Source organism: Lygodium microphyllum, chromosome 14 (assembly GCF_053477565.2).
Source record: "Lygodium microphyllum isolate KBCC chromosome 14, Lygodium_microphyllum_v1.1.10, whole genome shotgun sequence".
Taxonomy (NCBI): Eukaryota; Viridiplantae; Streptophyta; class Polypodiopsida; order Schizaeales; family Lygodiaceae; genus Lygodium; species Lygodium microphyllum.
The window spans coordinates 127,141,075-127,285,253 of record NC_141148.1 but is presented as its reverse complement, the minus strand read 5'-3'; the positions used below and the strand labels follow the sequence as shown (position 1 = coordinate 127,285,253).

General features: G+C 40.6%; 1 protein-coding gene across 3 annotated transcripts; it reads left to right on the top strand.

Moving 5' to 3' along the window:
* The first annotated feature begins 60,421 nt into the window (after nt 1-60,421).
* Nucleotides 60,422-113,383, top strand: LOC148026092 (AFG1-like ATPase family protein). Of its 3 annotated transcripts, XR_015693187.1 has the most exons (16): nt 60,422-60,649; nt 72,564-72,700; nt 78,931-79,073; nt 79,216-79,314; nt 79,999-80,150; nt 94,862-94,941; nt 103,065-103,331; nt 103,425-103,535; nt 103,616-103,738; nt 103,823-103,953; nt 104,162-104,231; nt 104,305-104,397; nt 111,980-112,107; nt 112,197-112,350; nt 112,443-112,600; nt 112,695-113,383. XR_015693187.1 is itself a non-coding variant. In XM_087693341.1 (15 exons), exons 1-15 carry the CDS (start codon nt 60,478-60,480, stop codon nt 112,530-112,532), a joined length of 1,950 nt encoding a protein of 649 aa, XP_087549467.1. In that variant the 5' UTR covers nt 60,423-60,477; the 3' UTR covers nt 112,533-113,381. The 3 variants fall into 3 exon arrangements, 2 of the variants coding, with proteins under 2 accessions (XP_087549467.1, XP_087549468.1); XM_087693341.1 differs by having other exon boundaries at nt 60,423-60,649; nt 112,443-113,381; XM_087693342.1 differs by lacking the exon at nt 72,564-72,700 and having other exon boundaries at nt 60,460-60,649; nt 112,443-113,382.
* Nucleotides 113,384-144,179: the final 30,796 nt, after the last annotated feature.

Here is a 144,179-nt window from a genome sequence, read left to right as displayed (position 1 = left end):
TTGTCGGTTTAATTGTGTTATTTTACTAACGATTGTGAATGCTTCAGTTGATGTGTAGAGATAGCAGCAGTGGCGGAGGAAAGCATTGGAGTCTAGCGGGTTTTCGATCTTTGGACTATATTTTGATAGGCGCCACGCCTATATTTTGATTATGTCTATAGAGACATCGACTATTTATTATTATTTTGTATGCGCTTATGCGCCTGGATATGTTATTTCTATTTGGACATTGAGATTGGACGTGCCAGACACTATGGGCACCGTCCATTAGCTTTTTTTTTTTTTTTTGGTAGAAAGCAAACTCAAAAGCTAAAAGCTTGTATATTTTTGTAATTGGGCTATTTTTGAGCATAAAGATTGGAAATATACATTAAATACATGCTTTGTGAAGCGCTCACACAAGGCATGGGGGAGATTCAACCCAATTTGTCTCTTGTCTCATGTCGTGCTTGCTTTTACATTGGTTTTTGTGCTAAAAAGTAGAGTACTTTGTTCTTGGGGACCTTTGGGAATTCACTACGTGAGCTACCTGCGTCCGATCTGCGCACCAGATAGTGCTTGTGGAGGCACTAAAGGCAGGGCAGAGTGAAAATCTCAGATTACTATGAGATTTGGTGTACAAGCAGATCACTGTATATTCTGCATATTAGCTCTTTAGGGCTTGTTGTTGCTTTTTTGGGCATATGAGGTTGTTTCGAGCCCCATTTTAGACACACCATGTTGTGGACAATAGTTTTAGGGCATACTAAAATCTTGGCTATGTCGATCGAAAGTGGGAGCACATGTTATAGGTTTCAAATATGTAAGTTTTGAGTTGTTTGCCAAGAAGAAAACATAAGTTTTATTTGTAAAGAGGTTACAATTTACATGTGCTGTTGAGCAGTTAGTAAAAAAGGTTGTTTGGTGTATTGTTGTGCACTTGTTGTGAAAGATTATAAAAGACTTGCTTGCTATTTTGTATCATTTTTGTGATAATGGCAAAGAATAGTGGAAACCCCATCATTGAGAAGCTGGATAAGAATAACTACCCATCATCTCATTCATCACCACTTCCTTAGGATAGAGCATCATAGTACAAGGGTTCAATCCAATCCTCTAAGTGAGTCATCATAGAGGGAGGTTCCCCTACAATGTCAATGGACATTTGATGAGCTTCACTTGATGTTGAGGAAATAGTAGAAGTGGAGAGAGAAATATAGAAAGAAGATAGAAAAGAGAGAGGAAGCCATAGAGACTAGACAAGAATCTTGAAGAACTAAGGGATTGCAATGGCAAAGGTAAATAAATTAAAAAAACATGTTACAATGAGCCATTTTATAAAATTTAGCTCAAAGTCCTCTTATGAGGTTATTTAACATTAAATACATAAGTAACAAAATTTTAAGTTGAGCTTTAATTGAATAAATTAAAGTTAACTTTAAGTACCAAAAATTTTAAGTTAATATTTATTTTATATTTGAAGTGAAAAATATTGAAATATTTTTAAGTAAGTAAAATTTATTAGTATACTAATATAAAGAACTATTAACTTGCCCTTAAGCAATGGTCAACTTTGAATAATACTAGCTCTCCTTGATTTTATGGTTATGATATTTTTTTTTCTTTTTTCTTGTTTTACTATGTGCTTATCTTTTTACTTTGTATTTCTTAGTTGTAACATTCATTGATTAAAGGCTAAGTACTACATTGTATACTTGTCTTTTCACTTCACATTTCTTAGTTGCAGTAGTAGCCATTGATCAAAGGTCTAGGTATTGCATGTAGTAGTAAGATTTTTTATCAATAGGTTGCTACTACTACTGCTAAAAAATATGCAGTGGATAGATAAGTGCACATTAAAACAAAAGAAAAGCAATTATAAAGACACATCCCAACCATGTAATCAAGGAGAGTAATGTTATTCCAAGTTGAGGATACCTTGGTTAAGGGTAAGTTAATAGTACTCTTTATTAGTCTACTTAGAACAAATCTCATTCTAAATAGGTATATAAATTATATTGCTAATAAATTATTTATCACTATATATTTTAAACAATTAAAATATGTGAAAATACTATATTAAGGTAGGGTTGCTAATAATATTAAGGGCTATATTGCTATGAACTCAAATTATGATTATACTACTCTTTTCTTTCGTATGAATTTTTGAGCTTATGTAGCGTATTCTTCATTCTTAATACCATTTTATACAAAATAAATTTATTTCATACAAAATAGTTCTTTCATATAAAGATTCTATCGGATATGAGATTAGTGATTATATGGTAATTAGAATATTATATGGATTATACATAGATATTGAATGTAAAAAGTATATTTTTAAATAACATGGACATATAATTGCAACTTAGGAATAGTATCTTTCATAAAGAAAACATCATGACCAACCAAGATACACTTACTTTATGGATGCTATAACTTATAACCTTTGCTTTCATCATTGTATCTATGTAAAATGTATTTTATAGCCTTGTCATTCAACTTCTTGCATTGTCGCACGAGTAACAAAGTGTAATCCAAGCAACTAAAAAACTAAATGCAAGCCAAAGATAGAGTTTCATTATTCCAAGCCTCACATGGAGTGATAAATTGTAAATTTTTGGTAGGATGCCTATTGTTAACCATAAAAAGCAACAATTGCTAAATCATAAAAGAAGCACAATACAAATGGATTAGATTCTTGCATTGTGCTATGAAAATCTAAGGATCATCATCCATAATGTGCAAAAAGTGGTGGGACTATTATTTTGTAAATTATGAAGTGGTTGCATTACTTGCATTACTATTTTTGTAAATCTAAAAGCCAAGCTTGGTCCCATGCAATTTTTATTCTTAGTGGTAGTCTTTGAGGAAAAAATGAGTAAGTTCTATTCTATTTTCACCATAGAAAAAGCATGTAATGAAGGATGACTAGTCATATGACCACAAAATTGGACTGGATGTCCAAAGGAAAAGGTAAAGTCCTACTGACCCTAAAAATCATGTGTAAAAAGGATGGCTTCATATCTTCTTGCTACTCTATTATCCACATGTATGAGAACGAATGGTGCGCAGATCGGACGCAGGTAGCTCACGTGGTGAATCCTCAAAGGTCCCCAAGAACAAAGTTCTCTACTTTTTAGCACAAAAACCAATGTAAAAGCAAGCACGACATGAGACAAGAGACAAATTGGGTTCAATCTCCCCCATGCCTTGTGTGAGCGCTTCACAAAGCATGTATTTAATGTATATTTCCAATCTTTATGCTCAAAAATAGCCCAATTACAAAAATATACAAGCTTTTAGCTTTTGAGTTTGCTTTCTACCAAAAATAAGAAAATAAAGCTAATGGACGGTGCCCATAGTGTCTGGCACGTCCAATCTCAATGTCCAAATAGAAATAACATATCCAGGCGCATAAGCGCATACAAAATAATAATAAATAGTCGATGTCTCTATAGACATAATCAAAATATAGGCGTGGCGCCTATCAAAATATAGTCCAAAGATCGAAAACCCGCTAGACTCCAATGCTTTCCTCCGCCACTGCTGCTATCTCTACACATCAACTGAAGCATTCACAATCGTTAGTAAAATAACACAATTAAACCGACAAAAGTGAATACCTAGCAGTCTTCAGCTACATAAATAAATCAACTGGTTAGAAATAAATCCTAACCTTAATTTATTACGAGTGCGCACTCTAAACTCATAAACGTTTATTAATTTAATATGCATTTTGCGGAATCACCCGCTATGGAATCACCCATGTACACACTAAATTAATGAAACGCCCGAAAAGGACAGGCGTCCCCATCAACTTCTCGCACAAAGAATCCTCTTTGCGTATGAGCCCCGGTCATCTAAGTTTACGGAATCCACCGTAAAACCTCACGGAATCCACCGTGGAATATGCCTCCTGGCATCATACCCCCGGGGTGGGATAGCAATTGACCTCAATTGCTATTAGCTCAATGTGGAGCTAACAGAGTGGGGAAAGCATTTAGGTCTCTAGCGTGCATCCATTGTGCTTCTTCTACAGGATGGTTCTTAAATTTCACGAGATATCTAGAGTACCTTCGGCCAGTTCTAGTGGTCATGTAATCAGTGTCTATGATGGCTTCTGGTTCAAGGATTTCAGTCTCTTCTTCTAGTAAAGGTGGGTTTTCATAGACAGGGTGGATAGGTAATTGTCCTCTAAATGGTCTCAATAAACTAATATGAAAGGTATTATGAATTTTCCAATGAGATGGCAATTCTAACTTGAATGCATTGTCATTAATCTTTTGAATGATTCTAAATGGTCCGTAGAATCTAGGGGCTAATTTAACAACTGGATGTCTATCTACACTTTGCAGTCTACGCTTTTCTATTCTAAGCCAAACATAATCATCAACTTTGAAATTCATGGCTTGTCTTTTCTTGTTGGCTTGTTTGGTATATGATTGTTGGGCTTTAGCAATCATATCCTTTACTTCATCAAAAATAGTGTTATGCATAACAGCAATATCATCGGCACTTTGTATTCTATTAGACAAAGATGCAACAGGTGTAGATAATCTATGTCCATAAATAACTTCAAAAGGTGCTTTCTTTGTAGATGTGTGCGGTGTATTATTGTAAGCAAACTGTAATAAATGCAAATGAGTATCCCATGTTTGAGGTTTAGAGATAGTGTACGCACGTAAAAGATCTAAAATAGTGCTATTTGTGGCTTCTGTTTGTCCATTTGTTTCTGGATGAAATGCAGATGAGAAATCAATCTTTGTGCCTAGATTTGCAAACAGTGTAATCCAGAAATTATTACAAAATCTAGAATCTCTATCTGAAATAATCACTTTCGGCAATCCATGGTTAGTAAAAACAGTTTTCAAAAATAACTGTGCTGCTTGTGATGCTGTTAAAGTTTTCTTACATGCAATGAAATATGCTTGCTTACTAAATCTATCTACAATTGTCCAAATCATGTCATGGTTAGATTTAGTATTTGGTAAGCCAGTAATGAAATCCATAGATATATGTTCCCAAGGTTTAGATGGAATAGATAAAGGCATTAATAACCCATACTGTTTACCATGATGTCTCTTTATTCTTTGACAAATCAGACATTCAGAGACAAAATTAGACACATCTGCATCCATATGCGGCCAATAAAAATCTTCAGTTAACATGCGTAATGTAGAAATGATACCTCTATGACCTTGATATGGGGGACAATGAATTTCATTCAAGATAAAAGATCGGAATGGAATAGTAACACACAGTCTCTTTTCAAAGAACATGAATCCATCATTATATGACAATGAATCAACAGGAATGAAATTATTTTGAACTAATTTTTGCCAATCAGAATGAAAAGTAATATCCTGGTGATATGTGTCTTTCATAGCAATCAAAGAATCAAAAGATATGATAGAAATGTTATGAATTGCAGGTCTTCTACTCAATGCATCGGCAACTACATTTTCTTTTCCAGGTTGGTATTGAATGATAGGATGGAAACTTTGAATGAATGAAGCCCATTTGATATGGCGGTCAGAAATTTGGGGTTGGCTAAGTAGATGTCTAATGCTTTGCTGGTCGGTCTTTATCATGAATTCTGAACCCATTAAATAATGCTTCCATTGTTTTAATGCTTGGACAACTGCTAAGAGTTCCTTGTCATAAGTGGAATATTTGAGCTCAGAGGGTTTCAGCTTAGAACTAGAATATGCTATTGGATGGTTGTCTTGCATTAGCACGGCTCCTATTCCTGATCCGCTAGCATCGGTCACAACTAAAAAGAATGGTCTGTTAAAGTCAGGCAATTGTAGGACAGGGGCATTGGTCAATGCACGTTTAAGTAAATCAAAGGATTTCTGCTGGTTTTCAGTCCATTGATAAACAATGCCTTTCTTAAGAAGTTTGGTCAATGGTAAAGCAAGTAATGAGAAATTACGTACAAACTTCCTATAGAAACTAGCAAGACCAAGGAATGAGCGTAATTCATGTACATTTTTAGGAATAGGCCAATGCAATATTGCGTCAATTTTCTTAGGATCAACTTTTATTCCTTCTTCTGATACAATATGACCTAGATATTCTATTTCTGTCTTAAAGAATTCACTCTTGTCAGGATTTGCAAACAATTGATTTTCTTTCAGTAATTGAAAAACTAATGATAAATGCTCATAATGCTCTTTTTCACTTTGACTGAATACTAAAATATCATCAAAGAAAACAATCACACAGTATTGATATTTTAGAAAAATACGATTCATCATTCTACTGAAAGTAGCAGGTGCATTAGTTAATCCGAATGGCATAACTAAGAATTCGTAATGGCCAAACTGTGTCCTGAATGCAGTCTTAAATATGTCGGATCTATCTAGCCTCACCTGATGATATCCAGATTTAAGGTCAATTTTACTAAATATAGAAGATCCTTGCAGTTTGTCCATAAGGTCATCAACTCTAGGTATAGGATACCTATTCTTTACAGTGATATTGTTTAATGCTCGGTAGTCAATACACATCCGATAAGTATTATTCTTTTTCTTGACTAAAAGCATAGGTGCACCGAATGGGGAACTGCTAGGTCGAATTAAACCTCTATTTAGTAATTCTTCTACTTGACTCTGGATTTCTTTTTGCTCTATTTGATTGTGCCTATATGGGGCTTTGCAAGGTGGTTGTGTGCCAGGTATTAGGTCAATCTTATGGTCTTCTGGACGTGATGGAGGTAAACCTGGTGGTAGGTCTTCTGCAAAACAATCCTTAAAATATGCAAGAAATTCCTTATGTCTAGGGTGCATATGAGTTTCTTTTGCGTGTAATTCATTCACCCAAATGAGATATGATTTAGTATTCTTGCGTAGTGCACGTTTTGCTTGAGTATGCGAAAGCAGTGGAAACATATGAGATGCATGCATACCAAATAATGTAATAGATTTTCCCTGAAAATTAATATTCATTGTGTGTGTGGAATAATCTATATTGGGATTATGCTGGTGTCTCCATGGCATTCCTAGAATAATGTCGCTAGACTGTAATGGGACAACTAAGAAATTTCTTCTTTCAATATATGGACCAATTTGAATTTCTAGATCTTGAACTTCTTGTGTGCCATTGTACCTAGTGCCTAAAAATGCAGCTTTTATGCGATAGTGTGTAGGTACAGTATGCAATTTCAATTCTTTTACCAATTTTGCTGAAATAAAGTCATGCGTACTACCGTCATCATGTAATATAGTTCTTTCTTTTCCATGCACCATACATTTCATAGTCAACAATGAATGTAAAGTAGGCATACCTGGTAAAGTGTCGGAAGTAGTAGTAGGATCATCTTCTTCTTCAGTGAAATCTGGCATATCCTCATGCTCTTCTTCGTCCATAGCTCCAAGGTAGTTGATATGTGCTGATGGCTTCTTTGAATGACAATTTGCTGCGAAATGGCCTGGCTGGTGACACTTGTAGCATACGATGGGTTTGGCTTTGGTCACATTATTTGCAATGGCTGGGAGTCTGGGTATATTTGGATTTGCTTGTGGAATAGGCTTAGGATTTGGATTGACAGTGGATGGTAATGCAGGTGGTTTAGGCCAATTCTTGCGGAAAGATGGTGATGAAAAACGACCTGGATTAAACCTTCTGAAATTTGAATTGAATTGTTTAGATCCATAATTACCGTTTGCTTGGAATGGCTGTGGTCGTCGATGTCTTCCACGTAACTTATCTTCAGTGTCGTGAGCTAAGGAGATGGCGTCTTCAAGGGTAGCAGGCTTGAACATATTCACCTCAGCGTAGTAATGTCCAAGAAGTCCAGACATATACTTCCGCTTATGTGTCGTCTCTTGTACGTCTTCAAGCATGCGTAGCTGTAAAAGTGCATTCCAAAAACGCTCTGTATACTGTGGAATAGGCTCACGGTCGCGTTGTTGAAGTAAATCCCATTGCTTGATTGCCTTCTCATGAAATTGCGGTGGTAGGAAATTTTGCATGAACTTCTTCTTAAAATCTTCCCATGTAGCAGGACATTCTATACTCTTGCGGACGACAGTCCACCAAAGTGATGCTCTATCTATCAGATGATTAGTAACACACTTGATTTTATCTTTCTCAGGATAAGTTTCCTCATGGAAATAGTCATCAAACTGGCTAATGAATGATAAAACAGACTTTCCTTCTCTTATGCCATTGAAAGTGCGAAACTTGAAACTTCGTTTACTTATCTTGGATTCCTTGCGAATGGTTTGTGCTTCAAAAGTGGCGTCGATGGTACGGCGAATCAGATCTTCAGCTTGAGGTTCTTCTTTATCAGTGGACGCTCCTTGTAGCTTTGTCAATTGCGCTTGCAAGGCTTGCCTAGCTCTTCGCTCTTCATCCAATTGTAGCATGATAAGATCCAGCTTTTGCTCCATGGTAGGCTCGGGTAGGTCGTCTTCAGCCATAGGATCATCCATATGTGGGGAAGTCATCCTGTAAAACTCAACAAACCTTTCTCACTCAAAATCAGTTAGCGGGATGAGCGTAGCTCAAATTTGGGGTTACAAGGCTATGTATTTTTGGGTATTTTCTTCTTCAATTTTCAGAAATTCTGAAATATTTCTGTCTCTGTTTGCTGAAAGTACTTCAACAAACTTGCAGATAGGTAAAACAGCTTGCTGCGAACAACTTTCCAGTTCTGAGTTTTTGCAAACGAACAAGTCTTCTAGGAGTGCCAAGCGTTAGTCAGTTCTGATTTAGTCTGACTTGCAGAGTTGCAGACTTAACAGACTTGCAGGGTTGTTGACTTGCTGAACTTAGCCGACTTGCAGAACTTGCAGGACTTGATTAGTGTCGACTTGCGAAACTTGACTTCTGGTGCGCAGGACCCGGAGTTTACAGACTTCTCTGCCTTGTCTGACTTGAGAGTAGCTTGATGACTTAAGCTTAATTAGTTAAGCTTAAGCTTAATAAGCTTAAGTAAGTCCGCCGTTTTTCTGATCGTGGGGGGGGGGCCGTTTTTCTTCACGCGGATTTTTCGGGACCTCCTCTTGCTAATTGATTTGATGATTAGAAGCTTCTAAAGCTTCTTAAGCTTTGTATTAAGCTTTTTGAAGATAGAGATATGGCTTTCGTACTGTTTATCACGACTTGATGAAGAGAATTGATGAGTGGTCCTCCGCCGACAGAGAGTGGTCCTTCGCGATCTGACAGTGGAAATAGGGGTTCTTGATCGCCAGAAGTCTGCCTGTATCGACGGTTCGCGACGAGATCGACTGTAGAGGCCGTTTGTTCCTGGAGCTCCGCCTTCGCCCGAGATTGGTAGCGATTGGAAGCCCTTGATCTCTGCTCCGCTCTGATACCACTGGTGCGCAGATCGGACGCAGGTAGCTCACGTGGTGAATCCTCAAAGGTCCCCAAGAACAAAGTTCTCTACTTTTTAGCACAAAAACCAATGTAAAAGCAAGCACGACATGAGACAAGAGACAAATTGGGTTCAATCTCCCCCATGCCTTGTGTGAGCGCTTCACAAAGCATGTATTTAATGTATATTTCCAATCTTTATGCTCAAAAATAGCCCAATTACAAAAATATACAAGCTTTTAGCTTTTGAGTTTGCTTTCTACCAAAAATAAGAAAATAAAGCTAATGGACGGTGCCCATAGTGTCTGGCACGTCCAATCTCAATGTCCAAATAGAAATAACATATCCAGGCGCATAAGCGCATACAAAATAATAATAAATAGTCGATGTCTCTATAGACATAATCAAAATATAGGCGTGGCGCCTATCAAAATATAGTCCAAAGATCGAAAACCCGCTAGACTCCAATGCTTTCCTCCGCCACTGCTGCTATCTCTACACATCAACTGAAGCATTCACAATCGTTAGTAAAATAACACAATTAAACCGACAAAAGTGAATACCTAGCAGTCTTCAGCTACATAAATAAATCAACTGGTTAGAAATAAATCCTAACCTTAATTTATTACGAGTGCGCACTCTAAACTCATAAACGTTTATTAATTTAATATGCATTTTGCGGAATCACCCGCTATGGAATCACCCATGTACACACTAAATTAATGAAACGCCCGAAAAGGACAGGCGTCCCCATCAACTTCTCGCACAAAGAATCCTCTTTGCGTATGAGCCCCGGTCATCTAAGTTTACGGAATCCACCGTAAAACCTCACGGAATCCACCGTGGAATATGCCTCCTGGCATCAACGAAGGAGAGAGAGTGAGGGATGTGTGTATGTGGGGAGTGAGGGGCTTATGGATTGAGAAGCTTCAGATATTCTCTTCTTTCATCTTCATCTCTATCCATTCATGGTGAGTTGAGTTCTCAAGGTCAAGTGTGTGGTGTTAAGCTTGTTAGGGAGTGAGAGGCATGCAATGCAAATATATTCTCCATCTCTTCATCTCTTCTTGTTCATGCATTGAGATAATGGAAGCAATGAGGTAAGTGAGAAAGTACATGCATGGATCATGGAGTGTGGCTTATGGATGCAGATAGCTACAACATGGTGAGTATTGGTAAGTGTGTTTATTATATCACATTGAGTCATAAAATTTGTGTGAGTAGGCAAGGTGAGAGATATGTCCATGCTTTGTATGTCAAATCCCTTGGAGCAATAAGGATGTATCTAGTGATGCTCACATTGAGCTCATAGAGTGCAATCTTTATATTATGTTTTGTTGGGATCAAGGACACATTGGCCAAAAAGTCGCTTAGATGTTTTGTATTGTGGATTAGGAGGGCTACACAAGTACAACTCTAAGATAGATACGTATAATTGGGTGTCACTTCTCATGGTTAAATTTATTTTTATTCAAAAAATAAATTAAAAAAATTTGTTGTATGATTCATAATGTGGCATTGAAGCTTAGATAAGAGTGATTAACAATTCTTAAACTTTAGAAAAAATAAGAATATTGGACACTTGAGGGAAAATAAAGAATGAAGAGAGCAAACATATTCAAAATATCTTAGATTTTACAATGCACATTAGGTGCTTTTGCATTTTTCAAGATCTACCACTTCGTTAGAAAGGGGTGAAGGGAGTGAGGTCATGAAGGAAGGAGAGTAAAGTCTTCCTACATGTAAACAAGGGAGGAATCCTGAGGCTAGAGAAAAATGGATAGTGAAAAAATTCATTTGAACACGCTAGAGAAAGCCTACACCACTAGATTGAGTGAGAGAGGAGGTTATTGTTGGATTTATAGGCTCTTGAAGTGTTATCTCTATAGAACAAGTTTGAGACCTTAGAAGTAATACCTACATAGGAACATACCATAAACCTTGAAATATTAAACAAATTAACATTTTTCTTTTGAAATGAAGAAAGACTAAACTAAAGGAAAAGAAAAGAATGATGTCATATAGGGGAAACCCTAAAGTTTCACCTCTCTAGGCTCTCACCCTCATGGAAAAAAACCAATCAAGAGGAGCGTCATCATTGTTCTCTATCTGTTTGTCTATCTCTCTATATATATATATATATATATATCTCAACACGTCAACATAGGGCTTCTTTTGTTGCTTCACCTTACATATCTCCTCCCTTTTCATGTCCATCCAATCCTGCATGTTGCTTTGATGATCACTCTAATTTCTTCTACCAGTTGCTCCAATTTCTTGTCACAAACTTGGGCAGACAAAGTTTGCATGCAATATCTTTTGCAAGCTATGGGGGGTGCACACATCGCATAGCTATGGTTGTGGATGCCAAAACTACCTGGCCCATTTGAAGTGGCTATGAAGAAGTGGTTGAAGGCCACTCCATTCTATCCTTGAAGAAGATGTCACCCGTTGCATTTTTGCCTTAATTGGCCATCGCAAGCCACCTATCACCTACTGCTCACATGGCTGCAATCGTGACTGCCTCTGTGAATGGTTAGGTAATTGACTACAACCGGGTGACCACATGACAAATTTTGCTATGTTGAGCTACCAACCACTATATAGCAGGTATAACAACCTGTAGGATGGGGTCCTTAGTCATTAAATGGAATGCATATTGCTGGATATTTAATGTTGTATGTGTGTGTGAGAGGGGGGTGTAAGGGCTTTGTAGCTATATCATGGTGTTGCTACTAGAAACACATATATAGGGAGTAGTAGTGACTCTGAGCCGACTTGTTGCTTGGTTTCCACTCTATGTGTGATTCCCTATACCCAATGATGAACCCTCATATGTGCGGCATCATGAGAGTGTAGTCTTGGTATGTGCCTATGTTGTACCATTTCTTTCATTGAATAATACAAGAGTATACCTTGGTCTAACATATCTTGCTACCTTTATGTGCCATGTTGAGTGAGTGAATGTGTACAGGTGCATCACACTTGGTATCAGGGCAACTTTTGGTTGGAGTGAAGGAGTGCTCTTCATGGAAGTAGGTGAGGAGATCCGATGCCCTAAAGAAATTGTATTGAGATGACCTACATTGTGATGCCCCACATTGCAATGCCCCACGTTGTGTCACCCCCCGTCCCATTGACCCTCATCGCATCGACCCTCGTCATATCGGCCCTTGTCAACATGACCCTTGACATGATGACCCTCAGCACAGTGAGCCTTACACCAACCAACATTTGAAGATGTGATGCAGCTTCCCCATGGCAAGACCATAATCCAAAGGTGAAACATGCCCTCCCTTCGTCGATAACACCAAAAGCTGATCCAAGAAGTTCACATATGCCAAAACTAGATGGAGCACACATGAGAAGGAGATGCTAGCAGTGATTCACTACCTTAGAAAATGGAGGCATTATATCCAAGACAAACACATAGTGGTCTTCACAGTCAACATATCCCTCAAATACTTCTAATCCCAACCCAAGTTGTCTACCAAATAAGCTTGATGACTCGAATTTCTAGTAGAGTTTGACTTAGAGATAAAACACAAGCCTGGTTCCACCAACAAGATAGCACATACTCTAAGTCTCAAGGCCAATTTGAAAGTCATTGGTGTGGTTAGTAGCAACTTCCTCGAGTTAATAAAGGAGGATTTGGAACATGACCAAGAAATGTACAAGATCATAGAAGAGGTGAAAGTTGACAAGACACCGCATGGCATATATATCCTAGAGGAGGAAATTCTATTTGTAGGCAAGAGATTGTACATTACCAATAGTGTGGAACTAAAGTAAGGTCACATGAAGTACATGATGGGAAATTAGATGGGCATAAGGGACAAAGCAAGACACTTGAAGTACTCAAAAAGTAATTCTTTTGGCCAAACATGAAGGACGAAGTCATATACTGTATCAAGACATGCCCTACTTGCCAACTCATGAAGGCACCATGCTCAACCTAGTGGGATTATTTCAACCAATGCCAATACCTAGTTGGTCATGAGATGTCATTATCATGGATTTTATTGTGGAGCTCTTTGAATCCCACGGTTACACCATCATCTTTGTAGTGGTGGACTACTTCTCAAAGCAAGCTCACTTCATACCTACTAAGCCACCATTGAATGGTAGGAGCTAGCCCGCCTCTTCTCTAGGCATGTTCAGGCTTATCCTTAACCATAGTCTTAGATAGAGATGGTAGATTCATGAGTGACATGTGGAAGTAACTATTTAAGACTCTGGAAACATAGTTGAGAGTCATATCCTTCTTCCACCCTAAGATAGATGGGCAAACAGAGAGAGTCAACCAAGGCATTGAGGACTATCCCCGAGGGGTCCACTACGGTTTACCGTATGGTACCATGTGAATGTAAGGGAGGGGGTTATTTAAGGGAAGGAAGGTACATTTTATAAGGTAAGGTCCCATAAATAGGGGGTAGATAAGGGGTATTTTCATATATTTCTTGCATGCAGGTGATGTCTCCTTATTACTACTAGTGAATCCCCCGTGGGACTATCTCAAGAGCTATGCCTGGGTGGATAAAAAATATTGGGCCTTATACCTTGATGTGATCAAGTTTTACTACAATAGCTCAATCCACTCAACCATGGGCTATTCACCTTTTGAGTTAGCTATGGGAAAAGAAGTCATCAACACCCCTTGCCTTAGCCTCTAGAGTTGCCAAAGCTAAAGATTAGGATGTAGAAGAATTCTTGAAGAAATGGAGAGACCACAATGAAGTAGCTAAGCAGAGTCTAGAATAGAGCAAAATCACCATGCCAAAATAGGCCAAAAAGAAGTGTAAGGTGGTACTCTTTACCGAGGGAGACATGATCCTCATAAGCTCCAATGTCCCAAAGAATGTGAGCCGCAAATTCAATCATCACTACTATAGACCCTACCGCATCACTCAAGTCCTCAATGAAGTAACATACAAGCTCAACCTGCTAGAAAGCATTTGTATCCATAATTCATTTCGTGCATGCCTTCTTTGTGCAGGTTCTATCATTCTGACAACCAATGGGGGTTGGCACGTTCCACTGCTTCACTCCAATGGCCCCTTCAAAGTAGAAGCTTTCCTTCAGCATTGAGAACACAAAGGGTACCCCGAGTACCTCACCAAAAGGAAGCCCTCTTAAAGAAGCCACTTGGATTTTGGAAACGGAAGCTTGCAAATGTGGCAATGATTCCTTTGCCACCTTGCTCAAGGAGAATCCCAACAATTCTTCTAATGCCCCTTGAGCAATCACTTGACTTATCATAGGCCTAGTAGCATCTCTTCTCCTCAAATGTAATTGAGTCAAGGGTGGATTTGCATGGTAGCCAAAATAAACCAAAGCAACAAAGCAATCTAGATGGGCAGGCACACTGACCAACTTGACAAGAAAAGCTATGCTAAGACCCCCAAGTCCTAGTGTGGTAGACACTGACCAATCTAATGGAAAAGGCTACATTAAGACCCTGCTAATGTGTCCTGTCCTAGTTGACAAACACTAGCCAACTTATTAGAAGAAGCTATGTTAAGACCCGGGATGAGTCAATAACCTCTACCCTTAGATTGCTAAGGATAGTAATCTAGTAAGCGGGGGTGAGTGTAAGGGCTTTGTAGCTATACCATGGTGTTGCTATCAGAAACACCTATATAGGGAGTAGTAGTGACTCTAAGCCCTATTTGGTTTCCACTCTATGTGTGATTCCCTATACCTAGCGGTGAACCCTCATATGTGCGGTGTCTTGAGGGTGTAGTCCTAGGATGTGCCTATGTTGTACCATTTCTTTCATTGAATAATACAAGAGTATACCTTGCTCTCACATATCATGTTACCTTTCTATGCCATGTTGATTGAGTGAACTAGTGTAGGTGCTTCACAAGGGGGGGATTAATATGGACTTCCTCTTTGTTCTCCTTATTATTCTAACACCTAACCTATTCGCAAGGGGGGCCTAAGAAAAGACTGAAGAAGGGGGAATAAGGGCTCATTTAATGGGTTAGTTTTAAAAACAAAATTCATTTTATTCTACCATGTTCTTTTGATTTTTAATTAAAGTCTTGGATTGATTGATCATTTGATTCATGATTTTTGTTTTTTCCACCAACTCTTGTTTAAGTAAATTTGTGCACACAACACTAAACACCATGTGTCATGCATCATGCATTGTGGACTATGCACACCTAGTGCAGTTTTGTGCATTAGTGTACTATTTTACAAGTGTGCACTTTGTAACATCCCTTTGCACTCTATGCACATCCCACATCCACCATAGTGCATTTATGTGCCCTAGTCCTCATCTCCATATTCAAATAAGTGCACAACACTATGTTGTGTGCCTTGACCCTAGTGCATTGTGCACTAAGCACCCCTCTTGCTTTCTATGCACCCCACTAACCACCTTAGTGAATAGTGCACGTGTGCAGCAATGATCAACATGCAATTAACCTTACCTCTTGCACAACTAGTGCACTCATCTGCAATCCTCTCTCACACCACCCCACATGCACTATCTTGTAGGCACTAGTGTGCATTCCCCAAATGCACTACTCCACCCATGCACGTTCATCCTAGTTCATTACATTAGTACACTATAGACTGTGCACTACACTATACCTTAGCACACTTAGCTTGAGGTCACATCACCATCTTCAACACACATGTACTAACAAGTGCCACTCTTTTCCCTCTCACAATCCTCATAGTCACCTTGTTCACAAGGGAGGGAAAAAAGGGAGTAAGGAGAGAAGGGGGTCCCTATCAATGAGTGCACCCAAAGCACCCATTGTGCAAATGTACTTTAGTGCACTACATGTATGTGCACTATACAAGTATGTCCAGGAAGTACCAACTTTGAAGCCACATAAATACAAGCAAGTTGTGAAGGAGGGTCCGCAACACATTGGTGTCACCAAAGTTTTATCCACAAAGGCATAAACCCCACAAACTGCAAGGATTAATTTGCAATTCAAAAATGAAAAAGTCTATCTTGGCGTATCATTGAACAAGCATCTAGATGTTCATCCTGGAATTGAGAAAGGTAAGCATCCAAAGGTTTATCCTAGTAAAATAGAAGAGTAATACACCAAAATTTCATCCAAGTAAGGAGCACAAAAACAATCCTAAATATCATCCCAAACATCATTCTGAATAGAAATATGGTAAGATCTTGGAAGCTAATCTTGAAGGCACTAAGCACCAAAAGTTTGCCTCTGATCCTACAAAAGTGGAAGGGGATAGGCCAAGAGTTGTAGTTGTTTTAGAGTCCTTCAAAGAATCAACCAAATGGGGACCAACTAATATTACTATTCCATTAGAAGATCTTTTAAATCTTGTACCAACTTTTAAGGACCACAATTGAAGCTTATCCAGCAAGATCTACCAGTGTTACCAGAGCCCCAAGTAGTGGCTATGACTGTAACCACTTTGAAAGAGAGTCTGAAGGGTCTAGTAGGAGACAATACCACCAAGCTCATTATCTGATTTGACAAATCTAATACTCCCTATTTGATGCAAGGGTTGAATAATCCGAAACCTCCTGCTCGACAATAGATCTAGTGTCAACATGATCACCTTGGCAACTTATGAGAGATTCATATTAATGGATTGGGAACTAGCTCCATTTTTAGTAAGAATGGAAAATTAGCAAGGGTGACACTGAGGGGACATTGATTGGGCATTATCCACTTTGTGCTTTTCAAAATTGCTACCATTATCTTCCTGCTTTCTTTACTTGTTTTGAATATAGAACATGTAAGTGTTGATTACCACCTCTTACTAGAAAGGCTCTTGCTTTGACAAGCATGACTAACTCACAATTGGGATTTTAAAAACTCATTATTTGCCAGAACAAATACAAGGTTCCTATTTTCTTGCAAAAAGCTTCCCATCCATCATTGCAATGTAGACTAGATGTGGGCAAAAATAGCCAACATGGTGGAAGGATTGAGTGATAATGAGGAAGACAAGTTTCTAAAGGCCAATGCAGATTTATAGCCATGTGCCTAGTTGATGTTTTACAAATCACTAAACAATATGTGTAGCCATGTAGAGTCTACTAGATATACCCCTAGAGATAGAGGAGGAGGGCTAGACTGGGAAGATTTCCAGAATCCAAAACTCAGAGTTTGAAATAGAAGATGAAGTTATTGCAGAAGTTGAGCTAATAGAAGTATTGAGACAAGAGAGAGAGTTTGAAGCTCAGATGCAAAATGACACAAGAGTAAAAGAGGATGAATTAGCTATAGTATTTATTGGTCTAGAGGAGGAGACCAACTAGTGAAAATCAGTGCTCACCTTGAGCTAGGACCAAGAAATACCGATCAATTTACTGAAAGAGTTCAAATATGTGTTTGCAACTAGGATTATTTAGACATGAAAGGATTGGATCCGCAATTCTATCAGCACTGGATTATCTTGAAGTTCTAGTCCAAATGCAAAGATACTGGATGAATCTGCATATATCCAAACAAGTCAAAGAAAATTTGGACCAATTCTTACGAGTTGGCTTCATAGCCTCAATAGATCAAGTTGACTAGAACTCACCAATTGTCATTATCTCCAAAAAGAATAAGAAATTGAGGATCGTGTTGATTACAAGAAGCTTATTGTTGCCACCATTTAAAATCTGTTCCCTATTCTTTACCTAGATAGTATTCTAGATGACATGGCTATCCATGAGATGTATTCTTTTTTGGATGGACCTAATGGCTACACCCAAGTTCAGATTACTCAAGGATCACTCCAAAACAGCTTTTGTTATGACATGTGTCTTTGTGTGTATAGTGTTGTGGTTTGGTCTAAAGAATGCTCCCACTTCTTTTTAAAGGGACATGCAGAAAATATTTGGCCCCTATCTTATCAATTTCACGAGATTTTTCTTAAATGACTTTCGTGTATTTGGAAAAGTATTGCTAGACCTGAGGTACCTCCAGCTATGCTAACAAGATGCCACAAGGTAAGTTTGAGTTTAAATCGTTTAAAGTGTGTATTTGTTGTTCAAGGAGGTGCTTTACTTGGCCATATTATTTCCAAATATCACATTGTTGTTGACCCACAAAGATTACAACCATCATGTAGGTTGCAGTGCCAAATTCACCATCCATAGTTCTCTGATTCTTGAGGAAAATTTGGTGGTATGGGCATCATCTATGACTCTTGGCACATTTAGCTCTTTCCTTGAATCATTTGGCACATGTGGAAAAATATGTTTTTAAGTGCAATAAGGTGGCATGCCTAGTATTCCAATGCCTTAGGCTCTTATTATCTTGAGCCCTAGTCCTGATTCCACCAGATTGGGAGAAATTGTTTCATATTTTTGTTGATGCATCTGATGTGGCTATTGGCAACGTTCTCATGCAGGCAAATTCCAATTGGTGGTTTTGGCTAATATTCTATGCAAGCTGAAGATTATCCAATGTGGAGAAGAATTAATCCATCACTAAAGGGAGTGCCTTGACATGATTTATTCCATAAATAAAATTTGACATTTTTTTTCTAGGATATGCTTTTATTTTCCATGCAAATCACCCAGCCTTGGTTTATTTGGTTAAGCAAGAGAATGTGATTGGAAGATTAGCAATGTGGATTCTGTTGCTACAAGAATTTGAGTACAAAGTGATATATGGAGCGGGAGCTCAACACATGATTACTAACTTTCTTTCCAGATTAGATTCTGGAGAAGCACCAATAGGTGTTAATAATGATTTTTTGGGTGCCCACTTATTTGTAGTAAAAATAGATGAACTATCATGAATCGCATGGTGGAGGAATATATACCATATACATAAGAGGAAGCTTGCTGAAGAACACAAGAAGAGAGATGAAGGCCGAAACGTTTTCTTGTTGGTTTCATCTTCTTCTTCTTTACACAATACAATATAGATAAGATATAACATAAAGAAAAGTGGCCTACTAATTCAAACAATGCATAATTGACTATACTAATCAACTAGTGCTATAGCTATGCCATCTATAATTGCATGCAATAAGCTAAATATAACAAGTGATAAGTTAGTGTCCTTGTGAGGATCATAATGACCACCAGTGTGCTAAATGTAAACGTGCAGACCCATCTAGCTAAGTGGTCTATCGTCAATGTCCACACATGTTGAGCTTGCCATCTCAACATGAACTAGAGTCTAAATTGACTAATCCACATTAACTTGGTATGAAAAAATGCCAATCTTCCTGGAGATTGGAGTGCCTCCGATCCCCATCTCTAACATTTTGAGGCCATCATGGGCCAATTATATCACAACACCCTATTTGAAGTGCTATAGAGAGTGATTTTACCAATGGAGTAGTTTATAGTTTTGAAGGAACCAAGGAATTTTTGCTAACCATTTTGTTGTTGATGTGACTATCCAAAAAATCTAGCAAGCTTGATTGTGGTGTCCAACCGTGCATGATGATGTGTATAAGTGGGTTCAATGATGAAATTTTTGCAAATGGTTGGGTCAACCACGTGCTAGATATTGTTTGCCACTTCAATCAATATTACCCTTGGAGCCCTTTCAAAAATGGGGTCTAGACTTTGTTGGTTCCATCTCACTGATGGTAGCACATCGAATCTCATCTCCTACTATGCAGCTCTACAATAATTCATTTTTACCTTTCTTATATAGAATTTGCTCTCTACTAGAGATATCAAGGAGGTATTGTTGTGTGGCCAATCGATGGCAATGTTTGCATACCATTGGGTCACAATCTCCATTAGAAACAAAACTACATCAGGAAGGTCTAGATCATCTTGCTCCCCTTCGTCACTCTGAGGAATTCATGATAGATGATCAACCAGGACATGGGAATGACAAAGTTTAGTGACCACTTCAAAATCAAACGCTTGGAATAGAAGGAGCTATGTCATCATTCTGCCTTTGAAATCTTCCTTGTTCATTAGGAAGGATAGAGCCTCATGATCCATGTAAAAGTTGAAATGTATTGACAAAAGGTAATGCCGAAACTTCCCCAAGGTGAAAACCATCGCTAAGCACTCAAGCTTTGTCACTATATAGTTTTGCTCTCTGTGACTTTTTGGCTTACATATTTAATTGGTTGATTGAGGAGCCTTTTTGACAAAGAACTACACCTAGCCCTTTATCTAATGCATCAATGTGCACATGGAATTCCTTTGTCCAATAAGGAGGTTACAAGATGGATGCTTTATAAGACACTACTTTAAGATATTAAAGGCTTCTTCACAATCATTTGTCTAGTTAAACTCAACATCTTTCCTTAGGAGCTTGTATAGAGGGGTTATCTTTGTTGTAAAATGTTCTATGAACCTCCTATAATAGCCCATATGGACAAGAAATCCTCTCAACTATTTTAGATTAGTTTGTGCGGTTAGAGATATAATCTTCACAATCTTGGCAAGGTTAGTTGCTATTCCTTGTGCGAAGACAATGTGGCCCAATAGAACTCCTAAAGAAACCCAAAGGTTCATTTGTTGAGGTTGAGGAAGATCCCATACTCTCGTCATCATTCAAAGTACTGCTCCAAGTGTTCCTAATGCTTGTAGAGTGGACTGAAGACATAGAAATCATTGGAGTAGTCTTATTTTGCAAATTTGCACTTGATTATATCTACTAAAACCATCTTGTAAGGAATATAGTTCATGACCTACCACTGTGTCTAATATTTGGGTAGTGAAGGGATAGAGAAATAATATTTCTTTGTTTTGGAATTCAACTTTCGAGAGTCCATACAGATTCAAAGCTTCATGTTCTTCTTTCACACAACCACAATATGTGAAACCTACTCACTATTGGCTACTACTAGATAGACAAATTTACCTTCTAAGAGCTTTAGTAACTCTATCTTGATTGGGACCAAATAGTTAGGATTTGTGCACCTTTGATTTGTTATACTAGCTTAGCATTAGGCTCTAGGTCAAGACGATGCCATACAATGGGATCAATCCCCTTTAAGTCTTTGTAACACCAAGAAAAAACATCATAATTCTCCTTTAATAGGTTATCAAGGGCCAATAGCTCCTCTTCTAGAAGGATACTACCCACTTTGAGATGTCTTTTTGTGCCATCTGCAAATAAAACTCAATAGTTTTTCATCTTCTACCTCTTTGATGAAGGTTCCATAGACTACTTCTGGATTGTTATGAAGGAGGTAGGAGAGAGAGAATGAGAGGAGAGAGAGAGGGTGTAGAAGAGAGAGAAATACTATAGGAAGAGAGAGAAAGAGAGTGACGAGGAGAGAGAAAGAAGCCATGAGAGCTTGGAGAAGGAGATGAAGATGAAAGGAGACTTGTATTATAATCTCATGGTCAAAAATCAAGCCCCTAACACCTTATATACTAGCTAGTGTAGCTAGTATTTCCCCATTATTAAATCCCCCTCTCTTACATTCCATCCCCACTCGAAGGTTTTTGCCCTCAAAAACAATTTGGGCATTTATGATAACTGGGCAGGAGCAGATCAGAGTACTACTCTACTGCATTATTACAGGGGTATACAAATGAATGAAGGGGTATTATTGCGTATGTTGTGTCATTGGGGTATGTATGTTACATGGGTCATATTGGGGAATTATAAAAATGAATTTTGACCCAAGTATCTTAAGTAAATGGGAGTTGCAGATAGTGGACAGTAAGTTGTTTACTACAGGACCCTGCTATAGTAAATCTATCATAACTTTCTGTAGGAGACTCCGATCGGGGTGGGCCATATATATAAACAGAGCTCTCGAGGAGTACTTTCAGTCCATGCATGATGTCCATTGCTATCCATAGTGCAGGGTAAAATTCGCTTTGAAATAGAGAGCTATTTATAGTCAATCTGAGAGAAAACAGGGCCATAGTTAGCTAGATTTTAGCCAAATTTGCTTCTAATAGGTATGTGAACTCTTCCAAAACTGAAATTGGCCTCCAAGAAGCTTTCTCAAGTGGTAAACCTTGCCACGTAATCAAGTATTCCATGATGGAGCGAGAGCGAAGCTTCTTTTCCCTTTGTCCTATGATTTGCTTGGGTATGTATTGAATGATGCCTTCTTCATCTATCGGTGGTAACTCCTCAACATAATCCATTGATGATCCAATGAAGGCTTCAATTGGCTCACATGGAAGATATTATGAATTTTCGTGGATGGGGATAGTGCTAAACTGATATGCCAAGTCTCCCACTCTTTTGACAATCCGGTATGGCCCATAGAACCTGTGAGCCAACTTATTGCTGGACCCATCCTTAAGGGTGGCATATCTGGACTTGGGCACCTTCAAAAGCACCAAATCCCCTTCTTGGAATTCAACATTCCTTCTTTTGTCATCAGCATAAAGCTTCATTTGATCTTGAGCTTTCTTCAAGTTGACTTTGCATTGCTGAAGTAAGGCCTGTATTTTATCCAATTCCTCCTTGCTTTGTGGGTTTATTTTATCATTGAAGATAACCATGGGGAGGGGCACCTTATAGCCATACAATGCCTTGAATGGTGAAACTCCAATGCTAGAGTGCATAGAGTTGTTATAGGCAAACTCAGCTAGATGCAACCATGAGTCCCAAGTATTCTGCACATCATAACAGAAATGCCTCAAGTAAGTTTCTAGCCACTTGTTAACCCTCTCTATCTGGCCATCAGTCTGTGGATGGTAAACAGTGGAAGGGGATAACTGAGTGCCCATAGAGCTGAAGATTGCCTGTCAAAAGTTGCTCATGAATTTAGCACCCCGGTCATGTAGAATGACTTGTGGTAAGCCATGTAATTTGAAAACATGTTCCATGAATTGGCTAGCTACTTGAGAAGCATTATATTGAGTCTTTGTAGGAATGAAATGGGATGCCTTGGTGAGTCTGTCCACAACTACATAGATGCTGTTCCACCCCTTCTTGGTCACCGGTAGGCCGGTTATGAAGTCCATAGTGATGTGTGTCCATTTGCCTTTGGGCATATGCAATGACTATAGTAAACCAGCTGGTTTTAAGGTGATGTCCTTGTTTTGTTGACATGGCACGTAGCTCAAGACAAAATCTTTTACATCCTTCCATAAGCCCTTCCAATGAAAGCTTTTAGCAATTTTGTCATAAGTTTTAATTATGCCCAAGTGACCAGCTGTAGGTGAAGAATGCATCTCTTGCATGATCTTTTGCTTGAATGGAGAAGAGTATGGGATGGAAATCCTGCCCTGAAACCCTAAGAGGCCGTTCTTAAGCTGATATGGAGAGTTTTCTTCTACATGTCCTTGTTGTAATTTTTGGAAAATATGGCTGAAATCAGCATCTAACAACTAGGCCTCCTGAAGCTCTTCTATCCAATCACTATGAAGTTCCATGATGGCTGAAAATTAATAAGCCCACATTCTAGATAATGAATCAACAACTACATTGTCCTTTCCCCATGTATGTGTAATGTCAAAGTCATAGTTCCGCAATGTAGCTACCCATCTGCGTTGTTTGGGGGTAAGATTAGACTGAGAGAGGAAGTATTTGAGGACCCTAGGGTCGCTCTTGACCCTAAATCTGCTGCCATACAAGTAGTGGTGCCATTTCTTAATGGCATGAAGGATGGCGCATTTCTTGGTCATATACATTCATAGTCATCTCATTTTCAGCAAGTTTGCAACTCTCAAATGCTATAACCCCATGCTCTTGTAACAATACAGCCCCTATGCCTCTGCCAGCTAATTAAAGCTCTTATCAGCTATGGCATCCCAAAAAAAGGCCTCTTTCTTAAGCCTATCTATCAAGGGAGCTGCAATAGTGGCGTAATGCTTAATGAATCTGCGATAGAATGATAAGAGACCAAGAAATCCTCTAAGTGAAGTGGTATTTGCAGTAGTGGGCCAGTCTTTTATACACTACACTTTCTTAGGATCAGTCCTAATTCCATCTTCACTAATGATGTGCCCCAAGTATTCCACCTTCATCTGCATGAAAGAACATTTTGTCTCCTTGGCAAAGAGCCTATGCTGCCTCAATACATCAAACACCTGCCTCATGTGCCAAAGGTGATCCTTCAGTGATCTACTATAGTTGAGGATGTCATCAAAGAAGACCAACACAAATTTGAAAAGAAAGGGCTGAAGTAATTTGTTCATTAAGCTCTGAAAGGTGGCCGATGCATCAGTTAGAAAGGCATAACCAAGAAATGATAAAGCCCTTGATCAATCCAAAATGCTGTTTTGACCTCATCCCTTGCCCTCATGCGGATCTGGTGATAGCCTGACCTCAAATCTTTCTTCGTAAAGTACTTAGCCCCCTTGAGCTCATCCAGCAAGTCATCTATGCGTGGAATAGGGTACATGTTCTTCACGGTGATCTTATTAAGATCCCTGTAGTCTATGCACATCCTGAAAGATCCATCCTTTTTTTGACCAATAACACAGGGGAAGCATATGGTGAAGAACTGGGCTCAATGAATCCCATGTCCAGTAATTCTTTGACTTGTTTGGCAACTTCTTCTCTTTTGCACCTAGACAATCTGTAAGGTGGCTTGTTCATAGGCTTTGACTGAGGCTCTAGATCTATGGGATGATCAACCGCCCTATTAGGGGGTAGTGCTATAGGTACTTGGAAGAGGTCCTTGTACTCTTCTAAAAGAGTTTTCAATGCTGAATTCTTTACTGTTTTAGCAGACTGACTTAAATTTTCTTTATTTAACTGCAATACAAAGGTTTGGGACCGTTTCTTGAACTCTTTCTTGAGTTGTTTGCTAGTAATGAGCTGAAATTCACTATCATTTTGAATTCCTTGCAAGTGAATAAGCTGTCCTGCACTGACAAACTCCATATACAGCAATGAAAATTCCATGGTTATAGTGCCCAAAGTTTTCAGCCAATCACAACCCAAGACAATATCTATAGGCCCCATTTCCATTGCAATTAAATCCAATTGCTGTCCAAAATTTTCAGCAAGCTGAATATGAACAGCAGGGCATACTTGTGTGCTAATTTCTTCATCCCCATTGGCAACTTGCACCTTCAATGGCTGCTGTAAATCAATGGGAAAACACTTCAGCCTGTCCATGACTGCTCTGTTAATGAAACTATGAGTACTACCACTGTCCACGAGTATAAACACATCCTTCCCATGAATTTGGCCCTTAATATGCAATGTATTAGGGCTTTTGGATCTTGTTCAAGCATCCATTGATATGGTATAAGCAGTGGCAGCATGTATTCCAACATGTGGTTCGATCTTTCTATACCTCGTGATAAATGGCCACTGCGGTCAAAAGGGAAAGAGTCAGTAGGATCAAAGAACTCTTCTTGACCAAATTCTTCATCAGTATCATCTGTTTTAGCAGTCGTCATAAAAGCATGTATATCCTCAGGGTCCTCCTTTGAGTCTTCAAATACCAACATACTGTGAACCCGTGCCTTAACATTTCTAAAAGCACATTTTGAGGCATGATCACCTGTATACTTCTTGCCACACTTGAAATAAAGCCCTTTTTCCTTTCTTTCTTTATACAAATCCATGGGAATGGACCTTGGATTACCAAAGGCTAAAGCATTTTTATTTCTGTTGTCCCCTTGCCTATTATCCATTCTTGGGCTATTTGCTGTCCTTAAATTGCCTTGTGGTCTTGAGGCATTAAAAGTGGGTATGTTGGGATTTTTGGAGTGTTGAATGGCATGTTACCACCACCATAACTGGCCCCAAACTGCCCCGGCCTTATAGCACCTCTTTGCTGTCCAGAATATGACTGCATGTGTCCTCTTTGCTACCCAAACACTGGCTGAGAAGCCCCTCTTTGCTGTCCATACTGAAATGAAGCGTCCTGGCGATACTTGCCAGAGTACCTCTCAGCCAATTCAATAGCTTTGAATAAATTCGATGGGTTTTGAGATGAAACATCAGCCGAGAGTTGGGGATCCAGCCCATACACATACTTGTGTAACTTGGCATCGTCACCAATTAACTCAACATACATGGTAAGGTTGAGGAACTGATTTGTGTATTCGCTAACAGCAAGACCACACTGTTCAAGGCTATACCATCGGTGGACAAGCTTTTCTTTCTCCACCGGTGAGACAAATACTTGCACCATGAGTGCCTTGAATGCTTCCCATGAGTTCACTTACTGATTTTCTCTTTTAATATACCTCCACCATGTATGTGCAAATCCTTACAAGTGGATTGTTGCAAAATGGATCTTTTGGTCATCATTACAGGGCAAGATGTCAAAATAATCCTCAAGCTTGGAGAGCCACTCTTCAAGTTTAGCTAGGGATGATGATTGGCCATTGAATTTTGATAAGATAATCTTGTCTCTCAGCTCTCTTTCATGATTAGGTGGCTGTCCCACATATCCAAATTGAGGCTGATCCATGTGGCTACCCAAAAATAAACATTGTTAGAGAAATTTTTGCCAAAAGATGGCTGAGCTTGCATAGATGGCATGGGCCCTTGTGATGACTGAAAATTGCCCCTCATTGCATTGTTCACGGGCTCCTCCTGTCTATGTGAAGGCTCTCCCTATTCAAAAGTGCTGTTAGGGATGCCCATTCTCCCCGAAATGCCTTGAGAGTTCATATTTGTTGCATTCACTGGTGGGCCTGTCCAGCATGCATACCCGATCTATCCTCATGTTCCTTCCCTTTCATTTGGAATTCCATCCACTTAGTGAGCTGGACAACAAGGGTGTCCATATAAGTCTTCATTTGACCAATGCCTTCCATCAATTCTCTATGCCTCTCAGCATGCCTTGTCTCATGAGAACTGAGGGTGTTAGTGAGTGCATTGAGGCTGTCCATGCTATGAGAATAATATTCATCTTCCACCTTAGGGTTAGTTTCAGCCCTCGGGGCACGTGCATCCCTTATTTGTTTGCTGAAGGTCATCATTTGCCTTAGTTTTTCCCTTATTCCCTGCCATGGTTAGGTGCAGTCCCGTTAGACCACGTGTCACTGTTTTGCCCGTAACTTGAGCTAGGAAGCTCCAATTGACCTACTTTTTTATTCAAATCAGAGCCAAGGATGCACTCTTTGAACTGAGCATAAGCATGTGCTCCGAAATTTTATACAGCAAATTATGTAATAAGAAAAGTACTGCTATAATGTGCAGTCCAGCAGCCTGTCTACTCTTGTAGGAGACCTATTTTGACCTATAAGGATCTTGTGGAGTCCAAATAGAGTTCCAAAACTGATCAAGCCCTTAGTAGGACATGTGGTCACTCTGCAAGACCTGCACCTTAGTTCCTGGGAGTAGGTATACCTCTGTAAATGCAAGCAAATTGCCTACAGCACCCTGTGAGGGTTAAGAAAGGGGTTGCAATGGATCATCTTGTCAATGCATGACTGAAGGGTCATCCCACCTGGCATAATACATTGCCCAATCATCCAAATTCACTATTTGTAGCCTTATTCCAGAACTAAGCATGTCATAAGCATCTCTTAGCATAATTTCCCCATGCATAAGCATCTCTCATACATCCCAAGCATTGCATTCATTGCCATTGACTGTATATGTATTCTCATGTCTGTAAATACATCCTCGATAAAATTTCCATACATTTGCAGCCAGTAATACATCCATACATCAGTGCCAAGCCAATATCTCAGTTCTTCAAGTGGGTACCTGCACTTGCAAGGAACTTTGGGCTCTGGATCACGGGGAGGTGGGCAAAGTTCCCCTCGGGCCGGGTTGTGCATCCCTTTAGGGTCTTTGATGGCAAAAACCTTCAGGTGGGGATGGAATGTAAGAGAGGGGGATTTAATAATGGGGAAATACTAGCTACATTGGTTGGTATATAAGGTGTTAGGGGCTTGATTTTTTACCATGAGATTATAATACAAGTCTCCTTTTATCTTCATCTCCTTCTCCAAGCTCTCATGGCTTCTTTCTCTCTCTTTTTCTAGTCTTTCTCTCTCCTCATCACTCTCTTTCTCTCTCTTTCTGCATTCTTTCTCTCTCTTTTGCACCCTCTCTCTCTTCTCTCCTCTCTCTCTTGCCTCCTTCATGACATTCTCAACCTCAACCCCAGTGATCTTCATCACTCTTCCAGAGCCTCATAGGGTTCCCAGCCCCATCAATTCAAGCTGTCCAGGGACTGGTTTGACCCTCCCTTTCTCTCCAGAAAGCAGCCCGTAAATTTCGGTGCAAATTTTGGGAAATATCCCGAGTAAAATTAGTAGCATATGAGGCCTCTCCTTCATCTTGGCCTTCTTCCTCTCATTTGGCAGTTGATTCTTGCAAGATTGAAGCCACCTTTTCATCCTCTTGAACATCCTTGAGCCTTTGAAACCCTAACAGGTGCAGGCCATGGATAGCCATGGATTCTCCCTCAGCATTCACTGATTCTTGAGGGCTTTTGCCTTCCTTGGTCCCAGGAACTTGTGCCTACAAGAATCTTTGAAGAAGCAAGCATCAAGAGGCGCGTACTTGAAGATGGAGGCAAGAATGCAAGCTAGACATTTGGGGTAGCCATAGCCATAGACCACGACCTTCAATTTCTTTAAGTTCTCTTCAAGATTGGATCCCGGGGCATCAAGATTGGATTCCTTGTCATCAATGAAGCTTGTTTACCCAATGGGAAGAGCGTTGGAGCATGGGAAGGCATTATGGGGTGAGATTTTGGGGCATTCTTCTTCTATGATATTCAAGGCATGCTGAGAACTACTGAAGTTCAACCTTTCATTCCCCCATTAAAAAATCAAGCCCCTAACACCTTATATACTAGCCAGTGTAGCTAGTATTTCCCCATTATTAAATCCCCCTCTCTTACAGAGAAGATCCATGGTGTTTCTCCTCCATGGGAGCTTGGCAGGAGCTTGAGAATGAGGAGAGAGAAGAGTGCATATGAAAAGTAACCAAGACTAACTCTTCCCTACTTCTTGTGACCACTATTTTTAAAAATTTACCTTCAAATTTAGTCTAGAATAACCCACGACCTGCTAAATGTGGTGTTCCAGCCTCTAATCTTGGTCCAAGGACTCCATTAATGCTCCTGACTGCTGTCCTCTTGGTCCTTGACCTGTGGCTCTTCAGTGCTCCTCCATTTTTGTGCGTGTCACTGTGTACCTGAAGCTTCTTGGATTTTTAAACTGAAAAGGATGGTAACTAAGCATGTAAGGTAACTAAATGGATCAGAACTAGAGCTTTGATACCACTTGTCATGAAGGAGGCAGGAGAGAGAGAAACAGAGGAGAGAGAGGGTGCAGAAGAGAGAGAAAGATTACAGAAAGAGAGAGAAAGACAGTGATGAGGAGAGAGAAAGACTAGAAAAAGAGAGAGAAAGAAGCCATAAGAGCTTGGAGAAGGAGATGAAGATGAAAGGAGACTTGTATTATAATCTCATGGTAAAAAATCAAGCCCCTAACACCTTATATACCAGCTAGTGTAGCTAGTATTTTTCCATTATTAAATCCCCCTCTCTTACATTACTTGTCATTGAAGGAGGCAGGAGAGAGAGAAGGAGAGGAGAGAGAGAGTGCAGAAGAGAGAGAAAGATTGCAGGAAGAGAGAGAAAGAGAGTGATGAGGAGAGAGAAAGACTAGAAAAAGAGAGAGAAAGAAGCCGTGAGAGCTTGGAGAAGGAGATGAAGATGAAAGGAGACTTGTATTATAATCTCATGGTAAAAAATCAAGCCCTTAAAGACCTTATATACAAACTAGTGTAGCTAGTATTTCCCCATTATTAAATCCCCCTCTCTTACATTCCATCCCCACTCGAAGGTTTTTACCCTCAAAAACAATTTGGGCACTTATGATAACTGGACAGGAGCAAATCAGAGTACTACTCTACTGCATTATGACAAGGGTATACAAATGAATGAAGAGGTATTATTGCGTATGTTGTGTTATTGGGATATGTACATTACATGGGTCTTATTGGGAAATTATAAAAATGAATTTTGACCCAAGTATATTGAGTAAATGGGAGTTGTAGACAGTGGATAGCAAGTTGTTTACTACAGGACCCTGCTGTAGTAAATCTGTCATAACTTTCTGTAGGAGACTCCGATCGGGCTGGGCCATATATCAAAATGGAGCTCTCAAGGAGTACTTTCAGGCCATGTATGGCGTCCATTGATGTTCATAGTGTAGGGTAAAATCTTATTTGAAACTGAGAGCTATCTGTAGTCAATCTAAGAGAAAACAGGGCCATAGTTAGCTAGATTTCAGCCAAATTTTCTTCTAATAGGTATGGGAACTCTTCCAAAACTGAAGCTGGCCTCCGAGAAGCTTCCTCAAGTGGTAAACCTTGCCATTTAATCAAGTATTCCATGATGGAGCGAGAGCGAATATTCTTTTCCCTTTGTCCTATGATTTGCTCGGGTATGTATTGAATGATGCCTTCTTCATCTATCGGTGGTAACTCCTCAACATAATCCACTGATGATCCAATGAAGGGCTTCAATTGGCTCACATGGAAGACATTATGAATTTTCGTGGATGGGGATAGTGCTAACTGATATGCCAAGTCTCCCACTCTTTTGACAATCCGGTATGGCCCATAGAACCTATTGTGGGAGCTTTCGCTCAACCGCTAAGTCCCATGGACCACTTATTGTTCAAGCGTTCCAAACCGAGCACTAATGGCTACCTCTCACATAGCTGATGTGCCATCCATATCTACGGGTGTAGTGAGCTTACCTCCATGCCGATCGAGTTACCTCCTCTCTCACGCACTCCGGTAGCTCCACTATCCAAGTGCAAGCTTCAAGCAAGCTCCATCCTCAAGATCCACGCTCCAAGCTCCATTGCCGCGAGCAAGACAAGAGAAGAGAAGAGAAGAGAAGAAGAGAGGAGAAGATGGAGAGCTTCTCCTCCTCGGTTCCTCACCCTTACACACTCACTCCCTCACACTCTCACACTCCCTCTCTCAAGCACAAGCTCAAGCAAGCAAGAAGAAGAAGAAGAAGAAGAAGAGGAGAGCCACTTTTGGCCATACACAAGAATGAGCTTCTCATTCACTTTTCAACTTTATATACAAAATCCTAAATCCCTTTTGGGCAGTCATCCCCTTTTCCCCTTTTTTACATGGCCGGCTATAGCCTAGGCCCTTTTTCCCATTGTCCTTCTATCTTCCTAGCTTCCTTTCCATCGCCCGTCTACATTTACAAATTGCACCCGGCGCTCCTTGAATTAAACCATGATGCGCTTCTGCTCTTTTACTAAAGTATTGACTTGCGCTTTTCCTTGGGTGCCGTTCTCCCTTATTTAGGACTTTTCTCCTTGTGCATCTTTGTCTTCTGTTTCTCTTTGCCTTGGCCTTTGTCTTTGTCTTCTGCTTTAGCTTTTTCAAATTTTCCACCTTCGTTTGTTTGAGGGTTAACATTACCCCCCCTCCTAGACAAGTGCTAGTCCCATGACACTCACTGTCGTAGGTAACATGCTTTAGCATGCACCGAGGATGTGGGTGGCAAGGACGTCTGTGGTTGCCATGGCGGAGTGTTGGTAGTGGTGGGGAGGAAGGTCATTAGGGCCACACCACGTTGGTGGTTTAAGTGGCTGGTGGTAGGGCTATTCTCTGTGGGGATTGCACTGATGGAGTAGAAGTGGTGGTTTGTTGGGGATTTTGCACATGACGATTCTTGGCAGGCTTGCAGGATGATAAAGGATAGGAATTCAGAGTTGAGTGTCGATGAAGAGCGAACGACACCTTCGTTGGAGTCTTCAATACCTGCAATTGAAAACCTCTCATAGGTGGTGTCTCCCTAGGGGTAGTGCTAGTCTTCTCTATCGTGCACAAGACATAGTTTAATTAGTTTGGGAGACAGGTCGAACTCTAAGCAAGCTGAGAGTATCGCCCTGCACTTGAGGACCCAAACTGTGTATATATTTTGGTGCAGATATTATGTGAGTGCTCGTGCATACTTAGATATTACATAGTTAAAAGACCGCAGGCTGGGTTCTCATAACGATGTGTGGATAAAGCAAAGTTATCCATGGTGAGAAGAAGTACACGTGAAGGTGTATGCGACCTCCTTTGCACTGTGACTACATGACGTAACATAATTGAACACAGGGACACTGCACCATTGGTAGCTGGTCGCTATTGGACCTGTGTGATGAGGACAGTGTACTTTTCATGGCCATTCGTACAGTGCTTACCACAATTGATTGCAATGGTATTATGGCAGAGTGCAAGAGGGAATCGTGTGAATGGGTCAGGGTGACAGGTCTAACCATAGGTGAGACAAGCTCCCTAGGTATGTCCTGCCCTTGATGTGCCCTAAACTATTATGGGTGATGCTAGGGGGCTAGGGAACTAGGGACGAAGCCAGCCAACCAAGGTCACTAGACGCACCTAATTTGAGGACCCCTAGGTGCTGTGCTGTGATTATGGGTGCTTCTTATCATTTCTTTCTTTTCTTTTCTTTTTCTTTTTTCTTTTTTTATTCTTTTTCTTATGCCTTTTTTCTTTCTTTCTTTCTTTCTTTTTCTCTTTTTTTTGGTGACTTGCTTGAGTACAACCATTGCAATATGTTGAGGCTATCAGCCTTTCAATGGGTTGGGAAATGTCAAGCTTCGAAGGCTCAGGAAATGGATATTACAGTGATGATGGTGCCCTAGCCTCGTTGTTAGAGAAGCAGTTGTTGAGATAGGGAGATGTACTCGAGATATTGCAAACCTCTTTGCGATACGCGATGTTGGTACAATTGAGGTAACAATTGTCATGAGCCCACTGTAGAGTTTGATCCAGGAAGAGAGTGCAGCTTATGACTATGCTTTGGTTCGTGCGATGTGGGAACTCGCAAGGGTGATTTTTCGCGTTTGACAGCATGGCTTTGTCACGGTTCTTTGTGAGGTTGGTGGTCTTGCACTGACTTGGGCATTGAACATGTTTGCATGAAGACCTGTGTCATCCTGCATCCACTTGTCACTTCATGAGAGTATATGCAAGTCGCATGCGTCAACTACAACGAACAAATGTAATCATGTCAAGATATAACTTTTTCAAAATCCTATGATGCTGATTGCGATGCCTATTCCAGTGCTTGTTAAAGACATGGCATATATTAGCGATAGGTAAGGGAAGTGTGTACAAGTGGGGAGCCTGGCCCTTTAACCATCAAAAGATAAAAAGTTATGGCAGGATGGCTTGTTAAGTTGCTTGTATATCATAGGGGCTACTCGATTTGCACGAGATGGGGTGAGTCCGGGTGGTCAGACGGCTGAGGCTGGTGAGGGGCTCCTATGAGGTTGGGCAGGGAAAATGTCAGCCGGGACCTAAATGGTGTAGTCTCTGGCCGCAACTGTTTCCAAAATGCTTTTGAACAATGCATCGAATTCTTCCTTGTCTCGAGCTACCCTTTCTGCCTTTGAGCATTTGGTGCCCGAGCGTTTCTTGGGGGTTTGCACAATCGGTGTTGCCATGCCTTGTGTGCTTCTTTGAGCTTCTACTCCCTTGGCCTGGGGATTCTTCAGCCTATGTACGGTGTCTCTTGGGACCTCGTTTCTTTGCATACCTTTTGAGGGTAGGCACGTAGCGCATCAGCGGAGGAGCTTCTGCTGCATGTTCCTTTCGAGAGCGGAGAGCGTCTTTGCAAGCCAACTACTAAGGCTGCTCCACTCTACTCCATAGATATATCATCTAGGAGTCGCTTTGTGAGAAGCTCACTCAATGTAAGATTAGAAGACCATGAAGAAATGCCAGATTTCACAGAAGGCGATGATGATATCGGAACTAATTCAAACACTTTACCAGGTATGCCAAATCTTCATTCTTTATTAACGATGAAATGTCTTGTGCATGGTAGAGAAAAGATTGTTTTACATGATGACAGGAGTACACACGATTTTATTTCTGCAAAATTGGTCAAAGAATTGAATTTACATACTATTCTGACTCATTATCGCATCAAGGTTGCATTCTTAGGCACTAGATACAATGGAATACAAGAAATGCATGACTTATAAATTAAAATTGGTGATTATGTTGAATGCAAAAATTTCTTAGTTGTGTCTTTGCAATCTAGTGACATTATCTTAGAAATGCCTTGGCGTCATAAATATAATCCCGATATAGATTTTTCCACACATTCAATGAAGATTCATTCTAATGGGAAACAAATCACATTGCATGGTATGCACACCCTTGATAATTTTCCATTGCTTAGTCATACACATGCTAAACGTACGTTAAGAAAAGGTAGCAAATCTTACTTAATATGGGTGAATGAAATTGAAGCTAAGGAAAATCAGATGCATCCTAAGCACGCAGAATTTCTTTCACAATTTAAAGATTGTTTTGCTGTTGACTTACCTTTTACACGTCTTGAAGATCATAAAATAGACTTAATACCAGGTTCTCAACCACCATGTAAAGCATCTTATCGACATAACCAAATTGAACAGAAAGAAATTCAAACCCAAGTCGAAGAATTGTTAACCCGAGGACTCATTAGGCCTAGTAGTTCTCCTTTTGGTGCACCTGTCCTATTAGTTAAAAAGAAAAATAATACCTATAAGATGTGCATTGATTATCATGCCCTAAATAAGATCACTATCAAGAATAGATATCTGATCCCTAGGGTAGACGACCTCATGGATAAACTACAAGGGGCTACAATATTTAGTAAGATAAATCTTAAATCCGGATATCATCAAGTACGATTGGACAAACTTGATATTTTCAAAACTGCATTTAGGACTCAATTTGGACATCATGAATTCCTTGTTATGCCATTTGGTTTAACGAATGCACCAGCCACATTTAGTTGTATGATGAATCGCATATTATTGAAGCATCAGCATTGTGTCATTATTTTCTTTGATGACATATTGGTTTTCAGTAAAAATGAGAACGAGTATTATAAACATTTATCCTTGGTTTTCAAATTATTGAAAGAGAATCAATTATATGCTTATCCTGACAAGAGTAAATTTTTCCAAATCCACATTGAATATTTAGGACATATTGTTTTATCTGAAGATATTAAAGTTGATCCTAAAAAGATAGAAGCAATTTTGAATTGGCCGATACCTAAAAGCGTGCATGAATTACGTTCTTTCTTAGGTCTTGCTAGCTTTTACAGAAAATTTGTGAGAAAATTTTCATTGCTTGCATTACCATTAGCAAAATTATTAAAGAAAGGTATTGTATATCATTGGTCTGAAAATCAACAAAAGTCTTTTGATTTATTGAACCATGCCTTAACACATGCTCTTGTATTGCAATTACCTGACTTTAATAGACCATTCTTCCTAGTAGTCACTGATGCTAGTGGATCTGGAATAGGAGTTATCCTTATGCAAGATTCACATCACGTAGCCTACTCTAGCTGCAAACTTAAACCCTTTGAACTCAAGTATTCTACCTATGATAAGGAATTGCTAGCAGTCGTACAAGCTTTACGACAATGGAAACACTATTTAATGGGATCTGAATTCATGATCAAAACTGACAAACAAAGTATCAAACACCTCCTTAGTCAGCCACAAATCTCTGGCCGTCATATTAAATGGACTGCTTTTATTCAAAGTTTTCACCCACTTATCCAATATCAACCCAGAAAAGAAAATGTTATTACCGATGCCTTGAGTAGAAGACAAACTATTCATAATATCTCTATGATATCTTTTGATTCCCTTATCCCTATGAAAGATACTTATGACCAAGACCCCAATTTTCAAGCTGATTGGAATAAATTAATTGCAAATAACTGGATTTCAATAAATTCATTGTCTTATTCTAATGGATTTATGTTTGATGAGAAAAGGTTATGTGTAACTATTCCATTTCAATCATTTCTGTTGCACGAAATTCATTGTCCTCCATATCAAGGCCATAAAGTCATTATTTCCACTTTACGTACATTAGTTGAAGATTTTTACTGGCCACAGATGGAATCTAATGTTTCTAACTTTGTATCTGAACGTTTAATTTGTCAAAGAGCTAAGCAACACCATGGTAAGCAATATGGTTTGTTAATGCCCTTACCAATTCCAGAACGACCATAGAAACATATTTCAATGGGTTTTATTACTAGTTTGCCCAACACCCAAGCTAATCATGATATGATTTGTGCTATTGTAGATCCGTTTAGCAAACAAACATATTTCATTCCATGCAAGAAAACATTAACTGCATCTCAAGCTGCTCAATTGTTTTTGAAAACTATTTTCACTAACCATGGTTTGCCAAAATTTATTATTTCTGACCGTGATTCTAGATTCTGCAATTATTTTTTGGACTAGTTTGTTTGCTAATTTAGGTACAAAGATTGATTTTTCATCTGCATTTCATCCTGAAACAAATGGGCAAACAAAAGCTACAAACAATACAATTTTAGATCTTTTGCGTGCATACACAATTTTAAAACCACAAACATGGGATACACATTTACATTTACTTTAGTTTGCATACAATAACACACCACATACATCTACACAGAAAGCACCATTTGAAATCATTTATGGATATAGATTGCCTACACCTGTTACCTCATTGTCAAACAAAGTTCAAGATGCTGTTGATGATATTGCCAATATGCATGCTACTATTTTTACTCAAGTTAAAGACATGATTGCCAAAGCCCAGCAATCATACACAAAACACACTAACAAAAAAAGAAAAGCTATGAGTTTCAAATTTGATTATTATGTTTGGTTACACATTGAAAAGAGAAGATTACAAAGTGTTGAGAAACACCCTGCTGTAAAGTTAGCTCCTAGATTTTATGGGCCCTTCAAAATCATTCACAAAATCAATGACAATGCAATTAAATTAGAATTACCCCAACACTGGAAAATCCACAATACTTTTCATATCGAATTTTTATGACCTTTTAATAAAGGCCAACTACATGTACACCCTGTATATGAAAACCCTCCTTTGTTAGAAGAAGAAACTGAAATCCTTGAACCCGAAACTATTCTAGACATTGATTTCATGACCAGTAGAACTAGCCATAGATATTCTAGATATTTGGTAAAGTTTAAAAATCATCATGTTGAAGAGGCTCAATGGATGCATGCTCATGACCTTAGTGCTTACCCCTCACTGCTCGCTCCACATTGAGCTAATAGCAAATGAGGACAATTGCTATCCCACCCTAGGGGTAGGATGTCAGGAGGCATATTCCACGGTGGATTCCGTAAAACTATATTTATTTATCGAGGCTTGTACACAAGGTGGATTCCTTGTGCGAGAAGTTGACGGGGACGCCTATCCTTTTCGGGCATCACGTTAATTTAATGTGCAAGTGGGTGATTCCATAGCGGGTGATTCCGCAAAATACATATTTAAATTAATGGACGTTTATGAGATTAGGGTACGGACTCATATTAAATTAAGGTTAGGATATAGACGTTCCAACCTATTTATTTATTTTGTAGCTAAAGACTGCTAGGTATTCACTTTTTTCGATTTAATTTTATTAGTTTCTAACAATTGTGAATGCTTCAGTTGATGTGTAGAGCAGGCGGCGGTGGCGTTAAGAAGTATTGGGTGATAGCGTGTATTCAAGTTACCTAGAAGAAATTATCATTTTTTATGGGCGCGTATCTTATCATTAAAGGCGTGGCGCTAATATTTATTTAAGCACACTTATTTATTGAAGTGCTTGACAAATATTTATTATTTTATATCATGTGCATGGGCGCACGGTTTAAATATTCATCATTGGACATTGTATTTGGGCACAGCCCGACTCTTGGGCCACCCAACCACTTTATTCTTTATTTGGACAAAAGCAAACACAAAAGCTAAAGCATGCTAATTGTAAAATTGAGCTATTTTTTAGCTTTGAGATGAATGAATTTATAAATGCATGCCTTGTGGAGAGATCACATAAGGCATGGGGAGATTGTACCCAATTGGTCTTTTTGCCTCATGTCGTGTAAGTTTATTCTCTTTATTTTTGAGCTTAAAGTAGAGTTTCGGCGCTCACTACGACGCATCCAGCATCCAATTTGCGCACAAACAACTCCTCCATCTCTTCTTCTCTCCTTCTGGATTTTTTCAGTTTAAGCAATAGAGAGATAGAGAGTTTGTGACAAGAGCTTGAGAGCTAGAGAGAGAGAGAGAGAGAGAGAGAGAGAGAGAGAGAGAGAGAGAGAGAGAGAGAGAGAGAGAGAGAGAGAGAGAGAGAGAGAGAGAGATTAGAGTTTGCTTGACTTGGAGGAACTAGCAAGGGGCTACAACCTTGTGCATAGTTTGTGGGATTGAAGGACATGGAGCTTGTGGCAAGCACACAATTGATGGGATCATTGGAGCTTGGAAGCTTCTCACAACAAATGCTTAGATTATAGTAGTTGGTGAGTTTTCTCACTTTGCCTATTTATTCAATTCATTCTTCTTGCTTGATTGGTATCAAAGACTAGCCGAGTGGGTAGGAGTAGATAGTAGGAGATCTTGCGAGGTGAGAGACTGTAGGATATCTTGGCTAGAGAGAGTGCATGGTTGATATGCATGCTTGTGTCCAAAATTGACACATAAGCAAAGTGCACCTACAGTTTGCTTTTAGATTTAGCTTTCTTTCTCTTTGATTTTGAAGGAGTTAGTGCAAGGCTCAATATTAGAACGGGTGGGGAGATTACAAGAGTGAATGTAAATTATCTAGGCAAATCAAATCTATAGATCTAGCATAGTAACGTTGAGTGCACAATTAGTGTTGGACTATATGCACAATGATCAATTGGCTACTTCTCACCTATCCTTCTCACAATCCACTCATGACTAATCTTGCATCTAGTCTTCCAACTCCAAAAGCAAAGAATGCAAGTCTAATTTTGGGACATGGTGAACTTACCATTTTGCCTCCCATGTTGTACTCCCAAACTTGAAGGCTCCAAACTAGCTCCATGATCTATGCATTGCTCCAAAAACAACGATTCAACTCTTTCATATTCACCTTGTGCATGTTGACATAGATAGAAGATAATAGAGGAGAAGAAAGTGAAATCTTCACCCCGCAAGTCCCTCAACCTCTCTCAACTTGATCCTCACACACTCCCTCAACTCTACCTCTTACCACAATGGGATGGAGAAAGAGAAAATAATAAATGGATGAGAGCTTCATCTTAGAAGTCCCTCATTCTTGCATGTACTCTCACTCACTCTCTCTTTCACTCTCCAAGTAAGCTAGCACAAGAGAAATGGATAACTAGAAGAGTAGTAGCTCACGTTTGCACAAACATGAATGGATTGTTCTATTCATTTTCAAGAATTTTATACAAAAAAGTTAAGGTCTCTATTAATCTTGGGCACCCTAACATCTTTTTGGGCTTATGAAAGGTCTTCCACTTAATGCATATATCTTCCTAAGGTTATTAGACCCAATCTAGGCAATAGAGCACCTTTTTGCAATCCTAATATACTTTATTGGTTGGAAAGTATGTTTGTGAGAAATAGTATGATTTGTATGAGAGTGAACCCTAGTCTCACAAAATAATCTAGCTATAAATACGATGTCTCTAAATAAACTTATAAGTGCCTCAAAATAATCCTATTGTTAGTCATGGCATTAAGCATCATATTCACCTTTCTTTGTATTACTCTTATTCTTTATCTTAGTCTATTAAGTGTCTTTATGAGAATAGACTTTAGAGATAATATGACATGTAGTTATTAGAGGTTATAATAGGCAAGGACTAAAGAGGCACTCTCAATGATGAGATTTTTGCCAACACAGATCTGTCATGATAGTTTGTGGCATGTTTCTGCTTCATCTCTGTGTCATATTTTAACAATATTATCTATTCTTTATTTCTATATTGCTATTATAAGTAGAATATGGCATTTCCTCATGGTTCTATGGTGCTATCTTTGAGTTTTGTTTTTGTTTCTTGAAGTAGTAAGGTCATTCTCTGCAATACCTATAGCAGTTCATATAGCAATGCAGTCCTGTTATGCATTCTGCATAGACTAAGGGCTATAACACCTATGAAGCCCAAAAATTAATACATCCTCCAAAATAATTTTTGGCTTATCCTTTGAGTTTGCTTTGAATTTCTTTGACTTACCTCCTATAGTTTGTTGTTAATATTGTGCCCCTCCTCCTAGAAGACTGCTAGTCCCATGGGACTCATGTCAAAGCTAGCATGCAATAGCTTGCTCCAAATGGTGCACAGATCGATCGCCGTATGCACGCGTATTGAGCATCAGAAGGTCCCCAAGAACAAAAGAACTCTACTTTTTACACAAAAACCAATTAAGAAAGCTTGCACGACATGAACAAGAGACCAATTGGGTGCAATCTCCTCCCATGCCTTGTGTGAGCGCTCCACAAAGCATGTATTTTATATATTATTCATCTTCAAGCTCAAGAAATAGCCCAATTTACAAAATAGCACGCCTTAGCTTTTGTATTTGCTTTTGTGCCACTAAAGAATTAAAGCTATTGGGTGCCCAAGAAGGCAAGCGGTACCCAAATACAATGTCCAATGCAAATATTTAAATCGTGCGCCCATGCGCATACAAAAATAATAAATAAATATCAAGTGCTTTAATAAATAAGCGCAAAAAAATATAGGCGCCATGCCTAAGATACGCGCCCATCAAAAATTGATGATAATTTGAATACACGCTATCCTCCAATGCTTCCCACTGCCACCGCTGCTTGCTCTACACATCAACTGAAGCATTCACAATTGTTAGAGTAGTAGGTGAAGAATGTAACTCCTCAATAATTTTCATTGTGAAAGAAAAAGTAAAGGAAATAATAGTCTTGCCATTCAACTAAATGAGGCCATTTTTAAATTGATAATGGGAGTTTTCCTCCATAAAGACCTTGTTGTAATTTCTAAAGTACATTTACTGAGGTCATTATCCAAAAGATAGGCTTCCTCTAATTCATCAATCCAATCAGCATGTAACTTAGTCCAACATGTCCACATTCTAGAGAGAGAATCAGCTACCAGATTGTCTTTTTGCCTTGCATGAGTGATGCCAAAATCATAATTTTGCAAGGTATTTATCGACCTATGCTACTTAGGGGTAAGATTTGACTGAGTAACAAAGTACTTTAAGACCTTGTGATCACTTTGAACTCTAAACTAGCTACCATACAAATATTAATGCCATTACTTTATTGTATGGAGAATAGCCAACATCTCTTGGTGATAGACATTTATAGTCATCTCTTTATCTATAAGCTTATGGATTTCAAAGGCAAATAGCACCTATAGCAAAAGAGCCCCTATGCCATGGCCATTAGAATTACACTGTATAATAAACTCTCTAGAGAAATCTAGGCATACTAGAATAGGAGTAAAAGTAAGTAATTCCTTTAAATAACTAGTTGAAGATATTATGTACAAGTTTATCCCAAAAGAAAGCTTCCTCTTCAACATACAATTAAACCGACAAAAGTGAATACCTAGCAGTCTTCAACTACAAAAATAAATTGGTTAGAAATCAATCCTAACCTTAATTTATTACGAGTGCATACTCAAAACTCATAAACATTTATTAATTTAAATATGTATTTTGCGGAATCACCCGCTATAGAATCACCCACTTACACATTAAATTAACAAAACGCCCAAAAAGGATAGGCGTCCCCATCGACTTCTCGCACAAAGAATCCACTTTGTGTATGAGCCCCGGTAATAAAATTTTACGGAATCCACCGTGAAATATGCCTCCTGGCATCATACCCCCGGGGTGGGATAGCAATTGTCATCAATTACTATTAGCTCAATGTGGAGCTAGCAGTGTGGGGAAAGCACTTAGATCTCTAGCGTGCATCCATTGGGCCTCTTCAACAGGATGATTTTTAAACTTGACCAAATATCTAGAATATCTACGGCCAGTTCTAGTGGTCATAAAGTCAGTATCTATAATAGTTTCAGGCTCAAGGATTTGAGTTTCATCATCTAGCAAAGGAGGGTTTTCATAGACAGGGTGTACAGGTAGTTGTCCTCTAAAAGGTCGTAATAAACTGATGTGAAAGGTATTGTGGATTTTCCAATGTTGTGGTAATTCTTGTTTAAATCCATTGTCATTGATTTTGTGTATGATCTTGAATGGTCCATAAAATCTAGGTGCTAATTTGACAACGGGGTGTTTATCTACACTTTGTAATCTGTGTTTTTCAATTCATAACCAAACATAATCATCAACTTTAAAATTCATAGCCTGTCGTTTCTTGCTTGCTTATTTTGTGTATGATTGCTGGGCTTTGGCAATCATATCTTTAACTTCATCAAAAATAGTAGTATGCATATTAGTAATATCATCAGCAGTTTGAATTTTGTTTGATAATGATGTAACAGGTGTAGGCAATTGATATCCATAGATAATTTTAAATAGTGCTTTCTTTGTAGTTGTATGTGGTGTGTTATTATATGCAAATTGAAGTAAATGTAGATATGTATCCCATGTGTGTGGTTTTGAAATAGTGTAAGCACGCAAAAGATCTAAAATAGTACTGTTAGTAGCTTCTGTTTGACCATTTGTTTCAGGATGAAATGCTGATGAAAAATCAATCTTTGTTCCTAAGTTAGCAAACAAGGTAATCCAAAAATTATTGCAGAATCTAGAATCACAATAAAAAATAATGACTTTTGGTAAACCATGGTTAGTGAAAACAGTTTTCAAAAACAATTGATCAGCTTGAGATGCAGTTAAAGTTTTCTTGCATGGAATAAAATATGCTTGTTTGCTAAACCTATCTACAACAGTCCAAATCATATCATGGTTAGCTTTAGTGTTAGGTAGACCAGTGATAAAATCCATTGAAATCTGTTCCCATGGTCGTGATGGAATGGATAATGGCATTAGTAAACCATATTGTTTACCATGGTGTCTTTTAACTCGTTGATAAATTAAGCATTCAGATACAAAATTAGATACACCAGTGTCCATATGTGGCCAATAAAAATCTTCAATCAATGTACGCAAAGTAGATATAATTCCTCTATGACCTTGATATGGAGGACAATGAATTTCATGCAAAACAAATGATTGAAATGGAACAGTCACACATAATCTTTTTTCATAAAACATAAATCCATTAGTGTAAGACAATGAATCAATAGGAATCCAATTATTTGCAACTAGTTTATTCCAATCAGCTTGAAAAGTAGGATCCTAATGATAAGTATCTTTCATAGGAATAAGGAAATCAAATGATATCACAGAAATATTTTGAATTATCGATCTTATACTCAAAGCATCAGCAACAACATTCTCTTTTCCAGGTTGATGTTGTATAAGGGGATGAAAACTTTGAATAAAAGCGGCCCATTTAATGTGTTGGTCAGATATTTGTGGTTGACTAAGGAGATGTCTAATGCTTTGTTGGTTAGTTTTGATCATGAATTTAGATCCCATTAAATAATGTTTCCATTGACATAAGGCTTGTACTACGGCTAACAATTCCTTATCGTAGGTAGAATATTTAAGTTCAAATGGTTTGAGTTTACAGCTAAAGTGGGCTATGGGATGAGAATCTTGCATAAGGACTGCTCCTATTCCAGATCCACTAGCGTCAGTAACTACTAAAAAGAATGGTCTATTGAAGTCAAGTAATTGTAATACAGGAGCGTGAGTTAAAGCATGTTTCAGCAAATCAAAGGACTTTTGTTGATTGTCAGACCAATTATACACAATACCCTTCTTTAAGAGTTTTTTCAAAGGTAATGCAAGTAATGAGAAATTCCTTACAAATTTTCTATAAAAACTAGCAAGACCTAGAAAAGAACGTAATTCATGCACATTTTTGGGTATGGGCCAATTTAAGATTGCCTCTATCTTTTTAGGGTCGACTTTAATACCTTCTAATGAAATAATATGTCCTAGATATTCAATTTCTGTTTGGAAGAATTCACTCTTTTCGGGGTTAGCATATAATTGATTGTCTTTTAATAACTTAAAAACTAAAGACAGATGTTCATAATGTTCATTCTCATTTTTACTGAAAACTAATATGTCATCAAAGAAAACAATGACTTAATGCTGATGTTTTAGAAATATGCAATTCATCATACGACTGAATGTGGCTGGTGCATTAGTTAAACCAAAAGGCATAACCAGAAATTCATAGTGTCCAAATTGTGTTCTAAATGCAGTTTTGAATATATCAGATTTGTCCAATCTTACTTGATGATATCCAGATTTAAGATCTATCTTACTGAATATGGCAGATCCTTGTAGCTTATCCATAAGATCATCTACCCTAGAAATCGGGTATCTATTCTTAATAGTAATTTTATTTAGGACACGATAATCAATGCACATACGATAGGTATTATTTTTCTTCTTCACTAATAAGACAGGTGCACCAAATGGAGAACTACTAGGTCTAATTAATCCTCTATTAAGCAATTCTTCTATTTGGTTTTGAATTTCTTTCTATTCAATTTGGTTATGTCTATATGGTGCTTTACATGGTGGTTGTGTTCTAGGAATTAAATCTATCTTATGATCTTTAGGACGTGAAGGTGGTAATCCAAGTGGTAAGTCAGCAGCAAAACAATCTTGAAATTGGGCAAGAAATTGTGTATGCCTAGGATGCATCTGTTTTTCTTTAGCCTGAATTTCATTCACCCATATTAAATAGGATTTGCTACTTTTACGTAATGCACATTTAGCCTGAGTATGAGTAAGCAATGGAAAATTATTGGAAGCGTGCATACCATGCAGTGTGATTTGTTTTCCTTGAAAATAAATTTTAATTGAATGCGTAGAATAATCTATATCAAGATTGTATTGATGACGCCAAGGCATTCCTAAGATATTGTCACTAGACTGCAAAGGTACAACTAAGAAATTTCTTCGTTCAGTATAATCACCAATTTTAATTTCTAAATTATGCATCTCTTGTGTTCCATTATATCTCGTACCTAAGAATGCAACCTTGATGCGATAATGTGTAGAAATAGTTTGTAAATTCAATTCTTTGACTAATTTTGCAGAAATAAAGTCATGTGTGCTCCCATCATCATGTAAAATAGTATTTTCTTTACCATGCAAAATACATTTCATTGTTAATAAGGAATGGGGAGTTGGCATACCTGGCAAAGTATCAGAAGTAGTACCAATGTCGTCATCGTCTTCTGTAAAGTCTGACATTTCCTCACGTTCTTCATCTTCTATCGCTCCCAGATAATTGATATGGACGGATGGCTTTTTGGATTGACAATTGGCTACTAGATGTCCAGGTTGATGGCATTTGTAACAAACTATGGATTTTGCTTTGGATACATTATTGGTAATGACAGGAAGTTTAGGAATGTTGAGATTTGACTGTAGAGATGGCTTAGGGTTTGGATTTGTGTTTGATGGCAAGGCAGGTGGTCGTGTCCAAGGTTTACGGAATGAAGATAGAAGAAAACGACTTTGATTGAATCTTCAAAAATTTGAATTAAATTGTTTGGAACCAAAGTTACTATTAGTTGGAAATTGTTGTGGTCACTTGTCTCGTCCGTGAATTTTGTCTTCAGTGTCATGGGCTAAGGAAATTGCATCTTCAATGGTTGTTGGCTTGAACATATTGACTTCCGCATAGAAATGTCCAAGTAGGCCAGACATAAACTTGCGTTTATGAGATGCTTCAGGTACATCTTCGAGCATTCGTAGTTGCAATAGGGCATTCCAGAAACGTTCAGTGTATTGGGAAATAGGTTCGCGATCCCTTTGTTGTAGAAGATCCCATTGCTTGATTGCTTTTTCGTGGAATTGAGGAGGAAGAAAATTCTGCAAAAATTTCTTTTGGAAAGTCTCCTAAGTAGTGGGACAATCAACACTTTTGCGGACCACAGTCCACCATAAGTATGCTCGGTCAACTAGATGGTTAGTGACACATTTAATTTTGTCTTTCTCAGCATATGTTTCTTCATGGAAATAATCATCAAATTGACTGATAAAAGCAAGAACAGTCTTTCCATCGCATGATCCATTGAAAGTACGAAATTTGAAGTTTCTTTTACTTATCTTTGTTTCTTTTCGAATGGATTGGGCTTCAAGTGTTGCATCGATGGTACGTCGTATAAGATCTTCAGGTTGCGATCCATCTTGGTCAGTGGTAGATCGTTGCAAATTGGCCAATTGAGCTTGCAAAGCTTGTCGTGCTCTTCGTTCCTCTTATAGCTGCATCATAATCAAATCCAACTTTTGCTCCATTGTTTGTTCGGGTAAATCACCTTCAGCCCATAAGATCGTCCATGTTTTGATCAGTCATCCGGCAAAATTCCAAAAGACCTCACACACTCGAAACCTTGTTAGCGGGATGAGCGTAGCTCAAAGGCAGGTTTACAAGGCTTATATATATATATATATTAGTTTGGCTTTTGTAGTCTTTCTCGATTGCGAAATTCGATGTCACAACCATCTTCCAAGAAAGTAATTGTGCATATAGACTACGTATAGACTGCGTATTGATAATTAATTGCTGAATCTACTTCTGCCAGTTCACAGGTGTAAACAGAGGCTTCCAGAGGGTAGTAGACTGATTCGTGTGCTGCTGAGTATGAACCGCCTTTATGATAGTTGTTGAAGATAACTTTGATGACCTTAGTGACTTGAGGAACTTGGAGGACTTGGAGTTGTAAGTCTTTATGACTTAGCTTGGATTTAAAGGACCTCAGGAGCTTTTCGTCAGCGTCGACGGCAGCTAGTTCATACTGCCACCGCAGGCGGAATAAAACGATTAAGGAAGCTTTTAATAAGCTTCTTTTTTTTTTAAACTTATAACTTATCCTTAAAGCTTTGAAAGCTTTGAAGCTATGGATGAGAATTCATTATTTGTAATCAACGACTTGATGAAGGAACTATTTGCGTGGTCCTCCACCTACAGAGGCTGGTCCCTCGTGATCTGAGTGTATAGCAGGAGGTTCTTGACTGCCAGGAACACGCTGGTATCGACCGTTTGCCACGAGACTGATTGTAGAGCTCGATCGTTCCAGGAGCTCTGCCTTTGCGCGAGATGGTAAGTGATTGGAAGCTCTCGATCTCAGCTTCACTCTGATACCACTAGTGTACAGATCGGTCACCGTATGCACGCGTAGTGAGCGTCAGAAGGTCCTCAAGAACAAAAAAACTCTACTTTTTACACAAAAACCAATGAAAAAATCTTGCACGACATGAAGAAGAGACCAATTGGGTACAATCTCCCCCCATGCCTTGTGTGAGCGCTCCAGAAAGCATGTATTTTATATATTATTCATCTTCAAACTCAAGAAATAGCCCAATTTACAAAATAGCATGCTTTAGCTTTTGTGTTTGCTTTTGTGCCACTAAAGAATTATAGCTATCGGGCGCCCAAGAAGTCAGGCGGTACCCAAATACAATGTTCAATTACAAATATTTAAATCGTGTGCCCATGCGCATACAAAAATAATAAATAAATATCAAGTGCTTTAATAAATAAGCGCAGCAAAATATAGGCGCCGTGCCTAAGATACGCGCCCATCAAAAATTGATGATAATTTGAATACACGCTATCCTCCAATGCTTCCCACTGCCACCACTGCTTGCTCTACACATCAACTAAAGCATTCACAATTGTTAGAAAAATAATACAATTAAACCGACAAAAGTGAATACCTAGCAGTCTTCAGCTACAAAAATAAATTGGTTAGAAATCAATCCTAACCTTAATTTATTACAAGTCGCACTCAAAACTCATAAACATTTATTAATTTAAATATGTATTTTACGGAATCACCCGCTATGGAATCACCCACTTACACATTAAATTAACAAAACGCCTGAAAAGGATAGGCGTCCCCATCGACTTCTCGCACAAAGAATCCACTTTGTGTATGAGCCCCGGTAATAAAATTTTACGGAATCCATCACAAAACCTCACGAAATCCATTGTGGAATCTGCCTCATGATGCCAAAAGTATGGAATCTTAGGATAGTTGATGATGAGGTGGTTCTGCTAGAGTGTGGTGATTGTCATTGATGTTGAGAGAAAATATTTCAATTGATGTTAAGGTTGTTGCTTCCACTGGAACTCTAGAGAGTATTAGTGGTTGGTTTGCACATATGATGGGCTAGTAGTAAATGATATCACTACGGAGAAATATTGAAGAAGTAATAAGAACAATGGAATGGAGTGTAAGCTAATGATTTTGGTGGGTCTTCTTGGTGAATCTTCCACTAGACTTGCGAGTTGATGTGCTCTCCCTAGGGACATGTGTCTATGTTATTGTGCAATGTGGAGTGTGCTTGTGTAGGTGCAATAGAAGATGGATTGAACTCCACAAAGCCTAGAGTGTTCTCCTACACTTGAGGACCTAGTTAGTGGTAGATGCAGTGCCATGCTCAAGGTGACAAGTCACCCACTTGAGATTTCTTGACCTTGATGTGCCGTGAGACTATGAAGTGGAAAAATGGGACTTGTGGGTTAAGGACCCATAAGTATAGTGAGTGTATGTGCTCTCTTTTCTTTTTTATTTTTTTAAAAAATTGCTAATGCCTTGATCAAATTTCATGCTGGCATTAGATCATCACTATACATAGTTCAACCATCATGGGATGTTGCAATGCGAGATCAAAGCACTTGCAATCTATGTGTTTATGATTGGTTTCCCTTAGTTGTCATTAGAAACTGGGCCCTCAGCATTTTCTTTGTATCTAGCTTCACTCTTCTAGATCTTATCTTACACCTCTTGGCATTTCTTTAGTTTTGACTTTCTTATAGACATGTGCCCCTCAGGGGGGATTGGACACAGATTCCCAATCTAAATAAGGAATGGTGTCAGCATTCCAATCCACAAAGTAGGGAGCTTTGAGACTATGCTCATTTGTAGGTAGTAAGTTGTAATCCAAGATACTCATTGTTAACCCCGATGCAAAGAAAGCAGCACAGAGAAAGCAAAGAAAATTAAAAAGATGTAGAGGATAGAGTAGAAAAAGGCAACCCAATGGAAAAAATAGGAAGAAAATAGCTAAAAGTACAATAAGAAAATTTTAAATTTAAAAGTGCGCCCTAAATCCTTGTAAAAGAGCACCAGGCTCCCTCTTGTGCAATTTGTAAATGTAGATGGGCATGGGTAAAGAAACCATGTAAATAGGAAGGGAATAGGGAAAGAGAACCTAGGCTCAAATGGCTAGTCATGTAAAAATGGATGGGCACCCAAAGAGGAGTAGGACATGTATAAAAAGGCAAAAAGTGAATGAAGAAGCTCATTCTTGTATGTGGCCAAAACTAGCTCTCTTCTTCTCATTCTTCTTCTTGTTCTTGCTTGTGTTTATGCTTGAGAGAGGGAGTGTGAGGGAGTGAGTGTGTGAGGCTGAGGGACCGTGGTGGAGAAGCTCTTCATCTTCTCCTCTCTTCTTCTTCTTCTCTTCTCTTCTCTTGTCTTACATGCAACAATGGAGCTTGGAGCTTGGAGCTTGAGGATTGAGCGTGCTTGAGGTTGCACCTTGGATCGTGGAGCTACCAGAGAGCTTGAGGGAGGAGGCAAATCGATCAGGCATGAAGGTAGCTCACTACACTCGTAGGTATAAGAGTGTGCATGACTATGTGAGAGGTGGCCATCCAGTGCACTTGTCTTGAAACGCTTGAAACAATAAGCAGTCAGGTGAAAAGCTCCCACATTTTGGTTCCATTGTTGAGACCAATGGCTTTAAGCTTTGAGTGCTTGCGTGCTTGCGTGCTTGCGTGCTTTGAATAGAGCATTGGAGTAGGGTTTGCCCCAAATTGGTGCTTGAGATAGGTGGGAAACGAGTTGAAGGGCATTTGATCTCTTTTTCAAATAAGTCTTTTGGTTTTTAAGGTTTACGAAATTAGCCTAGATTTTCTTAGGTGTTTCTTTGTGGTTTTGATGCATTTAGGTAAGGAGAAAAATAAGGAAAAACAGAGAAACAAATAGTAGGATTACTGCTATAAACAGGAAAGAACAAGGAGAAAAATGGGCTTTAGTGTAGTAAGAGAGGAGAGAGAGAAGAAGGAGAGTGGAAGAGTGAGTAACAAGGGGTTTAAGGGGTAAAGGGAGCAAAAGGGAGCTCATTTATGTATTTAGAGTTGAGAGAGAGAGAGAGAGAGAGAGAGAGAGAGAGAGAGAGAGAGAGAGAGAGAGAGAGAGGGAGAGAGAGAGAGAGCTGGACATGTTTTTTGTAGGGCAGTAGTCAGGCAAGGAGAGCTTTGATTTGTGCGATCATACGCATTTTTGGGTATAGGTGAGTCGGATGGATTACTAACTCCTTATTGTTTGATCTGGGAGCTCCTCAAGGACAAGGATGAGGCATCATGGGCATTGAGGCAAATTTTCATGAGCTTTGCACCCATTTTTGCCTCATTATGTTCAGACTGTTCGATTCCTAGAATCAGACTATCCAATTGCCCCAAAGTTGTCCAATTTTCATAATCAAACACAACCAAATCATCTGATCATTGGACAAAACTTTGACCAATCCAAGATTAGACAATCTAGAATTGAACGGCTTGACTATTTGATTTGGACAAATTGGACTCGGATAGCCTAGAATTGGTCATCCGATTTTAGGAATTTGGACTAGAAACCTACAAATCGAACAGGAAAATTGAACACTAATTTTTGACAAGTTCTTACCCTTCTAGACCCTGTAAGGGTAGCCATAGTTGTAGGACACCATGATAGATCCCTAGGTGAGTGAACGAGGCAATAGAGCTGATTGACCCAAGAGTTGAGACTCGACAGAGTCTAGGAGCGACTATGGTCACTGACCATACCCCTATACAGAGATCCAGAAGGACAACTTGAACCCATTACCCCTCAGATGTCAATCATGCAGTAGAGGCCTAGAGTGGACCACTACATGTAGCCCCCACTTGTATGGGAGAGCTAACATTAGCTGAAATCAATCAAAGGGAGTGTGATTTGCATTTATTGTGACTAAATTCACACACTTCATCACATAACTACTTGAAGTGTACAAGGAAAAGGAGAAAGCCTGATTTGACACAAGTCCACTCCATCACTCTTATGTCCAATTCATGTAATATTGTAAGTTGATTAAAGTAATGAATGAACCCACCAATAATAGCAAACCTTGAGAAGCTAAGTATGACCCGAGAACCAGCACTTGAAGCAAGCAATTGTGAATTGTCAAGCGATGGAGAAGGGAGAGAGAACCAATACGATTAGGGATACAACTTTGCTCGATGATCTGATCAATCTAATCGTCACACTAGTCGCTCAAGAAACCATTGACATGTCAAGAACTAGCACCAACCTTGTAGATAACGAGCTTGACTTGGGAGAATTCCCAGTTGACATTTAGCAAATGGTAAACTAATACAACCTGCAAACCAAAATGGTGTACCATGGTAGACCAGCCGATGACATCATATCTAATCTTAAGGAGGAGAGAAAGTTGGCAAGGAAAGCATTGCAAGGCATAACCGTTTACAACCAAGACCAGTGAGCTCAAAAGTTGAGACAAGACATAGAAATATGTGAGGTCCAACACATCTTAGCTCTCACTTGTAGGACTAGGGAAAGACCAAATGCTGAGAGGGAGAGAGTATTAGAGCATAAACCCACCTACTCTATGTCTATCAAGCATATCAAGACACTCCCACTGGCACAAAAGCCATAAGTGTCAAGCAAGAAAGCTCGAACAAAGCATGTAAGAGTGCACCAGTGACATGTGTCCAAGATCAAGCATCAATTAGACATCTCGAGCATATAGGCTCGGTAGAATCTATACATAGCATCCATAGACATAAAGTACATCCAAATTGTAACTCTAGCAAACCAAGAAATAGCCAAAGTAAGCTCCAAGCAATCAAATGTCAATCAAATGTCAAGCCCAAGTAAGCCGCAGTAGCAATCAACTCCAAGACAATATAACTAGCGTGTATTGAGATGGCATAAACCAAGCATGTCAAGACCGATCAGACATAAACAAAGTACATGCCATAAGTACATCTAAAGATGGAGATTCAAGTGCTACAAAGCAAAGCTCAAGCTCAACCAATGATCCAAAGCAATATCAAGCTCAAAGTCGATCCCCGATGATCAATGCATCAAAGTACATCTCCAAAGCATGTCCCAATTCCAAGAGGCATAGGCGAACATGAAGGAATAGGCTTCAGCCCATTGTTGTATAGTAGTGATTTACTGTTCAAAATTGAGCAGATAGTTGCTCAAATCAGCAACAAATGAGTGCCATCCATTAGGCATACATCCACTAACATTGGGCAAGCATTGCATAGGCATATGGGCATGAATCAGTATAGGAGAGAGCTCCAATGCTTCAATAAGCTTTAGTTGTAGACATAACCGGGCTTGCTGCTATACATACAGTCAATGTGGAGCTCAATCTTAGTGCCCAAGGCCTCTTCAAGGCTCAAAACATGCCAAATATCATTGCCAAGAATGCCACAGTGCTTAAGAGAGCAACCATGATCATCAGCAAGTGGGAGATGAGCTATTCAGGGGCTGCTGCCATAAAGTGGCGCAAATTCATGCTGCCAGGCTGGAGGGTTTTGTTGCTTCTGCTGAGGCTATCCAGGATCAAAGAGGGCTCAATCATGAGCCAATGAAAGCCTAGCGCAAGCCCAAGATACCCTACAAAGGCTTCAGGTAAGATACGGTGTGAATGAGCTCCAATGGTGGGAGCTATGACTGCCCCTAATGTTCCTATGAAATCGATGAAACCCTGAAGCAAATGAAGAAATACCTCTAAGGCAATGCCCTGAGGGTGCCCAAAGGAGTCGGGAAGGTGCTCAGGAAGGTGCTCGGGGAGCCGGGGAGTGATGAGAGCTCGAGAAGGTCGGCTATGGCTACCGGGAAGGAGACCCAATGAGTGTATGTAATCAATAGGAAGCTGAAGGAGTCACGAACCAAGTTGGAATGCTTGAGCAACCATGCTTTGATACCATTTGAAGGTGAGAAGGATCGAAGATTTCTTGGAAGTGCTATGGTGAGAGAGCAAGAGCAAGAAAGAGAGAGAGACAAAATGGGAACTCCAACACTCACAATGTGTGACGGGCCTTCCTTTATTCAAATTGTTACTAAACGAATAAAGAATAAAGTGACGGTGTCGGACATCCGTCAACCTGCAGTGTACAGTGGCGGGTACTGCCAGTGTAATAATACATAAGCGGCTAGACAGAGGCGCCTTTACCCCCAACAATCCCTCATGCCCCCAACTTCTTCCTCCCATGGCCATAAACATGAAGACTAGTTCTTCGTGTACTTTCAAAAAAAAAGAGAGAGAAAAAGAAAGACAAAAAGACTAGAGAAAAGGAAAAATCAAAAGAGAAAACAAGCAATATATCTCACTTTTAAGAGCACCACAATCACTGCACCTAGGGATCCTCAAGTGAGGCACGTCCGATGGGCTCAATTGACCGGCTCCATGCTTAAAACCCTAGCCCCTTTTTGTCCCCCCCATTTCACAAGCTTAAGCCACATCAAGGGCAAGACACACCTAGGGAGGTCACATTCGCCTAGACCTCTCTCCCGAAGCTACACCCATCGCACCTCCCCTATGCATGAGCTAGGTCCTCAAGTGTGGGACAACATCCCAAGCTCGACCCAACTCTTAGTTCCACTAGCATGGACACAAGGCACTGCACAATAAGGTAAACACGCCTCCTAGGCACTACACTTTCTTTTCCTTTTCAAGTGAATCCAACACCCCTCAACCAACCATTGACTTCAGAGGCCCCATCACCCACTCAATCCACTCTCGGCCTCCACAACCTCCACCATTTTGAAATGCCTCTTCTCCACGTCCAATCCCCGCAAGGCCCCATCATTGATCCACATGGAAATCCTTCAACTATGTGAGCCCGCATCAACACCTGGCCACAAGTGCCATGGGACAAGCACTCGACTAGGAGGGAGGCAATGTTAACCCTAGTGCATGACAGAGAAAAGTAAGCAAAAGAAAATGCAAAAATACAAAAAAGATGGCCCAACAGAAGGAATAGGAGAAGAAAAGGCCAAAAGCACAAGGGCATCCTTAAAAGTTCAAGGCAAATGCAAAAGGGGAAATGCATATTTCAAAATGCAAACACGCCCCTAAATTTTTGTAAAAGAGCACCAGGCTCCCACTTGTGCAATTTGTAATGTGTAGAGATGCATAGGTGAAGGGATAGTATAAGCATAAGGGAATAGGAAAAGAGGACCTAGGCAAGATGGTTAGTCATGTACAAAAGGGGATGGGTTCCCAATAGGGATTAGGGCATGTATAAAAGCCAAAAAAGTGAATAGAGAAGCTCATTCTTGGTGTGTGGCAAAAAGTGGCTCTCCTCTTCTTCTTCTCCTCTTCTCTTCTTCTTGTTTTTGCTCTTGTGCTTGAGAGAGTGAGTGAGGGAGTGAGTGCATGAGGGTGAGGGACCGTGCTAGAGAAGTTCGCCATCTTCTCCTCTCTTCTTCTTCTTATTCCCTTCTTCTTCTCATCTCTTGTCTCGTGCGACTATGGAGCATGGAGCTTGAAGGTGGAGGATTGAGGTTGCTTGAGGTCGCATCTCTGACCGTGGAGCTACCAGAAGGTTTGAGAGAGAAGCATACTCGATTGGGTATGGAGGTAAGCTCACTACACTCATAGGGTAAAGGTTGCACATGACTATGTGAGAGGTAGCCATTAGCATTCGACTCGAAATACTTGAGCAATAAGTGGTCCATGGGTCTTGGCAGTAGAATGAAGAGCTTCCACACTAGGATCACTTGAGTCTACCTCATAGGGAAGCCTCACTCCATTCACAGGGGAAGGCTTGCTCCATTCCCACAATGATTGACCTTTAAAAGAAATCCCTAAACAATACTAAGGTCACCTAACATATTATCTAGCATTGGTCGATGGCAATTGCATGTATAAATTAGCCCAAACTGAAGCAGATATATGACACAGTTAGTTCAAATGGGGTGAGAAATAAGGAGTAGCTGCCATGTTGATCTATCTGTCCATAAGGCAAAGTCTCACCCCAATTGCCTAAAATGTCACGAGGTTGGATTCTAAATGAATCTTCCTATGATGGACAATGCTCAATCCTTTCTACTTACACCTGTTCTATCATTTTGAGGGAAACATCTCAACTCATTGAGACCACCCTAGAACAGATCTATCAGGCTGCCCTCCCACTTCCCTTTTTATGGTGAGGTTACTTAATTGTCTAATTACCTAGCACATTTACTTTAACACATAAAATGAAGTTCCTTAATTAGTCCACTAGGCACAAGGAGTTAGAAACTAGGTGGGGGGCCCTTGTACCACCCCTGCCCATAAGGTCACCCATTCTACTATTATTCACACTAATGTTGATGCCGGGAGGCATATTCCACGGTGCATTTCGTGAGGTTTTGCGGTGGATTCCCTAAAATTATATTTGTTGCCGGGGCTCATACACAAGGTGGATTCCTTATGCGAAAAGTCGATGGGGACGCCTATCCTTTTCAGGTGTCTCGTTAATTTAATGTGCAAGTGGGTGATTCCATAGCAGGTGATTCCACAAAATACATATTTAAATTAATGGACGTTTAAGAGTTTAGAGTGAGCACTCGTAATAAATTAAGGTTAGGATTGAGTTCTAACCAATTTATTTATTTTGTAGCTGAAGACTATTTTGTAGCTGAAGACTACTAGGCATTCACTTTTGTCAGTTTAATTTTATTATTTTCTAACAATTGTGAATGCTTCAGTTGATGTGTAGAGCAGGCAGTGGTGGCATTGGGAAGCACTGGGCGAAAGCGTGTATTCAAGTTATTTAGAAGAAATTATCAATTTTGATGGGCGCACATCTTAGGCGTGGCGCCAATATTTATTTTGACACGCTTATTTATTGAAGCGCTTGACATTTATTTACTATTTTGTATGCGCACGGGCGCACGATTTAAATATTTGTTATTGGACATTGTATTTGGGCACATCTTGACTCTTTGGACGTCCAACCGCTTTATTCTTTAGTTGGAAAAAAGCAAACACAAAAGCTAAAGCGTGCTAATTGTAAATTTGGGCTATTTTTTGAGCTTGGAGATGAATAATATATCAAATGCATGCTTTGTGGAGCACTCATACAAGGCATGCGGGGAGATTGTACCCAATTAGTCTTTTGCTTCTTGTCGTGCAAGTCTTCTCTCTTGTTTTTTGTGCAAAAGTAGAGTTCTTTTGTTCTTGCGGATCTTCTGACGCTCGCTACGTATGCATACAACATCCGATCTGTGCACCAAGTGTGTGCTTAACTGGAAGTTTCTCATAATTGGGCTAGCCATCTAGGCCCCAAAACCTTAAGGTGATGGATAATCTTTGGTCTATCCAATTATGGAAATCTTTGATGCCAGGAGGCATATTCCACGGTGGATTCTGTGAAACCACAGTGGATTCTGTGAGGTTTTTGTGGTGGATTCCGTAAAACTATATTTATTTGCCGAGGCTCGTACACAAGGTAGATTCATTGTGCGAAAAGTTGACGGGGACACCTATCCTTTTTGGGCGTCACGTTAATTTAATGTGTAAGTGGATGATTCCGCAAAATATATATTTCAATTAATGGACATTTATGAGTTTAGAGTGTGCACTCGTATTAAATTAAGGTCAGGACAAAGTTCCAACCTATTTATTTATTTTGTGGCTGAAGACTGCTAGGTATTCACTTTTGTCGGTTTAATTTTATTATTTTTTAACAATTGTGAATGCTTCAGTTGATGTGTAGAGCAAGTGACAGTGGCGATGGGAAGCACTGGGTGATAGCATGTATTCAAGTTATTTAGAAGAAATTATCATTTTTCATGGGCGCGCGTCTTAGGCGTGGCGCTAATATTTATTTAGGCGTGCTTATTTATTGAAGTGCTTGACATATATCTATTATTTTGTATGTGCATGGGCGCATAGTTTAAATATTCATTATTGGACATTGTATTTGGGCATTGTCCGACATTTGGGCTGCCCAACTGCTTTATTCTTTATTTGGACAAAAGCAAACACAAAAGCTAAAGCATGCTAATTGTAAAATTGGGTTATTTTTGAGCTTTGAGATGAATAAATTGATAAATACATGCTTTGTAGAGTGCTCACACAAGGCATGGGGAGATTTTACCTAATTAGTCTTTTTGTCTCATGTCGTGCAAGTCTATTCTCTTGATTTTTGAGCTTAAAGTAGAGTTCTTTGTTCTTGGGGACCTTCCGGCGCTTGCTAAGTACGCATACAACATCCGATTTGCGCACCAATCTTCCTTCATTTGGCCTAGGATTCAAACCTAATCTCAACACATCGCCGTTGCATCGATGGAGAGCTAGTTTTCTCTAGCAAGTGTGGATTGCATTTCCAACACAAGGTTCATTTACCTAATTCAGACATAGACAGAAAGACAATGTTAAACAATCTTTGAAAGTAGTTACAAGCAATATATTATTTTTGCACCTTCTCCAAGGTGCAATGCCACACCCACATTCCATCCCTTACATCACGATCATTATACACAACACATACATACCATGTCCAAGTCGCATGGACACAATCCACCAATCCACCCTTAGCCAGCATCTGGGCCTTGCAAAAATAACTTCCTGGGCTCACAAGGTTTCTGCTCTATTTCAATCGACTATAAAGCACACAATGGGAATTACAACTGGAGCCCCACTAGTTCCATGTACCTCTAGAGTAAAGTCAACCAGTGCGAAGAGATCTCTCATCACAATGAAGCCTATCATAGCTTCTAGGATGAAACTTGATTCCTACTGAGGGAATCCGATGAGAGACTTAGGGTTCATTAACTCACCCACTTAGGGAACTTCCAAGATTCAATCAAAAGGGAGGCAAACAACCTATCTTGACTAGAAAATCATCTCCTTCCAATCCAGTAACATAACTTCTTACTACTTCAAACAAGTCCTTTTATGCATCCCCGATTCAAGATAATAAAGTCATAAATTCCTTTCTAAAAGAGGTAATAACATTGTACCATATATATTTTTATTCTCCATCATAATTGCAATCCTTAGACATCCAAGGACTACTCCCTTTCTTATCCCATCCCAAGGTTTCTAAGTCCCTTTTTGTTCCATCTCATGTTTCATTTTGAGGTTTCACAATTATTATTCTTGTCCTTGAAGGCTTTATTTTCCCTTAGAATCTCCTAGCCCACTTTTAAAGTGGCGAACAACCCATCACTTTGATGAAATTTCTAAACACTTATCTCAATATCTCAATTTTACCTATAAGAATAACATCATGATCTAGTGACATCAAACAACTTGCACACTTTGATTGCAATTTAATACTACTCACACAAGGAAAGGATTTTATATAATCATTGACCTTATTTCAATGATGCGACATTTATCATGCATGAACGGTTTATTTAATATCTACAATGTATGAGTATCTAGTAACTATCCTCATTCTTATTGTTAACTTAGGGCCATTATGGACTTGTTCCATGTTGAGTTATAACCTGATGGCTCTAGATTCTAGTTTTTATTTCAATTATTTGTTTGAGGAAAATTAGGGTTTCTTCCCTTTTCAAGATGACATCTTAAGTAAGCATCTCTCTTTCTCTAAAGAGAGAGATATTGTCACGATTTCCCATCGAGACTAGTGACATGATTCTTGCATAAGAAAATAATGCTTAGTGATGAAAAGGCTATGAAAAAGGCCCTTATTCCTCCTTGTAAGAGACCAAAATAATTTGAAGCTAATCTCCCCCACAAGTGCATTCATAGTCCCTTAGATGCTCATGTTAAGTGTAAATCTTTCAATAGTTATACCACATAATCAAACCTCATATATACCCTACTCATAATTTCTTGGTGATGATAACATTGCTTACATGATTTACTTTAATATGATATATATTACTTCCTTTGACTTTCTAGAAAGACACATGAAAGGCTTGTGACATGGATGAGAAAGCCCTTGTGACAAGGGGTATATGCTCCAAACCCGATGTTCTCCTTTTGGGTGCCATCAAATGCTTCCTCCTCCTTATGCTGCATCTTTGTCAAGTCTTATTAGTCCCAACAACTTGCAAGAATAGCTCCTCAAACCAATAGAAGAAGGTTGTCACATTCGAACTTCTCGTCTCTTTGTAGGGGTGTTACATCTTTGTTGGCTCCTCCTCTCATTCGAGTAATATAAAAAATATATCCTAGTTCTCTCTCTCTCTCTCTCTCTCTCTCTCTCTCTCTCTCTCTCTCTCTTTGTGCTCCCCAAAGAGAATAATGGTTGAGAGATGAAGCCCAAAAGCCTTTTTTATTAAGGCTCATATAACGTTTATTAATTTCATTATCATCATTTCATTGTCTCTTTCTCTATCTTGAATTCATCACCTCTATCCCTCGTCAAGCCTATAGTCTTCTCAAGTCACATAAGAGTGCATGTTTCGTTTCAATCGCACTTGGCATAATCTATCTCGTTTCAATTGTGAGTGATGGCACACTCCTCTCCTTGATTGGACGGTCGATTTTAATGACATCTCAAAGGAGACTATGGTCAATTTGTCTGTGACGATGTCGAGTTATGATGACGACTCATTGGATAATAGTGACAACTGATCAAAATGTTGAAGCTTCAAAAAGCTTTATTCTTATTAGCATTGCCCTTTAGGGCATATGCTTGTACAATGGTGCTGTGACAAGGTGCTACAAGTTCCAAAAAAGTTACCCATTGTTAGTTTTAGTTAAGTGCTCCACTTATCTTTGAAATGCATGGATATCTTGCATTTCGAGAAAGAAGAGTATTTTAGAAAATTAAAAAAAAGGTCACACACACACACACACACGAAAGAAAGGGCAAAGCTCTTGTGTGTGATAGTGTGCTCTTGTTATTATTACTTCAAGCTTGACCTTTAGGCCCTCATTCACACATAGAGCTCACCTTTGATCTTTAGGCCCTCCTCCCCCATTCCACGAATGGGCTATGACATTACAAATGCCTTGGAAATGTGTTAGCTGCTACCTTTTAGGGTGATCAACACAAAGCCTTCTGTAGATCTCATTGTAACCACTTTCGTGATATGGCCTATGGTTTGTAATGAGACATTTATTTTAATACAAAGAGGTGCTATTCTAAGTAATAGAGCGAGGTTGGTCTATTGTTTGCAATTGCACATTTATTGTGATGCAAATTACACACTAACAACATAGCAAGTTGCCAAGATCAAAACGAATGTTCAGGCCAATAGGGTCGTGGCGTAGTGGTTTGGGTTTGGGTTTGAGTTAATGAGTTCAAAGGCATAATAAAACATGTATTCTCTTCTAAGACGAATGTTTACCTTATCAAGAAAAGCCATATAAAAAGCCGTCCGAGATACGTGCTTTTTCCATCAAAGAGATTGATTTATTACGAAAGACAAGCTTTTCCTAAGTTCTAATTTGTAACATTGGGACTGTTTTATAAAATTGTTTAAATAATAGGAGGGAAGAATCTTGTCGTAATACTGTGGTAGTCATCATCATGTACTCACGTTCGCTCGCGAGCTCCTTAAGACAAGCGTTGGGGGCAGGCAGACACATAATCGGACAACATCTCCACCATCATCCTCATCCTCGTCCACGTTATCGCCATCATCCTCATCGTCATGCGGGAGCGCTTCCTTCCTCCACGCCACCGGTCTCTCAAGGAACAGGTTAGCAGCAATCCCTCACTTGGATCCCCTAAAACCCCACCGATCCTGCTTGATTCTTAGCACACACATGCCATTGCTTTTAACTCCTTGCAAAAAAATTCAGCTTGATGCATCGATTCATGGCCAAAATATATCACAGATAGTTTTAAAATGTATTAACACCCCAAGCTGGATCTGCAAAAATCCATAATTTGCTTGGGCACTGTAAAAAAGGGGGAATCTAAACACTGAAAGGAAAGGAAACAAAGGGGTTTGAACCCTCGACAGACGGACGGTGCATAATTCTGTGTATCACATAGAGAATTTTCGTGCTTACCTACCTTGGGAGTTGAGGCAATGAGGCAAAGGTCGTGCATTGTGTTGGGGATAGCCACCTTTTGTAAATGTATCCTGTCAGGAACGTTAATTGATGAGATAAATTTTGCTTACGTGACCTACAACTGCATGAGGAATGCGGGTCTATGCCATCTTCTACGGAGGGATGGCTAAATTCAAGGAGAAAAACCTGTGCATGTAAAAACCCCTGAATCAAAGGGATATTCTTTGCATTAGAGGTACTGAAATTGTGAGAGTATGCAAGGGTAGAAGAAGATGCACGGAGAGTGAAAGGAAGAGAGAGGCTGAAGAGAAAGCAGAGAATGGAAGAAGAAATCTGCACTGAAGTAAAAAGAATGCTGAATACAAAGCAGACTGATCAGTTCTTGCATGCATCCCAAAGCATCAGTGAGAGCACGGATCAGGCTGATGACAGAGATGAGCATTGGATGATAGAGTGGTGAAATCTGCAAGACAATATGTTTGTCAATGACTGGGACTAGCTATAAATAGTTGATGAGGATGCTGAAAACTGGCCGACTATTACATCATGTTGGTAAAAATCTGGCTGACCTACTCGTGAAGCTGCAATTAATGCAGCCAATTTGTAAAATACTTGGTTGCCAACATGAAGTCGACCACAATAGTGTGAACACAAAAGGAACACATTGAGCTAAATCTCTCAAAAAGCCAGCGTGAACATGCTAAAACTAATTGGAAGTGTAATGCACTGAAATGCACACTTTAGAAAGGATAAAAAGCAGTCAGAGCTCCAATGTCTACATCGCACTCTAATGGAGCTCAAAATGAGCAGATGACAAACTAAAATGATATTGGCTAACATTCCCTCTCAGATCCTAGGGAGTGTTTGAAGACCCAAAAACCTCATGTGATGAAGCATGGAAGCCTAAGACAAAGGCTTCGTGAAGAGATTAATCATTAATTGCATTGTCCTTTGTGGGATAGTAAACCATCGCTAGCTTGGAATTCATGATCTGCTCCCGAACATAATGCCATTGAACCTCTATGTGCTTTGTGTGAGCATGAAACATAGGGTTCTTTGCTAGAGCTAGGATAGGTTGGTTATCCACGCGTAGCTCCATGGGTCCTATCTATGGAAAGCCGATCTAGGTGGAGTCAAACTGCCTCCTGTATAGTAGATCAAAGGGTGTGATACTCAACCTCCATAGAAGATAATGCCATGGTACGTTGCTTCTTATTGCTTCATGAGATTGCTCTTGATCCAAGGGAGAAGGCAAAATCTGTAGTGAGTCCACATCTCCAATCCAATCTAAGTCACTCCATCCAACTATAGTAGTGGCTTCCTCAGGCCTCTCTGTACACAATCCCATAGGATCTTGTTTCCTATAGATAGCATAGTACGTACAAAGCAGTCTCCAGTGACCCTACATAGGAGTCTTCATGAAAGAATATATAGTGCCACAATAAAAGAAATATTTGGCTTTGTATAAATGGGCCAGATCAAGGAGCTGACAAGGCACCTGTACTTAGTGGCATTTGCAAGGGGATCTCCTTGTCATGACACAATAGTAAAATAATTTGTATCCTTTTTATTATTTTGCATATTTTTATTTATTAAATTTGTTTCCTTTACATTTACTAGATATTAAACAAAGTGCATTAGAGTTGGTCATAAGCTATGGTGGATCTGTTAGCAGTCATGTTTGTCATGCCTTGTCATCTCCTGCTTGTGAGCCTCAGTCTGAGTCAGACGAGGACATTAGGAGCTCTGACATGTCTGTCATGTGTTATGATGGGGGAGGCTAGTCACTCTCGACTGGCTATCTTAGGTTGTGTATTTCTTTTTGGCCTCTTTTAGTGGGCAGCCACTGGCTGCCCGGCCACTTTTTGGTCACTGTTGTGGGGCGCCCATTTTAGGGCACTTTTAGGGTTTGCGCCCATTTTAGGGTTTGCGCCCATTTTAGGGTTAGGGTTAGGGTTTGTCCGTTGCCTATTTATTGGCAGCCCCCCTCCCCACTTGGTCACTTGTCTTCTTGCAGATTCCGACACTCCTTCTCCCCCGTGGTGGTGCTGCCATCGTCATCAGCCTGATCTGGTGCCCTCACTGACGCTGTGGGCTGCGTGCAGGGACTGATCAGTCCATTTCAGTGTATTCAGCATTCATTTCAGTCAGTGCAGATTTCTCTTCCTTATTTTCTGCTTTCTCTCTCTCTCTCTCCCTCCGTGTTCGTATTTCCCCTTCCGTTGCGCACTCTCACATGGTATCATCGCCAAACTGAGAGCACGGAGGTCTTCATCGACTGGAGAGAGACCACACCTATCATCTGTTGCTGCCCCCCTTCTCTCCAACAGCCAGGCGGCCCCTCCAGGTGGTCTGAATATTTGCGTTTGCTGCATAGGTGGTCTGAATATTTGCGTTTGCTGCATCAGCCCCTTCCAGAGGCTGCCACGTCATCAACCAGCCCTGTCTCCTTGCGTTTTCAGCTGGGCGGCCTTCTCTTCAGCTGGGCGACTCCACTACAGGCTGCGTTTTGCATCCAAGGTGGTCGTTTTCCCTCCTGGCGGCTCATCTTCAGCTGGCGCTTCTCTTCTTGGCTGCGTTTTGGTGCCTGGCAACTTTCCCTCCGGATTTTGTGCCCTACACAGCTGCGTTTTCACCTCCTGGTGATAGGCGACCTGATTTCCTGGAGTTTGGTGGTTCTTTTGGTGGTTGGTGACCCTTCTGGTGGTCATTCTTCGGCATCGGCACAGTTTTCTTTGGTGTTTGGTATTTTGCAGATTGGAAGATGTCTTATCATCAGTTTACAGGTTTTGATGACTCAGATGATGAGCTTTTGTCTCAACATTCATCTGAACGGAGGCTTGATTTCTATCGCGAGGATCGTCATATGGAGTCTATTCCTCGTTTCCATCCCCCTTCTATTCATGTATCTCGGCGAGCCTCTTCCAGTGGGCCGAAGATGCAGCCTTTGGTACCCCCTGTACAGATACCCGTATTTCCTCAGCTGCCCAAAGAGGACCGGTTGGATGGCTCCAACTTTTCTCTATGGTCCTGCAAGGTGGAGTGTATCTTGGACTCCTTTGATCTTTGGGAGCTTGTTTCTGTTCCTATTCCCCGGCCTATGGTGGATCCCGCAGATGGGACATCTATGGATCGTGCAGCCTTATGGGATCGGCTCAATTCTAGAGCCAGATCTTTCCTCTTTTTGAGTTTGCAGGATTCTGTCCTTGTTCATGTTCACAGGTTGAAGACTGCAGCAGACGTGTGGAGAAAGCTCGCGTCTCTCTATCAACAGAAGACGTTTGCCCACCGGATATCTCTCGAAAAGAAGTTGCGGATGCTCGCTATTGATGATAGTCCTTCCATGAAGGACCACATCAACAGATTACAAGATATGAGGGATGAGCTTGCATCTCTCGGTCGGACGATATCTTCTGAAGACATGGCTATGATTCTTTTGACTCAGCTGCCATCGCCTCGGTTTGATGTCTTCTACACCAGCCTTCTTACATCGAGGACCCGTGAGAAGCTTCTATGGGAGGAGCTATCCCCGCTTGTCTTGGAGCATGACGAGCGACTCAGAGAGGTCAGTGCTAGTGGATCCGACTCCACTAGAGCCTTTGTTGCAGGTTCGGGAGGACAGAAGAAGAAGAAGAAGTCAAAGGCTAAGAAGAAGGACAGTTCTTCAGGCTCTGACTCAGATTCAGAGAGACCGAAGTGCCTACATTGTGGGAAAGGGACACATCCCGAGGAGAAATGCTGGAAGAAGTACCCTCACCTTCGTCCGGGAGCGAAGGGTGGATCTACATCGGAGCCTTCTTCTACCTCTACACCAGCTGTTACCCATGAGTCAGTGTTCCTTCATATCCATGCTTTGGAGGAGGATCCTTCTTCTTCCGTGGCTGCAGTGTATTCTGCGCAGCCTTGGTTAGTGGACAGTGGTGCTTCGAGTCATATGACTCCCCGAGGTGATTTGTTACAGGATCTCCGTCCATCAGAGGGTTCAGTCACTGTTGGTGACATTTTATCGGTGCCTATTAGTGGTGTTGGCACATTGCCTTTGTTTACAGACCGACCTACGAGCTTCCTTTCACAGGCCCTACATGTTCCGGACTTGGGCCTTCCCCTCCTCTCAGTTTATGGCCTTACGAGGCTTGGCACACGAGTGATCTTCACCGAGCATGCCGTTGTTATTGAGGATTCTTTTACAGGAGTTGTCTTATCTACAGGTTGGCAGGAGAGCGGGCTTTACAGGCTCCATTCCCCTTCTTTGATACAGGGTCCTCCGCGGCAGTCTATTGCTACACCCATTCCCGCTTGTGCACCTTCTATTCCACAGGTTCCTTCCCATCCCCCACCCTCTCCTCCGGTGGTTCCCTCGTACCCCCCATCCCTTTCAGAGGGGGCCGATATCGGTGATGCGGCTGTGGATTCCTTGGCCCCTAGTGTTTCAGAGGGGGCTTTCCAGGATCATGAGGAGCTCCTTCAGCGGCAGTCTACTTCGACGGACTTCATCGACATTGGCATTCCTCTTGCCATCCCCGGATCCATTTCTTCTTCGGCCTTTCGCCACATCCAGGATCTGAGAGGGGGTGTTAGCAGTCATGTTTGTCATGCCTTGTCATCTCCTGCTTGTGAGCCTCAGTCTGAGTCAGACGAGGACATTAGGAGCTCTGACATGTCTGTCATGTGTTATGATGGGGGAGGCTAGTCACTCTCGACTGGCTATCTTAGGTTGTGTATTTCTTTTTGGCCTCTTTTAGTGGGCAGCCACTGGCTGCCCGGCCACTTTTTGGTCACTGTTGTGGGGCGCCCATTTTAGGGCACTTTTAGGGTTTGCGCCCATTTTAGGGTTTGCGCCCATTTTAGGGTTAGGGTTAGGGTTTGTCCGTTGCCTATTTATTGGCAGCCCCCCTCCCCACTTGGTCACTTGTCTTCTTGCAGATTCCGACACTCCTTCTCCCCCGTGGTGGTGCTGCCATCGTCATCAGCCTGATCTGGTGCCCTCACTGACGCTGTGGGCTGCGTGCAGGGACTGATCAGTCCATTTCAGTGTATTCAGCATTCATTTCAGTCAGTGCAGATTTCTCTTCCTTATTTTCTGCTTTCTCTCTCTCTCTCTCCCTCCGTGTTCGTATTTCCTCTTCCGTTGCGCACTCTCACAGGATCCACATAGTGGGTTATATTAGAAGAGCAAAACATGCAGCGGAATAATGAAAGAACACAAGATTGATGAAAGAGACAATGCACAAGATGTAACTTGGGAATAGGAATCCCCTATGACAAGAGGACAATGGTTGAGTGCCAGCTCACGCACTCCACAAGCTTCCTCTCTCCACACCAAGAATCCACAAGTATATAAATGGATAATGGATTGTGGCCACACTCCCTCCTCTTATAAACAAAAATAAAGCAGTTGTCTTATCACAAAATAGGTTGGCCAATTACCAAATAAAGAATAAAGAGAGTGTCCATAAATTAGGCCGTGGGCACACGTGAACCTGTGATATGACCACTTCTAACACCCTCTCTCAGAGCACAGGTGAACAAGCAATGAATAAGAACACTCAAGATGCACCATGGATACTCTAGTAGCGTGCACTCAATTGGATGTGGCTCAGTAAGAAAGCACTTTGAAGAGTGAGTCCAAATGCCATGATCCCTCTCTGAAAGAAAAATAGTCGAGCTAGCCACCTTGTACCTCCTGCAGTCACACAAGCTTTATAAATAGCTCACCGTGACACCAAAATTCCTCCACTAGAGCATATATATGTCCTTTGGATCCCCTCATGCAAGACCATACAAACACATTATGTTACTCGTCCCATAGTATGAACTTGGCGTTGGACATACCAATCCAAGGTTTGGATCACTAGAAGGTGTGAACTCGATTATACACTCTAAATCCACCAACAATGAAAGTATTAGAATGCCCTCTCTCCACCCCATGTGTGCCCCCTTGGCTAGGATCATGTGAGAGCTTGCAGTATCACTAGAAGACTGCTTCGTGGGTCACTTTGGCCAAAGTGGCCTTCGGTGACTCATTCTCAGAGTTTGAAGATGAAGTATTTGTCTTCTTGCCCTTCTCTTTGGATTCGGTAGCCTTCTTCGGATATTTCTTAAAGAGATGGCCTTGCTTCCCACAAGAATAGCAATGAGCACGTGTCTTCTTAGTCCTCAAAGATACCACCAATGCTTTTTTCAATATCATCACCATGTATCAAAACCTTTTCTTGTCCGTGTAGCAAAGACTCCTTATCAAGCAAAAGAGACATGAGATCATCAAAATCAAGATCAAGAGTAGAAACCTGTCGTAATTGCAATGACATTGCCTACTTTACGCTATTTAGGGGAGGGACTAACCGATACTTCTAGAGAAGGTGCCTTGTACAACAGCTACTTGCAACTTCCCGATGCCACGTGAAAGGGTCGTCGCTCAATGGATAAAAGTTACTCTAGGGATAACAGGCTGATCTGACTAAAATGACCATGTAATTCTATTTGCTAAACAACCAATCCGACCCTCAAAGCTTGAGCCACCATATTGTACTCCGGAGGAAGCTAAGTAAGAACCAATGCAAATATCTGAGAGGAGATAAGAGATGCCCCCCAGGTGAGCAATTGATCATGGATAATCTTGAACCTCAATAGAAATGCTTGCATGGAGTCTTGAGAATTAAACTTGATGTTATACAGTTAACCAGGGTTGCATTTCGTGCATGCGTGAAATGTTCTATGTGGTACCATACTGTATGAACATTTTGTGTTGTACCGTGCAATGTTCCATGCGTTCCAGCAGGCGCCGACCGGATCCGACCGTTGTAGAGTACGCACGATTTTGAAATTTCTACCCATTTTTCAGCTCATTTTTTGGCCGTTGCACACATGAACGTTGGGCCTTGGCTGATGGTTTGGGCACTATGTAACTTTGGAAAGTTGTTCTCCTCTAGGCTCTTTGTAACTTCTCCTCTCTTCTTCTCTCCCTTAGCCCACTATAAAGGGCAGCCCCCCCTAATTACCTCTTCATCCAAAAATCAGCCTCCTTCAATCTTCCCTCTTGGGCTTAAGCTTGAAGCACCTCCAATACCTTCTCTTCCTCTTGAGTCTTCTTCGCTCTCCTATCCCTATCCATCTATCTTCGCTCTCCCTTTCTTTCCCTCATCTTCTCTTTCTCTCTTCTCTCTTCTCCCTCTCCTTCTCTTCCGCTTCTCTCCCTCTCCTATCCATATCCCTCTTCCTCTTGCTCTCCCTTTCGCTATCCCTTTCCCTCTCCTCTCTCTATCTCTTGCCCCCCCCCCCGCCCGGCGTCCCCCTTTCATTTCATCCATCTTCCTCTTCCTCTCCCTATCCCTATCCACAATGCCAAAGCCTCTTCATGAAGCTTTTGGTCTCTACACCACAAATCTTGTAAAAGCCTTGGGCAATGCAAATTGCTATTGTTGGACTTGCAAGTTTTGTGGGAAGATGATGACTAATAGCATGACGAGGCTCATCATCCACTTGACCAAGGTGGGTGGTCAATGTGGCCTATATCCTTTCATCCCTCAATCTGTAAGCGGATGAGATCATGAAGTACTCTCCCCTCTTGCGCCAAAGTGGCCATGCGTCGTTGAGCATGGCAAAATCTCAAGAGGAGGTGGTTCCCCCCTGACATGAAAGTAGATGCTTTTGAAACTCCTTCTACACCTACTCTTGCACCTTCTCCTAGCCCATGCACCTTGACGGCCTCGGGCTTCATCGCCAGCATTGGAAGCAAAAGGCCATGTAGGCAAGTCTCACTGCAAGAAGCTACAGGTGATTTTTGGTTCTTTGTCTTTCCTCAAAGAGAGGCAAAGGAATGCAGAGATAGAGATTGCACACACTATCGTTGAGTGCAATCTCCCATTCCACTTGCTTGGAGTGGATAGGTGGAAGAGAGTGGTCAAAGCCATTGCCACGGTTGGTCCATGCGAGGGGTGGTATGGTGTTAGCTACAATGACATGCGGACCAAGAAGCTCGATGAGGAGAGAGAGAGAATCAATAAATCTCTCGAGTTCGTGCATGCCAAATGGGAAAAGTATGGTTGCACTATATTTTTTGATGGATGGAGCGATTGGAAGAAACGAGGCATCATCAATATCCTTGTTTCTTCACCTCTTGGCACATTCTTCTTGCAGACCGTGGATGCGGGGCAAAGAGGACGAAGAACTATGGGTGCATTCATATACTTACATATTTGCCAAGCTATCATTGTGGTAATCTTTTTTTGGTTTATGATTCAATGATTCGTTACTCATTTTATGGATCAATATTCATAAATCATAGTTCATTTTATCTCTTCAATATTCATAAACCTCTACCCATTCATTGTACCTCTTCATTCACCATCATGATTCATAAATCTCTATTTGTCACGGGGACGTGAAATTTTGAGATGGTTTAATCTTGCTCATAACATTTGATTAAGTTATTAATCAAATGTGCAAGATTGTTTAAGCACATGTGATGCACATGGTAGATATTTCATTGTAATAGTCCAAGGACTCGAGAATCAAGCCATTTGATGCAGGCGACAACCATTCGGGGACCTTCAGGAGCTGGCAATAGCTGATTGGGAAAGGCGATAGCAGTTTGAGGCCTCATGGCATGTGGCGACAGCATTAAATGCTGTCACGTACAGGCAACAATCAGATTTCAGGCTTTTCTCGCGTGAAAATCAGGAATCTCTCTCTCTCTTCTGGCAGTCTCTCACCTTCTCCAGCTTGTGCTCAGTCATTCTTAACACTTTTTATCCTTTTGGATCAAATTTCAGTCAAGTTTTGTAGACAATAGTGAGATCTTTGTTGTAAACCCTCAATTTTTGCAGAAATTAGGGTTTGACAGCCACCTCAGGACGTGTGCCAATTGCTAAAGGCATCGTACATTGAATTCAACACCTGAAATTTGTGTAATTGTCAGGAAATTCAGATGCAAGCCCATTCATTGTAATTTGGGGCAGAATTGGCTAGTTGGTGGCTCCATTTGTGCAAGTCTTGGGTGAAAAATCAAGGGGCAATTGGCCCAAATTAATTGCTGATTGTTATTACAGCAAAGGGCCTTTGGAACAATAAAGGAGATTGTGAATCTCAGCTTGTGCTCATTCCATTAGCAATCAATTTAAAGAAATACTGAAAGGGGTTTTGGGGCCAACAAGGTGTCCAATGCCCTAGATTATCAAGGTAATTTATGCATTTCAAGTTATGTTCATTTGCTGATTGCTGTAATTAAGTGCTTAATTAGGGAATTGCCATCCGTTCCAAGAAGAAAGACTGGTTTTACTATCTCCATGATCCATGATTCCATCATAACTTAAACCTATTCCCTCTTTCACTTGCGCTATGTAGGTTGGTGTGACCAATGTGGTGCAAGTGGTCACTGACAATGCTTCCAATTTTCGAAGGATAGGCCGCTTGCTTGAAGTGGAGTTTCCATCCATTGTATGGACGCCATGTGCCACCCATTGCATTGATCTCCTCATGGAAGATATAGGGAATCGCCATCCGTTCCAAGAAGAAAGGCTGGTTTTACTATCTCCCTGATCCATGATTCCATCTAACTCAAACCTATTCTCTCTTTCACTTGCGCCATGTAGGTTGGTGTGACCAACGTGGTGCAAGTGGTCACCGACAACGCTTCCAATTGTCGAAGGGCCGCTTGCTTGAAGCGAAGTTCCTGTCCATTGTATGGACTCCATGTGCCACCCATTGCATTGATCTCCTCATGAAATGTTGGGAATAAAGGGCCATCATGCCTTTTATATGTGCACAGGTGTGAATACACCCTTAGCATATTTATATTTTCATATATATCTATCTAAAACCTAAAGAGGTACACTAGTCTTTCGTACCCAAGAACATCGTGCATCTCTCTCTTTGACTCTCACACTCTACTTTGTACTCTCTCTCTTTGCTAAGACAAAGCATTGCGTGTCTCGATCCTCACGCTCTTTGTCATAAAAAACTGGTATCGGAGCAGGCAAGGAGTGCACGCTTCTCGAGACAGCTTAGGAGTGCACGCTTCTCAAGGTGTAGTCAAGCGTGAGCTACGTGAGCATCGGATAGTTGGCGGGCTGTTGGAGAGCAGGCGGGCAAGCACAATGGTCGCGTGCAAGGAGCGACCAGGCGTGCCGGTTCGTTGCAGTCGACTGCTGCATGAATGATGACTGGCAACGGGCAGGAGACCAGGCGATGACTTGTAAGCGATGACGGGTAGAAGTCGTCCACATAAGGCTAGGCGCCGATGGGCAGGTCAACGTTTTTTTTCCTTTTCCTAGAAATACCCTTTTCTCTTTTCTCCCTCATTAGGCGTTCACACGCAAAGGCACAAAGTCAAATTTTGTCAAAGGAATTTGGGGGTTTTCTTGGATTTGGGGACTTTAATGCAGAACTGGACAATCTGACTCAGAAATTGCAAAATCGGTGCACATTTGCTTGGGAATTTTGAGGTTTTTCACATTTCAGTGAAATTTTTTCAATTTCATTGAAATTTTTTCAATTTCATTGAAATTTTTTCAATTTCATTGAAATTTGTGCACACTGGACCCGTGAAATTTGGGGATTTGTCCAGATTTGATGCGAGCAAGACACAACAGTGATATTTGTCTCGGAAATTGCAGGAATTTGTGCCATTTTGCCTCCCACATTTGGGGCTTTTCATGTACATGTAAGAATTGGGCTGAAATTTACCTAATGTCATCAACATTCAAAACCAAGATAATCAGGCTGCCATTTGCTACCCTCTTGGTGTACAAGCAGTGATCCACTTGACTTCTATGAAAACCTTGAGACTGCTTAAATGTATCAAACTTATGATACCATTCTCTTGGTGCTTGTTTCAGCCCATACAAACTCCTTTTGAGTTTATGTACCATTATCTCTTTCCTTTGTGCCACTCCAGTATTATAAAATAGGAACATTCACAATAGAGGAGTACTAGGAATGCTAAAACTTGCATAGGCAAACCCACTAGGCATTGGTCCAGCCTAGCCATGCCTAGGTGAAGTCAACTTTCCTTTCTAACACACAAACCACCATCTGAGTTAGTTCAAGGGGTTAAGAGTCAAGTAGCAGCCATCTATCCATTAGCTAAGTAGAACCAAGCATACCACCAAAGAACATGGTGACCTTCATCTAGTCGCTTCGATTTGTGGCTTGATCATTGTTACTAACCTTTCAGCTCAGTTGAAAGGCATCTATATATAAATCCATCAGTGATTCCAAATAGATAATAGATGTAAGTGCCATTTTCCCAATACATGCTTATTGCTTGATTCCCAATTTATCGTACTTGGCCATTTCTATTAACAAAATACTAGTGTAGCAATGAGAATTGTACCCATGCATGTTGATTCTACGGGATGAATTGGGACAATAGTGGCATGACCTCCCCTTGATTATTGAGATTTTAAAGGGGATGTGACTACCACTGGCCTTGGGCCTCTTAATGTTATAGACACTTGTTAACATACAATCGACTTGTTATGGATAGTATTTAAACTGCAAGTAATGTAATCTACAGTTGACTTCAGATCTCTAGAAGTTAGCTTAGAATGAGAATTTGTTCCTCATCAATAATAATTGTTGGATTTTGAATATCAGGACTTCTCGAGCATTACAATTCTTTGGTTTCACAAGGAGTACTGCAGCATGATGAGCATCAAAAAGATGTGGTGGGAGCTTTTGATCAGCTTTTGGGACAGCTAGTTGATTATGAGAGAGAGATGCAATTTTACCATGTAAGATTCATATACTTCTTTTTCATAGCATACAATCATACTCTCTTTTTTTTTGGTGGCTGAGTGCAGTCAGATTTTCTGTCTATATTTACAAATGAGGTAAGGTTGGTAGGTTTATGGATTGACCAAGGGTTAGAAGTTGGCCTTTTGAGGGTTCGGATTGGTAAGCTATTGTGTTCTTTGCTTTTCTCCAAGAAGAGAAAATTCTATTAAGGGCACCTTAGTGATAAGAAGTACATAAATTTCTTTACATGTTAGAAATATAAAGAAATAAAGGAATAAATGTTCTTTGGCTGTCTACCATGATTCTGTGGGAAGAATGCTAGTAATATAAGTAGTCTAGCAGTAATGCCAGATTCTGTGGGAACTCCTAAATGGAAGAAGTGTTAGCAATCATGATTTTATTAATCACTTTCTATGTGTTTTGACTCTTGTTTGTGAGCCTCAATTCAAGTGTTTTGGGGGAGGGGGTGATGGGGGCACATTTGAAGCTTTGGCATTGTTTGATTGAGCTGTTTTTGTCTACTCTGTGGAGATACGCTAAGGTTTGCAAAAGAAAACACTGAGTGTGTGACCATGACTGAGACATAGAGAACTCAAACACTCACAAGAAACACAAAACACTAGAAAGAAGATAATTCAATGAATGGATGATGGATGGAAGCGTACAGAATGCTCAATGGCAAAGCTGTCCAACAGCCAGTAGCTCTCATGGGAGCGAGCTGAGGTAGAAGGCGGAGTGTGACATCCACCAAAGACGGATCTTGAGTAATGATCACTAGTTGGAGCAGAATCTGATGCAGGATTGGGCAGGCATCAAGAGGCGACTTGTGGGAGTGTCTTGGGGCAGTAGGTAACCTCCAGGAGCAGTGAAACAGTATTGGACCTGAGCTGAACCAAAAATGCAGCTGTCCAGTGGTGACTTTGATCAGGGCAGCTGCTGGGAAGGGCAGAAAAGGGGCATAGGTATCAAGAAGACTATCCGAATGCAGAGTGCAATCAGCAACTTATCGCCTGGCTGAAAATGATAGGAGGTGGTTAGTAAACATAGTAGGGAGCAACCTTCTAATGGGGAGGTGGCAGCTTAGGGTGAAATGGTTCTTTTGTTGTGGCTTTATTGTCTTCCTTCATAAAGGCTCCCACTTAGGAGCATTGGAGAGCGGTCTTGCGTGCTCTTTGTTATTTACAAGGGACTCAATCCTACGGATCATGTATGGAGAGGGAGTTACTCTCTTTGGTTGGAGTGATTCTGACTAGATATTTGATGTGGATTCGCGCCGGTCCACTACAGGTTATGCCTTCTCCCTTGGATTAGGGAGTTATCTCGTGGAGCAGCAAGATGCAGCCTATTGTGGCCCTTTCTTCTATAGAGGCAAAGTATCATGCCTTATGTTCTATAGCTATGGAGGTGGTTTGGCTTTGCTGCATGTTGGTGGAGATTAGCTTTCCTTAGCCTAGACCTATGGAGCTGCATATTGACAACCAGAGTGCTCTAGCTTTGGCAAAGAATCCTATGTTTCATGCTTGCATGAAGCACATTGAGGTTTAGTATCGCTATGTTCAAGAGCAGATCGTGGATTCCAAGTTAGTGGTGGCCCATTGTCCCACGGAGGACAACATAGTTGATCTCTTCACAAAGCCTTTGCCTCACGCTTCTATGCTTCATCACACGAGGTTGTTGGGTCTTTCGACACTCCCAAGATGTGAGAGGGGGTGTATTTATAGCTACAACCCCCACTTGGCAGACATACTCACTCTTCAGTCTTCAGTCTTCCCTTTGCACATGGATACTCTAACACTTTGACTCTCCGTGAATGGTGTTGTGCATTTTCTTTATTTATGAACTTCTTGTGTGCATTCCTAGGCCAGTGCTTGCTTTCCATAGTCTGTTTGTCTACCTACACCTGTCGAACATTGTCATTGTCATCTAGGATTTTTTGTGAGGTCTTCCCTATTTTTTTGTGTTTTTCTTCAGCTTTTACTATTGATTGACTAGTATTTATGGCCTCTTTAGGATCAGGTTGGCCAGTTTTTTGGTGTTTTTGTTATTTATAGCCGCACCCCTCACTTGGCAAACATAGACACTCTTCAGTCTTCAATCTTCCCTTTGGAGATGCACACTCTGATACTCAACTCTCTGTGCTTGGTGTTGCCATCGTCATTAGCTTGATTTGGTGTCCTCACTAACACTTTGGGTTGCGTGTAGGGACTAATCAGTCCATCTCCATCTCCATTGTATCAACATTCTTCTTCAGTCAGTGTAGCATTCTCTCATCTTCTACTTCCTCTCTCTCTCTCTCTCTCTCTCTCTCTCTCTCTCTCTTTGTGATGTGACCTGGCATGAGGGACGTGGCGTGACGAATCTTTGACGTGACATACCTGGCGTGGTGTGATGTACTTGGCATGAGGGACGTGGTGTGACATGATGCATTTGGTGCAATGGAATGTAGTCGTGAGTAGGTCTCTCTTGTACGCTGGTCTGAATGAATGCAGTCGCGAGCAGTCGTGACCAGAGAATATAGTCATTCTCTCCTGCTGGTCTAAATGAATGCAGTCGTGAGCAGGGAATGCAACAATAATGATCGTGTGCAATGAATAGTAATGTGTGTGAAAGTAATTTGTAATGCTGTAAGGTTCTGCGACAGTAGTGCTATAATGCTCTCTGATTGGGGGAACAACTTATGTCTGAGGGGATGTACCTATAGTGATTGACTGGAATGTCTTCAGTGTGCAAGGCAAGAATACTGCCATGATACTTTGAATGCTGCAGTGATTGCTTATGTCACAATGACAATTTATGCTACAGCTACATTTTGTGTTTCAAACACATTGACATGTTATGCTATAGTGACAGTTTAATGACGGCTTACTGATCGATCGACAGTGGGTCTGTTCCCAGCACAATAGTGAGTCTATTCCAAGGAGGGGTTCTAATCAGTCAAACAGGCAGGGGGACTTGCTTGCCTGGCATTGAGTGGATGTCTTAGATTGCTAGATGGTAGGGACTACTAAAAGAGAAACCAGTGGACATGAGACTGAACTTGACACACAACCAATTGGACTCTGACCAGAGGAGGCACTGCATCAAAGGGGTGGTACAAGACTCCAACTAAAGATGAAAAGTTTTACTATAGACAAAACAGAAGGAGAGCTTGTAAAAATGCCACTCCCACAAGTGTTGATTTTCCAACTGGACTTGGTCTAATGGAACCCCAACTGGTCAAATGCTGCCCCAAGTTCACAATAGATGGGCTGGCATCTAAAATCCTCACAATTCCACGAATTTCCGGTGCTGATTTTAGTGTACAATGCCTTTGATTGATGGCACGGGTCCCAAGGTGGCTGCTAAACCCTAATTACTGCTGTAATTTAGGGTTTACAGCAGTAAACTCTTTGCTGTCCACCAAATTTGGCTGTACTCTACTACCAATGGCTGAGAATTACTGAGAATGTTTGAGCATAGACTGGAGGAGATGAGAGAATGCTGTAGAGAGAGAGAAAATCAGCTGAAATGTATCGTTTGATTCGTAGCTCTGATAACAAATCTGATGGCACCAACAACTTCAAAAGGGGGGTAAAACATCAGCTCGGCTGGCGAGCCCTCCTCTTCTACCGCCGCCTCTCTTGAGGCGGAAGAGAAATCCTGCTGCCCCTTGTCCTATTGCGGCGCGCGATTAGTCGTCGTTGCCTCTCACGGTCAAATCTGATCACCTCCTCTCCCTCTACCAAGCTCCGAACGGTTGCAATTCCACTTCCACCACCCTCCAACAGCCTTCTCCCTAGTTGCATGGGAAAGTTTTGCCAAGTGACGGCCTTTCTAATATTTTCAGCCATTAAATTAATTTTTCAGAATTAATTAATTCTGAAAATTAATTTCAGCCCTTTTGACCGTGCCCAAAATTAAACATGCCCATCTGTAATGAAATTGGCTAGGCCATTTGCAACTTGGAGTGGTTCCCAACCTCTGTTGACCCTTAGACTAGCATTAATTAATTAATTAATGCTAGTCCCTAGTGTCACCACTGACACTTAATGGCCAAACAATTGTCCTAGGGTCCAACCTGGCACCAACTGACCACCAAAACCCAGTTGGCATAACTTAACACAACTTTTGCCTTTAACATCCACTATGTCCTCGGGGTCCTTGGCCCGTTCCCATGAAATAACTGCCATGTGCATCACATGTGCTAAACAACCTTTCACATTTGATTAATAACTTAATCAAATGTTACTAGCAAGATTAAAGCATCTCAAAATTTCACGTCCCCATGACATCTGAGAAGAATTGGGTGCAGCATCCATGGTAGTTGAGGCACTATTCTGGGCAATCACCTTCCTCTAGAGGATATGGCAGCTCCCTAAAGACCGATACCCTAGGCTAGCTTTCGAGTCTTCAAGCTTGCAGCGAAGGGAGATAGACAGTGTTGGTATGTACACATGAACACGTGGCGGAACTTGCATGGCATGAATATAGACAGATTGCCATTGTTCGATTACGGTCTTGATTGTCCCACTTTGAGTCTCAACCGTTCAAAGTTGAATAGAGTCATTAGAGTAGACATCACTAAAGTGGAGACAGAGAGGACTTGGTCCAAGCCCCCTTTCCCATTAGGCACGAAGATGGCAAGAGGATTTGCCAGATCTGTGGATAGGAGGCAGAGACGGAGGACCATTACATTTGTAGATGCAGTGTATACTATGATATCCGAGGCCATTACCAATGCTTCTTTAAGGAGGGCTTTGGACCATTGAGACGGGTGATGGACTATCAGGACCAAAGATGTTTGGGCCTTTTCTTATTAGAGATCCAACGACGCAGAGCAGCATTGTTACGGGATCGGAGGCAACCCTAGTCACATCCACCCCTCCAGAAAGCAATTACAGACTTTTTCAATATAGTTGACCCCTTGGCCACCGCCACCTTAGACACTACATCTCCTACTGACAAACGCCATCGAGGGACATCATCGGGTGGCATCACAGTAGATAGAGCTACAACGATATGCAGAGCATGATGCCCTAGGGTTCTTGCTCGGCAATGCAAGCATGCTGATATGGGAATGCGACACATTCGCGCCATGATTGCTTGTTACAAACGAAGATTACCATGTCGAGTCAGGTAGGGGTAGCTTGCAAAGTCTTGGTGGATTCCCTACACTGAGAGGGAGATATTCTATACGCTTTTCAGTTTCTCAGTTTTTCATATTCTTCATTTTCCATTTCAATTTATCATGTAGACTTGGACATAATTTTGTCTTATTCTCTGATGAGAGATGATGATGCCAGTTGTATTAGTTATGGTCTCATAGGCCATTTTGGCCTTCTAGAGATGTTAATAGGTCTCTCTCTCTCTCTCTCTCTCTCTCTCTCTCTTTCTCTCTCTCTCTGTGCTTCTCTGTGTTTGTGTTTCTCTTCTGTTGTGCACTCTCACAATAATTGCCTTCTTTGACTTGCCCATGGTCTTTTTGGGCTTACCAGCATGCCATGTGGCACTCCAGCCATATTTGTCCCCCTTTCTTTGCATTTCATGCCCATTGTAGGTTGGGTGGCACATTTTTAGGCTGGATGACCATGGCCTTTCTTTGGCCAGGGGCAGACATATTTTGTAGTGGGCAGCATCCAAAGTAGGTTGGCCTGTTTAGGCGGCAACATTGTAGTGCTTTGGCCTGCATCTCAGCAGGTTGGCTAATTTTAGAGATTCATTGGCTATATCTAACTCCCCCTCTTGTGCTCTCATTATTGCAATCAGCTTCTCTCCTATTCCTTGCTATTGTGATTATCATCTACTATCGTGAGTCTTCTCCTCCAGCCATCATCCTCACACTCTTTTCTCCTTGATGAGATCCGTTCTCTCTCCTCCGATTGGCAACCTCACTCATCTTGCCTATAGGCTGTTGTGCAGGGGCCTATTTTGTTGTCTTTAGCATTGTACATAGTCTTGTTTTCTTTCATTTGTGATTTAGGGTTTGTGCTCTTCCTCTCTTTCTTCTCTTTTTCTTTCACAGGTGCATGGTTGCTTCTGCATGCGCACTCACATGGATCATTGCCATGTTTGTACCATATGTGAGATTTCTGCATTTCTATCTCTTCAGTTGCTTAGTTCATAGCCATCATATGGACTTTATTTCATAGCACTAGGAGAGTTTTCTGTTCAACTGCTTTCTAATGTGGTCATATGCATGCTCACTTACTTTCAGAACTAATTTTTCAAATTTCAATGATTGTGGCAGGAGAAATTGTATGATTGGAGAATGAAAAGGAATCAGTTGCGACAACAATTGCTGAAAGAGGAGGCAGAGAAAGAAGCTCAACATCAGCTTAAGATAAGGATGGAGGAGTCAAAGAAAGGCTCTGTGCAGAAATGGCTTTCCAGGTAACGAAAATGATGAGGGTGAATTGGGTTGTTTCTCTGCCTTGTCTGATAATCTTTGTGTATCAGCTGTTATGGTTCTGGATAAGAATTTTGGAGGCATGAAAAGTTGAGCTGTAAGCAAGATGTTACCCGTATTCTTCAGGTTAAAGGAACGATTAGAAAAGGCAATGTCAGATGAAGCTGAGGGAAGAAGAGACGAGCCTCTCTATATGTACAAGGAAAGAGCAGTGCAGATGTTCATGTGAGTGGCTTGAAGGGTTTATTCAAAAATTTAGTCACTTTGGTATTCTGTTGATGAGAATCACAAGTTCAGAGCTCTCTTCTCGTGAGTTCTTCATGTAGAGGCTTTATGATATAGATTAGATTTCATGTTTTCTTTTGGAATACTGACCGTCATTAATCATAGAATAGAGAGAACAAGGATGCAGTGCATAGGAGTTATCAAAGGCAGCTTCTGACTAAATTCTCCAAGCAGATGTTGTGGAACTGCCTTAAGGCATCTTTGGAATGAATGTAGTGATCTAGGCTTATACAAAATAGATGCACCATTTCATGATATTACGCGATCATGGCTCATTGTCTTTCTGGGAATATCTTTCTACTAAACCCCTGTGTGTATATGTTCTGAGGGGTTATCTTTTGTAGCCCTTGCTGTATGTTTTCTGAGGGTTACATCTGTTTCTGAATGGTCTCTAGGAGATTTTGTTATTGCAAAAAGCAAAAATAAAGTATAAAACTAGTTGCTACTAGAAGAGATGCTTTTAAGTTTGACAACGTTGACTATTTGCATATAGTTATCTGAATCTTGTTAGTCTAATCACTATCCCTCAATGTAAATGGCATAGGAAAAATGGCACAGTGAATTCTAAACATATTGCTCTGCTAAGTAATTGAAGGTTTTGTTCAAATTATTTTTGTTTGTTAGGGCCACACGAAGGAATAAGAAAGCAGAACCTGGTGCAGGGAGGATGGTGGCTCGCATCAATAGAGAAAAGAAGTTGGATCAACAAGTTGGCCCACCACCTGCATTACCCTTAGGTCCTAAAGGCATCTATGTCTATGGGAGTGTTGGATGCGGTAAGATATTGGCATGTCCAATGTTGAGACTGCAATTTACTGTGTTAAAAGACAGTTTTACTTGATATAATTCTGTGGGTTCCACACATTTGATTTTTTCACACAACTAAGCTTTCATACAACTTGGCTTGGCAAACCTCTAGCAAAGCTTTGACAGTGTTCATTTTTAGTCTTCCTTATTGTAGAGGAGTTATCTACTATTTAATGTGAAAACCAAGTCCAAATCGTGTAGCACTTAATAAATTATTAACAGGGAAGCAAGAAACTACACCCTGCTTTGCAGAGAGATTCTCTTACATCAAGGGAAGGGTAAAAGTTGTGTGGGCCCACCAAATAATGCATGCAATTGATGAGGGGCCTTTGTTAAGCAAGGATCACATGACCTAGTATCCTGTAGGCTGTGAGAGTGTGCAACAGAAGAAGAACACGAACACGCACACGGAGTGAGAAGGGAAGAGAAAGACTGCAATGAAAGAAGAGAATGGAAGTGATAAATCTGCACTGAATTCTAAACGAAAGCTGAATACAAGGTGGACTGATCAGAGTTGCTACATGTAGCCTAAGTTGTCAATGAGGGCACCAGATCAGGCTGATGACAAATGGCAGCACTGGGAGATGGAGAGTCTCCAATGTTGGATGTGCTGAATTTGCAAGAAAAAATGATGACCAGCCAATGGCAGATGGCTGTAAGTAGCCATAAAATGCCAAAACTGGCCAATTGCTGATCAGACATGGCAAAAATCGGGCTGACCTGCCAAAGAATGCAGTAACCACTAAAAAGTGCTGATTGCCTCATAAAGTTGGTGAGAATACACCCTCCAGCCACTGAAAAAGAAATGCAAAGGCTGGAAATAAACCTCAGCCAATGTGAACACACTAAAACTTACTGAAAAAGAAACTCATTGTAATGCAAGCTCTAGAAAGAGCTGTGTTCTCTATCAAAACATGTGAAATGATAGATAGATAGAATGTCAGAGCTCCTAATGTCCTTGTTTGACTCAAGCTAAAGGCTTACAAGCAAGAGCTGATTGTGCAAGGCGCATGACTGCTAATACCCCTCTTAGATCCTGGATGTGGCTGAAGGCTAGAGAGGACAGAATGGATCCAAGGGTGGTAGAAGTGTCAATGCTGATGAAGAAACTCCTTATGAATTCGAGAATCCCCCTCGAAACACAAAGGGCCAAGGAATTGATAGTCGCATTACCAATAGTGTATCCCTTTGAAAGGGATGGAAGCTATGGGGGAACTACTAAAGGGGATGGTGGGGGATGGGATGGAACTTGTGGGATGGGTGGTGCACAACTAGGAACAAATGGGTGTGGCTATGGAAGATTGCTTTTGAGGGCCTTGCACAATGGAAGGGAAGTGGAGCTTGTATAGCTCCCTCTCATGCCAATTTGTTGCTATACAAAAACACATATCTATTGAATATAAATATACATTGTAATGGTTATTGTCACAATCAAGGTACCAAGTCTAGTAAGGTCATGAGTTGAGAGGACTAGGAAACCCAATTTTGGAACATGGAGGACTTAAAAAATGAAGCACGATGGATGGTTAGGCAATATCGGCAAAGTGCCAACACCACTAATAGGCACCAAAGAAATGTGAACAATAGTGACTATACCTTTTGATGGATAGAGATCTTATAGCAAATCTCTTGGAGGAGTCATATGACTCGAAGCACTGCTGTCAATGAGATAAGGCCCCTTTGAAGACAAGACAACCAAAGAAGAAGACTCCTCCATCTCATGGATGTGAAGGAACATAGACTCATAAGTAATAGTTGGAGTAGAGGTAGAGGAAGACTTAGATAATTTAGCTTCATTCTTTGCTCTCAAATGAAGGTGAGGGTATTTTTTCCAATGCTTCTCCTCAGGACGGGTACCTTTTCCACAATGTGGGTGTTTAGGTTTCTTTGAATTGGTGTCAAAACTTGAAGAAGTCTTTGAGTGCTTAACTTGCTTCTTCTTGTTACCCCTCCCAAATCTGTAGTAAAAGCTTTACTAAAGCTAGATCTATTGGCTCCAGTCTTCTTGGGTCACACTTTGTGCTTCAAAACAATCAGAGCTAACTTCTCCCACAGAAGTGTCATGAGTCCTAGAGGTAAGCAAGCTGGTATAGAAGACATCATACTTTGGAGATGGAAGATGAGTGATAAGAATCATCCCCATGTCCTATGGGCAGTGCCCAGTGCTTTAGTCTTCAATTCTTTTTCAGTTCTTAGTGTGAACACAACTAAAGTTATAAGTTGTGTCACCACTCTTAGAGTTAAGAGTTAGAGTCAGTTAACTCTAGTTGAGTTAGAGCTAGGTCTATCTTAGACCTATCTTTTTGTCACAACTCTATAGAAACAGAATTTGTATCCTTTTTTATTAATTTGTCCATATAATGATTTATTAAATTTGTTTCCTTTGTACTAATTAGATATAAAGAAAAGTGCATTGGAGCTGGCCATTGATGAGTGGTCACAGGTTATGGTGGACCCACGCGGTGGGTTAGAGAAAAGATAGTTCACACTTCCACCTATATGGCCCGATTGGGCGCCTGTGACCAGAACTCACGCATATCAGGGTTAGACTCGCACACAGGAAGGATTGATACCTTGAAGTGTGGGCTAGATCCGCCAGAACAGACAGTTACAATCAACAAGATGGCATGATCATGAAATGCTTGTATAATGTGCATGTGTGGGCTGAAAGCTTGAAATGCACATTTCTTTGCATAGGAAAGTCACATGAAGATTTTGATACCGTTTTTGCGACTTACACGGAAAAAGCTTTCATATGACACCCGTATTGGGGGGTCCCTAAATTTTAGGAGGTCTCTAAATTTTAGGAGCCTCGAATTAGCCTAAAAATGCTAGTCCTAAAAAATAGGAATGTCATTCTAAAAATAGTAAATTCGGTACTCTGACTGTGCTTACTAAATTTAGTTGTTTCTATTCTTGACAGTATTCAGCCCAAAAAGGAAGGCCATAGAGAAGAGACAAGTGTCAAGACACTTGTCACACAAGTTTCCAAGTGTCCCACCACTTGTCACATCTCATGACATGTGGCTGGACACTTGTCTTGTGCTACTCCACTTTCCCCTTTTTGTACTAGCTCTTCCCTCTCCTATAAATAAGAGCTCGTTTTTCTTCATTCAACATCATTTTTCTTTGCTGTAAACTCATGTACAGCACCCACAGATAGTCAGAAACTGGCCCCATCCATCCCCATCATCATCCCCCACTTCTCTATTATCAAATTCCTCCATATTCCCTCTTCTATCACTATTGTTTTACAGGACAGCAAGCCTGTAAATTCATTACAGCACCTCCTTCTCGAGCTCTTTCTTCCATTTTAGCAACAAGAAACAAGCCCTATCCATGTACTGCTGATCAACGATGGAGAAAGACTGATTTCCCCTTTTTCTTCTCTCATACTGTAAAGAAATCAGTTCTTATCATTGCATAATAGATAATGCATGTGTGTTTGTACATCTTTGCATGATCTTGTGAGAGTGAGAATTACTTCTCCTCACTCTCAGGTTGATTGTAATTGAGCTCTTTCCTAAGAGACTTGGGTTGAGCAGAAATACATTCCTTCGGGGGGGGGGGGGATTTTGCCCATCTTCAACCCTCAATCTTGTCTCCATTACTTTTACATTTTCATGGCTGTAATTTTGTGAGTAATTTTCATTTTCATCTTTAAGTGTTCATTCTCTTTTATATCAAATCTCGAAAACAAGCGAATTTCATGATTGTTAAGCATACTACATTGTTCGGGGCGTTTACATTTTACCTTTCATTCTTATTCTTTCAATTCAGCAAGTACATTCTACTCTTTTGCTTCAACACACTCTTATTGTCTCTCTTTTCTCTCCTCCATAGCTGGTTGCCATTTTCCAACATTTGGTATTAGGGCAATTTCTACGTGCGGATTCAGTTCAGCCACTATCAACTGGTGCTGCCCCGCCTAAGGTCCTGTTGCTGTTAGCCAGCTCTCTGTTCGAGGAAGAGAAGCACAAGCTGTTGCTGTTTTCAGCCTGCGCACAGCCCTACACGCAGTCCCATACGCAGCCCGAGGAGCTATTGTTTTGGAGGAGCTGCGAAGTTTTCAGCTCTGCCCCTTATTTTCTCACCTCTACCCGCCATATTCTCAGTCTTGCTTGCAATTTCCTGCAAAGTGCAGAAACCCTAATTTTTAGATTTGGTTTTTTTTCGAAATTTCTGCAATTTCCCATCATTTTGGCCATTTCTTTCCAAATTTCAGCTTGTGCTACCCAAAATTTGGGGCTTTGGTCAATTTTCGCTCCTAGAGTTCAAGTTGACATCCAATTCAAAGAAATTTCACAATTTCTTTGGCGTTCTTGCAAAACATTTTGGGGCTTTTGTCCGGTTTGCAGTCCCACGTGCGAATCTTCATTGGAAACACCAACATTGTATAATTTCATTGACATCTGTGTAAGAAATTTGGGGCTTTTTGTCCTAGAGGCTCTGACATGTATCATAAGGCAGATTCCAGTTGTTGTTCACTATTGGCACGCACCCCGAGGTGGCATTACTGCATAAATTCAAGCTGTAAGGTACAAATTTCTTTAGTTTCTTTGTAGTTTTAGGAAGAAATTCAGGGATTTTTCTTGACATGCATTCCAAGGCAGCAAACAAGTGGTACAACATTTAATTGCTGTTACAGTCAGATTGAGTAAATTTTTTTGGAAAATCCAGTAAATTTTGGTAAGAATCGCCATTAAGTTGCTGTAAATTGTTCCTTTGAGGGCACACATTACGAGGTAGGTGTAGTACAAGAGTGCATTGCTATTATTTCTTGATAGAGTGTGTTGATTTGGATCAAATTGGGTACACTTTGGCATTTGTATGATAGTTTGGTACTTGTTGCATAATTTCTAGGGGATTTTTGGTACTTTGAGGAGTATAATCTATACTTTAGTAGAGAAGTATTTGGTTGCTGATTTTTGTCCATTATTGACAACATGGCATGTCAGGGGACTAATGATTAGAGCAACATCCTTGGTATCCTCACTCAAGAGGATAAACTTGATGGATCAAACTACTTGTGGAATTTTATGGTCTGCAACCTTCTTGTAGGGAAGGACTTGTGGGACTATGTTATAGGTGATTTGCAGCGACCAGGAGGTCTTGCATCTCAAATACCTCAGGGTAACGCTAGAGGACAAGCTATTGGTGCTGCTGCCCCTTCTTTCTCTCCTACCGAGAATCAGAGGAGACGGGTCTCAAAGATGCACAAACACTTTCTTTGATTGTCTTGTTAGTGAAAAGATCGATCATTCCACACATTCGGTCTTGTAAGACCTCAAAATCAGCATGGGATGTACTTGAGCGTATATTTGCAATACATAACGAGCTGAGGATATCTTATCTTTATAGAGAGTTGGCCAATGCGAAGATAAATGAGAGTGATAGCATGGCAGATCACCTTACTCACATACAGGATTTGTGGGAGCAGTTGCTTAATGTGAACGAAATCATTTAGGATGTTGAATTGGTAAACATCACAGTGAACTCTCTTCCAGAGTTGTATCTTGGTTTCCATACCTCTTTGATTTTGTCTTTTGGGGGGGGGGAGGGGGTGGGGGAAGGAGGCAACAACCCCTTACATTTGTGGAGTTGGAAGACCTCTTGTTGCAAGAGGAATAGACTCGGAAGAATATTGCATTGCATTGAGGAGATGTGGCTATGCTTTCCAAGTTCAAAGGCAAAGGAAAAGTCTAGCAAAATGTAAAAAATAAGCAAAAGAGTGATGCTGAACAGCCATCAAATAAGGCTGTCCAAGACATATAAAAGTCTAAAAAGAAAGGAAAATGTCATTATTGTAAGAAGCCAGGTTATCGTATTGATGAATGCTGTAAGAGATTAGCCATAGAGAAGAAAAAGGACTCCGGTTTGGCTGTCCAAGAGACATCAGCCAACAAATCTAATGATGGTGATGCTTCGACCAACTTTGTGGAGGACTATGCATTTCTGACTTGCAGTTATGATTCTTCAATGGCTGATTTAGTATTTAATGCTTTTGAAACGCAACAAACATGGTACTTTGACAGTGGAGCTTCAAAGCACATCACTTCTAGGAAGTGTTTGTTTTTCTCTTTGCATTCAACCCCTACTGGGAAGTGTGTTACATGTGTGAATAGTAACAATTATGATATTTGTGGCGTTGGGACAATCACTATTACTGCTGCAGATGGTTTTGTCTTCATGCTTCTAGATGTCTTGTTTGTGCCTGGCATTACAAAGAACTTGTCGTCTATCTTTGCTTTTAACAAGGATGGCTTTCATGTCATCTTCGATGATGACAAATGCATTGTCAGAGATAGGGAGATGGACTATGCACTTAGGCTATCTGGGACCTTGTATAAGGGTTTGTTTTTGTTGGATACCTATGATGCACCGTCTCATGATGCTTTGACAAACACTACTCTATCACCTGCTATGTAGAATGCGGAGCTATGGTATGCCCACTATGGACATATGAGTTTTGGGAGTTTGATGACCCTTTAGAGGTGTCATATAGTAGATGCATTGCCTCCGGTGGAGACTCCACCTCCTCATGCATGCGAGGGATGTACTTTTAGGCAAGATGCATAGATTTGCCTTAAAAAAGGATGGCATAGTGCATTCTGTTTGGAAATTGCAGCTTATTCACTCTGATGTTTGTGGTCCCATGAGGACACATGCACTTCGAGGTCATCTTTACTTTGTTACGTTTATCGATGACTACTCTCGGTATACATGGGTGTATGGGCTGAAAGCAAAATTTGATGTGTTTATGCATTTTAAACATCTTGTTGCAAAGCTTGAGGCTGAAATTGGCTTGAAAGTGCAAACACTTCGCATGGATAGAGGGGGGATACATGGCTCGTGCTTTTGAGACATATTTACTTGATCATGGCATTATGCATCAAGCCATTGTTAGAATGACTCCTCAACAAAATATCCTTGCTGAAAGAAAGAATTGCACTCTTATGGAGATGACTTGTATGCTCAAAAGCAAGGGGTTGCCTCATAAATTTTGGTTAGAAGACCTTTAGTGTGCAAATCATGTGTTGAATCGAGCACCCACTAAGGTAGTAAAGACGACCACCCCGTTTTAAGCTTGGCATGGCAAGAAACCCAAGGTTGACTACTTTCGGGTGTTTGGTTGCATAGCCTATGCACATGTTTCAATGGGAAGCTTGATGACAAGGCTGTAAATGCATATTTATTGGCTATAGTTTGGAAAGCAAGGGCTATTGCTTGTATGACCCACGCACAAAGAAAGCTTTTGTCAGTAGGGATGTTATATTTGCTGAAAATGCTGCATTTTCACATGATTAGTTTCAAATGCCAGCCACCCATGACATTGGTGATGTCTTTGAGGGTCTCTTGCCACTTTCTTTGGAGTCCATGCCTGCTATAAATGGCCGGACAAACATAATACAACAAGTTGTTGCTACACCATATGTGCCAAAACAGTAGGGTATTGATGATGGTTTGTCACATGCAGTACAACATGGAAGGGCTGCTGTAAATGCAGCAAAAATAGTCCCGAGATGGTTGTTACAAACTCTCTAGGAGATTAAAATGGATGCTTCTTTAGCTCAGTGCACTAGGAGGGCTGCTAGACATGCACACATGATGTAGGGGGAGTCCATTTGGCTGATTTTATGGAAGTAGATGACTGTGACGAGCATGTATTTATGAGCTCACTGTTGGATGATGATGAGCCTACTTCCTTGGATGAAGCTCAACAAGATATACATTGGATGTATGTCATGTAGGATGAGTTAGACTGTATTGCCACTAACTCTACATGGGATCTTGTGGATTTACCATTTGGCAAGAAGGCCATTGGCACAAAATGGGTTTTTAAACTCAAATGCAAGACTGATGGTACTATTGATAGGTACAAAGCATGGTTGGTAGCAAAAGGTTGTGCACAGAAGAGGGGCATAGATTATGAAGAGACTTTTGCTTCTACATCGCGTATGAGTATAGTGAGATGTGTAATTACTATGGCTGCAAATTATGGTTGGAAGGTACATTAATTGGATATTAAGGCATCATTCTTGAATGGGGATTTGCATGAGGATGTTCATGTGTCACAACCTTTAGGGTTTGTGGTGAAAGGGAAAGAGCACATGGTATGCAAGCTAAACAAAGTTCTTTATGGTCTCAAACATGCTCCTCATGCATGGTACTCTAAAATTGATGCATATTTGGCCAGCAAAGGGTTAAAAAACAATCCAATTGCTCCCACTCTATACATTAAGAATGAAAGGGGAACATGCTGATTATCATTCTTTATGTTGATGACATGCTGCTCATTGGACCTTCCGAAGCAAAATTTGGAGATTTCAAGGCTGAATTAAAACATTCATTTGTTATGTTAGATATGGGCTGTCTATACTATTATTTGGGGATTCAATTCACCCAAAATCAGCATAGTATCACCATGTCATAGTGATAGCATGTGGATAAGCTGTTACATAGGTTTAATATTCAAGATTGGAAACCTATGTGCACTCCTATGGAGCCAGGCTTAAAGCTGTGTATGCATGATGATGAAGAGATGTTTGATATTGCAATTTACAGCCACGTTGTTGGCTGTCTTATTTATCTTTGCAACACACGCCTTGATATTCAGTATGCAGTTTCTCAGGTGGGTAGGTATATGCATAGTCCACGGACTATACATTGGCAAGCTGTTAAGCGGATCTTCAGATACTTGCAAGGTACTTAGTCATATGCATTATTATTTTCCAAGGGGGGAGACTTGCAATTACAGGCTTACAATCATTCAGATTGGGATGGTGATGTAGACATTAGACAGTCTACTAGTGGACACTGTTTCTTTTTGGGCCATTCATGCATTTCATGGCTAAGCAAGAAACAGCCCACGATGGCTACCTCGTCTTGTGAAGCTGAGTTTAGGGCAGCCTTTACGACAACAATGGAATGTGTATGGTTGTGCAGATTGTTGGCTGATCTACATTTACCATTGGAGGGTCCTACACCCATTCGTTTTGATAGTTAGAGTACTATTGCAGTGGCACGAAATCCTATGTTTCATTCTCGCATGAAACATATTGAGGTGCATTACCATTATGTCAGAGAGAGATGCTATGCAGGAGAGATTAGCTTGATGTATGTTTCTATACATGAAAATATTGCAGACATTTTCACCAGGGCACTACCTCGTGAGAAGTTTGAGGCTTTTCGTAAGTCCTTAAACTTGCTACCCTTTGGTGATTGATCATTCTTGTACTTTACCACATAGGCACTTCAAGGGGGTGTTAGAATTTGCCAATTCTATGGGTAGTGCCCAATGTTTTAGTCTTTAGTTCTTTTCCAGTTCTTAGTGTGAACACAACTAAAGTTATAAGTTGTGTCACCATTCTTAGAGTCAGAGTAGTCAGTTAACTCTAGTTGAGTTAGAGCTAGGTCTATCTTAGACCTATCTTGTACCTTTCATTCTCATTCTTTCAATTCAGCAAGTACACTCTACTCTTTTGCTTCAGCACACTCTCATTGTCTCTCTTTTCTCTCCTCCATAGCTGGTTATTATTTTCCAACACTTTTCCATGCTTGATATTTAGTACTTGCTCTCGTGCTTTTGCACCATAACAGTATATATGTAGGACCATAATATTTCTAACACCCTCTCATGGTCCAAACATGGTATCTTGTTGGCTCATGTGGACTTGGTTGTATTTACATCAATTGTTATATGGAAGAACTTGACTTTTACATCTTGTCTATCAAGCGGCTACTAGGCTACTACCATCACTGGTACCATTTCGAAAACCACTAATGTTCCCAAAATACTTGTCCAACCAACCACTAGAATAGAAAGCTACTACAACCTTTTAGCTTCATCATGTCCAAGCTACTAGGTCCTTTGTATTTGTTGATAGTGTCCACTAGATTAAGTTTTTCCAACCTCTTTATGTTGGAGTCTTCACTCGGTATTCTTCTTAAAAAATTTTCATGTATTGATGTAGAGAAAATTTCTTGAAAGGCCAAGCATAGTAGCCACATGCTATGCTAATTGGCTTGCACTCTATGGAGTGACTTCTAAGCAACATTCCTAAATCAATGTGAAGTCCAAGAATGTCTAGCCATCCACTAAATATCAGTGGAGAGATCATTGATGAGTGATTGTCCCCAAATGAGACATTTGAAGCACATGGACTCAAAGAAGTCTCAAGAAAGTCGTTGAAGCTATCTTGATGGAGCTTGATGTCCCTCTAGAGCTAAGATTGTTAGTAGAGCTTGTCGTCTTGTAAGACTTCATGAGATTGGCAAACTTTATCTTCTCCTTCATAATGGAAAGCAGTGGCCACTAAATTTTTTTGATGAAGATGCTCAAAATATTGTTGCTTGAGTTTTGCAAAACTAAACAAAAGAATATGGGCCTTTTTACTAATGAGGCTGAGGTAGAGGAGACAAAAATATCTAAACCATGAAGCTTGCTCAAAACCCTAGCTATAGTTGTCAAACAGGCTGTGAATACTATGTAGAGGAAGATTTTTTGGGGAAAGCTTTTAAGTGAAAGTGAGAGACTAATAGGCCAACAAAAGCCCTAAGGTACCTCATTAGAGGATATGTTGTGGAGAGAGAAAAGTATGAATTTGACTTCGAGAAAACTGCACCTATTTCAGCAAAAAACAACAATGCTACAACATTTACGTATCAATGTAGGGATTTGTGGTTATAGAACAAAGTGCCATGATGTAAAAAAGACACTTGCAATATAATTTTCAAAATGACGAAATAGAAAGAGAGATCTTAGGCCTCCATTGGAACAAGAGATCTTATGCCTCCATTGGAGGCAAATAGTTGCAAAAGTTAGGTGAGAGATTCTAGGCTTTTGAAATTTAAATGTGAGTACACATGGATTAGTCACTAATCATGATGATTAGTTTGGAAGTGATGTAGGGAGATTAGAGATGGTTTTGATATCGTGTTGGAAGTGCCATCATGGAGATCAAGAAAATGCTAGCACTCCAGGTGGATTGTATGTGTGCACGCCCACTATGCTAGGCATGTGGTTACTAAGAAGTGAGAGAGAGAGGAAGCAAGTCAATTGAGAAAGAGAGAGTGTCACCTTTAAATTGTGGCCGTATCATAACACAACAGAAAATGAATTTGTACTCTTTCTATTATTTTGCATGTTAATTGTTTATTAAAATTGTTTCATTTGCACTTACTAGATATAAGGAAAAGTGCATTAGCATTGACCACTGATGAATAGTTACATGTTATGGTAGACCTAGACTATGGTTTAATGAAAAGATAATATACACTTCCATCTATATGACCTAGTTGGGCATCTAAACTGGAACTCAAGCATATCAGGGACAAGCTTGCACACAGAAAGAGCTAATGTCTTGAAGTGTGGGCTAGATCCTCTAGAACAAATGGTTATAATTAGCAAGATGGCATGATCATGAAATGTTTGTACAATGTGACGACATGTAGGATTAAAGCTTAAAATGCACATATCTTTGCATACAAAACTCATATGAAGATTTTGGCATTGTTTTTGTAATATACTCGTAAAGAGCTTTTACATGATGCCTATTTTTGGAAGGCGGATCCCTAAATTTTAGAGAATCCCTAATTTTAGGTCCCTAAGTTTTAGAAGCCTTTGATTGGCCTAAAAATGCCAATGCTAAAATATAGAGATGACATTCTAAAAATAGAATTTTTTTTGTTTTGGTAGAGCTCACTAAAATTGGTTGTTTATATTTTGGACAGTACTCAGGCCAAAAAGGAAGGCTATAGAGGAGAGACAAGTGTGAGGACACTTGCTACATAAGCCTCTGAGTGTCTTACCACTTGTCACACCTCATGACATGTGGCTTGGACACTTGTCTTGTGCTTCAATTTTCCTATTTGTACTAACTCTCCCCTTACTTCTATAAAGAGAGCTCATTTTTCCTCATTCTATATTAGTCTTTTTGTGTGTAAACTCTTGTACAATAGCTGAAGATAGCCTAAAGTTAGTCCCTATCCATCTCCATCATCATCCTCCACTCCATCATTGAATACCTCCATATTCCCTCTTCTTTGCTACTGTTTTACTTTATTGGACAATAGACTTGTAAATTCATTGCAGCAACCCTTTTCAAGCACTTTTTCCATTTCAAAAACAAGAAAACAACCATATTAATATATTGTTGTTTATCAATAGAGAAATGTTGATTTTCCCTTTTTCTACTCTCATCTTGTAAAGAAATTAGTTGTTTTTATTGCAAAGTAAGTGATGCATGTATGTATGCACATTTGTACACCCTCAATCTTGTCTCCATTACTTTTACCTTTCCATGGATGTAATTTTTTGGATAATTGTCATAGTTAGATTTAAGTATTTATTTTCTCCATTTCTTGAAATATTAAGTCATGAAAACAAACGATTATTATAATTGTTGACCATACTCCGTTATTCGTGGTGTTTATAGGCCCACATTGGGATACTTTGACGGCCATACAAATAGATTCCACTATTGCTCTGTTAGTCATTGATCACTGATGTGAGGATTTGAGTTGTGTTGTGGTTTGGAGAAGTAATGTGTTCGTAGGGATATTCCAAGTCACATACGAACTTTTTTCTTAGTGTTGAGTTGAACTCAGGAGGTGCAAGAGACATGATCTTTGCTTTCTTTTTCTCCACAACGTGCAGTTGTTCAATCCATTTTATTTAGGCCATCATTTTCTATAGTGGATTTAGGTTTTGTCCATCTTCTTTCTTTGCTCTTTGTCTATACTTATTTGAATCCTGCTTTAGCATGTGCACTCCGACCATGGTTGATGCAATAGTAGGATAGGGTTTGTGAGAGATGCCCAAGGCATTGCTTGAAGAAGCCAAAGCATTGTGTTTTGGCATACAGGGTCTTACAGCCCAGAGTAATTTCGCAAGTCATTTAATTGTGCATTGTCTTAGTGGATAGATCCTAAACCTACGGTGTCATATTGAGTTAATTTAAGACCTGCGTTTTGGAATTGTAATGCTATATTTTACTTTCTAATGTAGGGAACAGCTGTAATTTACTTTTAGGATGGATGGGTCTATAAAAATGATAGTGATTAGATACCCTGAGAAATGTCATTTTTTTCTGTTTTAATGTTCCTGTTCCTGTTTCTGTTCATGTTCTTTTTTTAGCCTTTCTCATCCCTAAAGTTACTAGAAACTTCCCAAAACTCCAAACTTTTTCCCTTTCGGTTTCTGTTCCTCTTTTTGTTTTTCTTTCTGTTTCCTGGTTTCCCATAACTATGATAAAAGTAGGAGTCTTGGCTGTCCGACTGAGTCATGGCTGTGTAGATCACTGCCATGGCTGTAATGATTACAATTGTGGCTATTCTGGTATAGTTGATACTGGTTCTGGCTGTCTCTGGCTGGAATAGTGGCTTTCTCAGCTGGACCAGTCTGTTCTGGCCATTGTGGAGGCTGGCTCATACAGTCGTGAAGTAGATTGACTGTGGTGAACTACTGTAAGTCATGCGGCATCAGATCTGGGCTGCATGTTACTGACAGAACTGATTAAGAGTGTTGTCCTGCACTTCTGGGTTCATGTTGCATGGTTGTGGTGTAGGGATGGATGTTTGCCTATGCAAGAAGTGGTTGCATGCTGCCAGATCTGAATCCCAAGTTCTGCCTCTTGTATATGATGTTCATGGAATAAAACCTAAAGAAATACAGCAAGGGGTGCAAGGTTTTGGGCTGATTTGTGTTGGTGTCTGGGTGGAAGCTCTATAATTCTGTAGGTTCACTCTAGCTTCACTTCTTTTTTGTGCACTATTTCTTTTGAAGTGTTTAATTTGATACATGGTTTAAAGTTTTACTGCCCTTAAAATTAATTGAAGGCCAAGTTCACAGGGAGGCGGAGCTGGGTGCATTGCCTAGATAGCTTTTTGTTGCAGGTTTGTCAACTATGGGTGCAAGCTGCTCTCGTATACTGGTCAAATTAAAGGCTAGATCTTCTCTAGTGGTTAAATTAGAGGCTTTGCCTAGCCATTGGGACTCTCTGTTGTAGCTTGTCTAAAGATTTGTGAGACTATAGGAAGCCTTGCATACTAGCATAGTTGGAAGGCCCATTGATAGTTTGTGGTCAGTGAGAATAGCAGTCCAAGATATATCCCACCTGGCAGGCTCCTATAATTTGTTTGCTCAAAGAGCATGAAAGCAACTTCAAGGTGACTTATTTCACCATAAGGAGGTCAGATAGGTCTTCTTCCACATGTAGCAGTATGACAACCATGTTCTTTAGGCTGGAAAATGGCACCTCTAATGGATCTATAACCGTATACTGTAGCTTCTCTGCCCCATTCCCCTCTTAATCATTGTTTGAGACTTTCATATATTTGATGCAACTGCAGCTATTCTGAGACCTCTTTCATTTTCCGTTCCAGCTATGTTGTTGAGCCCATGTATTGCCACATATGACTTTTCATTTTCTGTTCCAGCTATGTTGTTGAGCCCAGGTATTGCCACACATGACTTTTGAGCAAACAAAAGTAGCCACTTTTTTCTCTAAAAAGCAAAACAACGATAATTCGTTCATGCTCACAGTAGTTCCTCTGTTAGTAATGATACTCACACTTAAACATTTGTCTTCTCATGTAAGTGTTTGTGCATTGGAAATAGGCTTACCAAGATAAGCATGATCAAAGCATGGTGATATCTGATATATGATTTTTTCTACAGGTAAGACGATGCTGATGGATATGTTTTACAATGCAGCTGATGGCATAGTCAAACATCGCCGAAGACTCCATTTTCATGGGGTAAGAAACCTATGTGCTTTGCATGCAAAAGAGGGAGAAAAAAAGCTACATTAATGGCTTACTAAATAACATCAAGAATGTACTAGACCACAAAACATTTACAAAGGTGATCCTTCTATCACATCATGCAAGTGAAATGAATTTCTGAACAAAGAAATGGAGGGAGGGAGGGAGTGCAAGGGAAAGTGCGAAGGGGGGGAAAAGAGACAATCAGGGAGGAGGGATAGGGCAGAAGATGGGAAGGGAAGGATTTTTTGCAACAATTTCACCAATTATTATGTGGGCTGGTTGGTTGCATATATTAGTTCTTTACATGATGTAGTCGATTTCCCCACCACCCGCCCCCGTCCCCGCCCCCGCCCCCGCCCCCACAACCCGCGCCCCCCAGAGTTCTATGTTTGCAGGAAGGCCTCTCTTCTCTTCCCCGTGCTCCTTAATCTAGCTCATTCATGTGGGGTGAGGTATCTCTTTGTTGTGGCATTATTGTCTTCTTTTGGTGAAGACTCCTATACTCTTTTATTCGAGAGCTACCTTGCACGTGTTGCACTATCTACAAGGGATGAGATCCTATAAAATCATGTAGGGAAAGAGAGCCACTCTCTTTGGATGGAGATGTCACTCTTTCAGGTAGCAGGTTATTGTGATTGGGCAACCAGGGCAGTGCCTACGTTGCCATGACTTTGGGCATCAAGCAACAGAGTACACGTGCTTCAGTGCCAAGGCGGCATCGCCGATAGGCCCATAGGTGGATATGGATGGCTTTAAACGAGTCCAAAGACGACAAAAGGGAGACGGCAAGGGGGGCCACCACTAGCCCCTGAGACGCAGCCATAGCAGTAGGTTGCAGGAGGGTGAGCGTCGCCTCCTCCCCCCCCCCCCCCCCCCGCCCCGGGACAAAGCACCACACGGTCCCCCCATCATCGCCCCACTTGGCAGGCCCACACATCCATCCCCCACAGAGGCGTCACAGGCCACCTCACTCGTGGGCCCACACCCTCTCCTTTCCTCCCCCCCTCAAAGCTACCGGCCCCCCCCACACCGGCCTTGTGTATCCAACCACTCTCTCATCTCTCCATCCTTCCCCTCCCCATCATCACCCTCGCCGACTACCCCCCTTGACCCCCACCCAGCAGAGGTGACCCCTCCTCTTTCCCCCCCCCCCCCCCCCTTCCCCAACACAGCCACCAACTCATCCGTCCATGCCACCGAGCACACTTTCCCGAGATAGGCGCAGCTGCTACCACTGGAGATTTTTTGTAATGGGCCGTCGTCGTACCTGAGAGTTGCGGAGTGCAGAGAGTTTCCACTACCCCTAGAGGTGGGAATCTTCGTGGTATGCAAGTCAAGGAGCAGCAAGGTCCATCTACTAGCACCACCGGATGGACCAAACTATGCCTTCTTCCTTCAGACCTCTCACACAGGAGATAGGACGATAACATAGATAGAGGAGGAGGTGAAGAGCTAGGTGGCAAACCACATCTCCCAGTGGATGGGAGAAGGTGGATTGGTACTTTTCTCCCAGCAATGACCAGGTTGTATGATGGACATTAATTGGTGGGTTGGGGCCAAGGTCCCACATCTAAGCATTATCTTTTAAGCCCCTCCGTAGTGGAGAGCTCTGATGGATGTGATCGAGTGGCCCTTGGTATAGGCGACCCGCTTCTACTAGTGTATAGAGTCTCGCCTCTCAACCTGGTTGATAGATGCCCTGGTGGTACCACTTGGCGCATTTATCACCCCCATGGTCCGCCCAAGGGCTACCATGGGGGAATGGAGTTCACCGTCCAAGCCGGCAGCTAAGCGTATCCGCATGCCTCATAGCCCCTCTTCTTCGTCAACAACTTCCACACCGAACAGATGCTTGTTCGGTCAGTCACAGGTTTCCCTATGAGTCTATATCTTGCATCTTGGAATGTGAATAGCCTCTACTATAGTGGAGCACGTGGTTCTAGGAAGTTGATTGTTTGGCAAGAGCTGCAGCTTGCCCTTGCCGGAGGGATTGACATCTTACTTCTACAGGAGCACAAGCTCATTCCCACCTAGGCCCAGTAAGTAGGGAAGATACTCCCAGGCAGTTCACACACTTACTGGGAGCACACCATCGATGCCCACGGCAGGAATGGAAGTGTATGCACCTCTATTGGCCCGAGTCTCACCGGCTGTGTATGAGACCACGGGACAATAGTGGCAGGGAGGGTTCTATGGATCAGATTGGATATTGGGGACTCGTGCCTTGGAGTCCTCAACGTCTATGTCCCTATTGAGGTTAGGGCACGCAGGAGATTCTGGGTGGAGATCGCAGCAAGACTCCCAGAGGTGGACTCCTGGATTGTTGGAGGAGACTTGAACAACCTGGAGGCCTTAGAGGACCAGCAGGACAGAGGCGGAAACTACCAGGGCATGGCTGGGGAGGAGTAGGAGGCATGGGAGGTCTTTCTACTCGCAGTAGGAGCACGCGATGCTTGGAGAGACCCAGCTTTCCACAGGAGGGAGAGGTCGCTGGACTTCTCTTGGGGATATAGGCGGCTAGGTGGAGTCCTGCTGGAGCGGTTGGACAGGTTCTATGTGGGAGAGTGGGGATGCTCTTGCGGAGGCCAGATAGGGTAGTTGGCGGGCACCACTTTGTTCGATCACTGCCTGATTCTCGTGACACTTGATCCCCCACCATCTGCCCTAGACACACGATCCTGTCGGATCTCTGACTCGATCTATAGGAGGGAGGAGGTGAAAAGATAGATTGAGCAGATTTGGACTAGGGAGTGGGGCAGGAGGGACCGGATCACAGAGGAGGTGGCAAGCAACTGGGCTCTCATCTGTCTGAACATCAATTTCTCAGTATTCAAGAGTCTCCTTCCTCCTTTGATTGCTGGGAAGGAACCTTGTTTCAAAAGTTCAATTGCAAACTTGGCTGGTATCAAAGCTGGATAAGATATCTTGACTTCATATGACTTTGGTAGTTCCAGCCCTTCTAACAGATATATACATTGACCCTTCTGTAAAGCTAGCTGCTCGCCAAGAAGTTCTTCTCCCACTTTTAGCTTTCTAACATCTTTTCTTGAGTTGTTCCCTCTTTATCCTCTTCTGGCAATCAGCACCTGACTCTCTTTGAAGGTGCCCAGAAAGCCTTTTTGGGGCTGTACATGGAAACCAAAAATAGAAATGGAGAGAAACAGTATTGAATGAGATGGTGCAAGGAGAGACGAAGACCATGAACTGCAATATCCTCCGGGTGGGGTGTGAGTAGCAGTGTAGAGATCGAAGAGAGTGACAAAATGTCAAAAGAAATGAATGTGGGATGTGTAAGAATGGGTGGAGTTGATGCCATATATATAGTCTATATACATAGACTGACGCCCACTAAAGTCTCTCAGATGGTGCCTTGACTCTCTTGGAAGGTGCCCAGAAAGCCTTTTTGGGGATGTACGTGGAGATCAAAAATAGAAATGGAGGAGGGAAATGGTATTGGATGAGTTGGTTTCTCAACATGTGCTGATCTTGAGATCGAAAGGGAGAACTGCAGTCTCTATATACCTCATACATACAATTGCAGATGCACATTTCCAGTTTTTTATAGTTTTTTAGATACTAGTTTTAGACTAGGATTCTATTTTTACTTTACTAATGAGATGGTATCAGACATGGATGTGCTTTGGTTTTGTTTCATAGGCCACATTGGCCTTTTGTATGAGATGGTTTCTCAACACGTGCTGATCTTGAGATCAAAAGAGACAACTGCAGTCTCTACATACCTCGTACATACAATTGCAGATGTACATTTCCAGTTTTCTATAGTTTTTTAGATACTAGTTTTAGACTAGGATAGTGTTTTTACTTTACTAATGAGATGGCATCAGACATGGATGTTCTTTGGTTTTGTTTCATAGGCCACATTGGCCTTTTGTAGACATCAATAAACTTCCACCCAAATGGGACATGCTTGCCTTAGAACATCTTGAAATTCCTCTGTGGGCTGCCATAGAACAACATGAATTAATTGACTATCCAAAAACAAGGGTATTTGTGCGTTACCCGAGCATGAGCTTCTAGGGCGCAAAAGAGAATCTTTAAGAACCCTTTTGGCCCATCATAAATCTCCTCAACCAAAGGAGCTTACTCCTGTCCATTATTAGCTTCCTCACACAAATCATGATTTAAAAGCAATGCCTCAAGCCACTCCCAGATACAGGCAATGTGGGAAGCTTGACCTTTCAAATAGAAGATGGCAGCCCACTCATGGAAGACTGCAATTTGCTGCAATACAATATCCATCCCCAAAATTGCTACAACATGCTCACCATGTGGTAAAGCGGGTGCCTTGCCTTCATTTGCATGAATGTACTCATTCATGAGGTTGTTAGCTTGAGCTAGCATATTTGGAATGTGTCTTCTTTTCTAGAGAACAAGTACTTGGCTATGTGAACTCCAAAGTGCTCAGCCCATTAGATCAACTGCTAACTTACAGTGCTTGCCTACTTCATCTCCTTCTGCATCCTCATGAATGTCCTCAGCCCAAGATTCCACATCGGTATCGACAATATCTTTTTCCCCAATCCCACCTATGTGCTGATCAAGGAAATCCATATTGATGCCAGAGGAGGTCTGCATTGTCCACTCCTCTAGATATTCCATGACCTAGTATGCCTTACAAAGTTTAAACCCAACTGACTGCGGTTTTTGTGCTGCACATCTGCCCGTTGAGTCTGAAGATCTGGTCATGTTTGGAGTTCATGTCACTTCTTCAGGGCTGCAGGTCACTACTAATCACATCTGCCACATCTGATCACGTCCAGTCATGTCCGCAGTACTGCAGGTTAGGTCGCTGCTGCAAGCCTGCAGGTCTGCCACGGGGGTCAGCTACACTAAGACTGGTCCGCAGCAGCTTGCAACACTGGAGCAGGTCACAGCACAGAAGCAGGTTGCAGCACTGAAGCTTCCCCCCCCCTTGCTGGCCCCTTAACCGGTAATCTTATTAATTATGAAAAAAAGTACAAGATTGCAAGCTGCAGGATGGCTCTAGGCCATCATGTAGGAAAAGATACAAAGTCACAAGAATTGAATAGAGGAGATTGTTGTATGCCAAGGTATGAAATCCTCCCGAGGGAGAAGATCAACATACTGAATAAGATCTAACTGCCAATGCAAGAGACCCCTAATTCTAGCAATATGTTCTTGAACACCTGCTGAGTCAAAGATAAAAGCATTGTGGGTAAACCAATTATGCCAACAGCCCATAAATCTGAGAAAATGAAGCTTTAGACTCCACGGTGGTTGTGGAACAAAGCAGCTGCCATTTGATATTCGGCACTTCGAAAGAGGCAAGGCGAGAGGCAGCCCACCAATGATCACTCACCAAAGAAAAACCCAGGGTTGTCCGGTACAAAAGGTACAATACAGTAGGGTATGATAAAATACGGTACTAATTGGTACCTTATGATTTTATAAGGTATGGTACGATATTAGTACAAAAAAAAAACAAAAACTTGGTTATTTTGGATTATAGATAATAGAACACATGTTTAGAGCTAAAATAGCAATGTTACTTGAGTTAATAGGATGAATACATGAGGATAACAAGGAAAAACCTCATGCACAACATGCGCAATGCTCTACTAGAAGACAGATGGGAGTGTATATGTAATACATCAAAGAACAAAGCAAAGTTTAGGGTGGATGGACAAACATGCTCTTCATTCTTTTGTGTGTGTGAGAGAGAGAGAGAGAGAGAGAGAGAGAGGAGGGGAGGGAGGGATACTCTTGGAATTGCATACTCATCTTGGAAGTTGAGAGAGAGAGAGAGAGAGTGTGTGTTTTTTACGAAAAAAAAAAGAGAGAGAGAGTGTGCGTGAGAGAGACTTGGAATTATGATAATAAACATAAGGCTTAGGAGTTGGAAGATATTGTATGGTCTAGACTTCAGAGGCCAAAAATAGGCTGTTTTTTGGTACGAAATGGTACGGATACGTACCATACGGAACGAACTAGTCCGTACGTAATACGAATGCAACTATGGAAAACCTTGCATCTAAAGGGTATCTTATTTAGCCAGCCCTCCATCACAGTTATCTTCCACCAGATTGATGCATAACCCAAGTCGCATATTTTTATTGACCAGCCAATGATGCTCCTTGATCGTGATATGATAAACTTGGTTAGCTGAAGCCTTTTGAAGGTTAAGATGGCCATGAAGATCCCAGTCCTACCAAGGACAATCAAGAATAGGTATAGGAAAGGGTTGCACAGGTTGCAACATCCTATCTAGCTAACCTAACAACTCACAATATCCATGAGGAATCCGATAAAATCTCTTGGCTGTGCGGAAGGATATGAACAAACCACAGCTGACAAGAGTGGCATCAACAATAAAGTCAAACCAAGACATGCCATATGGTTAAATTTGGAGCGATCCTCCTATTTCCCATCCTAGGGGTAGCTGTGACACAGTCAGCAGCTCTAGCTGGAAAGAATTAGCCATCGAGCGATCCTTGGCAGGATGCTAACTCACCTTTCGAAGATCCAATTGCCAAGAATAAATCAAATGATTCATCAAAGAGGAGGAAGGTGTCAAAAAGTGGACATCAGAATTAAGAATATGCTATCATGAAGTGTGTATGGTAGTATTACTGTGGATGAGGCCTTGATCTTCCAGGGAAAACCGGAGAATAAAGACCCAAGGGTGATAATTGGTACACATAGCTTGAAAGAGTGACCAACAAAGAGCCAAAATGCGAGTCTTTGCATCAAGAATTGCTCCACCACCCATATTTTTAGGAATACAAGCATGACTCCAAGAAATCCAAGATATTCCTGCATACTTCAACAACATGAGGTGTACATGCTTCATAAGGGCATTCAAAGTGGCAGTAATCCAAGGTAGGAGTGGGAGGAAGTAAGTGAGCATCGGTAGCATGATGGCCTATGCAACTTGAGATACACATGGAAGGGCCAAGCCTGGGATTTCCAATAGACAAATTTTACCTCTTATCTTTTGCGAAATCCAATCGAACAAAAGTTTGGGCTGAACATTGACCCCCAAGGGATAGCCAGATGTCTGACAACATTGCCAAGCACTGAAGCTCTCTCTCTCTCTCTCTCTCTCTCTCTCTCTCTCTCTCTCTCTCTTTGTGCAGGCCTGCTGCAGGATACAGTTCTGGTAAAACATCACCTACAGCCCCAACAAAACACCCACTCCCCCCCTGAAAACCCACAAAACCCACCCCCCCCCCCCCTTCTCCACCTTCTCTTGGTTTACTTAGTTTCTCTGCATGACTTCAGGCACAAGGCACTAGCTCAGTCAGGCACTCCCTTTGCATGGCACACACTGCACATTCGGGCACTTTTTACACTTACTCTGCACTGCTTGCTTCAGCCACACCCATCTCAAGCAACTATCACATTTCCCAAGTTCAATTCTAGCAAGGCTCCAGTTTTCAAAGATGAGAGCATGTTGCTCAGCCTGAAATCGGCACACTCAAAGCCATTACAACAGAGTGATTGTACCGTTGGACTGTTTCTTAAGCATCAGCATTATTTTTCACCTTTTAAGCTAATTGACATTGACATAGATATTGTTTGTGATGTGCATATTGTACATGACAGTTAAGTGTCTAGTGAATCAGTTGAGCATCCTATCTAATATTTGGCAAGCAGTGACCTCATGTTTGAGGTGTAGAACATATGAGAACCAGTTCTGATGTGCATTGGAAAGGGAGAATTAAATGTTTCCGATCTGATTGCTGAAAAACAACTTTTGATCTTAAATATAGCTCATATATGTGGTACAAGTTACAATAGCATAAATATGTCAAAGTTGTGTACAGAACCCACCAGAGGGGCTGTTTCCTCAGCCATTGTATGACACTTCTTATTTCTGATGTATCCTTGTAGTACTAGACAGCATTCCACAATCATTGTATTTGTGATGTACATAGCCACTCTCTACAAAGCTCCTTGTTCACCCCAGGGGGATTTTCTCTGAGGCATTATTAATAGAATTATATTTTCTCTGGAAAAAAAGCTAGTAGGTTGCCATTAAAACCCATGTGAAAGATCTAGTTTAATTTAGAGGAAAAACAACCTTTGAAGTCCAATTTGAAGTCGTCGTTATTCACTGAAGTTTGATGCAGGCAATGCTGGAAGTCCATGATTGGATGCATAAAGCGTGGAAGAAAAAACAGGAGCAAAGGGTAGACACTGTGCTATCTGCCAGTATGTTGGAAGACTCTGAGTCACTTGAGAGCCCATCTGTGCAAGTTGACAAATTTGTAAAATGCTGGGTGGATTCTGAAGAGAGAGATGTGGAGGAGAATATACTTGATCTGGTTGCTGAAAACCTTCTTGGCAATATTGAGTCAAGGGGTGGTGCAAGATTACTATGCTTTGATGAGATGCAGGTACTTCAACTCATCTGTTCATAATAGTGTGCTCATACTATTCCAGTGTTTATGTTGGCTCTGACTCTGTGTGGTTACGTTCTTCTTTGGCAGATTAATGATGTGTTTACAGCAGTTGCTTTATCTGGGATTTTTGGAAGATTGATAAAGAAAGGTGCTATTATAGTTGCAACAAGTAATCGTGCACCCAGTGATCTGAACAAGGTTTGATTAAGTTACCTTTTTAAACCTTGTGGCCAAGCTATGAAAGCATTTTTGGCTTTGCTTTAACCTTGTCTGTGCAGGACGGGATGCAAAAAGAGTTGTTCAGCAAATTTATTGAAGAATTGCAACATCATTGTCAGTTGATCCTTATGGGAACAGAGAAAGACTACCGTAGATTTCTGGCAATGGGAGTTAATGTGAAGGTAGACTTCTCATCCTTTAATGGCTCTGATGCTTTAATAACCATCCTATGTGAAGATCTCACCCATTACTTGTAAACCAATCAGGGTGGGTGGCCAAATTATATCTGGCCACTTGATCAGCAAGCTGAAGAACATCTTGAACAGAAGTGGCAAGACTGTGTCTTGCAATCTGCTGGAAAGGTTGTGCCCGCTGCTGTACCTGTAATGTTTGGGAGGTACTCTTGTTGACTCTTGCACAAAGTCCTCTGCTTGTATATTCATAAGGATGGCAGCATCTACAAATCAACCTTAGTCACACCTTCACACACCCTAGAAACAAGGGAAATAACTCAAAAACTTAGCATGATAATTCTTCTTGTTCTTACATCTGAAACCTGTGGATTCAGAAACCTTATATGCAAGTGATTCATTTGTGCTTTGCAGGACGCTTGAGGTGCCTGCAAGCTGCAATGGAGTTGCTCGTTTTTCTTTTGAACAGTTGTGTGATAGACCTGTAAGGCTTGCTACAAGAATTATATGATTCTGTTTGCTATAACATGTCAGTAAGAGGCTGCGACACTCTGCAGGTTGGGGCTGCAGATTATATTTCACTAGCTCGTAATTTTCACACGGTCTTCGTTACTGGTATTCCCATCATGAGTATGCGCAATCGTGATAAGGTAAAGTTCTCATTGGATTTTCTATCCCTGAATTATACTAAAAGGAATATCATGAAAAGCTCTTTATCTGTATAATAGGGGTTCTGATGCAAGTAGGGAGACTGATGCCAAATGATTCTTATCATGATTCCAAAATCTGAAGAAGAATGTCCTTGTTGTTCTCCAAACTGAGGTTATTTTGGCTGTGGTTCCTAGTTGCTACAAGGGTGGATGCATCATTGTGAATGCCACTTATAGTATGTATCTTGTAAACCTGGGAGCCCTCAAAAAATCTTTTTAGGCCCTGCATTCTGAATCTGCTGTGCAACAATGCTGGTGATAATTTCTGACTGTTGTGAGGCAAATGACATTGCAGAAATCCTTTGAGTAGATTATTATTGCACTATGTTGGTCAAGTTGGCTATTGCTTGTATGGACATCCAATCTGGTGAGCAATAATGCCAGACCATCTGAGGGTATGGACAACCAATCTGGTGGGAAATAATGCTAGACCATCTGAGGGGTAGTATAGAAAAATTACATGAGTCCCAGGTCCGCAAGGCCTCTCTCCTCATCTTCTTAGAGCTGCCCTATAATCTCTCTGATTGTCTACGGAGAGTGTTGATGATCTCTGTTCAAATCCTCAAAAGTGAAATGGTAATTGGAATGGTGTAACGTGTTGTGTCAGTATGCTGAACATAATCTTGATTGTGTAGTGAGCTTCACTAGTCGACAGCTTAATGATGCTGAAATAAATTATTCTATAACTAAAAGAGACGGTTTGGAGATGGTGTATGCAATCAAGAATCATTAGGCACTACTCCACCTTGTAGACAAGCCACATGGTATATGATGAATGACATGATGGCTTCTATTGTTGCTTGAGTTTTGACTTCTGTAGTGGTGTGAAACAACATCGATTCTACTAATATAAGTGTGATTCTGGCTTCTTATTACTAGCATTCCTCTTATCTCTACGTTTCATCCGCAATTCACAACTCAGTCCAATATGATGACAGTGAGTTCCATAATAATGACATGGTCCTCCTTGCATATCCTACTATTCATGTGTTCTATTCTAGGGTTGTCATGGGGGAAACGTCCTTGGTCTCCAAAAATCTGCTTACTATCTATTATCAAATTATCTGATTTATATGCACTGGCTGAGCTACAGGCAATGGGTGGCACTTGACATGCGGGAGAGGTCTGACCCCTGCACCTATGGTGTGCACATATAGATTTGGATCATAGGAGGTAGAATGGCACCCATGAGTCCATAAGAACTTTCCACAAGCAAAATACCTTATCGGTCCGGTCAATAGAAGAAAAGCCGAGAGGCTACTCCACATAGACTTTCTCCTTCCAATAACCGTTCAAAAAGGCACTTTTGACATCCATTTGATAGATCAGCCAACCATAGTGAGCTATGAGTGCAACCAATAGATAAAAAGATGCCAACCAAGTGGTAGATGCGAAGGTTTCTTCATAGTCAATGCCATGCTTTTGCTTGAAACCTTGCACTACGAAGGTGAGTCTTGTATTTTTATGAAATACTGTCAGCCTTTAGCTTGGCTCTAAAAATCCACTTCGTCCCGATGACCACTTGTGCCAAGGACGATTCACCAAGGTCCAAGTTCCATGTCGGTCGATACAATCTAGTTCATTTTTCCATGGCCTCACGCCAGAAAGGGTCCTAGAGAGCCTCCTGCTAATTGTCCATCTTGAAATGTGCAATGTAATCAAGTGTAAATAACCTTGCATAGGAAGCATTTCTATCTTGTCATCAGGGATTATGTGTCTACTGAAGACACTGAAGTGAGAAACAACATGCTGAGAGTCAAAAAATGCCTCATACGGATTCTTTTAAGGGACTGTTGCAATCGAACATTGGTTAAGCATGTACAGCGAAGTGTTAACAGCCTTAACCCAAAGGCGCTCAAGCTTTGCTGTGAATAGCATAGAGCATGCCATATTTATGACTGTCCGCTTCCTACACTCTACAACTAGATTCTGTGTAAGGGAGTTAGTAGAGGTGAGTTGGCTCGCAATGCTCTGCTCCTATAGAACCTCAAAGAACTCATGGGAGGTAAACTCACCACCAAAATCACTCCTTATAGTACCCACACGACGACCAGTTTGGTTACGAACCAACAACACCCAAGCGGTGAAATAAGTGAAGACATTGAGGGTGGTAAACTATGGAGAGAAGGGTGTATGATATTGCTTACCTAGTTGATATGCTTTATAGATCTCTCAAGGTAGTTTTAGGCATGGAAGGCCCTCCACCATCCCTTGATGCAACAACTCATTAAGAGAGTTGTAGCTAAGATGTCCTAAGCGAAAATGCCAAAGACTCTCATAGTTTGTGGGCTCCCATGTGGTGGTGAAGGCTTGGAAGTAATAGAACTCTGATTTAGCGACAGTCAGCTCAATAAGAAAATGGGTCATGTGGTAAAGGCCATTAGGCTATGCTTTGCCTCGAGCAATCACTAAACCAGTTTGAGAGTCTAGGAGCTTGATTATGGTCATTGTGAAGAAAACTGCTCGCCCCAACTAGCAAAGCCGTTGAATGGACAACAAATTCACCCCAAGCTGGGAAGCATAATAGACATCATCTAGCAAAGCCAGATTCGGATCTTGGTTAGTGGCAAAACTGATGCAACCTTGGGCCTGAATCTTGACTAAGGAGTTATTTCCTACAGAAACTCTCCCGGCTGTAGAGACTCAGAAAATGAAAATGTCCTCTATAGAAGTTATGTGATGAGTGGCTCCATTGTCCATAAGCCAAACAGGTGTTGATGTGCTCAGCTATGATGAGTGGATCTTTGCAGTTACCTCATTGAGAGGCAACTCGTAGATGTGAACAAGATTCGCATCTGATGTCTCTAAGGAGATGTGTGGATCTCTGTAGACCAGTTAGACAAATCCTCTGGAGTTGAGAACTTCGCCAACTATGATGATTGACCGGTGGCAATGTGGGTCAGGCCTCACCACTGCCCTTGCTGGGGGTTACCCGACTAGGTTGCGGAGATATGATTCTTGGATTTTGGCTGTGTGCCTCTTGCCTTAGATCAACACTCATCGTCATAATGGCCAACCATTTGACAATGTTGATAATACCTATTCTTCTTAGATACATTTTGCCATCTAGGTTTGATTTTGATTTGAGTTTGAAGTTTGTTTGCCCTTTCCTTGCTGCCCCTTCTGAGAAGATGCAAGGAGAGCCCCTTCTATCGAGTATGTTTTATGAAATTGATCGAACAACCGCATATAATGCAACAGCTTGCACTCAAACTCATAAAATGTAGGCATCTAAGGTTATGAAATTACCTATTGCACAAAATGGAAATATTTCCTTAGCAGCTTGCTAAGGAACAAGGTAACCTAATCATCAGAGAACCTAGAGGTCCCAATAGTTGAAAACTCGGCAAGGAGACATTGATACTCAGTCCACTTGACTTTCAAGTCATCCTTGTGTGTGATTTTAAATTTTTAGAGCTCATGATTTAAATTGATGCGACAGGTTTTATCTCGAGCCGTGTAGCAGTTAGTCAAGTGTGCCCAACGCTCCGATGCTAAGTCGAAATGTTGAATCTAAGAGTAAAACTTAGGCAATAAACCCCGCATAAGCTTGACAATAGCGGAGGCATTATGAGCCTTCCATGAGCAAACGACCTTATATGAAACAAGTGCATGATCAAGTTGGGGTTTCTAACCCTTGCACTAAATCCCATAGGTTCTAAGAGTCTAAGACATGCCTCATCAAGTTAGACCAAGTAGTGTAGTTTGGTCCATTGAAACGAGTCTTGTCATTAAAAGCATACTTGACAAATGAAGAGCTAGAAACATGAGATGTCTGTGAAGGTGAATATGTGGTAGGGTAGAGGATAAGATGGTGGTGGTGTTGAGGGTGGTAGTGGTGGTGGATAAGAAGGAAAAGGGGGTAATGATGGATAGGTAGAAATAGGTTGTTGATGTCCAAGAAGTGCCAATTGATGTGGAGGTACCAAAACTGTTGTAGATCCATATGGTACTGTATATGGAGGTGGAGGCACCGGGACACAATAGCCTTGTCCAAATGTCAACTATGGTACCAAACGATCCATATTTGAGTATGTTTGGGATGCACTCCCAAGGGAATAACCCGAAAGTGTGTGTGGAAGGTCTAGTCTCCGTCACAAGTACACCACCCAGAAATGGGTATGTAGAGATCCTAAAGGTTATGCTTAAGAGTGCAAAACCCCCAATGTGATGTATAGTGGTAAATTTGATGTGGTGTATAGAGGTCCTAAAGGCCATGCCTAAGTGTGCAGAACCCTGTTGGTGTGGTGTGTAGTGGTAAATTTGATGCACTTAATGGAAGCAGAAAGGAAGGTGCAGCAGAAGATGAGTGGGGGATGGGTGGGAGCCCAAATGGATTAGTAATTGGTGTTGTTGAGCTGGCACCCCTCCTTTTGAGCATCAGACAGAAGCTTTTGTATTGGAGCTCGGCGAGACTCTCGTTGGCAGGAAGAGTAGTGGTTGCCAACCAAGTTCTTCTTGCGACCATGTGGTACATCACTTCTTGTTAGGCATGGGTCTGCTTCCAGGAGAGGAGCCCTGGAAGAAACTTCTGATGGGGCGGCTAGAGGACTTGACACCTATACATGGAGGACCATGGCAGCCCAGCATTCACTGGATATTTTAGGAGATCAGCACTAGAGATTTAGGAAGGAGCTTCGAGGCCAAATTTGTAGCTGCCATTATTAGAGTTTGGAGATCTGTATCTCTAGGGCTCCACCAGCTCCCCCCGACTACTATTGAAGAGAAGAGGAGACAACCTCTTCTCTTTAATCATTATTTGAGATCAAAGTTAGGCCACACCATTGGGCAGTGGACACACTTATTATGGGGGCGATTCTCTTTACGGGTCACTACATCGATGGGGGAGTGGTTTGCATTTCAGAGTTACCACATGAGACCCAAAGGCAGAGATTACATGGTCTTAGGGGAGCCAGGGCTATGATTGAGACCATGACGGAAGGGGTTCCACAAGATCGACAAATTGAAACAACTTTCTCTCAGACTTGGATTGGCCTTATATCTAGAGGGGATATCCTTCTAGTAGTCATTGCATCTAGCAGAGACAGAACATTCACTTTCACAGTTGAGGAGGATGGCCGCCTCCAACAAGAGGACCTTGACCTTACAACACTCAGTGGCTGCTCCAGGCACAGAATTAGAGTAGTGGCACACTTTCAAAGAAAATGGCACATAGACCCAGACCCAACCACTTGTCTTATAGTTGGATGGAGATATTGGGCATACCAGAGGAGGCCTCTACAGAGACTTCAATGGGATCCAGGAGAGTGGGCGTGGAGGGATTTCTTCCTTGATAGGCCATCCGACATCCCCTTCTTTGGCTACACTACTAGATTGGGACGGAGGATACAGATGAGCAAGATTAGAGCACAGCCTACAGCCATCCCTCATTGGCATAGAGAGGGAGTCTCAAATGAGTTCCTATACGACTTTTGGAGGCGGCTACATGAGAGCTTCAAGCCGAGGAAGATATCTCTCTTTCTATGGCTTCTAGCCCATAGGAGCTTAGTAGTTGGCACTTGGCTTGGATATGGCAGGGACCCAGTGGCTTGCGCGCGATGTGGTGAGCCAGAGGAGACACAGAGACATTGCCTCTGGCTCTGTCCTAGAGCCCAAGAGATTTGGAGAAGAGCTCTTAGGATAGTATTCCATGGTACAGCAGAGTCCATGGTGGCAACTTGGGGGGCTGCAGCTTGGGTCACAAATAGAGGTCCAGCTTGCGGCTATGAGGACACTCAGGGGAGCATTTCTTTTTTCATCATTGGACAGTATCTGAGCAGGATCCCTACCCCAGACTACTCACAGACACAGTGGACTGAGGGACATTGTCACAGATGGGAGCTGATTTCCAGCATTATAGCTTGGTACATATGGACTGCGAGATGTAGCCAGGTCATTGATCTTCAGGATATACCCATTGGGAAATCTTTATCGAGGATTTGGACAGAGATAGTCCATACTCTCCGTGGGAGATGGGAGAGGTTGTAGGGCAGCTCTGAGAGGATGAGAAAGAAAAGAGAGGCTTTCTTGAGGATTTGGGATTCAGACACCTTCTTTCACACTACCCCTCAGATGATTTGGCACCTTGGCCCACTAGATTGGTTGTTTACACAACCATTGTATCTTTGATGTAAGTTACTCTTCACAGAGTTTCTTGTACTTTGTATTTACCTTAGGGGGACTTTCTCCGAGGTGTTATTAATAGAGTTCTCTTTTCTTGGAAAAAAAAAAATTGTTTGAAGGAAAAGGAAGGGAAGAAATCCTTATAAGTTTTTCTTTCAGCTTCTTATCTAGTTTTGAGTTCATAAAGAAATACATATCTTTCTCATTACTTAGAAACCAAATGTTATTTTGAAGAGTCCCTTTTGTAGAGCACCCCTAATCCAAGAGAAAAGAGGAAATCAATTGGCATAGAATCTGACGTAAGAGGGTTTATACCTAGCATTGAAGGAAAGAAGTGTTGTGGAAGTGGAGTGTAATCCGTGCTAGGTTCCACTTGCATATGGCCAATAGTGGAGATTTTGAAGGTCCTACAAGATCATTAGTTTTGTGCACTAAATCTAAAGGAGTTAACTCAGGCTTACTTTCAACCTCTTGTTGATCCCTATGCATAAGGATGAGATCATACTCAGTGACAGAAATCAGATATGGTCTTTGGACTCGATGGTAGTCCAATGGTTCTCCACCCATGTCAGATCAGAAAGTAGCAAGTTGGGAGGCCCACTCCTCATCGTTCCTATCCATGTTTGGCTGTGGAGAGTGGAGTGGTGGTGTGAATGTGTTCGAAGTCATTTGACCCTTGTGTTGTTCTTGCTTCTACGGGATGAGCTTTCCTATCAAAGGCCAAGGTTTCTCAAAGAGTATCTAGCTCTGATACCATGTGAAGAAATACTCTAAACACAAGTCATGCCTTGATCAATATCACACCTCAAACTAAGCTTGCCTCCTCATTAGTCATGCCTTTATTGTAAATTGAGGGGCCTTGATGTTGTTTTGACCTACCTATTGTGCACGTAATGATAACATGGGTAGAGATGGGGTCTTGTATTCTTTGCCAACCACTATAGTGGAAAACAAGTGCCAGCAATTTGTGTTCAATGAGAGTTCTACAAATACAAGATACACCTGTTACATTCTTTAACATTCTTGATAACATTCAGAGCATCTACATTGAGCCAAAACTTACAATAGCTTAATAGTATCAGCTTGGATCAGTCCATTTATGTGCATACATGACAGGTGTGCATACTTTTAGCTGCAGTGAAAATTTGAAGGAAATTTTACAGCAAAATCCATAAAGTTCACCATTTCCGTAACTGCAAATTTTGTAAATTTGAATGCTTGAAACCTTGTTCTTTCTGTGTGTGTGCGTGTGCAATATTTGCAATTCATTTTACAGTTCGTTTTACCTTAAACCTCATTTTCTCGTGAACAGTACTAATGAAAATCCAAAAACAAGCAGAAGAAAACATTTTCTTAAACTTCTGTACAAGTCTCTCATACTTATGGCCCTTGCTTTCAGGCTAGGCGATTTATCACTTTGGTTGATGAGCTTTATAATCATCGACGACAATTGATATGTACAGCTGCAACATCTATTGATGACCTATTTCTAGGTTCTGAGGAAGGCTCTCTTGTCGATCTGGAAAGGTAATGGCCATTTTTGTGGGTATAACAGCAGTATCAGCATTGATATTGACCAATGATTATTAATGCGAGATAACTTTGTATGCTTGCAGCATACAGTTTGAAACAGAAGCAGAAAACAGCCGGCTTCGGCGAGATGTTTCTGTTTCAGGAAGTGTAGCCCCTGTTGGCAGCTCCATGGAAGACAGGATGAGGATTCAATCCCTTTTCTCAGGAAGGGAGGAACTTTTTGCTTTTCAACGTGCAGTAAGTAGTGGCTATGCATGAACTTCAGTAGTTTGTGAAGGAAATAAATCCAAAATTTTGTATTCTGAGTTTGGAATCCAATCTTTTGACAGATCTCAAGGCTCATAGAGATGCAGACTCCAGTTTACCTCCAAGGAATGGATTTTCAGATACATGATGACAAACGTGAAAGCTGTGAATAGATCTATCACTGATTGGTAATCTTTTGGAAATGTTCAGGAGCCATCACTGGCAATCCCAGTGCTTGATGGTAAGAAAACCACTACTTTGATTATTGATGGCCGACAATAGCTGCACGGCTTCCCTGCACTGATGTTGAAGCAACCGGCTTGATGGGTTGGCAGCATCATTTATGCAGACCTAACCACCTGCAGCAGATTATTCAATCACTTGATTCATGAAAAATAAAAGGAAGGAGCTCAGTACCTGCTGAGAGTTCTGGCAACTACCAAAAATGTAAGTAATGCTGCGAAGCGGAGCTGGCTTATGATACTCATATGTGGCTGGTGAAATAAGAAACATGTTACCGGTGAATATTCACCCCAAGCTATTTATCAGTTGTATATGAGCATGAGCTTCCTTTCATGTTATATGATACCGACTGATGGATATTGGAATGTTTCAATGAGGTGTCACTTTTATCTCTGTCAATACCTACCTGCTTGGGGGATCATAATAAGGAATACCCGGCATTGGTCTTGTGTTTGCAAGAGATTGAAATTTAGAAAGATTGCCAATCTGCCCATTGAAAATGGATGCACCTCTGTGCCTGATCTCAAGGTGGGGATAATCCGAGTTTACTAACGAGAAATGCTGGCATCAACCAGCAGCATATTAGAATTTATGATGGGGTTAGTCATTCGCATCCACCTATTCTGACATGGCTCCTCCATTCGACCATGTAAACATCTTGTGAGTGAGGTACAAGAAATTGGGAAAGGCATTGTAGAAGTTCCACTTCTTCTCCTAGTTCTTAATCAACTTCCCTACCACCTTAAATCTAACTTTTATGCTGACAATGTTAAAGTAAAAATATTAAATACAATCAAAAGTTGCAGAAATGAGTTCCAAAGTTGTGGAATTGAATCCCAAAGTTGACTTGGAATTCCCCAGTCAAAGAAAATATCAAAGCAAGAATAAATGCAACTCCATTTGAATGGAGAGTCTATTTAGTTTTCTTGCAAACACTGCACGATAACATGATAATATTGATTTCCATATGTGCCAATGCATGGTTGGGTGCACGTAGAAAGGTGTACCATTGATCACTAAGGGAATTACAATAATCGCTCATTAGAGGATTATGGGGTACAAGGCATTCGTGTGCAACTTCAAAAATTCTAGGGAGATTCTTAGGCCTAATCAATGCTATGGCTGATCACTCTAGAAGATGGACCATTTTTCATTTTACACCCAGGTGCAATCACTCTCAAGTAGTCCACCCCCTATGCACATACATGGGAATGCCAACGCTCTCAAGTAGTCCACCTCTTGGTGCACATACATGGGAGTGTCAACACTCCATTGATAGGAAGACTTGAGGATGGAAGATGACAAGTGGTTGGCCCAAATAGGGTTGTGCTATATTCACATTGAGCATGAGTGATGGGTCTTCTTTCAATTAATCATGATGAAAGCTTATTTCATGGGAGGTTAGAGTGGAACTCTTATACAAATGAAAGGTGGCTAGAGTCTAATGCAAAATAACTAATGAGACTCTATTTGCATATTATGGAGTACTTCGCCTTTTCTTAGGATGCATTAATTTCTAATATCATCACTTTTAGTCGGAAGTTGATCATATTTGAAGCATACAATAAAGGTATAGTGTAAAGAAAATATCAACATGGAGATTATGGTGATGGACTAAAAATTATGGGCATGTGCTACTTGTTCACATATACATGAGTGCCTTGTGTGTGTGTGGAAAATTTGTGCTTTTTTGGGAAAATCATGTGATGTGTGCCTAAGTCACAAATGTTCTAGTTATGAATTGTCTTGGCTACATAATAACCTTTTGTACATAGACTCTCTCCTCATGTCTCAAATTATTCAAGTCCACCACTATCTTGGCTTGTATGTGAATGAATACTTAAAAGGTCATGTTGCATGATAACTTTATGAACTTGTATGTGTCTAGGATTTAATTATATGTGAATGTAGTGCTTTAGACTTTATGTTGCATAACACAAGTTTGTGGACTTGCATCTATTTAGGTTGCACTACTATCTTGATTTGTGTGCGTCTAGGCCCTTGTTTTATGGACTTTGGATGTTAGGGAGATGGCAGATGTACAATTTATGAAGCTAAGGTTGGTGTTTTAAGTCATATGTGTGGCATGCATGGTGGAATGAGCATGGCACTCTAAAATCTATTCAAAATCAATGGAAAGATTGTACCTACTAATTGTATGGTGAAATTAGCATGGCACTTCAAAATATATTCAAAATCAAGCAATCAAAGGAAAGGTTATGCTTGCTTATTTGGCTAAAAATAAGCTTCTCAAGAATTCAGTATCGTAGAAAGTTGGTGTTGAAGCTACCTTTGATGGCAACTTTGTATTCTACAAGTCCATGCTATTGAACCCAGGTTATTTGATAGTGGATTATTCTATACATAGGGTCCACACCATGTATGAGTTAATTGGCGAACCAAAGGGCTATGCGAAACCAAACGCTAGTATTAAGGGGTTTTACAAGCTTTAACAAATTGTACATGCCTTAACCAAGTTGCTTGTGAATGGCCTTACTTGTAATTGAACTTGGCATGCATGTTTTTACTTGAACTTTTAACACTAAGACTTGAAAACACTAGTTATCATATCCATCAATAAAGGTGTTGAGAGTCCTCACTCAAAAAATTAGATAGGGGAGCTCCAAACCTTTACTCAACACTTGCAAAGTGCGCATTGGTATCAACTGAGTGTATATTGGTCCTCACCTAGGGTTTTGAAAATTAAGAACATGATTTGACACCCAATATCAAAGACCTAATGGTTTAGATGTCACTGTTAAGAAGACATCTAAACCATGTGCATTCAAGCCCTTGAAAGCAAATCCCTTGTATGCACTTTTGTGGTGATCAATAGACCCCCTAACATTGAAAGTGGCATGTCTCTATATGTGTATTTCTCCCTCTAAGAATTTAACCATTCTCATTATAAAATATTTGTGCATGTAAGTCACAACAAGTAAGAACACATCATTGATTCACATGCATGTTATGCTATATTTGAAAAGGTGACCGCCCTAGCATAATGGCAATAGTTAAATATAGGGCTAGCACATAATCACCCCAATCCAAAAGCCATAAAGAATATCTAAGGATCTTAGCCACTTAGAGAACTCAAAGACCTCACATCCACCAAATGTTACTTGCAACCACATTTTAATCTACCAAATCAAAACAAGCCTTTAAGAAGACCACAACCACAACTCATAGACCAAGTTTCATAGTTGTATTATGTAAGAAAAAGTTATACAAATCAAATTTAGGACAATTATTAATTCCATATGTATAATACTAGAAGATCAAGAGAACAAAAAACGTCATCTTACATATGAAAGTACTGAAAAACTCTCCCACATACAAATATATCTATATAATTGAAAGCTTCTTACCTATTACTTCAAGGGTACTCGAGAGCCCATTTCTCTCCCATTGTTTGGTCCTTCCAAGAGCATATATAGCATTTCAACACAAGAATTCTCCATCACTTCTTATACATGCAACAACTTGAGATATATGAGTGACCAATTTTTCTTCATTTGCATGCTATATCTTATGTCATTGGGTATCCTATGTAAGCCATACTTGGGTCATTATTATTATTATAGATAGGGAATATTTTGTCACCATCATTAGCAAAACACCCTTCACCCATCTCAACCATTCACTCTTTTTAATGAACTATGACATCCATGTCTTAATACTATTGGGATAGTCTTTCTTTATACAAATCACCCTTTCGATCTAAGGTCTAGTCTTGGACATATTTTGAAAAATACTATCCAGGCTACCATCATATGTAAGTGCAAGGTTCCCTTCACATGCAACATAATTGTATCATGTCTTTTGGTGGACGATGGGAGAATAGTGTGCATATATGGACCTTTATCCAATCTAAATGCTCATGTGATCTATTTTTTGAAATACATTGTTGTATTGTGGTTATTTAAAGCACTTAGTATCAGCTATTGATTATGATATGCAAATGGTAAAATGTCAAGGTATGATCTAGTCCAAAGCTATCATAATAACAATCATCCAATAAATAATTAGAATAGGTTTTTTTTTACAACTATAAATACTTTGCAACGGTGCTAATTCTGATATGCTTTGTAAACAATGCCCATTATGAAATTATGTTTCTTGTCTCAATAGTTTTGCTATGAAAAAGTAGTAATTGTGTGAGAGGTTATGATACATGAAAGCTAATAATAATGGTGGACATAAGTGTACCACAGTATATTTCGATCGTGATATTTTAGCATCACTTTAAAGATTTTTGTGACTAGCTTGAGAACCAACTATGCATAGAGACTATAATATAGTTCAAGAAACACATGAGGATACAATCTCCAACTAGGATGTGATGACCTTGTCATGTAATCCCACATTTGAGGGCACCATCAAGAATGACCATGTGATCTTTTTGTATGGTCTAGTGATGAATTTAAACCATTATTTAAAGTGATAATGATACGATGCATGGATGGAACTTTTAGTATATCACCACATTCAAGGCCATAATCAATATCATTACATGTGATCTTTGTATATGTGTCTAATGTTCCTAGACATAATGATTGAATCTTGAATTTGAAGGTTGTAGTACCTTGGAAAGGAAGGTTATTCTTCAAAAAAGAAGGGTGGAAATGAACGCCCTTCAAAAAAAGAATATACTTACAATAATAATAGTATTTGACCCTTCTAATCTCATCATGATATCGAGTTAGAGTAAAGCCCTTTAAAAAATTCAAATATTGACCCTTCCAATCTCATCATAATATTGAGTTAGAGTAAAGCCCTTAAAAAAAATCGAATATTGAACAAAAGTTGTTTGTGATGCATCTAAAGATTGTTATGCGAGTAGAACTAACATGATAGATTATCATTTATGGCAAGATGACACCTATTCTTCAATCTAGGTGGTAAGGAGGTGTGTACAAGCAAGTGAACTACACTTGATAGTGACAATTCATTGTGATTTAGTTCATATGCTAGAACACTAATGGAACTCTAAAACTAGAGAGGGCTCTACCTTGACTTCCATGGATCCTACATCATGAACAACACTCATGTACTTTGATTTGCTTACATGTTTGTAATTCTAAAATCTTGATCTAATTTTTCCTTCTATGTTTTCCCAATGGTTCATGCAAGGTATCTCAAAATTTATTGGGTTGAAGAATATAGAGATCTTTCATGGATCCATGAATACATGTATGGGGGAGGTGCTCAACCATGCATGGGGGGAGATAGTATCCAATGATTGTGTTGTGCACCCTTTATTTTCTCTCTCCTTGCAAGTTTTTAGTTCTCTCAATTTTCTTGTTAATTTCAATTATTGTATGGTGAAGGACTACAACATTGGTATGAGAGCAAGGTGATTCGTTAGCACGTCAACATCACTGTATAGGGAAGGGCTATAATATTAGTATTAGAATGAGATGATTGTTTTGCATATCAGTATCACCGAGGAGTCATCCATCCATCTTTGCAACCAATATTATTTACAATATCAAGCATCAACCTTCTATTTGCTAGATAGGAGCTTTGGATAGTGGTTCTTTGTTTCAAGTCTTAGAGTTACTATTTTCCATGTCCTCTATTTCAAGAAAATGTGGTTTTCCTAAAGAGGAAGAAACAAAGCAATCAATCACTGTTGATTTACTCATGCTAGCAAGGGGCCTTCAAAACCATGTCTCTTTGCTACTACTGAATCCACCAATTTTACCACCTCCTCCATGGACAATTCTATTGCATATGCCCTCTTTTGTTGTCTCCAATTTTGACATCAGAAAATGACTATTTAAGCTTTATAAAGATTAATAACTTTAAACCAAAAGCTAAAGTTTCTATATTGCAGCATCCCTTTTGTTTAAAATAGGGGTGGAGGGCCCTTTTTAAAAGCATATAAGGCCTCTTCTTTCTTCCCTCTCTACCAAGCAAGGCAACGAACTATTGGCCCTTCAAGGAGCTCTTCACATGCATCTCTTCACATGCTCTACTCAAGGTAAAAGGTTGTATGAAAGTTTTTGAAGTTACTATTTTGCATGATGATGGTAATTACCATTACTTTATTTCCAAAAAGTTAGTTAAGAGCCTATAATTAGAGACTAGTCCTTCATTGTACAAAGTCTACATTTAAAGGCATTAGATATAATGGCACATGAGAAATTAAAGGTTAGAAATCTCTATGGGTATATATTAGTTGCATCTTTTCAATCATCTAACGTTATCTTGGGTATGTCTTTTAGACCAATACAATCCAAACATTGACTACCACATATACCCCCCCCCCCCCCCCCCAAAAAAAAAAATTGAGTTCCAAGGCCAATCTATCTCACTGACTAGTGATCCCAAAATTGAATTTTTTTGCATCATCAATCACACTCAAGATGAACAAGACCTTAGAAAACAATAAAAAGCATGCATGATTTTTGTACTTGAAGTAAAACCTTGTAAATCTTCTAAATTGAGCAACTCATAGAAAACATTTTTGGGCTCATGTAAACACTACTTTGCTAATAGTTACCCACTTGAATTACCACCACTCCGTGGAGCCTTAGATCATAAGATATAACTTTTTCTTGGAGTAAGTCCATCGTACAAAGCTCTCTATATGGGCATAGTCTTGTACATAAAAAATAAATCCAAAGACAAGTGGCAGAACTACTTAATAAATGTTTGATCCGTCCTAGTTCATCACGGTTTGGTGCATCTATTCTCTTAGCTGAAAAGAAAAATAATACCTAGAGGATGTGCATTAATTATATGAAACTGAACAAAATGTTGAAAATCGATACCCTATTCAAAGACTGTCTACAGGATATGCATTAATTATAGGGTACTAAAAAACATCACTCTCAAAAACCAATACCCTGTTTCAATAGTAGATGACCTATAGGATAGACTTAGGGGGACCAACCTTTTCAATAAGATAGATCTTAAATCAGTATATCTTAAAATTCACATGGATTCAACTAATGTATTAAATATCGTGTTTAGGACACAATTTGGTCATTCTAAAGTTATAGTCATACCTTTTAAACTTATAAATGGATAAGCTACATTTTTGTATATGAATAAAATAATTTTATATTATCAAGGCTTTTTCATTGTATTCTTTGATGATATTCTTATTTTCAATAAGTCAAAATAGGAAGATAAGAAGCAGCTTACAACTATGTTTGACTTAGTGCATAAAAATCACTTATATTCATATCTTAATAAGAGTTAGTTCTCTCAGAACCAAATTGAGTACTTAAAACTTATAGTTTTTTTAAAGAAATTACTATGAATCCAAAGAAAGTCCAAACCATAAAGGACTAGCCCATCCCTAAGAGTGTTCATCAAGTTAAAATTTTCTTGGTTTAATGAGTTTCTATAGAGAATTTGTTTGAAAGTTTTCATTGATAGCCTTACCTTTGACTATGTTGTTGTACAAAAACTTTGCCTCTAAGTGGGGTCCTAACCAACAAAAGTATTTTGATACTCTACAATATATTTTAACCCCTATACTCCAATTTTTTATTTTTCTCAACCTTTCTTCATAGTAGTGAAGATTGATGCTCGCGAGTTAGGAATAGGAGTGTTCTAATGCAAAATTATCACCATACTGCCTACAAAGGTTAAAAACTCAAACCATCAGAACAGAACTATATACCTAAGACAAGAAATGATTAGATGTAGTGTATGCCCTATATATCTAAAAACATTGTCTTATAGGATTCGTAGTTCTTATTAAAATCGACCAACAAGCCATTAAACATTTATTAAACCAACCACCCATCTTAGACCATCATATCAAATGAGCATCTTTCATTCAAAATTTTCATCCCATTCAATAACAACCTAGACATGCTAATGTGGTTGCAAATGCATTGAGTTGTAGACCTAAAAATTTGTTTGACCTTTTGAAGTTGTCTATGGTAAGAATTTACCTATTCTTATGACCACCATAACTACTGATGTTTGAGCTACTAATACCTTAGCTAGTGATCGTATGACAATTCTAGAAGAAGTGTTTGATAAGATTAAGCAATCATAATTGAGATATGCAACTCAAGCAAATAAGAAACACATGGCTATTACATTTCAAAGAAAATGATTTACTTTGGCTATGTATTGAAAAGAGGAGGTTAAAATCTATTAAATCCTAAAATTAAACTAGTTCTAAGATATTATGGGTCATTTTGCATTTTCAAATGATAATACATTCAAATTGACCATATCTCTTCATTAGAAAATTTACAATTCATTCCATATTAGTTTGCTAAAACCTTTTACAAGAATTCCACCAGTAACTCTAGTTGTTGATGACCCACCATTGTTAGAGAAAGACACATAAATATTAGTATTCAAACTTACCCTTGACCATGACCAAACCACCACTAAAATTGGTAATCATTACTACATGTATCTAGTTAAATATAAACACCATTTTGTTGAGCAATTCTAGTGGATTCAGAAATTATTTGCTAGCTTTGACTTATGATTATTTAATAAGTGCATACCACTCACAATTACCTTAATGTTTGATGGGCACAAATTCGTTGCATTGAGATAATGTTCTATGAAAATCAATGGTTGCCTTATGTTCATAGGGGGATGTATAAATCTATTGCATTGAGGTAATATTTTGATATAGTATAGATTCGTTGCATGAGGTAGCACTATAGCTACCCATGTAGTTTGGTTTGTTTTATAAACTAAGAATAGTTGCTTTTGAAACCCTAGTCAATGTTATGGTTATTTCTATAAAAATAATATGAATTTTTTAATATATATTTTTATAGATTTTCATTTTTCTATTTGTTGCATGATAGTGACTTGCTATGTGAAGTGTTGCATGTGGCAGTGATCACATAATCCTTGCTAGATACATTATGGGAAACTAATGTGTTTTGTGTTATGATGAATAGATTATTACATGGAGTTATGCAGATTAATTAATTCAAGTGGAACACAATCTATTATGCATGAATTGCAATTTATTTAGTTTCATAACCTTTGTATAAGGCCTAAATATCTATATTATTATTTTTGTAAACCATAGAATAGATTGATTGGATAGAAGTTAGAAATTAATAGGCCAAAAGCATGCTATTCAAGCAAAGAGATAAGAAGCCCAAAAATGAAATTTTTTCCATGTATCTTGAGTGTAAAAGGATAATGCAAAATCCATAAATACATGTAGAAGGGGGGGAGGGGGGGGTGTAAGGGTATGAGCTTTGTAGCTATACCATGGCGTAGGAGCTAGAAACACCTATATAGGTAGTAGTGAATCTAAGTTTAGCTTTGTTTTCACTCTACATGTGATTCCATATACTCAATGGTGAACCCTCACATGTGTGGCATCACGAGGGTGTAGTCTTGAGATGTGCCTCAATGTTGTATCTTTTGATATCATGAATAGAAAGATTCATTATTGATATATATTGTGTGCCATTCTGATGCACCTTTTTGTGCCTCATGACAAGTTTTACCATGAAGTCCCGTGAAGGTCCATAACACTTGGTATTACAGCAACTCTAGCGGGGGAGCATACTAGTTCAAAAGGGGAGCAGGCTCACAGACACAGAGGAGATCATACCATAACATGTCAGGCAACGTGACGCAACGACCCCGATACGACATGATGTGACATGACCTCGACACAACACGACACCCCACATCATGACGCCCTCCCGAGTGAGTTTTTTGCTAAAATTTGGAAGAGAACATAATGTGCCAACAAAGTTGAGAGAGAGCCGTTGCATGATAGGGACATGCGGCATACCATTCAAAAATGTCTCCGAGAGAGCTGAGGCTATGGGAGGACACTTTCTTTGAAGAGGAAGATGAGCTATGTCATTAGCTCAAAATCACATGCAAGAAGAAAGAGCTACGGATCAAAATGATCGAGCAGACAAAGAAGACCATCAAGATGCTAAGGAAGACCCAACAAGGAGCAAATATGCCTGATGATCTCAAAGAGAAGGCTAAAGAGCTAGATGAAGACCTAGACGAGGTTGACTACCAAATGATCATGGTGCGAGAGAGAGCTAGACTATGGCAAGTGAAGATGGCCCAAGACCTCGACACGAAGTTATAGGAGAAAAGCATGCTGAGGTGGGACTCGGAGACTGCCTTTGGATCTGAAGAAGCCAAAGAGAGGGCTGAACCATACTTGAAGTAGATGCGAGTTGAAAGAGTCCAAGAACTGAAGAATGGAGTGGAGCCAACCAAAGAAGAACCAAAGAGCCAAGAGAAGAAGCAACAGGTAAAAGAAGAAGAAGAAATATTGTTGGATGAATATGAAGACGAAGACAAGGGAGAGGATGAGCTCAACATTGATCCTGGAACACCTCTCCCCCAAGATGAAGTTAATAGCTACTACCTCGACTACTACCTGGAAGACTACTACCCAGAAAGTTACCTTGAAGATCAATGCTTCAACCATGAATACCCTCCTGAAGGAGATGGATAATACTACCTTGAACATGTTCCCATCGACTACCACTTGGAAGGAGAATACCTCTACACCAACTACCCCTATCCCGAAGAATGCCAAACCGAAGAAGTTCCAGAAAAGAAAGAAATGATGGAATGTTACGTGAAAAGAGAAGGTAGAAAAATGGATGTGAGTTCAAAGGTAGAAAATATTATGATGGAGTTAGGATACAAAAAATAAAAGGAAGCAAGGTGGATATTTCAAAGGGATGAACCATTCCACCCACAAGTCGCAGCCCAGTTGGTTGAAGAACTAGTGTTAGAAGAAGAGAAGGGGGAGGATGAATCCTAATCTTGGAACACCTCTACCCATTGATATTGAGGTTGAAACTTTGTTGGTTCCCTCTTGTGAGGCACAGGATGCCTTTGATGAAGAAGTAGATGAAGAGATGGAGTTAGAATATGAGAATAGAAGGGCGAAAGCACCTGGGGCAAGGCATCCGCTATATGGAACCAACACTTCTAATTTAGATGATGATATAGGTGAAGAAAAAGAGAGGAGAGAGGAATTAGAAGAGAAGAAAGAAGAAGAGGGGGAGGATGAGCTCAGCCTAGATCTTGGAACACCTCAACCCTGTTGAGAAATAGACAAATGATGTATGCTCCAAGAGGAGCTGTCCTGAATCCCATATGCACAGTGAGGAGAGTGGAACAACTCAAAGCCTATAAAGCACTGTACTTGACTATGAAATGAACACAATATCATGATGCTTTGTACTTTCAGTTAAGTGTCTGTCATTGTCAATTCTACACAAGATTGTGTTTATGAGTCCAAGCTAATCTATCTTGGAACCTAATTCACTTGTGTAATAGTTTATCTCTACTTGTCCATGTCATTATGAACTTGGTCTTCATCTTTGATCCACCATAGCTTGTGTCATGTCCTAGATCCGCATCATTTAACATGGTATCAGAGCCCAGTTGGGCATGGCACATCTCATACTCTGAATCTCTAGTCTCTCTTCACCTCTGGTGATCTCTAACCAGCTCACATTCAGCTCACATCTTTAGCTTCAACTTCAAATCTCAGTTGGACCTTATGGCAGCCATAGCCAGACTGCACCTACCAACCTTGGAGCACTTGGATCTCTCTCTACGGGCCATATCTTCAAGTGAATCCTTCTGGAAGTATGTTCCCTTGCTCCATGCGTTTCAGCCTATCACATCGGACAGCAACATTAGCATCCACAGCAGGCAGCATTGCACAATTTCCAGAAATGGCGCAGTCTGAAACTGCATGACGGTTCGTACAGCTGCACGCACAACAGGCAGCGCAATCGACGCAGCAACCATAGGGCTTTTGTAGCCCATGACATAAGCTTCATGGCCATGTAAAAATTTCTGAAAATGATCAACTCTAGCTCTAGATATCTGAAAAAAACCAGGCCTGGGTCAAAACCCTAATCCAGGAAGCCATAGCCATCAAGGTGTAAGCTCTTTTTTCCTTCAATTTCTCATTCCTTTCAACTGAGGGCACACACTACCACTCTTATCTGAGTTTGAACTCAGTTCCCAGCAAGATTAACACTTCAAATCAACAAGCACCGACACTCAATACTAAGCTCAAGAATAGTATCTATTGATACTCAACTAGTGTCAGTTGACACTAACCTCCTTGTGACGCTTCACAAATCCCCCTTGCTGGTCTTTTCTCAGTTAATTGGAGCTGCTCAACATGGCAGAACTTGAGCAAATAGCAAAATTCAATGGAGAAGGCTTCCATGCCTGGAAGGAAAATACCATGTATCACCTAATGCGGAAAGACTTGTGGGACCTGTTTGAAGATGATGCAGATAACAAGAAGGAAGATGATGAAGATGGGTTCATTGAAGAAGAACAGTTCAAATCCAAAGAATGGAAGAAGATGAATAATAAGGCACTAGGCATCATTGCCTGGGGACTAAGTGATGACGTGTTACATCATATATCTGGCATTAGAAATGCTAGAACCACCTGGGAGGAACTTGATAAAATGTTTGGTACTCAAGTAAAGAATTCAAAGGTAAAACTTCTCATGCAGTTTTATAAACTGGATATCAAAGACAGTGCTTCTATGACCATACACATTAATAAGTTTAAGAGTTTAAAAACTCAACTTGCATCTCTTAAAAAGAATATTGAGGAAGATGAAGCAATAGCCGTATTGCTTGCAAGTGTAAACAAAGATCCATATGAAAATCTTGTGTCCACTTTGAGTAATGTTCCAAGCCTCACACTTAAAGATATTGAGCACTCACTACTCGATGAAGAAGGCAAAGTAAAAACCAAGAATGCAAAAGACAATGTCTCATCATCTAGGGACAATCTTTTGTACACCAAAGGAGCTGCTGGACCTAAAGGAAGAGGTCAAGGATTCATCAACAACAACAACAAGGATTGGATTACATGTCACTATTGTGGTAAACTGGCCATGTAGCCAGTGAATGTTTCCACAAGAAGAGAGCCCAACAATTGCAAAGCGATCATCACCAAAACCAATACATGGAGGAAGAAGAAGAAGAAGAATATGCTTCCACTACCATCAACAACTCTGACAGATTGTTTTGAAGAACTTTCATTGTATCTCTCATATGTTAGTGAATTTGATTTGTACAACCCTTGCCAAGATGTAAAGTCTCAAGCTTTAACTTGACTAGGCTGCCTATGAGCTAGTCTTCCGGGCCATGTTATCATGTAGGGGGGGAAAAAGCCAGCAAGTGTAGGGACTCATCATTTGAGGGGGGGTGTTGAGAAATAGACAAATGATGTATGCTCCAAGAGGAGCTGTCCTGAATCCCATATGCACAGTGAGGAGAGTGGAACAACTCAAAGCCTATAAAGCATTGTACTTGACTATGAAATGAACACAATATCATGATGCTTTGTACTTTCAGTTAAGTGTCTGTCATTGTCAATTCTACACAAGATTGTGTTTATGAGTCCAAGCTAATCTATCTTGGAACCTAATTCACTTGTGTAATAGTTTATCTCTACTTGTCCATGTCATTATGAACTTGGTCTTCATCTTTGATCCACCATAGCTTGTGTCATGTCCTAGATCCGCATCATTTAACAGACCCCAACCCCAACAAGAATCAGTCAAACACTCATAGTTCAATGATGATAGGCTAGGAAAAGAGTTGAAGGAGAGAATCATGAAAATATGGTGTGAAATAGAAGAAGATTATAGGAAAGAAGAAGAAAGAGATTTGTTAGATGGAGCCATAGAGAAGATCAAGGAAAAGATGAGATAAGAAAATAGAAGAAAAGAGCTAGGAAGAAGCTAAAAGAAGAAGAGAAGCTATATCATGATAGGAGAAAACAAGTAGAAGAAAACAAGAAGAAGAAAGTTAGGAAAAAGATTGAGCAAGAAGAAAAAGATGAAGAAAGCAAGTTGAAGGAACAAATATGGAGAGCTAGGAAGCAAAGGAAGAAGATAGGCTAGAGCAAGAAAATATAGATCAAGGCAGGAAGGTCAAAGAAGAAAAGATAGAAGACAAGAAGGAAGAAGAATAGAAAAAGATAGAGAAGAATGAGAATGAGAATGAGACAAAGAAGAAGGTGAAACCAAATGCCAAGAAATGGAGGCAGGCCGCTAAAGCCAAGATGAGAGATGAGAATGAACATGCCTCCAAAACCTCCCAAACTCAACTCGTGGCTAAGGATTTGATTCAAGGCCACATCAGCCAAATAGGATCAAAGTAGGAACCAAGTGCACTTCAACAATGGAGTCATTGGCTATGCCTTTGAGCTCGAAGAGGAAAACCCTTATGAGCTTGAAAAGAAGGAGTTTGAGAACAAAGCCTCAAAGAAGGGAGAGCATGAGGGAGTGCTCTCAATATGGTCCAATCAAGGTGACTTAGTGCCATGGAAGGAAACCTTGCTAGTTCAGCCTTGGAGAACTCTCCAACTCACTCTATTAACGTGAATGTCTTTGGACTATGGAACCCATTGGGACCATACTCAATGCTAACAAAGATTGAGATCTCAGCATCCAGGCTGTAAGAAGTGCAAGGAGTTGTCATCCCGATCCTGTGGATCCATGATACACCAAGCACCACCAATTTGGGCATCACCGCACAGACTTCAAGGATACCTCTACTTCTGTAAACCAAAATCTAGTCTAAGTGTGACGACTTAATCCATTCCCCACCAAGAACCTTAACTCCAAATGAGGCTAAGAAGAGCCAAAGAGGTGCTATGCACCAAGACTGCACCTTCCGTGCAAGAAGGCAAGTTGAACCAACCAGCTTGTCTAAGTACAAAGTAAGCAAGAAAGATCCGGGTAAAGAGGCTGAAGAAAATAGCCCAAGTACTTGACTTGGCAATGAGGGAAAAACATCTTAGCAAAAGAACCAAGAGACCCTTAAGACGTGGCACAACATGGCAACAACTGCGCCACCACACCTTGACATGGGTAGACCCTAGTTAGCTTGATAGCATAAGCTATGTTAAGACCCCCAAGTCGTAGTGCGGCAGACACTGACCAGCTTGATAGAAAAGGTAGAGTTAAAACCCCGCTAATGAGTCAGTCCTAGACCGGCAAACACTAACTAGCAAAGCTGTGTTAAGACCCCATAGTGAGTAAAGAAACCACCCTTAAATTACTAAGGGCAGCAATTCATTAAGTGGGGGTGAGTGTAAGGGTATGGGCTTTGTAGATATACCATGACATAGAAGCCAGAAACACCTATATGGGGGGTAGTAGTGACTCTGAGCTCAGCTTGGTTTCCACTCTATGTGTGATTCCCTATACTCAGTGGGGGTGAACCCTTACATGTGCAGTGTCACGAGGGTGTAGTCCTAAGATGTGCCTCAATGTTGTATCTTTCGATATCATGAATACAAAGATTCCTTATTGATATATATTCAGTGGTGGTGAACCCTTACATGTGCAGCGTCATGAGGGTGTAGTCCTAAGATGTGCCTCAATGTTGTATCTTTCGATATCATGAATACAAAGATTCCTTATTGATATATACATAAATAGGGGATTTCCCAAAAGCCTTAGCTCATAGGTGACATGTTTCCTTTATAAAGAGTGAATCTTACAGGGTAGGTTACAACACTATGTATTGTGTGCCACCAATGGCTAGCAATCGTCAACCCCTATTCAGATATCTTGTGTCTTCACTCTCCTCCCCCACTTTATAGCCCTCCATAGAACCGAAAGAAGAAAGGATATAGCTCAAGTCTTTTAGGGTGAAATGAGTGCATGCATATACCATATTACTATGGAAATCTTTACCATGACCTTGTAATGTAAGGTTTTAGTGCTTTATTGAGATGAAATGGTTGGTTTCATTAAGGATACTTGGATACTCTCCAATGCCTTACTAAAAAATTTTCAAATCCCTAAGTTTGAGAAAGTATAGTGTTGAAATAATACAAAAAATATGAAAACATTTAAGAGGAAATCTTAGATAATTTAAGATTCAAAAATTACATAGTTCTATCAAAATTGGTAGAGAATTTTGTTTGCAATTTCTGCTTGAAATGACACTTTAGTACATCAAGCATCTCATGTCAAATGTAATGTTTGATGGGGTAAACCAAATGTAGTCTCAAATTAAGCTAGTATTATATAATGTAATTGACAAAACATTTGAATATTCCAAAATAAAGTCATGTACTAGTTTCTCATGGTCTAAAATCCTTAGGCACCTCTTGGTTCCTCTCATATGTAGATGAGTATTCAAAACTTGGGGATTACCTTAAATCTCAAGCTCAAGGACATATTATCTCGTTCAATGGAGGTTTCTCATGCTTAGTGATAACCACCAACAGTCATTACAACTCTATGCTAAACCAAAATCCTAGATGCTTGTCTCTAAATGTTTTTGGCAAAGTAATCATGTTTTAACTAATTTTTAAATGTCTCAATTTGATTAGACCCTGCCATTTTGTAACCAACAACCATTAGAAATATGTGCTAAACAAAAGACAGGATGCTTGTGTCCTAAATATTGTTTGTTTTTGCAAATTAATCGTGTTTTAACTACATTTGTGAATGTCTTATTTGATTAGACCTTGCAACTTAATAACTCACAAGACATGGTATTATAAAGAGATTTGATCTTACATATAATTTTCTATATCCTTATAAGATGCTCTTGTATTTGCTAAATATGTTGGCAATAGCATATCATAATGCTAAACACATTATAAAGAAGCATTCCTCATGACCTCACTTACCTTCTATTAATAAAACTTTAAAATTTCCCAATACTTATGCTTCTTTAAGGAAAAATCTTAAAGTATGCCATTATGATGTTATATCACTTGTCGATGTTGCCAATGGCAGAGACTAGTACTACACACATGAGAATGCCTTTTCGATCATGCCCTTGCTTAGCTTTTATCAAGAAAGTTCTAAAATTGTCCAATACTCATGCTTCCATAAGAAAAGAATTTAAGGAAGGCCATTGTGATGTTATCATTTGTTTTCAACTATTTGCTTAATGCTTATGTAGAATCAGCAAAAAAAAAGTGGACCTTTTACAACACAAGTATTAAAAAATGTTCACAAAATGTAAAGGTGATTAGAAAATAAAATCATTGCTGAAGATTTAGTAAGCAAGAAAAGATAATTACAAAACAGGATAGGAGATGAAAAATACAAAAATGAAAATTATAGATCCATGATAACAAAGTAATCTCATTGGCTTATTAAGGGAGTAATCCACTTTTATGGCCATTGTCATGGTCCTTATCATGGCCATGATGATCCATAGCATGGTGATGTGATCCTCACCATGGTGATCATGATCTCTATCGTGGTTATCAAGGTCTCTATTATAGTGATCATGATCTCTATCATGGTGGTGGTCATTATCATGGTAATCATGATCATTGTCATGGACATGATCATTATCATGGCAATCATGATCATTGTCATGGTCATCATCATGATCCTTACTATTTCCATCATTATGATTAGTATTGTGGCCATGATCACAATCCTTAATATGGTCATCAACATGATCCCTATCATGGCCATCAATATGATCCAGATCATTGCCATCATTTTCATGGTCCATGTTATGATATGTGTCATGAGCAAGAGTCCAATGGTCTTGTTGGATGAAATAGTGATGAGAGGCTCTTTCACCTTGGCTAGTCCATTTATAATAAGAGGTAGGGTGTAATAACCCAAAGTGTGATTGTGAAAAAGAAGCCAATATAACCACACCAAGACCATGATCATGATTAGAAGTCAAGAAAATTATGCTTAGCAACATGATGGAAAACTATTTTCAATGAGGAGCCTCTCTCTCTCTCTCTCTCTCTCTCTCTCTCTATATATATATATATATATATATATATATATATATATATATATATATATATATATATATATATATATATATATATATATATATATATATTGTGCAAGTCGGCCTGATTGATGACCTAAAATAGCATTCATGGGGTGATAGCTAAAAGAGGCTATCAATCGTGACAGTCATGGCATAGTAATACAAGGCAACAAATTAGCCAAGATTATGGCAAAAGGACTTCATGATAGCTTGGGGTACCAGAAGCTATAAAAGAATCATAAATTTTGTTGGGGTCTTCTTCTCCTCCTCTCATAATCTCTAATAGACGCTTCCTCGGTTACATCTGGCTTGTCCCTCTCCTATTGACTTTGCACCCATCCTTCTTCCTCTTTTTTTCCTCCTTTGACCCACTATTTGGTTCTTAAACTTTCCTAAAACCTAATCATCACCATATAATCCTTCAATATAGTATAACATTCCAAGGGCAACTAAGTTAGTCTAGTCCATTGTCATGTATTTCCTCTGAGTAGTTACCTTGTGAGATGTACTCTGTGTTTCAATGTCTGTTATCAAACCCTACACACTTGATGGAATATATGAGCATTCTCTTTTCTTGACTAGATGTTTGTCTCGATAGTGGAAATTAAATCATTATTGAAGATGCTTATGCATGTTGTCTAATGACCCTCATGCTATAGGAAGTTGGAATTGAAAGAGGCATCCAAGGGTCTTCCCATCCCTTCCATTAAGAAAAATTTGTTAGAGGAAACATTTTAAGACTTTTCTCTCCCCAATCAAAGGGTCACAGACTCTTAGTTGGTTAAATCATTTGTTCTCTCTTTACAGAAACCAATGTGGAGGTTATACTTATCCATATTCTCTCTCCCTTAAGGTTCTTTTTGCTCAAGCTTTCTTTTTCCCATCTATGCCTAAGAGGAGTTAGATTTTATTAGGCCATAATGTAATACAAATCCCATTCAATACTTTAGTTTACTAAAGGAGTGGTTTTTCACACTTGATAAAGGATCCATCAAATTAATACATGATGCTTTTATTGTGAGTATGCTATAAGAAATCCACAAGATTTCTATTGGAAGAGCTATTACACATTTCATAAAAAGGTGGGAATTACTTCATTACCTTTCAAATGTGTTATATAGAACATTAAATGAAGCATTTTGATTTAGTGAAGTTCATTCGAAAATAATCATCTTACTACACGGTCCTTTATATGTAGAACATAAGAAATATGGATCAAAACTTATCACTCCTAGAATATCCTCACAGTAAGCAATCCAGACAAAGAACATGATAGTGTTAATAAAATAAACATAAGAATGTTAATCTAGACCATAAGACCGTTGTTACCAAAATTTGAGTTCATACCCACTGTTAATGTATCCAATTTTCATGTACCTACATTTTTTACCACTAGCTCTAACCATGTCTTTAAAAAATGAGGATAAAAGTCACTATTAATGAGGTTTTGTATGCCAATTCATAAGTAGTAAGTATTTGGAAATCCCTTCAAAAAGAATTTATCAACACTATATGTAGAGGGAGCTCACTGCTCATCAACCACCCCAAGACCCACGGACCACTGATCTCTTCAAGTGTTTCAAGCGAGCACCTATGGCTATCTCTCACCTAGCCGACGCGCCTTTGATCCTACCGGGGTGTAGTGACCTTACCTCGATGCTTGAATGAGTTACCTCCTCCCTCAAGCACATCGGTAGCTCCACAATTCGCAATGCAAGCTCAAGAATCCTCAAACCTCCACCTCCAAGATCCATCCTCCATAGCCGTGTGCAAGACAAGAGAAGGAAAGAAGAAGAGAGGAGAAGATGGAGAGCTTCACCTCTAAGATCCCTCACCCTCACACACTCACTCCCTCACACTTGCTCTCTCAAGCACACACAAGCAAGCAAAGAGAAGAGAGGAAGAGAAGAAGATGAGTCCACTTTTGCCACACACCAAAGAATGAGCTTCTCTATTCACTTTTTGGTTTTTATACATAACCTAAATCCCTTTTGGGCAGTCATCCCTTTTTTACATGACTAGCCATTATGGCAAGGTCCTCTTTTCCATTTCCTTCTATTTGCCGTATCTTGTTACCTATGCCCACCTACCTTTTATAATTTGCACAAGAGGGAGGCTAGCGCTCTTTTACAATAGTTTTAGGGACGCCTTGCATTTTAAATATGCACTTTTTCCATCGACTTGATCTTTGAGGATGCCCTGCACTTTCGGCCATTTCTCTTCTTGATTTTTCCATTGTATTCGATTTCCTTCTGGGTCACCTCTTTTAGGTCCCAACTCGCACTTTGCTACTTTTTTCACTTTCTTCTTGTGTTGAGGTTAACATTACCCCCCTCCTAGCCTAGTGCCAGTCCCGTGGCACTTGCAGGGCTTTGCTGATGAGGGCTTGGTGCTTGGAAGGGTGGTTTCCAAGGTGATGATGGGCCTTGTGTGGGTGGGTATTGGTGAGAAGCTTAGTAAATGATTGTATTGTTGGAGGCTGAGGATATGTTGGGTGAATGGCAAGGCCTCCAATGTTGGTGGTTTTTAGTATCTGTCATTACTTGAAAGAGAAGAAGTGCACTACTAGGAGGTGTGTCTAGCTTACCGTGTGGTGCATTGTGCTCCTACGAGTGGAAGTGGGAGTTGGGTCTTACCGCAAGCAAGCCTTGGTGGTGTTCCACACTTGAGGACCCATTTTGTGCATAAGGGAGGTTTGATGGGTACAGCTTAAGGAGATAGGTCTAACTATAGGCGAGTGTGACCTCCCTAGGTGTGTCCTACCCTTGATGTGCCCCATTGCTACTTTGCACTTTTCCAAGAGTGCATATGATCGGCGATTTGCTCGTGCTTTAGCCACTTCATGAGATAATCCATGGCAATGATGATGTATTTGGCTTGTGAATACTATGCCGCAAGACTAATTGGCTCGATGAAGTCGACTCCCCACTTCTCGAAAGGTTGTCTTGCAATGATAGGGATTAGCTTCATTTGATCCTTGTGAATCGAGGGTTCATTTGATCCTTGTGAATCGGGACCTTGCTTTGTTGGCACTCGTCGTAGTGTTTCATGAATTGTATTGCGTCTCAAAATAGAGTAGGCCACCACATTTAAGACAGCAGCACCTTGCATGTTGTCATATCTCCATTGAAGTTTCCTCCCACAATCTCGTCATGTGCCTCTGCTAGTATATCATGCATTTCATACTCGCACACGCATCTAGGTAGCAACCCAGTCTATAAAGTTCACCTGCTATCAACTAATAGGGTTGGATTTTAAGGATGAGTCACCTAATTTGGGGACCTTCTTGATAGGTCATTCAGGGAGTCCATGCTCAAGCACTTGGACTATGTTGTCTATCCAATATGGTGTCAAATTAGCTCTAAATAGATCTCTCACACTAGACAAGTGAAATAGATGTGCATCTGGTAATTCATCCGGGATGCCCTATCCAGCAGCTTCTCCTGTGGGTATGTGATACATATGGTCAACCATGTAATGTTGCTTCCCCTTACGTATCACCATGGAGAAATGAAATTCTAGAAGTAGAAGTAACCATCGAGCAATGTGTACTGTAGCACAAGGTTTATTAACAACATAAAGCAATACTTGATGCAAAGAAGGTAAAAGGTGTGGCCAAAAGATAATGCCGAAATTTCTTTACAGCAAATACCATAGCTAAGCCCTCTCTCTCTATTGTTGAGTAATTCATTTCTGTATCCGTGAGTTGTCTACCAGCAAAGCTTACTGGATAGTCTAGATTGTTTTCACCAAGTTGGTACAACATAGCTCTTACAGCAAATTTCAAAGTGTCGATGTGGACATGGAAGGTGATTGTCCAATCTAGGGCTCTTAGAATTGGTGCAGTGCTTAGAGCCTTTTTGAATTCCTCATATGTGCATTGGCATTCCTCGGTACACTCGAATATAATTAGCAACTTGTATAGAGGTCTAGCAATTAATGCATAGTTCAACACAAAGTGTCGATAGTATCCCGTGTGGCCTAGGAAGCATTGAACTCCCTTGTAATCGGATGGTGGTAAAATATCAACACCTAACTTTCAAGGAGTCCGAGAGGCAATGCTGTTCTTTGATACCATGTACCCTAGGATGCATCCGTGCTTTACCCAAAACTGGCACTTCAAGGGATTCAGCGAGAGGCGATATAACTGACATCGTTCAAGGACCGCTTGGAGCTTATCTAAGTGTTCCTTCCATGTAGACTAAACACACAAATCATCTACTACAAAAAAAACCCTCTGGAAGGTAGTTGGTGCATTAGTCAACCCAAAGGGCATGACTATGTAGGCGAAGATACCCCACTTAATGGCGAATGCAGTCTTATGCCTATCATCAGGATGATGCACTTGCACCTAATTGTATTTCAGGAAGCCATCCAAGAAATTGTAGGCTTCTTTACCAGCCACTCTCTCGAGTATGTGCTCAGTGTATGGCAATGGATAATTGTCTGGAACATTTACCTTCTTGTAGTTGACGCACATTCTGATCTTTCCGTTCTTCTTTAGCACGATCACTATGGGTGAGACCCACACCGTGTGCTCAATCTCGTAAATGAATCCTGCTCTCAACAGCTTATCAATCTCTTCTTTCATTGTGTGAGCATGCTTGGGATTCATTGGATATAGTCATTGCTTGACGATCGTTGCTTGATCGGCGTTGCATCGAATGTCATGGGTATGTTGTGAGTCACTACACTCAGATCTACCCCTTTTAGCTCATTGGAGGGACCAAGTAAACACATCTATATACTCTCACAAGAGAGCAATGAGACTTGCTCCCTCTTCCTCGGTCAAGTCATTGGCCATAAAGACATTTCGAGGTGTCTTCCCTTCCTTGGCCAAGTCGACCTCCTTGACCTTGGCGGGCCCTTCTATTGGTTCACTGGCTTACCCCTAGCATTTGGCTCCTAGAAAGATCACTACCTTTTCACCTTTTTGAACTTCGTGAATCAATTTGGTAGGTCTTGCGGGTTTCTTTGTTCATTAGCCTCCTGTGGCTCCTTGGGTTGCTTTCTCCTTTCCTCCTTCAGCCTTCGATGCCTTAGGTGAACGAGTAGGGCCCCTTTGGTGCATCCAATCTTAGGAGGTTGGGGTATTTTGGGATCACTCTCTGAGCTTACTTTTGACTCAAAATTGAACTCTTCGTCTTTGCTAGAAGAGGGAGTCTCTCCTGGAGGTCGCAACTCAAAGGGCGAATCCGTATTGAAAAATGGTGTAGCACTTGGTTGGTGGACTAGGCATGCTCGCTCGTAATCTATTGCTCCTATGTGCTCCAACCATGTGCAGTCACAATCCATGCACATGACTCCTTTCTCGATCCTAAAAACATTCCTCTTGCTTGGTTTGGAGTCTACTCGTATTTGTTCTATCACTTGTCTCTCATTGTCGTATTCTATGGTATCCATTTCTCATTCGCTTTGCTCACTAAAGGAACAACAGTCCTCGTATTCATCGTTAGAGCTATCTTTATCCAACTGCTTGTCATGTCCCAAGTCTTGATACGGATCCTTCTTTTCATTGGTGACTAAGGCCCAATTGTACATCAAGTTTAAGTCATGCACTTTGGTCCATTGCCACAGGTTCATGTCCAAGAGATCTTGGAGAGGTTTAAGGTTAGCGAATGGATTGCCTACTATCTTATTTGTCAAATGCTCTAGGATCTCAAGGAGTTCTTGCTTGTTGGCTAGGGATGTGGAACTTGATAGGGTTTGGTTGTTTGTTTGAGCTTTTAGCCATCATGTTGACTGGTGCTAAAGGTTTATCTCTGGGCCTATCGACTACTTTAGCAGCCTGCTCGTACTCCACATCGTCCGAGAATGGAAGATCAATAGTGGCTAGCACATACATCCAATCTCGCTCATATCTAGACAAGGGATATAATTAGTCAACGACTTGTAAGACTTTCTAATCTGGGCGTCACCTTTCAGCATGGCTGAGATGGCATCTAGGTTGACTGGTATTGTCTTCCAAGTGTCCATCTCTACCCTCACTGCTTCTATTCTATTGCCTAAGTTGATTATACCATTACCCCAATCCTCTATGACCCGTGCATTGCGCATCCATGGCTGGCCTAGCAGGATGTCATAGTCCACCCCCTTCATGACTATAAAGCAACGGAGAATTGGACTCCTGCAATGTTCAAGGGCTAGTTCTTTAGTACTCTGAATGGCCTCACCTTCATTCTGTTAGCTAGCATGACATTAAACCTAGCATTCTCAACAGCTGGATCACCCCAAGCCTGGAGTATTAAATGGCTAAGCACACTAACTCCTGCCCCTGTGTCTATAATTTCCTTTCTTATGGTATCTCTGAGAGCTAAGACCGGTAAGATAGTGTGCATTTTTGTGCCTTTCTAGATAGCATTGATGTGTAAGGATTTGGGCATTGAGTGGACCATCAGACTCGGTATCTATGTCTTTGTATCATGTTCGTGCAAGTCAGTGACAACTTACTCCATAGAACCTTCAACCCACTATTTTAGCTCTTGCCACAGTGTCAGATGCTACCTAAGTAGGTCTCCTAGGCTTAGCATCACAGGAGTAGTCACTAGTGTGGTGAGGAGGTTGCTAGCTGCTTACTTTTCTCCAAATCCTACATTTCTAGGCCAATGGCCTTAACTGATTCGCTGGCCCGTAGCATTCGAGCTCTGTCTAAGTGGCACTGCTTGTGGTGCAGTCTTGTCTCTCAATTTTGGTCATGGTAGTGAGATTAGTATGCTTGAGAGATCATCGATCTCATCTTCCAATATGGGCTCCGCGTCTTTTAAGTGTTCTTGGGCCTCTTTCACCCACTCCTTCACTTTCTCGATGGCTTCGAGTTGGCACTGTGGGTTGGGGTACTCCCCTACGTTTGCACTTCCCTTCTCTGTCGTCTTAGGAGTTGACGTTTCTCACTCTACGTCTGTCACCTTTTTTCCAACAAGCAACGTTGTGGTACTCTCTATTTTTAGCATGACCTTTGCGTTTGGTCTCTTTTTCCTTTGCCTACGACTCTTTTTTCCAATTAAGGCTGCATCTAAGATGCTAGGCCCCGGCAATGATATGTCACCTTGCTTCATCTACGCATAGCTCATGACATATAACGGGATGGGCATGGCCTGCCCATCAAGTGTCTCGACAACAAACAACCCCATGGGACTGATGGCATGATTACCAAACTAGAGGATGGTTTCCATCTAGGGCAATCAGTAAAGAGATGAGTGATTCCACACTCCACGCATCTAAGATCTGACTTGTCCCAATTGGCCTACTCCTTCTCAGGGTAGCGTAAGGAGATATGTCCTAGCTGAATGCAAGTCCCGGCTCTTGGGTCTACCCTCCTGAGCCTCTACCTCTACCTCTACCTAATGCCATCATCGGTATTGGTCTATAGTCCATAAGGATCTGATTACCCTCTTCATCATACACAAAACGTAAGGGTTCACGTAAGGTTTTTCGTCATTCGGCTCCTCCACATAGTGGATTGAAGCATTGCTCGATGGATGGGTTATGCAGGGTCCAGGTGGTCTGGATATTCCCGTGGGGTTTATCTCCATCCTAGGAATGACTGGTTTAGCATCATTGGGTGCCAGGAGACCCAATGGGACTGCCCTTCTGAATAAGTTTGGCGGCCTATTCACTAGGTAAGGTTGATTATAAGGTTGCAAGTACGGAAGTCTCCTTGGTAGTCTACAATGCATGGCATCGTGGCCGAAACTATCACAATTTGCGCAAGGCTGGGACTAGGGTCCTAGCACTCAGTATTTTTCGCTACAATATATACATTGAATGTGAGGGCATGTTGGTCGTCTCATCATCTCTTGTAGTTTGTTGGCTAGCTCCATCTTCATCTCCGCTAGCTCCTGGCTTGGGTCAGCGCCCTTTCCTTTGTCATGAGTACTTAAGCCTGATCTTCTACTTGACATTGAAGCTCTCTCAAAATTTCTAGGGTTAGGCTCTTCTCGGCTTGAGCTCCTGGAGCTTCTCTCCTTGAACTGGTCATCCACCTTGATGGCCTCTTCAAAGACCCTAATTAGTGTGTCTCACTACAAGCTTGATTTTCCTGCCAAGGCCTTGTAGAGTTCTCCCCACCGTATCCCATTAATGAAGACTATGGACACCGCCCTCTCCGTGGGTCGTTCATTCATTGGGATTCTCTTAAAGAGACTCCTCACATGGGTCATGTAATCCCTGATATCTTCCTTATCTCTCTGTTTCACGTTCATGAGTCATACGATCAAGTTGTCTAAGTATCCAGCCTCTGAGAATCTCTTAATGAAGAGATTCTTGAGGTTATTGAAGTCATTGTGCTCTGCGGCATCTAGGCTGGTGTACCAAGTCCTTCCCTTATTGCCTAAGCATAGGTCAAAATCTTGCGATCACTGAGTGAGATCAATGAGGCCATTGGATTCACAGACCTACTCAAACTTCTCTATGAAGCTGTAGGGATCATTGTCTGGCGGTATTTATCTAGCTGCTTTGTGACTACAAGGATTTTAGATTGGCTCTTGGAACCCTGGGTAACTCCTAATCCTGCAAGCGAGGTTGCCATTGCAGCAGCACTTCACTCAAGAGAAGTGATGTCTAGAAATGGCTTCATGAGAAGCTCACTCAACATAAGATCTCCTTCTAGCACTCTTTCCCTCTCACAATAAGATCTCCTATTTCTGTTTGCTAGGGCTAGCACTCATTGAATTTCATGCACTTCCATGGTCTAAGGCAAGCACCTAGCTTGTTGTTCCTGATTATAGGTCACTAGGCCTTGCAAAGCTTTCCGTGCTAGTCTCTTCTCCTCCTCAAGGTCTGCTATGATATCCTCGGATGCCTTACCGTGGTGGTCTGTCTAGGTCTCTAGATTGTAATTGGCGACTAGCTGCCAAATTTTTGTCAAGAAACCACCTAGGTCGAGCTCTTTATCCCATCCATGGTTTTAGTGCTTGTCTCTGCCATGTCAGTGGTCTCTCTCGCCACCATGTTGTCGATGAGATTGATTAGATCGGGTAGATCCAGTCCTCCAATGGTGTCCGTCCTTGCTGCATCTGGCTTCCCTGTTGCATCTTTCACTTGGTCCTACGCTTGGGGTTTTGATCACCCAACTATGTCTCAAGGTTTTCTCCTACTGGTGGGCTCATTCTAGGGTTACATATGAGTGTATTCCTTGTTAATTACAAACAATCCTCAAGTTATAGTCACTCTGTGTGTGTGTGTGTGTACTCTCTTTTAAGGACTGTGTGCAATCAGGCTTTTGGCTTTTCTTAGGTGTACTTCAAGTACTGGAAAATAGTACGATTGTGAAGGTACAAGGGCTATGCGGCTCTCACACTCTCGTTTACAGATTTGGCCTGATAGGCTGTAAGTTCAATCTCTAGCTATTCTCACTAGTCTTAGATTCTGTGATGCATCGTTTAGCTTGATGAGATCTGTTTGGGGATCTATGACTCAGTCTGGTGCTACTAGCAGCTTGGACTAGTAGTTGGTCAGCTAGAGTCGCTTCTAAGTCCGTGTTTCACTGATTTTCATGTTTCTTGTGCCAAAAAGGTGCTTTAAGCATCTATATGGCCTTCGGGGGTTTGCATGGCAATGGTCTGGGTCAATTAGGGTCTTCAGGTTAAAAATTTGGAAAAATCCAAATTCGGCCTAGCACCATGTCCAAATTGCGGGGCCAAATGTTCAATTCGGCCTGTCTAATTCGGCCCAACCAAATGGACAAGGGCTAAATGAGAAAGGGCCAAATACAATTGGTCTAAATGTCAAATTCGAATCGTCCAAATGTGGTTGTCCAAGGGCCGAATGGCCAAATGGCTGAATGGCTAAGGGCCGAGTCAGTTGGACCGAATGCCAAGTTGGTCTAAATGGTTGATTTGGCTGCAAGCCGAATGTCACCTTGTCTGAGTGGGGTTGGGCCACGACGAGTGGTGAACGTCCGAATGGTAGTGGGCTGAATGGCCAAACACACAAGGGCCGAGGGCCGATTCTCAGGTTTGGCCCAGAATTGTCATCACTTGAACAGGTCAAACGCAGCGTGATTTTGGAAGATACAATGACGAATCAATCCATGTAGCACGCACCTCTAGATCAAAGCTATGGATAGAGAGGGAGAGTTGTGTATACCTACAATGCGTAAAAAACTCCTAGGTAAAGCGATCGATCCATGTGAGCATGGGTCTCTCTCTCTCTCTCTCTCTCTCTCTCTCTCTCTCTCTCTCTCTCTCTCTCAATGCCACAATTGCAAATGAGCTCTCCCTTGGCCTCTTGGGTTTTAAATCCTTCCTTGTGACCTCTCCAATCACTCTCTTAGCAACATAAATCCATTCAAGTACTCTTTTTTTCCCTTTTTTTTCTTGACTATGCCCTGTTTGACCATGTTTTATAGTAGCAATCCTAAAGCTTTCCGCTTCGATTTCTCAATCCTACTACTCTAAATGCAACAAAAATCAAAAGTAAAGTACTAACATAATTTCTCCTACTTGCCTAATCATCAAAAACACAAAATACTGACTTGCTTCAAGGATTAAAAACCCAAAACCTCCTATCTATCTCAAGCTCTAGTTCGAGGATGAACCCTTACTTCGATGCTCGAGTGAGGCGTGCAAGCACTTAAGCTTGAATCTGTTAGTCTCGACAACGAAACAAAAATGTAGAGGGAGCTCACCACTCAACCGCCAAGACCCATGGATCGCTTATCCGTTCAAGCATTTCAAGTGAGCACCTATGGCTATCCCTTACCTAGCTGACGCACCTTCGATATCCTACCAAGGTGTAGTGAGCTTACATCGATGCCTGAATGAGTTGCCTCCTCCCTCAAGCACAATGATAGCTCCACGATTCACGATACAAGCTCAAGCATCCTCAAACCTCCACCTCCAAGCTCCATCCTCCATAGCCGTGCGCAAGACAAGAGAAGAGAAGAGAAAAAAAGAAAAGAAAAGAAGAAGAGAGGAGAAGATGGAGAGCTTCACCTCGAGATCCCTCACCCTCACACACTCACTCCCTCACACTCCCTCTCTCAAGCACACACAAACAAGCAAAGAGAAGAGAGGAAGAGAGGAAGACGAGTCCACTTTTGCACACACCAAAGAATGAGCTTCTCTATTCACTTTTTGGTTTTTATACATAACCCTAAATCCCTTTCGGGCGGTCATGCATTTTTTACATGACCTTCCATTGTGGCAAGTTCCTCTTTTCCATTTCATTCTATTTGCCTTAACTCTTTACCTATGTCCTCTTACCTTTTACAATTTGCACAAGAGGGAGCCTAGCGCTCTTTTACAATAGTTTTAGGGGCACCTTGCATTTTAAAAATGCACTTTTGCCCTTGACTTGATATTTGAGACCGCCCTTGCACTTTTGGCCATTTCCCTTCTTGCTTTTTCCATTGTGTCTGATTTCCTTTTGAGTCACCTCTTTTAGGTCCCAGCTTGCACTTTTCCACTTTTTTCACTTTCTTCTTGTGCCGAGGTTTACATATATTTGTAGGATAGAGCAACAATAAGGACTAGCTTGATGGATAGTCAATTTGTGGTTAAAACACATTTGGATGATGACACTACTCAGATGGGTGGCCTCTTGAGAAGTTTTTCTTACAAGAGCAAACAAGTATATCTCATGCATATCCAACAAAGCCTTTATAGTCTTGTTTTCAAGTTTTCCAAGGCCATGATGCTAGGGTCTATGTGTTGGTTTCCGCCTTAGTCATGAGTTGCAAGAGGGACACCACATGATGCATTGACCACCTACTACACAACCAATAAAGTTGGATTTTGAATAGATTGTGAGCTTCTTCTTCATAAAAACTAGTTTTTTTTCATAAAAGATGGCCATCCTATAGAAAGCATCACCCTACTTTTCTCCCTTGTCTCTCAATATAGATACCTCTCCCTCTGATTTACATATAAAAAGGGGCAAGGCATTGCATAGGAATAGCTATGAGTAGGAAAGAATACCTAGATTTTGACTATGAGAGAGAGACGAGCTATGACCCCTAGCCTTTCTACAATGACACTCTTGCCATCTAACTCTCTACATCTTGTTGTCATATGAAACTTCAACCTAATCCTTACCAATCCTTCTTGATCACCTTCTCCTAACCAAGCTCTCTACTATCTTCTCTATGTTGAGAGCCAATCAAGAAGTGCTACAGCATGATGGCCCAAAAGAGGATGAGTGCAACTATAGCAGAAAAAATCACAGCCATAGCGAGAATGTAGCAAGCGGCTAGGACAATAGAGCAAGCAGTTACAATGACAAATGCAACCCCTCTTCTACCTCCATCGTTGGTTTATAAGGTTCCTTTAAATAAGTTACATTTTCATTAGAGGGTAGACTATTTTCCTTCTCCAAAGACCATGGGATTGAATCTACTATAGCTTTTTAAGAAGAACATAGTAAACTTTTGTAGTCAACGAGTAGTAGATCTATTGCTTGCTTTAATTCAATACATGTAATTAATAAAATATTTTTGGGAAAAGATCATATTCTTTGTCTTGGCATGTCCATTTTATGATTATGCTTGTGAAGTAATAAGAAAGCTATTCATGGATTGACAGTGGGTGTGGCTATCCCCAATCACATCATGATGAGTTCCACCACTAGGAACTAGTTCTTCATCGAGGCTTGGACCGAGCCCATAGATGAGTTCCACCACTAGGAACTAGTTCTTCATCGAGGCTTGGACCGAGCCCATAGATGAGAGGTCTCTCCACAAGATGCAACTAATTACTTTATCGAGGCTTGGACCGAGCCCATAGATGAGTTCCACCACTAGGAACTAGTTCTTCATCGAGGCTTGGACCAAGCCCATAGATGAGAGGTCTCTCCACAAGATGCAACTAATTACTTTATTATAGTGATTTAAGACTTACAACGCATAGTTTGGATTGGATTTAGGACTTATGTCAAGTGGGATTCAAGATTTACGTCAAGTTGCAACTAGACTTACCTCAAGTTCACATAAAGTTTATTATACACACTTACCTCAAGCTACACTCACCTTACCCACTTCAAGTGCATATTTTTAACTTTTCCTCAAGTGCTCTATGCCATTGTCTCAAGTAGCTCTAGGCTATGCACCTTTATTTAGTTCTAGTCTAGGCTACCCACCTCTATTTAGTTTGAACCATCACTTATGCCAAGTTTAATATCCTCCCACTCACCTTGAGTCCTCAAGGGACTCAACACCTTGATCCATACTACCTCAAGTAGCAAGCGACCCATTGCAACTACAATATCCCCCTCCCTTGATTTCACCATGAATGCATCTTGACCCTGAGTGGCATTAGACAACCTTACCCCAAGTCATAGGCCATACCACACCAAGTTACAACTAGATAACTAGTGTGAGTTGCACGGCCACATGACTACATTGAGCTTATAATCAGATGCACCTCTAAACCATCTCAAGGAACACATAGGCCTTGCCACAACTATGAAAGGTATTAGGCTTGTGGTCACCATAAATTTTGATGGTGGCCACCCCAATCTATAGAACCACCATGATATTGCATAAGCCCCACAACCACCACAAGACCTTGAGTCACTGCTACATTGCGTTGCCATGCATAAAAGCACAAAAACAAGAAAAATTGACATGTTTGTATGTAATAAGTTACAATTTTTATCTTTCCTTGATTTTTTTTTTCACCAAGGTTGACTCAAGAGATTAAGGTACATTCAACCCTTACATCGTAGTCATTGTGCTATTTAGCTTTTGAAATGTGTTGTTAGTTTATTAATATTTGCTTTAATGAGTTATGCAATCACCTTGAGAACTATAAACAAATAAGAGGAGAGAAGCAAAGTAGCCAAGAGCACATGCACGTGCGCACGCACACACACAAT

Coding starts and splice junctions, on each gene's coding strand:
- LOC148026092 (XM_087693341.1), top strand. CDS start 60,478: ATGTACTCACGTTCGCTCGCGAGCTCCTTAAGACAAGCGTTGGGGGCA. Junction 94,942..103,064: donor GAAGACTCCATTTTCATGGG/GTAAGAAACCTA, acceptor AGTTTGATGCAG/GCAATGCTGGAAGTCCATGA. Junction 112,108..112,196: donor TCTCTTGTCGATCTGGAAAG/GTAATGGCCATT, acceptor GTATGCTTGCAG/CATACAGTTTGAAACAGAAG.